Source organism: Muntiacus reevesi, chromosome 11 (assembly GCF_963930625.1).
Source record: "Muntiacus reevesi chromosome 11, mMunRee1.1, whole genome shotgun sequence".
Taxonomy (NCBI): Eukaryota; Metazoa; Chordata; class Mammalia; order Artiodactyla; family Cervidae; genus Muntiacus; species Muntiacus reevesi.
Window position 1 is genome coordinate 51,251,116 of NC_089259.1, and position 144,179 is coordinate 51,395,294.

The 144,179-nt window shown below is 39.8% G+C and overlaps 1 protein-coding gene across 2 annotated transcripts; it reads left to right on the forward strand.

Moving 5' to 3' along the window:
* The first annotated feature begins 19,555 nt into the window (after positions 1–19,555).
* Positions 19,556–90,459, forward strand: NDFIP2 (Nedd4 family interacting protein 2). Of its 2 annotated transcripts, none has more exons than XM_065902399.1 (8): positions 19,556–19,910; positions 54,501–54,666; positions 58,825–58,958; positions 67,431–67,524; positions 77,187–77,311; positions 82,274–82,340; positions 85,015–85,120; positions 87,163–90,459. In XM_065902399.1, the coding sequence occupies exons 1-7, from the start codon at positions 19,593–19,595 to the stop codon at positions 85,116–85,118; spliced, it is 1,008 nt and encodes a 335-aa protein (XP_065758471.1). In that variant the 5' UTR covers positions 19,556–19,592; the 3' UTR covers positions 85,119–85,120; positions 87,163–90,459. The 2 variants fall into 2 exon arrangements, with proteins under 2 accessions (XP_065758471.1, XP_065758470.1); XM_065902398.1 differs by having other exon boundaries at positions 19,560–19,913.
* The last annotated feature ends 53,720 nt before the right edge of the window (positions 90,460–144,179 follow it).

The window sequence follows — 144,179 nt, forward strand, 5'->3', positions numbered from 1 at the left end:
GGTAAAATACAAGTAACATAAAATTTACCATCTTAATTGTTGTTTTAAAAAAATATATATTATTTATTTGGCTGCGCTGGGTCTTAGTGGCAGTATGTGGGATCTAGTTCCTCGACCAGGGATTGAACCCAGGCCTCCTGCATGGAGACATGGAGTCTCAGTCACTGGACTATCAGGGAAATCCCCGTCTTAATCACTTTTAAACCGGATGTGTGCTATGCTTAGTCGCTCAGTCGTGTCTGACTCTGCAACCCCTTGGACTGTAGCTCACCAGGCTCCTCTGTCCATGGGATTCTCCAGGCAAGAATACTGGAGTGGGTAGCCGTTCCCTCCTCCAGAGGATCTTCCCAAGCCAGGGGTCGAACCCAGGTCTCCTGCATTGCAGGCAGATTCTTCACCATCAAAGCCAATAGGAAAGCCCAAGAATATGGAGTGGGTAGCCAATATCCCTTGTCCAGGGGATCTTTCTGACCCAGGAATCAAACTGGGGTCTTGGGCACTGCAGGTGGATTCTTTACCAGGTGAATTACCAGGGAAGCCTGTAAACTGTATAGTTCAGTGTTATTGAGTCCATTCCTATTATTGCACAATCATCACTAACTTCCACCTCCAGGATTCTTTTCATCTTGCAAAACTGTAACTCTATCCCTTTCCCCAGGTCGTGGCAACCACCATTCTACTTTCTGTCAGTACGATTTTGACTACTTTAAGTACCCCATGTAACTGGGATCACACAGTGTGTGCCTTTTTGTGACTGGTTATTGACTTAGCACAATGTCTGTGATGTTTATCCATGTTGAAGCATATGCCAGAATTTCCTTTCTTTTGAAGGCTGAATAATATTTCGCTGTACGTGTATACACCTTTTCCTTATCCACTTCATTCATCCATGAACACTCGGGTTGCTTCCATGGTTTAGCTATTTTGAATAATGCTGTGATGAACACGGATGTACAAATATCTTTTTGAGGTTCTGCTTTTAATTCTTTTGAATATATATCTAGAGGTGGAATTGCTGGATCATAGGTTAGTTCTGTTTTTAATTTTTTGAAAGAAATGTCATGTTACTTTCCACAACAGCTGTATCATTTTGCATTCTTACTGACAGTGGAGAGGGTTCCAATTTCTCCATGTCCTTATCAACATTTGTTGAGTTTTTTTTTTTTTTTTTGGATAGTTGTTGTTGTTGAGCTGCTAAGTTGCATCCAGCTCTTTTGATATCCCATGGAATGTAGCCTGCTAGGCTCCTCTGTCCGTGGGATTCCCCAGGCAAGAATACTGGAGTGGGTTGCCATTTCCTTCTCCAGGGAATCTTCTTGATTCAGGGATCAAACTCATGTCTCCTGCATTGCAGGCGGGAGCTCTTTACCACTGAGCCACCAAGCCCCTTTTTTTCTTTTTTTTTTCGTAGTTCAGTTCAGTTCAGTTCAGTCACTCAATCATGTCCAACTCTGTGCGACACCATGGACTGCACACACCAAGCTTTCCTGTCCATCACCAACTCCTGGAGCCTGCTCAAACCCACATCCATTGAGTCAGTGATACCATCAAGCCATCTCATCCTCTGTCGTCCCCTTCTCCTCCTGCCTTCAGTCTTTCCCACCATCAGGGTCTTTTCCAACGAGTCAGTTCTTCGTATCAGGTAGCCAAAGTACTGGAGTTTCAGCTTCAGCATCAGTCCTTCCAATGAATATTCAGGACTGGTTTCCTTTAGGATTGACTGGTTTGATCTCTTTGCAGTCTGACTGGTTTGATCTCCTTTTTTTTTATAGTAGCTATCCTAATTGGTGTAAGGGTGTAACTTGTTTTTATTGTTAGGATTATTTGGCCTATTTTGAATAATTGGATAGCCTGAAGTACTTTTGTTTTTATTGGTTGTTTTTGAGTTTGTTTACAAAGCTGTTGTTCTTGCAAATAATAGATAAAACATACTGCTCTCATTTCCTGAATATTGATCCATAGTCTCTCTGACACCAAACGATCAGTGACCTTGAACTGATGACAACGTCACATGGGCTTCCTAACCTTGAAATTTGCTTTTAAAGTCAGAAAAAGTGACTGGTCCTTTTTTGTTTGTTTTTGTTTAATGACTATATTTAATTATGTTAAAAATTACTACTAGGCTTCTTTGTTGTTAGTTGTGGAAATGGATATTGTGATTATGTTTAAAAAAGAGTTCTTACTTTTGTGGTAATCATTTCACATATATGTAAGCCAAGTCTTTAAGCTGTATACCTTAAACTCATACAGTGCTTGAGGTCAATTATATCAATAAAACTGAAAAAATTAAAGACAAAACGAAATATTACAAATAAACAGAAAGAGCTCTTACCTTTTGTTTGTTGCTTTAGTTACCCAGTCAAGTCCGACATTCTGTGACTTCATGGATTGTTGCCCTGCCAGCCTCTTCTGTCCATTGGATTTCTCAGGCAAGAATACTGGTGTGGGTTGCCATTTCCTCCTCCAGCATCTTACCTTTTTCTGTTGTTCAGTTGCTCAGTCATGTCCGACTCTTTGCAACCCATGAACTGCAGCATGCCAGGCTTCCCTGTCCTTCACCATCTCCTAGAGCTTGGGCAAACTCGTGTCTACCAAGTTGGTGACGCCAACCAACCATCTCATCCTCTATCATCCCCTTCTCCTCCTGCCTTCAGTCTCTCCTAGCATCAGGGTCTTTTCCATTGAGGTGCATCAGGTGGCCAAAGTATTGGCCAAAGTTTTGGCTTCAGCATCTGTCCTTCCAATGGATATTCGGGACCATTTTCCTTTAGGATTGACTGATTTAATCTCCTTGCTGTCCATGGGATTCTCAAGAGTCTTCTCCAATCCCACAGTTCAAAAACATCAATTCTCTGGCGCTTAGCCTTCTTTATGGTCCAACTCTCACATCCATACGTGACACTGGAAAAACCACAGCTTTGACTGGACGGACCTTTGTCGGCAAAGTAATGTCTCTGATTTTTAATATGCCATCTAGGTTTGTCATAGCTTTTCTTCCAAGGAGCAAGTGTCTTTCAAGTTTGTTCCTGCAGTCACCATCTGCAGTGATTTTGGGTCCCAAGAAAATAAAGTCTGCCACTGTTTCTTATGTTTTGAAGATATATATTAAAATGTTTACAGGGGGACTTCCCTGGTGGTCCAGTGATTGAGACTCCAAGCTCCTGATGCAGGGGCCCTGGGTTTGATCACTGGTAGGGAGACTAGATCCTGCACACTGCAACTGAGCAACCCCCTGTGTCACAACTAAGGGCCAGTGCAGCCAAGAAATAAAATAAATATTTTCAAATTAAAAAAAAATGTTTACAGAGAAAAATGAAATGATGTCTGAAATGTGCTCCAAAATCTTCCAGTGGAAGGTGGAGGGTAAGAGCAGGTAGGTTACAGATGAAAAAAGATAGGTCATTGACTCATAATTGTTGAAGTTGAGTGATAGATTCAGGGAGGTTTGCTGTATTAGTGTCTTTACTTCTGAGGAAATTGTAGTCTCTCTTTATAAAACACCTTTTTAAAGCTGTGTTTAATCCTGTCAGTTAAGTATATTAAAAGAAGTATGGTGGTATGGTGAGAGCAGCTTTTCACTTAACGCAGAAAGTAAAGTGAAATAAAACATGTTTGTCACAGTCACATACTGCTTTTCTTGCATTTAATCTTAGCATAGATGACTGATGGTGTTCTCAAAAGATATTAAGCTTGTATAATATTAGAAAACATTTTGATTACTAAAATTTGCTTGATTAGTTGAATAAAATTGAGGCAAAAACACATTACTCATAAATAGACCCATAATGCAAAGTCTACTTTTGCTGGAAGATGTACCAGAGCTTTGTCCAAAAGAACTTTCCACAATGGTGGAAATGTTCTATATCAGTGATTTCCAATATAGTAGCCACTATACATATATGGCTATTGAGCTGGCTGGCAGGACCAAGTGGCTAGTGAAACTGTAGAATTAAAATTTAAATTCTATTGATTTTCACTTGTACTTTTAAGGGCTTTTCATTAGAAGATCTGACAACTCATATTTTTCAGCGAAGATGTATATACCTTTGACAAGTAAAAAATGATTACAAATTCAGTCCATAAATTTAAAATTGGTGATTAGAAGTCTAATAATACTGCTTTATAGATGATGTTAAAATTTAAGCTGAGGAAGCATTATAAATATTATCTACAAATAATGTTGCAAGATTTTAAATTTAGTCAATTACATCTATCTTGCTTTGCAATTTCAGTTTTTAGTATATGATATCAAAGATTTTTAATAGATAACAATAGATATATTTATAGAATGCTTAACATATGTGAGGCACTATTTAGGTATTTTATATGTATTCAATGTATTAAAGATTAACAAATTTAATCCTTATACCAACCTTAAAAGGTAGGTACACTAATAATATTTCCATCTTTCAGTGAAGAAACTGAGATAGAGAAGTAACCTAATCAAGCTTATGCTAACAACTTGTGGGGTTGGGGATTTGAACCCAGATATTTGGCTTAAGTTCATATTCTTAATTGCATTGCTATATTTCTTCTTTTGAAATAATTTGGCTAGAAAAGGATTAAGAAAGAATGATCAATTAGTTGTCAAAAATGTGTTCATAGTTTCTCATCACTTAGGAAAATCCTATGTTGTATTACAAGGTTAAGTGAAAAAGGATGTAAAATTGGATACAGAGAATCGCTCACTATGTTTATTCCTCCTTGCCCCTCTAAAAAACTATATTTAGGGAAAAAGACAGAAATAAATATTTTTGTCTTTTTTGTATGTTCAAATTTTCTATAATAAGAAAAATGTTTATAAAAAAACTTTAGTTACTAAAATTACAATGCATATTTAAAATTTCTTTATGGTCAGTATTAATATTTGGTATTAGAGGAAATCTAAATCAAGATTGTTATGAAACTTTATTAAAAATTCTCTTGAAAGTTTTAGCTATTTATTTTCCCAGATGATCACTCTGAGAATTAGTGTTAGTTGACTCTGAAGATACTTTTATTTCTAATAAGTTATTAAGTCCACATTCCTTAAAGATATGATTTTACTTATTTGTCTGCTAAACAAAATGAAGTTTTTTATTTTACCTAAAGAGACAAGTCTTTGGTAGTGGAGCTCTTTGAACTGACCTTCTAACCTCTCTGAGGCTGGCAAATATATAGTGGGTAGAATAAAAAGTACATGTTTCACCAATGATTTGTCTTTCATTATCGATTTGACTATTTCAGAAGCCAAAAATACCTTTTGGATATGCCATATGTACACAACTTAACATGACTTTTTCATAAAGGGGGACTACACTGCACACATGAGTTTGGACTTCTCCTGAAATTTATGAAACAGACGTTTTAATTGCTGACTAGCAACATGAATCATTGTTTCCAGATGTCATTTATTGAACATTTATTTTCTGGAAGCACTGTAGTCCAGTGAGATGAGTAATTTTATTTCCATTTTACAAATGAGAAAATTGATATGCAAAGGGGAAATTCAATGTGGCTGAGTCAGTTTCTGTGTAAGTGACAGAGCCAACTTTGATATTCAGGTCTACCATGGGTATTAATTCTGAAGATTAAAGAAAAGAGCGCAGGAGAAAACAGCCCAAACATCCATTGATGGATGAGTGGATAAGCAAAGTGTGGTGTATACACATGTGCACTGTGCTTAGTCGCTCAGTCTTTCTGACTCCATGGACTGCAACTCACCAGGCTCCTCTGTCCATGGGGATTCTCCAGGCAAGAACACTGGGGTGGGTTGCCATGCCTTCCTGTTCCCAACCCAGTGATCGAACCCAGGTATCCCACATTTCAGGCAGATTCTTTACCATCTGAGCCTCCGGGGAAGCCCAAGAACATTGGAGTGAGCAGCATATCTCTTCCCCAGGGGATCTTCCTGGCCCAGGAATCGAACCAGGGTCTCCTGCATTGCAGGCAGATTCTTTACCAGCTGAGCTACCATGGAAGCCCGGTATACACATATAATGAATCATTAATCAGTCTTAAAAAAGGAATGAAATTCTGACATATACTACAACATGGATGAGCCTGAGGAAATAATGCTAAGTGTAATAAGCCAGACACAAGAGGACAAATACTGTATAGACAACTTGTTTGAGGTACTCAAAATAGGCTCTTCTGTCCCTGGGATTCTCTAGGCAAGAATACTGGAGTGGGTTGCCATGCCCTCCTCCAGAGGATTTTCCCAACCCAGGGGTCAAACACATGTCTCTTATTATCTCCTGCATTGGCAGGTGGGTTATTTACCACTAGTGCCACTTGGAAAGCCTCAGTTAAAATAATTAAATGGTAAATTTTACATTATATATATTATACTACAATAATAAGCAACTCATGAAGACCCTTTAGTAGAGTTCTAGCCTATTATGAGCTTCCCTAGTGGCTCATAGGGTAAAGCATCTGCCTATACCAGATGGTTCGATCCCTGGGTCTGGAAGATCCCCTGGAGAAGGAAATGGCCACCCACTCCAATAATCTTGACTGGAAAATCCCATGGATGGAGGAGCCTGGTGCAGGCTACAGTCTATGAGGTCGCAAAGAGTCAGACACGACTGAGCGACTTCACTTTCACTTTAGCCCATTATAGAACCAAGACGAGACTGAGGCTCATAAGAGACTCTAATCTATAAAAATAAATGGAAGTGGGAAGGAGATCATTAATGGGATGTTGTTTAAGTGGCCAGACCTCATTCTATTTACATTTAGGATTAACCAGGGAAAATTTCTTAGAGAACTATTAGGTATTTCCTAAATCTCATTTACAAAGTATGATATTTTGCTTTCCTTTTGGAGTATTTCTTTGTTGATATTAAAAACTCTTTAAGAAATAAGACAGCATTCTAAGAATGGATGCTATGCATCTATTGAAAGAATAAAGTATTCACTGCTTAGTGGTGTCTGACTCTTTCTGACCCCATGGACTGTAGCCCACCAGGCTCCTCTGTCCATGGGATTCTCTAGGCAAGAATGGAGTGGGTTACCATTTCCTCCTCCAGGGGATCTTCCCAACCCAGGGATCAAATTCAGTCCTCCTTCAATGCAGGCAGATTTTTTACCTTCTGAGCCTAGCCCTGAAATGGAGGCTTTGATCAATTATAGGCAATAAATCAATAATCAGGGCCTACTTTATGCAAGGTCCCATGTTGGTTACTGAAAGTAGACACATCCTATCCTCTGCAGCTAGGGCCTGAAGGCAGGAGAAGTAAGTCTCATAAAAAGGTGTGAAAAAGAGAGGTGAGAAGGCCAAACGGCTAAAGCCTTTTGAAGGTAATGTTGAAAGGAATAGACACTGAGATTGACAGTCTCATACTCACATGGACAAGCATGTACTCTCTCACTCTCTGAAATTAAAGGTCAGATTTTAAAATATATTCAAATAGATGAGATGCTGATGCATAGTTTTGTACCAATGTATTCCTCCTAACCCTATTTTATTATTTATTTATTTGGCTGCGCCAGGTCTTAGTTGCAGCATGTGGGATCTTTTGGGATCTTTAGTTGAGGCGTGCAAACACTTAGCTGTGGCATGTGTGAGTTCCCTGATCAGGGACCAAACCCAGCCCCCACCCCTGGATTGGGAGCGCTGAGTCTTAGCCACTGGACCCTCAGGGAAGTCCCTCTTGACTCTATTTTGGAGTATGATTTCCCCCACCCTATCATTTGGTGTTTTAAACACAAGCATAAGAGAAGAGGGGCTTCCAGGTGGCGTGGCGGTAAAGAACTTGCCTGCCAATGCCGGAGACTTAAGAGATGCAGGTTCAATCTCTGGGTTGGGAAGATCCCTGGAGGAGGAAATGGCAACCCACTCCAGTATTCTTATCTGGAAAATTCCATGGACAGAGGAGCCAGTGAGCCACCAGAAGCTAGCGGAGAAGTGTGGGATAGATTCTTCCTCACATCCTTCCAAAGAAACAATCCTGCCAACATTTCATCTGTGACTTCTAGCCTCCAAAATTGTGAGAAAATAAATTTTTGTTGCTTTAGCCTCTCAGTTTGTGGTTCTCTGTTGTCACAGCACTAGGAAACTAACACAAATCCCAAACTAAACAAACTGAATACCTATTTACTCAGTAAACAGTTAAATAATGTATGGTATATTCAAACAATACAACAGCAAAGTGAACTAACTACAACTACCCAACAATATGAGTAAATCAGGACTTCCCTGCTGGCTTAGTGGTTAAGACTTTGTGCTTCCAATGCAGGGGGCATGGGTTTGATCTCTGATTGGGGAAATAAGATCCCACAAGCTGTGTGTCACAGGAGAGACAAAATCCCCAAACAAACAAACAAAAAAAACAGTATGAATAAATTTTACAAGCATAAAGTCAATCAAAATAATCAGACTTGAAGGGAACAAAAGATACGATTCCATGCAGATAAAATCAAAAGTTGGTGTACAAATATTAAAAGTCAGGATTATGGTTAATATTTGTGTGGGAGTAGAGACTGGGAGTGGGCCACAGGGTTTCCTGGGGTTCTGGAAATATCCTAGTTCTTAATGTGGGTGCTGGTCATAGAGGCTCAGCTTGTGAAAAAATCTTTGTGCTGTTCACTTAGGAATTCCATGCTTTTCTGTATGTATGTTTGTTCCAGTTAAAAAAATTCTTTAAAGTTAAAAAAAGAAAACTCAGCAAATCCCCTTTCCCTCACTTGATTTGTGACCTGTGGCAAATTCCTTAAGATTCCATATCCCAGTTTCCTGATATGTAAAATAATAGCAACATGTAATAACTGCATGTGTGTGCTGTGAAATATAGTGAGATATATATGAGTGAGTGAGTGAAAGTCACTCAGTCCTGTCTGACTCTTTGCGACCCCATGGACTATAGCCCGCCAGGCTCCTCTGTCCATGGAATTCTCTAGGCAAGAATACTGAAGTGGGTTGCCATTCCCTCTCCAGGGTTCTTCCCGATCCAGGGATTGAACCCAGGCCTCCTACATTGAAGGCAGATTCTTTATCACCTGAGCTACCAGGGAAGCTCTAAGTAAAAACACTTAGTAAAACTGACAGCTAATTTCAACAGTGCTATCCATTATTACCACAATTATAAAGTCTAACAATATACTATGGAATAGTTTTACTCCTGGATAAGAACAACTAACATTCTTTCTGTGGTCACACACACTGTGGTTGCTGTTCAGTCATTAAGCTGGGTCCCATTCTTTACGTCCCCACGGACTGCAGCAAGTCAGGCTTCCCTGACCATCACAATCTCCCAGTTTGCTCAAACGCTTCATGTGCATTGAGTTGGTGATGCCATCCAACCATCTCATCCTCTGTTGCCCTCTTCTCCTCCTGCCTTCTGTCTTTCCCAGCATCAGGGTCTTTTCTAATAGGTAGCCTCTTCGTCCAATACTTTGGCCACCTGATGGCCAAAGTATTGGGGCTTCCGCTTCAACATCAGTCCTTCCAATAAATATTCATGTTGATTTCCTTTAGGATTGACTGATTTGAACTCCTTGCAGTCCAAGGGACTGTCTTGACTCTTCTCTAGCACCACAGTTTGAAAGCCGGGGTTATTATTTTATAATAACTTGTGTAGAGCATAAGTCCAGTCACTTGGGCTAGAAAAATTAAGATGTGACCAAGTTTGGAGGCCTAACCAACTCTGTGTTTTTAGTCTCCATTTTCCCTACATTGTGATATTTTTAAAAATATTTATTTATGCTATTTATTTGTCTGTGCTGTGTCTTAGCTGTAGAATGTGTGATCTAGTTCCCCGGCCAGGAATGGAACCTTGCTCCCCTGCATTGGGAGTGTGGAGTCTTAGCCACTGGATCACCAAGGAAATCTCCCTATGTTGAAATATTTGTTCCACATGTTAGGTGTAAAATGTGTTAAACATCACTTTTTTTCTGGCAGTCGGTCACTAGAAAATGAAAGAAGGGAAAAAGGCCTTCACAAACAACTACCTGCTTTATTTTGGTTACATTTCCTGTGAACGTCAAGACAATCTGTGAGACAGACAGGGAAGGAATTAGTATCCTGATTTTAAAGATGAACAAACCAGCTCAGCAGGTTAAGTGACTTACTCAGCAGCCTCAAGGCTGAGATATGGCATAGTTGGGACAAAAGCCATTAGCAAATTGTGTGGCTCATTCAGGAAGTAAATGCGGGAGATTAATTTAAGGTGAATAGTGAGAGAGTTTTTGAGCAAAGGTGTCCAATGGAACCTTCAGTGAAGATGCAAATGTTTTTTATCAGTACTGCCCAATATGGTAGCCACTAAACACCTGTGGCTAGTGTCACTGAGGAACTACATTTTTAATGTCATTGATTTGAATTTAAATTGTCACATGTGTGTGCATGCTCAGTTGCTAAGTCCTGTCCGTCTCTTTGAGACCCCATGGACTATAGCCTGCCAAGTTTCTCTGTCCATAGCATTTTCCAAGAAAGAATATTGGAGCAGGTTGCCATTTCCTCCTCCAGGGGATATTCCTGATCCAGGAATCGAATCCGAGTCTCCTCCATCTCTTACATTGGCAGGAGAATTCTTTACCAGTGAGCCACCTGGGAATCCCTGGTTGCATGTAGCTAGGGGCTATTGCATGTATGTGTAGTTATATTGTTTTAGGAGTCATGGTCAAGTCCCATGGTCGGGGTTGGAACTGGGCTAACTTTATATGGTCAGGTCATCTTCAACCTTACATGAACAGATATATATATATGTGTGGGGTTGGGATCGTTTGGTGTTTAAGCTTATATACATACAACTAATGTTAGGTACCTACTCTGTTTTCAAAGACTATATTTTTGAAGGACCTATTCATTTTATTTTAAAAAGAATATGTTTTACTTGTTTCAAAGCAGCAACCCCTGAGAGGATTAGCAACTATCTCAGAATTAATCCTTTTGTGGTAAAATATTTGACTAATATTTCTTCCAAAGAAATTTTGACATGTTGAGTTCTTGATGTGTCAGAGTTCTAAATGTTTATTCTGATTTGTACTGTTTTGGAGGGTTATTTCTGGCTGGATGTGGTAGGAATAGTCAGCAGAGTATTTTGGATTATTTTATGAGTTACCACATTTGAACCAAGCTGAAAGTGGAATGGTAGCAACCTTTAAGGTTGTGTTACCTCTCTGAGCCTCAGTCACCATATTTTCAAAACCGAGGTGTCTGGGTGGGTGATCTGCAAAGTCCCTTCAAGTGCTAGAGTTTTTATAGCTCCATGAAAACAAACATTCCTCTCTTTGCCAAACAAATGGATTTTAGGAAATTTCAGGGGCCTGTCGTGAACCAAATCATCTGCCTCATTCAAACCAAGAATAAATTACATTCAATTTTCTACTCTATGTGTATCTGTGTGTGTGTTTTTGTAACATTGATGCTTTTCATTTTAAAAGTCAGTATCTGGATGGTATGGTGTGAATGTTTGTGTTCCCCCAGATTCAGATGTTGAAAATTTAGTGCCCAGGTTGATGGCATTAAGAAGTGGGTCTTCGGGAGATGATCAAGTCCAGAGATGGGGCTCTCATGAATGGGACTAAGTAGCTATAAAAGAGTCCCTAGAGAGATCCCTCATTGGCCCTTCTGCCCTGTGGGAACAATGAGAATTCCACACTCTGAAACCTAGAAAGGGACTGTGGTGAAAATCAGACCATGCTGCACTCTGATTTTGGACTTCCAACCCTCAAAACTGCGAGAAATAAATATCCATTGTTTATAGACCACTCAATCTGTGGTAATCTGTCATAGCATCCCAAACAGACTAAGACACTGGATAAAGAAGAGGATTTGATCTTGATGTCATCATGCTTATTGGGAAAATAACATCAGATTTCTCAATGATCATTCTCTATAAGCATAATTTATACATATTTCATGGAAACTTTATTATTGACAGGTAAACTGGGATACATTATAAATATTTTACTTATTCTAGGATAAAACGTCCAGATATAAAAGGAATTCCACCACCACCTCTTTTTTTTTCCCCCATTATCTGGGCTTACATTGGCTCTGTTAAGCCCTTAGGATTTTCCCCCATTTGAATCTTTTTAAAAATTTTTTATTTATTTGGCTGCATGCACCAGTTCTTAGTTGTGGCATGTGGGATCTCAGTTTCCTGACCAGGGATCAAATCTGGCCCCCTGCATAGGACACTCAGAATCGCAGCCGTTGGACCACCAAGGACATCCTTCCCCAGTTTGAATCTTAAGGCCGGGTATTGGGTATGAATTTTTCCCTAGTTCCATGTGGTAAATCACTCTAATTACTGTCATCATTTTGTCCCTTCAGTTTTTTTTTTAATCCTTTATCCTTTATCCTCAGTACTGAAATGAGACAACTTTGTTATATGGCGACCTTATTGTTAATGTCGTATTATGTTGTTAACAGCGAAGTAGCATATTGACTGCAGGCTATTTAACAAATGAAGCCTGATGTCTCCTATGAAGAAAGTGAGCACATGATCTTTAACATGTTAAGAAGACTTTGATATGTAGGAGACGCTTTTCTTTCTTGTATTTTTTACACTCCCCCTCCCCCCACATACAAATAGTGTTTATCTTCTTTTCTTACATGATGATCAAATGTAAGTCAAGAGAAACCTGAATAGGCAATATTCTCAGTGCCAGTCCTGCTCTTCTGTGATGAAAGTGACTATGAGGTTTTCAGAGAAAAAAAGAACAACACAAGAAGTCATGCTTTAGTGTGGTTAAAGAATAGTCTTCCATATTTAAGGTAAAGTGAAAGGTGCAGTCGCTCAGTCGTGTCCAAATCTTTGCGACCCCATGGGCTGTAGCCTACCAGGCTCCTCCATCCACGGGATTTTTCCAGGCAAGAATGCTGGAGTGGATTGCCATTGCCTTCTCCAGGAGATCTTCCTGACCCAGGGATTGAACCTGCACAGTAGGCAGACGCTTTACCGTCTGAGCCACCAGGAAAATTCCTCCAGGAAGTCAAGGTAAAGCAAAGACCATTTTAAAACTTATAACTTGCATGCTTAGTCACTCAGTTGTGTCCAACTCGCTGCGATTCCATTGGGATTGATAGCCCACCAATTGGGATTGGGATTGGTAGCCCACCAATTGGGATTGGGATTGGTAGCCCACCAGTCTCCTCTGTCCAAGGGATTCTCCAGGCAAGAATACTAGAGTGGGTAGCTATTCCCCTCTCCAGGGGATCTTCCTGACCAAGGGATCTAACCAGGGTCTCCTGCATTGCAGGTGGATTCTTTGCTGCCTGAGCTACCAGAGAACCCCAATAACTTACAACTTAGCCCAACTTAAAAAAATATTGTAATCCCGAAGGCAAAATGGCTGCTGATTTGCTCAGATTTGTTGCTTATGACCTAATAAAGGAAAAATAAAAATTTTAATAAAAAATATTGTTAGCTGAGATGTAGCTTATCAAAATTCAAATGTTTTCTAATTGTTGCCTGTTGGTCCCTCTATATCCAACAGTACATGTATAAAATAAAGCTGAGAGGAAATATTTAATATGAAAATTTATTTTAAATCTGTAAGCTAATTCTCTGGTACTTCCTTTCTCTCTTCTGTTCTCCCTCTTCCCTTTATCCTTGATTATACAGAGACAATTTCTTTTTGTAGTGTTTAAAAAAACTTGTGATAATTTGCTTTGTCAACTTGGTTATGCTATAGTCCCAACTATTCAATCAAACACTAATCTAAGCATGCTGTGAACCTATCTTGTAGATATGATTAAAGGTCAAAAGGGGTTTCCCTGATAGTTCAGTTGTTAAAGAACCCACCTGTACTGCAGGAGACCCCGTTTCGATTCCTGGGTTGAGCAGATCTGCTGGAGAAGGGATAGGCTACCCACTCCAGTATTCTTGCCTGGAGAATTCCATAGACTGTATAGTCCATGGGGTTGCAATGAGACATGACTGAGCGACTTTCACTTTCAAAGTTAAAAATAAGTTGATTTTAAATAAACGGGATTGTCTTCTATAATCTGGGTAGGCTTTAAGAGCAGAATTGAGGCTTCTCTGAGGAAGAAGAAATTCTGTCTGTAGATAGCAGTTTCTAGAGTTCCAGTGGCCTGTGCGATGGATTTGGACTTGTCGAGAAAGCCCCCAAAACAGTGTAAGACAATTCCTTGTAATAAATCTCTTTATGTTTATCTTCTATTGGTTCTATCTCTTTGGTTGAGCAGACTGATAAAGAACATTAGCTGTGTTTTAGATTCTTCGAACATACTGGGAAGAGAATAAAGAGGCAAAGGAAGTAGATACCTGATTGTCAAGTTGCTCATTTTACAAGATTTCCTCTCTAAAATTACAGAGCTGAACAGATGACAGGAATCTCAGAACCAGTTAAATAAGGAACACTATGTGAAGCTAAATTGAGGTTCATGCCTACAAACTGCCTAAAAGATCCACATACATGGTAACAGAAAGAAAACTGCAGTAATAAGTATGCTTGTTTTTATTTACTAAATGATAACAGTTGATTGTGTTTTCCAAAATCTACTTTAGAATTCATGTACTGAAAATAATGGCTAATGAATTTTTATTAGAGACATAGAAATCTGCAGATGTGTACTCCAGATAGAGAATGTGATTTTACCCTCTTTTTGATAATTCTCTAGATAAAGCTGTGGTCACACTAACCATCAATAGCTACTGAGGAGTAGTTCTACTGAGTTGGCCAAAAAGTTCATTTGGATTTTTCTGTAACATCATGTGGAAAAACCTGAATAAACTTTTTTCCCCAAACCAATGTGTTGTATGTTGTAGAGGAAGTGATATAAAAAAACTAAAAATCACTGAAGAAGTAAAGAGAATTTGGAGTTTTTCCTGCCTTGATTTAGACTTCTGTAGATGGTCATTTGCAAGCAATGGCATGTCTACTGCTCCTTAACTGATGGGAATCTCAACAAAAATCCTGCATACCGGGTTAGAGATAAGAGGAGGATGTGGAGGGCTTCCCTGGTGGCTCAGACTGTAAAGAATCTGCTTACAATGCAGGAGATCTGGGTTCAGTCCCTGGGTGGGGAAGATCCTTTGGAGAAGGGAGTGGCTACCCACTCCAATATTCTTGCCTGGAGAATTCCATGGGCAGAGGAGTCTGGTGGGCTACAGTCCATGGGCTATAGTCCATGGCTAAAGTCCAGTCTTGGCAGGCTACTCGCCAAGAGTCAGACATGACTGAGTGGCTAACACTTCCACTTTCTTTCAAGGAGGATAAGAACTGGGTTGACTTCTGGAGGGAATTCCTCTGCTTCTGGAAGAATAAGAGGGATTCCCAGTAGGAAGTATGTCCAGGTAAAGGGGCCCTGTGACTTGGCCTGACAGCATCACTCCAAAAAACAAAATCAAAGTCATTCTTAAGAGGAAGGCTACAGATACATTACATCCCCATGAGAAAAGGATCACAATGGAGGGTACTTAGGTTATTCTGGAGATGAAATATCAATTACGTGAAAGAACACATGCAGTCATTTAACACAATTTTGATAATAACAATGTTCAATCACTTTATTTAAAAAAATTATCTATTTTCTTCATTTATTTTTGGCTGTGCTGGGTCTTTGCTGCTATGTGCGGGCTTTCTCTAGCTGCAATGAGTGGATGTTACTCTCTAGTTGCAGTGCGTGGGCTTCTCAGGGCGACGGCGTCTCTTGTTGCACAGCACAGGCTCTGGGTGTGCGTGCTTCAGTAGTTGTGGCTCACGGACTTAGTTGCTCCGCTGCATGTGGGATCTTCCCACACCAGGGATTGAACCCATGTCACTTGCACTGGCAGGCAGACTCTTAACCACCGGGTCACCAGGGATGACCCATCACTTTCTATCTTATAAAAAAAAAATGCCGACAACATTTCAGTTCTATAAGGATCAAGCCATTAGGCACCACAGATACCCCCTTAGAGTGTGACCTGAAGGGAATTCAGGACGGAAAACATCAGAAAACATTCTTTGCTTTGGGTATACTGGCCCTTAGTTCAGAAGAACATCTGAGAAAAATTTCAAAGGACCCCAAACTTCCCATACACAGTGAGGCAGACTAAAGATAATTTTAATGTGAGATATCTGTTCTTTGTGACTAGCAGTAATCTTTTAAGGCTTGACTACATATTTTTTCCCAGCAAAAAAAAGTTTATAGGTATCCTGGCTCCTCCCTTCCCTCTTCCGAGTAGCTCCTCAGAGCTATCTGACAAGCTGTTTCAGGGCTGCAGCCTTCCAAAAGTTCCTCAGGTAAAACTTAACTCACAATCATTTTGGGTGTTTTTTCTTTCAACTGACCATCTTGGTACTTGTCTAGGTTTTGCTCTCAAGGAAGCAGATACTGATATGAAATTATGAGTGCAGGAGCTTTATTAGAGAGTTAACATCAGTGAAAGCACAAAGGATTGGGCGCAGAGAGCTGTCACAACATACTGCAGAGCTGACAAAATCTCTGCTAGCTCAGCAGGGAACTCTGGAGCAGACTGTCCCTTAAAGGGGTCCAGTGTCAGGCAAAAGCAGTTAGACCTGCGGCCCCGCCTTGTTTAGGCAACAGCAGGGTCCACCCTGAAAACGGCGGGACCTCAGAGTAAAAAGCTGAAGGAAACTCCAACAAAGCTAAAAGCTGGATGGCTCTAGGCAGAGGGCACTTTCATGACAGAGAATCCAGACATCTTATCTCCACATCTGCCCCAGGAGCACAGTGGGACACTAGTTAAATTTTTGCTGGCAGTGTATTTGGTGATGAAGAGGTCGTAGTGAGGTGTACTCTAATTCTAAAATTCCACTTGAGGGACTTCCCTGGTGGTTCAGGGGTTGAGAGTCTGCCTTGTAATGTTGGGGACTTGGGTTCAATTCCTGGTCAGGGAAGTAGGATCCCACATGAATCGGAGCAGCTGGGCCTGTATGTTGCAGATACTGAGACCAAGCACCAGAAAGAAAAATCCCAGGTGACGCAGCAAAGATCCCACATGCCACACCTAAGATCTAATGCAGCCAAATAAATAATAAAACAAATAAATATTTATAAAATTCCACTTGAGTTTATGGTGGTAGACCACCACCTTAGGTAACTAGACTTGTCACTACCAAAAGATTAAAGATTAAAACTATCAAATGTTGCTTAAGGCCTGTAAAATGATCAGGATATTATTACCCCCATACCTTCCCCCCAAAGTGGCTCCTATGGGACAACTCAGGGCCTCTTCTGCTTGTGATGCATCAAAGATCCAGTCTGACTTCCTGTGATGCCACTCCTTGATCTGTGTGAGACTGGATATTCTCGTCCTCTGGAGAGCCATTCTGAGCTCCTTCTGCCCGTTTCACAACTAAGCCAATGCAACAGTGGACAGAAAGAAAGAGGAGTTGGTTTGCTGGTTGGATGGTTCATTTTAAGTGTGTATTATAGCGTGGTGCTTAACATAGTGGAGGCTCTGGAGTCTGTCACCACTTGTGAGCGATTTGGCTTTGGAAAGTTCCTGAACCTCCCAGTGCCTTAGTTTCTTGATTTGTTAAACCTGGATGACAATTGTGCCTACATCATGGAGATGCTGTGAAGACAAAATAACGTAGCTCATGCAGTTCTTGACTTGGGAAGGGGTCAGCACATATCAACTCTTCTTCTCCTTCTCTTTCCCCTCTTTCTCTTCCTCCTCTTCACTGAAAAACCACTTTCCTGTTGAATTTTGTCACCTGCTCTCTAGATTAGCAAACCACTCACAAAACTTGGGAGGAAAGTAAAACTGAAAGATCTGTTACCCTAACAAGATTTAGGATGTTTACTTTTGGTCAGGTCATTGGTTTTCGCCATTATGTTCTCATTACTATTCTGGTTGTGCTAGGTGTAAACAATGGCCTCCCTTCTGTGCAGAAGCTTGTTTGAAAGACAAATGGAGATATAAATGATTAATGAAAGTGCAGCTGCATATAAAATTAAGTTTTAAACGAACAGTATAGACCATAAGTGATGTAGGACTCTAATTTCATTTTGCTGACACTGGTGGTTGTCTTTATTGTTGAAAGGTAATACCATTTGGGGTGAAATTGTGAGAGTGAGTCTCTGTACAGCAACACAATGAAATGTCATGCTTATTATCTTAGAATCGAAAATGTATTAAGTTATACCTGAAGAAAGCCTGGGCTTCCCTGGTGGCTCAGAAGGTAAAGAATCCGCTTGCAATGTGAGAAACTTGGGTTCAATCCCTGGGTAGGGAAGATATCCTGGAGGATGAAGTGGTTACCCATTCCAGTATTCTTACCTGGGAAATTCCATGGACAGGAGCGCAGAGGGCTAAAGTCCATGGGATCACAATAAGTGGGACTGGACTCAGAGACTGAGCAACTAAGCCCAAAGAAAGGTTAAAGATATTTAAGTATGACAATATCGTTGCCTCTTATTTTATCAGCCTATTAATACTCTCCACCATTGGATGTGTCAAGATGGCAGAAATACCAAGAACTGATCAATGCTTTGAATAAAACAACAGGGAAAGCGTACATTTTTCAGTTGCTCTCTCAATGAATGTCTCTCCTTATTGTATTTTTGCTGTTTTTAACTAGATGATGAGGCGCATCCAGAAGCTTTCTTCATTGCAGGGAATCTCCTTTGGGGATTCAGGAGGGAAATGAATAGAAAAGACAACTGAGGCAGATCATGTGGGATCACAGTTTTCAGTGTTTAGAAACTCTTTGGGTTAAAGAGTACGCCGCCCCATCACATTCTTTTACTTGCTAGAGAACATGCTTTGTGTCTGGTGGGGGATAGACACGGTAGGTCAAGTGTGGTTAACCGGTTATTGAGATTGTCTTACTGCACACAAAGCGAATCCTTACTGTTAAACCCTTTGGAATTACTGATGTGAATATGACCCTAGAAGAGTCCTATATTATTTCATTATTTTCTTGTATCCTTTTAGTAACCTAGGGCTCTAGGAGCTCCTTTCCTCCGCAAGATACATGAGCATGGCTGAAGACTCCTTGTTGGATTCTTAAATCTGTTATTATCAAGAAGGGGACAAACAAAACAACCTAAAAAGATATCCCTTAACTCACTAATAATTTTTTAATAAGTCTTTTAGGAGTGTCCTAGCATTGTTCTAGGAGAAGGCAATGGCACCGCACTCCAGTACTCTTGCCTGGAGAATCCCATGGATGGAGGAGCCTGGTGGGCTGCAGTCCATGGCATCGCTAAGAGTCGGGCACGACTGAGCGACTTCCCTTTCACTTTCATGCACTGGAGAAGGAAATGGCAGCCCACTCCAGTGTTCTTGCCTGGAGAATCCCAGGGACGAGGGAGCCTGGCGGGCTGCCGTCTATGGGGTCGCACAGAGTCGGACGCGGTTGAAGCGACTTAGCAGCAGCAGCAGCAGCAGCAGCAGCAGCATTGTTCTAGGCTGGGTGGATAAGAAGACGAAGTGTGAGGAAACACGGTCATCTGTCCTCAGGTGTTCCTGGAATGCGTCTCTTTTCTCCTCGACAATGTGACTGCCGGCACGCAACCCGTCGGACTGAAAAGGCCAATCAAGGACGGTGATTTTTTTTTTCTCCGCTCCTTTTGCCACCTCCCACTCCCGACAGGCTGACAACCTAGATCGCTTCCCCGGACTTGCCTGACTTTTCCATCTCATCCCACCCAGCGAAACCGCCCCCTGCCACTCGCGAGGCGGATGGGACGCCGGAGGACCCAGCGAGCATGCGCGACCATCCCGAGCATGCTCAGTAGCGCGCGCGGCGCCCCGGAGCTTCGCCCCCCAGCTGCGGCCGACGCGGAGGTTTCCGCGGCTTCTGCGGCAGCGACGGGAAGTGAGGCGGCCCGGCCGGGCGACCGCGGCCGCAGAAACAGAGGCGGAAGAGTCGCTGAGGCGACGACGTCGTTGAAGGGGGCGGCCGAGGGGGCTGAGTGCCGAGGGGACTCACCCGCTCGGAAGCCGGACCCCGAGCCGGGCAGGATGGATCACCACCAGGCGGGGACTGGCCGCTACCAGGTGGTGAGTTTCTGTCCTCAGCCCCGGCCTCCTGCGCCGCCCGGAACCCCGGGATTGTCCGCCCCGCCCCCCGAAACCTGCCCCCGGTGGACTCCAGAGCCCCTTTCCACCGGTTATTGCCGGAGGGGCATGTTGGCTAATTTGTTTCTGGCTCTTCTGGCAGGACCGTGCTTACTTCACATCTCTCGTATTGGAGCCTGCCCGTGGGTCCTTTGAGACCCTTCTTTCTAGACCCAGGTCGTCGTTTAGGTCCTCATCCTTCCGCTGTTAGACACCCCCCGCGCCCCTCCTTTTAGAACTTAAATCTGTTTTATTTCTCATTTTCTCGATCGTTTCGTCATGCCCTGACCCAGTTACTTCAGAGATTTTCCAGTGGATTGTATACTGGAAATGAGTTCACATACCTGCTGGGAAGGTGATCGCAGTCATAGATGGAGTGGGTGGGAAGGAGGGAGAGGTAAGCACTGTGTGGGGTGCGATTGGATTTGGTTAAAAAAAAAAGTGTGGGTTTAAAAATTGCGCAACCGTAGAGAATAGTCGTGGGGCTGATCTTATTTCTTAGTCCTAGTTAACCTTGTCATTTTGGCCTTTTCTGTTTTTATTAGAAAAGCGACTCTTTTTTTCCTGTGGTTTTTTTTTTTTTTTAATTGGTGGGAGGGGAAACAGGAAGTTTTGCTAAAAATGCTAATCGTGTTTGAAAAATTAGTTTTCTTCAAATACAAGGCTTTCCAGTTTAACCGTGTTAAACCCTTGTTAAGTTGAAATGAGTGAAAAGTGCCCCTCTGTGTTTCCCGTGTCCGTTTTTCTGATATATATTTTTCTTCTGATACTAATTCCGATGGTGTCATTGGAGAATCCTAGGTAAACCCTGTTTAAAAATGGACTCAGCTATAGTTGACTATTTCCTTGCAGCTAGGTAGCATGTTATTCTGTAAACTTGGAGGTGGTAATTTAGTTAAGCCTATTTTCTGAGGGAAAGGAGAGAAACGTTAATTATGGAGCACCGATGCTACAATTGACAGTACTGTTTGTGAGATATGTTAGTGCAGATTTCATGTTTCAAATCTATTTACACAAGTGAGACTTACTGTGAACTAAGAATTTCTTTTAATAACTGTACTTTGACAAATACGAAGGGTACTGAAAGTTGAAATCCCAATGTATGTAGTTTTGCAGTTTTTTTTTTTTTTTTTGAGATAAAAACTCATGATGCACCAGTTTCATCTGGTTTACATCCGGTAAAACCTCCAAATGATGTATGTTCATTTGGAATTCTGAATTCTGTAAAATGGGGGTGTTGGAATCAGGGGTGTGAGGGGTATACCACAATTAAAGTTATTGATCTGAATTCTGTAAAAATTTATCAGTATTTTCAGAATGGTTCGGAAAATATTGCTGCCAGTATGGGAGGACATTTTTCAAGTTGTTAGTGTATACACTTTTGATGGTTTGTTTTCTTTTTTTAAGGCATAGTCCTATTTTTGCAGATGTTAGTAAAAATAAAATATTGAATATTGTTACCATTGTGTTTATTTCTTTTCTCTAATCATTTTTCTTTCCTTTTCTTATTTGTTTACCTTAATAGTGTTAGCTGATTCAAATTCTTTGTCTTTGGGGTTTTGCTTATAAGAATCAACCATGTTCTCATACACAGATCCCTATTCAAAACATTATTAACTGACACATCTGTGCTTTAAAGTAATTTATTATAAAGTCACATTTCTTTTCACTAGTTAAGGTTAATTGTATATTTTTAAGAATTCCTAAAACCAAAATGTTGGAAATTGCTCTGTGACCCTTAAGATACTTTCTTTTTCTCTACAACTCCTTTCAAAATAGTGGACAGTATGATATTTTATTGCCCTTCTTTTTTTTTCTAGGTGGATATGTGCTCCACATACACTTTGAATGGGTGGAGGCAATCTTTGAGAGCAGAGGGCAAAAGTCTGCCCTTCTAAAGATATTTCTTGATTCAAGTAGGTAGGACATCACTTCCCTTGTAAGGTGAAGTGTTTGAGAATCTTACTACAATTTACATTTAGATTTAAATTCCAGTTCCTGTGTAATTTCATCTGTCTAGAATAGCTCTTGGTTTTGTTGATAATGGCCTGATTAGTAACTTTATCTTGGTATATTCCCCACACCCCTGACCCCACACTCCCCATTAGAGATGTGTCCCATGTAGACTTTGAATGGGTGGAGGTATTCCTTCAGAACAGAGGGCAAGAAAAAAAAAAAAAGGGGCAGCTGATTCGGTTGGCAGTAAGCTAGGGATCAGTCTACAGCTCTGGCTTGTATGATTAAGGCAACTGTTGTGCGGCTGGCTTTTTTGAAAACTCTGGAATGATTAATAACAACGGAGCAGTGAGCAGTTTGAGTTGTCGAATGTTTAGAGATGACTAAGTAGAAGACAGGAAAAGAATGCTTGGCGGCGAAATCATATATACGATGTTAATTTTCCACTTATTCATAGAGTTAAAATTTAGTTTTCAAGTTTAGTTTTTGATAAGTTGGGGCTTCCCTGGTGGCTCAGATGGTAAAGAATCTGCCTGCTATTTGGGAGACCCAGGTTCCATCCTTGGGTCAGAAAGATCCCCTAGAAAAGAGAATGGCTACCCACTTCAGTATTCTCGCTTGGAGAATTCCATGGACAGATGAGTTAATGGTGATGCCTAGGACCATCAGAATGACTTACTGTCATTAACGAATTCACAAGCTTTATGTGAAAACTACTTTTTCTATGATCTCTGCTCCATCATTAAAAGTGTCTAAATTTTGTTTAGTAAAACAGTGTTTACAATGTACAGAGCTACACATATAAAAACCTTGCCTTGTTACCCTTCTAACTTCAGAAAAAGGCATGTAGTTCCATTGTGTTATGGGAAGCTGACTTTTGTTTGGTAGGAAATGGGCAGTGTTGCCAGACTATGAAGTAGTTGACTTGGCTTGGAGCTGTTTTGCCACATTCTGACTTTGATGTTCTCTATTTTGAAGGACTTGTGTACTTGAACCACCAAGCTGACTGCTAAGTTTTCAAAGGTATTCTGGGTACAAGTTAAATTGGCACTGTTGATTGCAGCAGTAGTTTTCCAAACTGGAGCATTCAGAATGAAGATGATAGATGGTTTTAGAAGAAATAGAATACATATTAGCATGTGTGTGCTGAGTCGCTTCAGTCATGTCTGACTCTTTGTGACCCTACTGACTGTAGCCTGTGAGGCTCCTCTGTCCATGGCATTCTCCAGGCAAGGGTTTTGGAGTGGGTTGCCATTCCCTTCTCCTTGGGATCTTCCCCGACCCAGGGATCAAACTCAGGCCTCTTAAATCTCCTGCTTTGGCAGGCAGGTTCTTTACCATTAGCGCCACCTGGAAGAACATATATTTGCATATTGAAACTGTGAGAGCTTCTGCCCTAAAGACAGTGGTTTGGATTTGTTTAACCTAGCTCTTCCTAAACCACAGATTTTTAGAGACAATTTTGATTCTATTAACATTTCCAAAACGTTAGTTTTCTATAAGAGTAAAGTATTCGTCCTATGATGATAGAGATGCTTTGTTCTAACATATGCTGAATTAGAGTTGCTCTTGATAAATCAGCTGGGAAGAAGGTTGACTATTAATGATTAAACAAAACCCTCACATCTTTTAAAGTCATCAGAGCCTATATGTAGGTTGTGTTGGTTACAGTTTGTGAGACCTTGGTTTAGTTATCTAGCATCTTGAAGCCTCAGTTTCCTCGTATTAGTATGTACCTCATTAGGATTATTATGAGAATTATATAATGTAATACATGTATAAAATATAGTGTAGAGATGGATATATAATAAATATTATGAATAATAGAAGGTAAATAAACTATAAAATGTTACATAAATTGCAGTTTTTGCTGGTGTCTGTTTTTGTCTCTTATTTAGCAATATGAAAATCAACTAGCTCTTTGTCATTCATGTCAAGAACTCTGACAAATCTTAAGATTTGATTTTACCATATTTACAAGCTGACACTTAGTCTGTTAATGTTTCATGGTTGCTGGCAGACAAACAGGAGACTCCCAGGTCAGAAACAAGTGACATTATTACTCACAGCACTGCAGACTCATGAACGTCAGCCTGTTTTTGCTGTCTTTCCTTGTAACAAGGTCCCATGAGGATGATGGGTCTAGATGGATACACATAGTGGATTACAGCTAAGGAACTCAGGACCAAGGGGCCAGTGCTTTTTTTTTTTTTTTGAAAGCAAGCTGCAGGCATGATAGCAAACAACAAACAGGCTAGTTTACCTCTCCCTGAGAGGCAGTTGTCAGCTGTGGTAACCTTGACCTTCTTTGTTGCCTGTGTGACTTATTGTAAGAATCCTTGCAGTATCATGAAATGGACAAGCTTTGCAGACTGTCACACTCAGGAAAAATATGCAGGGACACTCAGACCTACGGCTGGCTGCCTTAGCCAAGAGAACAGGTTCTGGATGAGATGTGACTTTTAGGTGCAGTCATGTACTTTTGTTTCACATTTAAAAGCAATATTTCAGTCTTTCACTTTATGTTTCAGTTTTTTCTTCCTCTCTTGTCCCAGCGAGATTATTTGTCACTTGTTTGTTTCCTTTGAACTTAATAATATCCTTTATCTGATTTACATTCTTCCCACACCTCTTTTACATCATCAGAGTCCATTGCTTAATCTAGGTACTTTTCGTTCTCTTCAGGCTTAAGTTCTTTTATGTTGACATTGTGAACTTCTCCTTGAAACTCCTTCCTGAAATGAAGGAGCTCTCTGCTTGGCCTGCAGTATAGGAGGCAGAGGAGATGTAGGTTTGATCTTTGGGTCAGGAATATTCCCTGGAGGAGGAAATGGTAACCCACTCCAGTATTCTTGCCTGGAAAATCCCATGGACAGAAGAGCCTGGCGGGCCACAGTCCATGGGGTCGCAAAGAGTTGGATGTGATTGAGCAACTGAGCACTGACTGCCCTGATTTTTCTTCTCTCCATGAACTCACTTTGTACTTACTCTTCAAATGTTGATATTTTCTATGGCATGGACTGTTGTAATAGCCTGCTTAGAACTTTCTCTCTCCATCTGATCATCCTTCAGTATATGCTTGCACTGCATGAACTGTAGAATATAAATTTGATTTTCATTTTCTTGCTTAAAAATCTTCAGTGGCCTCATTGAATCTCCCCCACCCTCCAGTTTAATATTAAAGCTGTCAGTGAATTCCCTGGTGGTCCATTGGTTAGGACTCTGTGATTCCACTTCCGGGGGCATGGGTTTGATGTCTGGTCAGCGAACTAAGATCCCACAGACCACAAAATGAGGCCAAAAACAAAACAAAACCTTTCAAATATATTCAAAAGTTGAAAGAATTGTACAGTTAACTTCCACATACCATATACCAGTTGTTGGGCCTAAATTTCCCAGTTCAGTTCAGTTCAGTTGCTCAGTCGTGTCCGACTCTTTGCGACCCCGTGAACCGCAGCACGCCAGGCTTCCTTGTCCATCACCAACTCCCAGAGTCCACCTAGACCCATGTCCATTGAGTCGGTGATGGCGTCCAGCCATCTCATCCTCTGGCGTCCCCTTCTCTTCCTGCCCTCAATCTTTCCCAGCATCAGGGTCTTTTCAAATGAGTCAGCTCTTTGCATCAGGTGGCCAAAGTATTGGAGTTTCAGCTTCAGCATCAGTCCTTCCAATGAATATTCAGGACTGATTTTCTTTAGGATGTACTGGTTGGATCTCCTTGCAGTCCAAGGGACTCAAGAGTCTTCTCCAACACCATAGTTCAAAAGCATCAATTCTTTGGTGCTCAGCCTTAACTCTCACATCCATACATGACCACTGGAAAAACCATAGCCTTGACTAGATAGACTTTTGTTCACAAAGTAATGTCTCTGCTTTTTAATATGCTGTCTAGGTTGGTCATAACTCTCCTTCCAAGGAGTAAGCGCCTTTTAATTTCATGGCTGCAATCACTATCTGCAGTGATTTTGGAGCCCAGAAAAATAAAGTCAGCCACTTTTTCCACTGTTTCGCCATCTATTTGCCATGACGTGATGGGACTGTATGCTATGATCTTGGTTTTCTGAATGTTGAGCTTTAAGCCAACTTTTTCACGCTCCTCTTTCTCTTTCATCAAGAGGTTCTTTAGTTTTCTTCACTTTCTGCCGTAAGGGTGGTGTCATCTGCATATCTGAGGTTATTGCTATTTCTCCCAGCAATCTTGATTCCAGCTTGTGCTTCATCCAGCCCAGCATTTCTCATGGTGTACTCTGCGTATAATTTAAATAAGCAGGGAGATAGTATATAGCCTTGACTTATTCCTTTTCCTATTTGGAACCAGTCTCTTGTTCCATGTCTAGTTCTAACTGTTGCTTCCTGACCTGCATACAGGTTTCTCAAGAGGCAGGTCAGGTGGTCTGGTATTCTCATCTCTTGAAGAATTTTCCACACTTTATTGTGATCCACACAGTCAAAGGCTTTGGCATAGTCAATAAAGCAGAAATAGATGTTTTCTGGGATTCTCTTGCTTTTTAAATGATCCAGCGGATCATTAGTATTTGTGTTACTGTATCCATCTTACTTTTTGAGCTTTCAGAATATGTTGCAGATATTGGTGTACCTCACTGAAAACCACATGCTTATCATTAGCCTAGAGTTAGCTGTTGCTTTTTGGTTTTTGTGTAAAATTGACATATAGCAAAATGCGCAGATCTTCCATGGCCTATTAAATGAGTTTTGACAAGTACAAACATCTGTGTAACCCAAACCACTTTTAATATATAGAGCAGGGACCACCAAACTACATTCTAACTCTTATTTTGTAAATAAAGTCTTATGGTAGCGCAGCCATGTCATTCATTTACAGTGGCAGAATTGGCTTTTGAGGTAGAGCCCAGAAAGCCTGAAATATTTGCCCTTCTGCCTTTTATGGAAAAAGTTTACTGACCATTGGGACAGAACATTGCTATCATCATAGTTCACTCATGACCCTTCCCTGTTGATTCATACTCACCAGGTGATTGTTACGGTCTTTTGTTTTTCACTTCAAATTAGATTTACCTGATTCTAGAATCACACAGCATATGGTCTGCAAAGCTTCTTTCACTCTGCATGCCGTTTAGGAGATTGATCCATGTTATCATGTACATTAGTGTGTCCCTTTTTATTGAATGGTGTTTCATCGTGTGGATGTATGACAGTTTGTTTATCCATTGCTCTGTTGATAGACATTTGGGTTGTTTCCAGTTTTTGGCTATTACAGATAAAGCAGTTAGGAATATTCTAGTGCAGGTCTTTCTGTGGTTATGTTTTCATTTCTTTTCGGTGAAATTACTGGGTAATAGGGTATGCTTAATTTTATGAGAAATCACCAGACTTTTTTTCCAAGCCTGTGTACCATTTCAGTGTGTATCATTTTACACTTAGACCACCAATGTATAGAAGCTTTGGCTGCTTCACCACCTTGCCAAAATTTTGATATTTTCAGACTTTATACTTTTAGCCATTTTAGTGGGCTTACTGGATTTTGAAGTATAAATTTTTGTTCTTTTTTTAGTAAGTATTTTTGGCTATGCCGGGTCTTTGTTAATATGTGGACTTTTCTCTAGTTGCGATGCTTCGACTTCTTGTTGCAGTGGCTTCACTCCTTGGGTACAACGGACTGTAGGTGCATGAGCTTCTGTAGTTGTAGCACATGGGCTCAGTTACTTGGTGGCATGTGGGGTCTTCCAGACCAGGATTCGAATCCATATCCCCTACGTTGGCAGGCAGACCCTTTACCACGGAACCACCAGGGAAGCCCCTAAATTCAGGTTTTTAACAGGCAGGTTCCTTGAATGGACCTTTCCACACCTGTACAGTGCTGCATCTTAGCAGTCTCCCCCTCCCCCTTAACTTTTATGCAATAACCACTGAAGTTACGCAGGACGTACTTCTTACTAGCGTCAACCCTAATGTCCTCTCTCGTACTTCCCTGACTTCACATATGTTTATTTCTCATCTAAAGTTCTGTACCACAACCCTGCGCTTTCTTTTGCTATTCCTAAATGTAAAAACTCCTACGGAATTATAATTAGAAGAGGAGGCAGGGTGAGTTTCATGGATCTGTCATCTCTCCATCACGGCAGAAGGAAAGTTGAGAATCACAGTATCAGAGAACTTGTTATTCTGAATCGTGTTTTTGTGCTGCTTTGTGTATCTTCTGGAGGTGCTTCGGGGTTCTGGGAATGTCTGGTTTTTATTGCCTCTTTAATATAGATTTTAAACCTAAAAAAACTATAACTGAGGAAATGCACACCTCAGGTGTGTTTAAAACCAGGTTTCCGTAGCTCAAAGATTAATATTGTGTTAATTTGTGTCGCCAGCATAGTTTGTTTTTGAACAGACCCCACATTAAAGTTTCTTTGGCTGTTTCTGTGCATGTAGCAATAGTGGCTAAGAGTGTGTCATTAGTTTGCTTGAGTACAACTCATTTAAAAAATTATACAAACAAGTGAGCTACCTTAGAACGCCTGAACAATGCTGAATCAGATGCTAGCCATCACTTAGTCATATTTGAGCATTCCATGATCTAATAATGGTGTAGTGTTTGTGCAGTCACAAGTAAATGCATTGGGATTATGTCCTGAAAATAACATTATAGATAGCATATGTGCATGTTGTATGTTTTGAGTGCCTCTTGTCAGATTTATACTTAAAACAAGGCATGGGAGCAGTTTTTAGATATCACTATTGATTAACTATGAAACCAAGGTCCTATAACTCATTTATTCAATATTAATTTTAAAGTATCTCTATCTACCAAATTCTGTTTTAGGTGCTGGTGAACAAGACAGTTCTTGTCTCATGGCTCATACTTTGTTGGAGGGAAGGCAGGTAAATAAGTAAGCATAATTTCAGATAATAATAGGTGGTTTAAAGAAAGTGAAACAGTGGAGAAGGAAATGACAACCCACTCCAGTATTCTTGCCTAGAGAACCCCATGGACAAAAGGGCCTGGGGGTCTGTGATCCATGGGGTCACAACTTAGTGACTACACCACAACAACCATAACAACAAACACACAATCAGGCAGATTATGATTCAGCGAAATACCTTTTCATGAAAATGTGGCATAAAATGGAGAATGAAGAGACCTAGCAATGTGGAATGTAGAGTTTTGTAAGAAATTAAAATGTGAGTATAGAATAATAGTTGTTAATATTCAAACAATAAAGTCCATGGCTAAAGGAAAAAAAAAAAGAAGAAAGTGAAGCAGGATGCTGGAATAAATAATACATTTTATCAATAATGAAGTAGCAATAGGAGAACAATAATATCTTTTTGTGTTATATCAGAAATATGCTGAGAACTCCGCTGTGTACTTTTACACTTAAGAGCATGTTTATTCATTAGAACAATTCTGTGAAATAGATAATGTCATGATCGTCATTTTGCAGATGGAGAAAAATGAGACATAAAGAGGTTAAATAATAAGCATGTGTATGAATCCAGGCGTGATGGATCTGGTATTCAAATCTTGATGCTTTAGTTTTATATTGTTTCTTAACAAACAACTCAAAACATAAGCATTTTATTATGTTTCAACTTGGCTGTGATCAATAGAGCAGTTCTTCTGCTCCATGGGCTGTTAACTGGGGCTCCAACCATTTGGGGGCTGGATTGGATTGGAACATTCAAGATGACTCACTCCCTTCACTAGCCGTTGATGATGCCTATTGACTGGAAGCTCAACTTTGAACGTCAGTCATTTCAGTTCTCCTCTGTGTGTGTCCTCTTCATGTGCCCTCCCAGTGTGACTTTGGCCTTTCACATCATAGAAGGGAAAATGAAGCTGCTATTCATCTTAAGGCTTGGACTTAGAACTCCAGAATGTCATTTGTGCTGCATTCTATCGATTAAAGCAGCCATAAATCCAGCCCAGATTCCTGTGGGAGCTTCTGTTGTGGTGCACGGACTCAGGCTTCCATAGTTATGGCACACGGGCTCCCAATGCAGCTGAATAAAGAATGAAAGAAAGGAGTTATTTTGTTTGTTTTTTTTTAAAAAAGAATTTAAAGGTGACCATGGAGCATTAAGCCCCAGGCATGAGGCTCTCCGGTGGCTGGGTCCCTGTGACTGCCCTGGTCACGGTGCTCCTAAAGAGAACCCTGAAAGAAGTCTTTACTTTGAGGGTAGTAGTGGTGGTAGTGGTCTAGGCTAGAGGTCAGCATATGTTCTTGTGAAGGACCAGATAGTAAGTATTTTAGGCTTTCCAGGTTATGTGGTTTCTGTCACAATTGGGTACAGATTGGCTGTTTCAGTGCAAAAGTATCCAGCTTAATATGTAAACAGGTTAACGTGGCTGTGTTCTAAGAAAACTTTATTTACAAAAACAGATGGTAGGCTGAGTTTGGCCTGCTAGCTGTAATTTGCCCACCCTCGATGTAGATCAAAGAGGAACGTACCTCGTAAAGGCCTTAAGTTTGGGTGTGTTGCAGGATGTTTCTGACAGATTTTTATTTCACTCAGCCTTGAACTAAACCCTTAGGAACTATGGTAAAGTTGTTCTGCATCCTTACTTCTTGTAACTGGTAATCAGGCAGGCACCTGGTCTGTCACTAGAATTTGTGTGGAGACCCCAATTAGAGTGTTACATTTCCTGTGAAAGAAGCAGAGACTGAGTTTCTCATGTCTGATAGGATCTTCATTCTGTTATAGTGGTCAACATCATTGAGGCCATTTAAAACACAGTACCCTCTTCACAGTACTCCCATTTTCTGTTTCATTTTTTTTTCTTGTGGTACTTGTCACCACCTGATATTTTCAAATATTTATTTGTTTAATTTCTGCCTCCTTCCTACCCCCCCCCCCCCCCCCCCCAGCCACATGTGTAAGCTTCACAAGGACAGGTCTGTTTTGTTCACTGCCATGTCTGGCATCGCTGACTCATGGCCACGAGTTTGAGTAAGCTCTGGGAGTTAGTGAAGGACAGGGAACCCTGGCATGCTGCAGTCCATGGGGTCACAAAGAGTCGGACACGACTGAGCGACTGAACTGACTGACTGATGTCTGTCAATATCTGGCGTATGGTAGGCACTTTGGAAGTATTTGATAAAAATGACTGAGTGATTGCTATTAGCTCAAGTTCCATAGAGTCAAACCTTGTGTCTATTATTTTATTCTAATTCTCATTTTTATAAGAGTTCTTTTTTTTTTTTTCCTGCTACCGAGGCTTGGACTCTCAGGTTGTGTGTGTTTTGCATTACCTTCTAGCTTAACACATGCTGCTTCGTGTTACGTGTCTCTCTTCCTCTCCCCTTCCTCTCCTTCTCTGCACACGTGCACACCCTTGCACACACACACGATTGGCCCCATAGGGTGGTTCAGTAAGGAACTCATGGAGCCGTGTGCAGTGGCTCTGCCTAGTACCTTCGTTGACTGTGGAGTTGTGGGTACTGCTTTTATTTTCCTCATCTGTTTTATATTGACTACTTAGAGTATTTTCTTTTTATTCTTTAATGTCATACCTACATGCTAAAACACTGATTATATGTGTATTATTAATACATTATTTTAAAAGTTTATATATATTCTACATGTGAAGGCCTGAGTTAAGCTTTCTGCTGACCTTATTAAGTGTAAATTTACTCAAAAGGTCATTGTAGTTAAGGCTGGCCTATCTGTCATGTGATTATAAATCGTTGTCTATGTTTTCATGCTGTGTTGTTATAGTTTCTTCCAAAAGTTTGGTCACTTAGTTGGAATTAAGGTGTGGGTAAAATTCTTGTTAAAGACATGCCAATGCAAGTTGGGAGATGCTGCAGTAGGCTGAGATTTACTATCAGATTATTTTAGGGTTTTGACTTGCGTGCTTTTAAGATTTGAACATCAGTACTTTAATATTTTACAAGCTTAGGAATGTGCTGTGGTTTAGGTTCTCTGTGGTGTTTCTCCAGAATTACCCATTACATTATGTAAAGAAATTGTGCTGTTTGGCAGAGGCTTTGAGAATAAGGAAATAAACTGGATAGTTTTACTTCTTTACTAATTTTGAGGTTGTTCGGACTTATGGCCTGTTGTATGCTAGGCTGAAGAAATCCAGTAGTTTAAAAGAACATTTGTTCTCATTTGGGTAGACTGTTCATTTATATCAGGGTGACTTTTTGTGTGATTTCCCCAAAAGGGGAAGGATGAGCACTTGAAATAATACTTGACCCTTTAAAATTTTTGTTTGTAACGTTAGGGAACGATGAGTCCCTGCTAACTTCTCTCTGCTTTATTTGTTACTGCACTGCACATGTGTGTGTTTTGAACTGTAATATTTTTGTTTTCTTACCTTGCACCTTGCCAGCCACCACTCCACACCGTGCTGTCTCCTGCCTTCTGGCTTTGGAACATATTATTGCCCTTTTCTCCTTTCGTTCTTCCTCCAGGATGAATTTCTATTTATCCAAATCTGTTTAGATGTTCTTTTCTCCAGAAAACCTTCCCTCGTCTGCTTCCCCAACTCCATTTCCTCCCCTTTCCTACCAAGTTCACTGTATGCTTTTAACACTGTGCCCTTAGCCTATTGTAGTCTTTGCTCCATGGTATGCATTTTGTAAACTCAATGTGAATTAGGGCTTAGGTCTGTCTTATTTGTAATAGTATATAGTATAGTTCTGGGCCCATTATATAGTGCATTGTAAATGCTTATAGAAGAAATAAACATGCTCTTTCTGAATGATTTCAAGTATATCCATGAGATTACTGATATATTTATAAAGTGAATAGGTTTCCAGAGTTCTTTTATGTAAAAGTGACATCATATTGCCCAGCCCATACAGTGATATTTTGGATGGCCATAATTAGAGTATATACTTTGCTTTTAGAATAGTGCAGAGAAATCTGTTTAGATGAATTCTGGTAGTTTTACATAATTCCTCATCTGACTGGTGACTTGCATTTGCAAATAATTAACCATGGTTAGGTTATTTGGTTTACTTATGGACAGAAGGAAAATGTTTCCAGATATTGTGAACGCAGGGATCATTTTCTTCAACCATCTCATTTTACAGAAGACTGCCTGAGGGAGGATCTGTTAAGGGGTTTTTCAGCAAAGCTTGGAGGACAAACTTTATTCTGTCACGTATAAACATTATCAACTGAGTTAAAAGCTGGAAAATAGAGCTTCCATTATGGTTACCTTCCTTTTATTGGTGGTGATACCAGACATGGTGACACCGCTAGGCTTGACCGGCGTAGGGTGAACCTGGCGGTCACCGGCCAGCCGATTGTCCAGAATCCAAAAGCGTGTAATCCTTCAGTGGGCTGGGCTCAGCTTGGAAGTGAGTTTTCTTTGACCAGCATATGTTTTTTAAAATCAAAACAATACAAGTATACAGTTTCAAAAGTTAGAGTAGAAAAAAACAATGAGAAGCATCAGTCTTCCTTTCCCACGCTTGGTCCTCCAAACTTTCTCCTCAAAAGAACACAATCTTTAACTGTTTTAGCGGCTTTGGTTATTTAACTTTGTATTTTTAATGTAATGATACTAAGCTACTACTTGATTTGTTTGTTTTGCTTTGGTTTCTTTCATGACCTGCTTTTCCTTCCTAGATCATCTTTGTAGTCTCACCTCATAGGTTCACATCTTGGCTTCTCACTTAAAGCACTGTGCCCTTGGGCTGATTACTTAACTTCTCTGTGCCATTGCTTCCTCGCCTATAAAGTAAGGATATAGTATAGGTACTTCCCTTACTAGTAATAGACAGAATTATTGTGAAGAGCAAATGTGTGAAAGGTGCCTAACATTTGGTTAAGTCGATAATTAGTATTTACATTTTATGACTTTGAAAGCATTGTTCACTACTGAGTCAAAGTGGTGTGTTTTGTATAACTTTTAAAATTTTTCATAGGGTTGCCTAGTTTTTATTTCTTCATTGTTTATTTTTATTGAAGTATAGTTAATTTACAATACTGTGGTAGTTTTAAGTATGCAGCAAAGTGATTAGGTTATGTATATAACTGATTTCAGGATATTGAGTATAGTTCCTTGTGCTATGCAATAGGTCCTTGTTGTTTACCTATTTTATGTATAGTAATGTGTATGTGTTAACCCCAGACTCCTCTAATTTATCCCTTACCCCCACCCCCTTGTGTATCTGTGGTTAATTCTTTACAGATCTTCTGTCATTTTTCAGAATTTGCTTTTCAGCTCTGTTTTTGGCTTGATCACATGGATTCGATAGGTATTAGTTCCTTCATTTTGTTCTTTGAAGACATTCTTCTTAGAGCCCTCCATCCTCCTGTTTCTAACTGTTAATATTTGTTCTTTAGGTCTGGCACACAGCTGACATACTGACTTTTCCCTTCATCACTTTGCTATGTTGGATCCTCTGTATCTTGAATTCCATTTGATTTCCATTTATTCGGGATTTTCTTGTATGTCTTTTTAAAATTTTCTTTCTTTTTTTTTGTGGTAGGAGATCACATTCACTGTTGTCTGATTCCTTTTAAATTTTTGAGACTTGTTTTATGGTCCAGTATATTACCTTGGTGATATATTATGTGCACTTGAAAATAATGTATATTCTTCAGTTGTTGGATATAGTGTTGTATAAATGTCAGATCTCAGCTTGTGGGATCTCAGCCCCCTAAGCAGGATTTGAACCCAGGCCACAGCAGTGAAAGTGTGTGCTCCTAGCCGCTAGGCCACCAGGGAACTCCCTGTAGAAACATATTTTGGGAACAGAAAATTCCTGACTGAGTTTGTTTTCTTTCAGCCCTTTAAGATTTTGTTCCACTTTCTTGCGATGATCATAGTGTCTGATGACAAACCTATAGTTATTTGAATCCTTGTTTCTCTGTATGTAATATATTGTTTTTTCAGGATGCTCCGATAACTTTTACCTTTGATTTTTATTTATTTATTTTTTTCATTTTTGGCTGCACTTTGCAGTATGTGGGATATTAATTCCTTGACCAGGGATGGACCCCTTGCCCCCTGCATTGGAAGTGGAGAGTCTTAAACTGGACTGCCAGGAAAGTCCCTGTCTTTGATTTTTAGAAGTTCTATTATGATCTGTCTAGGTGTCATTTTCTTTGGATTTTTTCTGCATTAGCCTCACTGAAGTTGAATTTGTTAATCTACTCCTTTCATTACTTTGATGAGTTATGGACATTATTTCTTCAGTTTCTTTTTCTTGTTTTTCTATGAGTTTCAAATTGCTTGTTTTCTACACCTTTTAAAGGTTTAGAATTCTTGTGGCTCTGTTTGTTAGCATATTTATTTTTTATATTCTTTTTCTTTTCTGTTCTTTAGAATGGATGAATTCTCTAAATCAGTTTAAATTCACTTTTTCTTTATGCTATGGATCCCATCCAGTGAATTTTTTTGTTTCAGGTATTTAATTTTTCCAGTGTAAAGTTTTTATTTGGTTCAGTTTTTTGTTTTCTGTTTACCTTCTGAGATTCCCTTCATTTCATTGGTTTCAAGGTGATGTTGCTTCATTTCCCAAAACATAGTTGTAATACCAGCTTTAAAATCTTTGTATGTGGTGCTAGTGGTAAAGAACCCACCTGCCAGCATAGGTTAGACATAAGAGATGCAGCTTTGATCCCTGGGTCAGGCTCTGTTTGTTCCTTGCTTCCTCTGGTGGAAATAGTTAGGGGTTTAGTGGCCCAGCCGAGGTGCCTCTCCACAACTGTGGTTCTGCCTCACAGCAAGGCTGCAAAATGAACAGAAAGGGAACACTCTCCTTTGTGCAGATTGCTTCTCCAAGGTTTAATTTCCCTCCAAATCCCTATTTTCCTTAAATTTCAGAATGTTCAGATAGTTATTTTTTTATACTTCAAGTTTGTAGTGGCTGTCCGTGGGAGGGCTGTACTGTAGGGGGCCTACCATACTGGAACTTGAGGCAACTATAGACTTGTGAGGTTTTTGTTTTTCTACTCCCTGCATTAACTTTCCTCCTATTATTTTTGTTTGTTTTTCTTTCATGTTGGAGGTTTTCTTTAAATTTGGGTGTTCTTTCTTTGCTTATTTATATTCTGTAAGCTGTGTTTGTGTGTTCTGGACTTGTTCTTCCAGGGTTGTGTGATTTCTTGGTGAGCCAGCCTTTTCATTGGTGGGGCCTCTCAAGTGTCAGGGTCTGCCATTTAGTTCGGAAGCTATGGCAGTGGTTTAGGTAGGCAGTACTGGCAGCTTGGATTAGGTGATTGGATAATTAATTAGTGGCATTAAAGAGAAGCAGATGGTTGGATTCAAAGATGTGTGCGGTGTGGTGGTGGTGGAGTATGTGTGTGTACTTGAACTAGAATCAGTGCTCATGAGGGTAATCCTGTGGCAGAGTAGATTACTGCCTGTGAGTGTTTATTTGAGGCATTTTGCAGTAGAGAATCTGAATTAGCGACAGTAAAACCTGAGTCTGAGTCTTGTCTTTGCCCCAGCGAGGTGTGTCAGCTCAGTTGTTTAAAGTTTGTTCCAGTATACTCATCTCAGAGGGTGGCTGCAGGAAGTAGGGTAGATGCTATAAGCAAAGTGCCTTTGTTTTGTTCTGTTGTTTTTTTTTAAAGTCACATTTATTGGACATTTACTATGCCAGGCATTATTTTGAGGGTTTACTGGTGTTAATTTTTGTAATCCTTATGAAAGCTCTGTAAGAAAAATAGATTCCCATTTTGTAGATGATAAAAATGCCCAAGTAGGTCACAGAGTTGGTAAGTGCTGGAGCCTAGGTTTGAGTCTTAAAAAGTTGATTCCAAAGCCTTTGTACTTAATTGGTATGTTTCATATCCTTAGCCCAGTGTAGGTGGTTGAGGACAGTCTCAAAACTGTTCATCCCGGTATTTTGTCCCAGTTCGCTTTTTGGTACATGATATTGTCCTATACTTTTTATTGACTTCTTAATTGAAAGCAAAATTACTGTAGTGTGTAATGAAATATTTTAGGCCTATTTTTATCAATGTTTTCCTTATGCTAACTAAGGTTTCTCTTTAAACCAAAATCTAGTCTTTCAAAAGGTAAAGTTAAAATTTTAGTTTACCAGAGGTTTTCCCCTCCAAAACTATGTGGTAAGTTTGATTTTTGTGTGTGTACTGAAATGGCTTTCCTGACAATTTGTGTGCCATAAGGAATCGCCTATCCAGTACCTCTTGGGATAGGATTTTCACTCTGGTTTTTTCAAAGGCACAATTTATAACGTATTTTGGTCTTGTGCATCTTTGCAGTAATGAATTCATGTGTGTGTGTAAATTTTTACTAGAAAATGTCAGTGTTGTGGAAAATCTTTGTTGAAAATGTTTCTTCTTTTTTTAATTGATAAATACCTTAGAATTGTAGCATTATAATAATCATTGTAATAAGAGAATAAATATCATTTACACAAATAAGGAATTATATAAGGTGAATTAGTTCCAGGGGCACATAATCACCAACTTTTTGAGAGAGAGAGAGAGTGTGTGTGTGTTTGGCTTTTGATAGAATGAAGTTATTCAGATCACGTATTCATATTTATCAGCCGACTTTTGAGGGTTTGCTTTGGCATGTAACGCTTTGATGGATGAGTCCTTTTAGCTCTCTCTGGCAGTGGCATCTTGGTGTTTGCTCTGTTTCCTGGATGACTCAGCAGCAGCAGCATATCTAGGTAATTGATATTACTGTATTTAGTTTTGCCTGAGAGTTCTGCTCTTAGCTTCTCTGTTTCAGCTGAGGAAAGAATGAAACTTGCTCTTAAGAAGGTTGGTATTTCAGGCATGGTCCTTGCTGATCTTGACTCTCTAATTTACCTGTGGTAGAATATGCAGACTTTTTATCAAAACCACAATGAGGTGCCATTACACGCCAGTCAGGATGGCTGCTATCCAAAAGTCTACAAGCAATAAATGGTGGAGAGGGTGTGGAGAAAAGGGAACCCTCTTACACTGTTGGTGGGAATGCAGACTAGTACAGCCACTATGGAAAACAGTGTGGAGATTTCTTAAAAAACTGGAAATAGAACTGCCATATGACCCAGCAATCCCACTCCTGGGCATACACACCGAGGAAACCAGATCTGAAAGAGACACGTGCACCCCAATGTTCACCGCAGCACTGTTTATAATAGCCAGGACATGGAAGCAACCTAGATGCCCATCAGCAGATGAATGGATAAGGAAGCTGTGGTACATATACACCATGGAATATTACTCAGCCATTAAAAAGAATTCATTTGAATCAGTTCTAATGAGATGGACGAAACTGGAGTCCATTATACAGAGTGAAATAAGCCAGAAAGATAAAGAACATTACAGCATACTAACACATATATATGGAATTTAGAAAGATGGTAACGATAACCCTATATGCAAAACAGAAAAAGAGACACAGATGTATAGAACAGACTTTTGGACTCTGTGGGAGAAGGTAAGGGTGGGATGTTTCAAAAGAACAGCATGTATATTTTCTGTAGTGAAACAGATCACCAGCCCAGGTTGGATGCATGAGACAAGTGCTCGGGCCTGGTGGGCTGGGAGGACCTAGAGGGATCGGGTGGAGATGGAGGTGGGAGGGGGGATCGGGATGGGGAATACATGTGACTCCATGGCTGATTCATGTCAATGTATGACAGAACCCACTACAATATTGTAAAATAATTAGCCTCCAACTAATAAAAATAAATAAATAAAAAAAAAAGAAGGTTGGTATTTCAGGCATGATCCTTGCTGATCTTGACTCTCTAATTTACCTGTGGTAGAATATGCAGACTTTTTATTTTAATGCCCCCTGTGGCTGTTCTGGTCATGTCGAACTATGCCCTTGGATCAGAACTCCTAGTTGTTAGAAGTTCTAGGGACTGATGGGTTGGGATTTGCACATATTTCCTGCATCCAGTTTAGTATCTCAGACATACTGTAGTAGGCATTTAGTAACTATTGGTTGAGTGACTAATAACTGAATGAAAATGAATGAATCATAGAAAGAAGATAAGGCTGAAAAACCCAGTCAGGATTATACAGGAGGTGGTAGATTTGTATCTTAAATTTAGATTTTTTTTCATATCAGAGTATCTTCCTCAGTGTGTAATAGGCAGTATTCATGGCTCTGGATTCAATTTTTGCTAAGACTCTTTAAAGTTGGCAGAAGAAAATAAGGACCCTTGTAAAAGAAGCAGTGAATAGTCAAAGATAGGAGGAAAACCAGAGGAAATACTTCTCTGGAAGCTAAAGAAGAACCAGTTAGAACTACACTCAACCGTGTTGAATGTATATAGTACCCCCTCCGTGTTCTTTGATTCTGAAATCTGCAGATACGGAGGCTGGACTCTTATTATGCCATTTTATATAGGATTTGAGTATCTGCACCGTGGGAGTGAGGATCCTGGAATACCGGGTTATCCAGGGACAATTGTATTCAAGATTTTTGATAGGATGAGTAGGTTTTTGGACCTAACAATTAGGAAGAAGGTCATTGTTCTTAGCAAGAACTGTTTGAGCGAAAGGCAGATGGTAATGGATTCAGGAGGAAGTAAGAGTTAGAAGTGCACCGAATTTTTGTTTTTCTTATAGGATGTTTGTCACTAAAGGAAAAGAAGTATAAGATGGAAGTAGCTCAAAAAGCATGAAATAGAAATTTAAATTTTAGCTGGGAAAAGGATTTTTTTCTAAGTGTGGTGTGAATAGAATATACATGTGGGCAGAGAGAAAGAAGTTAGCGGAGAAAAGAAAGAAGAGACATAATGTTAAAAAAAAAAAAAAAAAACCAATCCTTTGGGAGGCAGGATCTTTTCTGTGTTGTTATCTGGCATTTACAAGTAAAGAATATAAACGGAAGCTATATGCTAAATTTAGAGCTGCAGGGGAGAGAAATTGAAGGAGTTTTTGCTTGAAATCCTGTTTTCATTTGTGAAGTAGGAAGCAAAGATTTTGACTGAGAGTTCCATGGTTGGAAGTGGGGGCTAGAGGAGTGGCGGAGTTGAAACACTTGCCTTGGTGATGACTAGTTCTGACGGCCTTGCTGGAATTGGAAACTAAATTTTTACAGCACCCATCTATACAGTTATGGGATTTGCTTTCCTCCTTCTACCAGGAGATAGTAGACAGACTCACCTCAAATTGAGTCTCAGTGGGATAGATGTGGCAGAGGATATGGGAGCTAGGAAACTGAGGGTGAGTGTCATTCAAGTTTTTCACTTTATAGTCCAGGCTGCTACATAGGATAGAGGGTAAAACCAGGTGACGGTGAATGGAGGGCCCAAGGAAGAGACTTAATGGAAGTAAGGGAGTAAAAAAAGTAAAGGTCAGGAGGTTGTGACCAGTAATTAAGATGTAGAAATCTAGTTATTTTCTAGTAGAAGCATTTTAGATAATCACTAGGTCAGGGAAGTGGAAAACTGATGGAGTTATTAGACCACTCAACTTTGAATATTATTACTTCCTGTTTCATAGCTCAAGAGTTAAGTTGGTTTAGCTGGTGGGTCAGACAGGAAGGAATCTGCCTGCAATGCAGGAGACCTGGATTCAACCCCTGGGTCATGAAGATCCCCTAGAGAAGGGAATGACAGCCCTCCCCAGTATTCTTGCTTGGAGAATTCCATGGACAGAGGATTTTGGTGGGCTACAGTCCATGGGGTCGCAAAGAATTGGACATGACTGAGTGACTAACTTACACATGCATACATCTTACGTTGTAGTAGGAATTAAGGTAGAGGAGACGGTATTGGAGGTGTAGGGTGCTGGCTTGTAAATTTAACTCCCTGTGGAATTATGTAAGAACAGGATTAGAAAAAGAAGTCTGGAGGACTGTGTGGAAGTGTGAACTTCAGGAAAGACGCTTGATCTTGTATTGTCTATGTCCAAGAACATTTTCTTTGTCTTCTTGTTTCCAGATAAGGGGGAGTAGGGTGAGGATTAACATTCTTGTTTGAGAGGCTTTTGAGAGTTGTACTGTAATGCCCTTCAGGGAAAATAGGGTTTTCATGAAATGTGGAGAAATCATTTTGAAAAGTGACCAGTTTATACAGTGTTCAGGTTTTTAATGATCATATAGGTTTCTAGTGATAGAGTGGAAATTAGAAGCCTGAATTGTAGAGTTTTAAATTAATCTGTTTATGCAGTGTATTTTTTCTGCTTTTTTGTCCTATTGCATTTTGATTTTTAACTTTATTTCAATATAATTTTAGACTTATAAGTATGGGAAATTAGTACAAAGGGTTCCTGTATACCATTCATACAATTTCCTCAAATGTTGATATTTTATTACATTTGCCTTGTGATATTTTGTTTGTATATATGTGTATCTATACCCACATGCTATATTTTTCTGAAACACTTGAACATGAATGGCAGATATGTTATCTGTTTACTCAAAGTATTTCAGTGTATATTTTCTAAAAAAAAAAAAAATGACATTCTTTTACAAGCCAATGTGCAGTTGTCAAAATCAGTGACATGAATGCAGTACTGTAATCTATAAATATATTTTACCAGCTTCCCTATTAATGTCTTTTATTGCGAAAAAGAACCAGCAACTTATTTTTAGATTAGGATCTTAGTCCTTGATCAGCTGTTGTTCTTAGTTATTGTGTCTTTTTGTCTCCCTTAATGTGGAACAATTCCTTAATCTTCTTTGTCATGGATTAGATTAATGTTTTGGAAAGATTCATATGAGGTATTTTGTAGTATACCCTACAAAGGACCTTTAATTATACTTTGACACATTGATTTTAGAATTCCCTGGTTATTATCTGAAAGATACACAGTGATGGTTGTCAAATGGTGATTTCTGAATTCTGTCGTTCTTCTGCATTTATTCTGTAGAATTCTGTAAGGAAGAACATCTGTAGCCTCCAGTTTATTTGTTCATCTCAGTTAGTACGAATTCATGGATTTTAACTTGGTTGATTATACTCTCACATTACCATCGTTTTGAGACTCAGATGATCTCAGAGTTGACCATCTGTTCCTATGTCCTTGTGACAAGTCCCTGTCATTTTTGCACTTTCCTACCATCCAGCAGTTAGATGATGTGAACATCTGATTTCTGCAGTTCAGTTTGGATGGGGGAAGCACCGTCTACACTTTATATGTAGGGCTGCAGTGGAAGAGCAGTGACCGACACAACCATTGTTGCCACAGCAGTTTACTGCTGGTATGCTGGGTGCTTAATGAGCATTTTCTCAGAGTCGTTGGTGGAAAGTTTGTGGAGTTTTAGTTTTTTTTTTTTTTCGAGCTAGGTCATAGAATAAAGCAGCTGGAACATGGGTGTTGTGTTGCTGACAGTGCTAGTGCCATCCTCATTGAACCTCTGAGGAGCAGATAGTATTACTGTGGTGGCTCAGATGGTAAAGAATCTGCCTGCGATGCGGGAGACCCAGCTTCGATCCCTGGGTTGGAAAGATCCCCGGGAGAAGAGAATGGCAACCCACTCCAGTATTCTTCCCTGGAGAATTCCATGGACACAGGAGCCTGGTAGACTACATGGGGTTGTATAGAGTTGGACACAGCTTAGCGACTAACATGTACACACAGATTATGTAGACAAATATTTAATGTGATTAATAACTATTTAAGGCCAGAGGGTGCCCTGAAGAATACTTATTATGGGTGGGAAAGAGACAAAAAGCTTCATGAATCATTTTGACCTCTAGAGTGGGTTTCTTTATAATATCATCACATTCAAATGGATACATGCTGATAACACTTTATGTGTAGTATGGTTAACTGGTTGATGGAAAATAACAAACATCATAATATCTGGGTTTATGTACCTGACTTTCTTTTCTTGTAAATAAATGGGGTAATAGTTATAAAAGGTTACTGAGTGGATGCAAAGTCTGTGGTGATTTTCTTTTTAGCATTATTGAGAAGTTTTACAAATGTCAAGTTTTCTGACCTGTAGAAACTTGTTCCTTTAGATGGAAACCTTTTTGACTTATCACATGCTGTCCTACATTAAGAACAAAAAAAAAAGATTGTTTCGTACTTTCTTTGATCTCTGTTCTAGAGAACTTAGAAAAAGTAGAGAAAAGTTAAAAAAGAAAAACCAAGAGAATAGTTTGCAAGCGCCCATGCTACCCGTTTGTCTGTTAACAGTCATTTTGAAACTGCTAACATTTCATCTTACTTCAAATAAGATGAAAATATATGATTTACACACACACAGTCTTGTTATTTCTTTAACACTGTATCATGAACATTTACTGTTTCATCAAGTATCCTTTGGCCTCTCAGTCCTGTCTGATTCTTTGTAGCCTCATGAGATTTTCCAGGCAAGAATAGTGGAGTGGGTTGCCATTTCCTCCTTCAGGGGGTCTTCCCGACCCAGAGATTGAACCTGGGTCTCTTGTGTCTCCTGCGTTGGCAGGCGGGTTCTTTACCACTGCACCACCTGGGAAGCCCCTTTGGAAGCACCTTCTTAAATGGCTGTATTCTTTTATGTTGATAGCAGTATTTATTCTATTTTGGATGAATAGGATGTTTCCAGTTTTCCTTTATTATAACACATTATTATAACACTAAAGTTGAATAGCTTTATGAAGAAATCTTGTTTCTGATTAGTTTCTTTGGATGTAGTCTTAAAAGTTTCCCAGTCAATCACTGGGATAAAGTATGTTTTTATAATAATTTTTTAATTTTCATAAAAAGGGATATATAACTATTTTAAAAAATAAAGGCAGTATAAGTAGAGAGAAAGAAGCAATTTAGGCACCCAAATCTCACCAGCCAAAAATATCTTAGGTTGACATTTGGTGGACATCATTGCATTTGTGCTTATAGCCAGGAATAATGTAATAAGGATGAGATCATACTATCCTGTTTTTTAAGAATATGAAATACAATTTTGTTTGACTTTAATGGCAAGGAAAGAAATACTTAAAGAACTGCTGAATTCTCGATAAAGGTTTCTTTCCACAGAGTTGTTAGGTTCTGTAGCATTTCACTAAAATTAAGAGAGCATAAAAAGTCAATAAGAGATAGTGCTGCAAGGACTCTTCAATATTGCTATAGTTTAATGTGGCTTTCCGGGTAGCTCAAGCTGTAAAGAATCTGCCTGCAGTGTGGGAGACCTGGGTTCAATCCCTGTGGTGGGAAGATCCCCTGGAGAAGGGCAGGCAGCCCACTCCAGTATTCTTGCCTGAAGGATTCCATGGACAGAGGAGCCTGGTGGGCTACAGTCCATGGGGTTGCAAAGACTCTGACACAACTGAACGACTAACATACACACACACACACACACACACACACTTTAATATCTGAGATTCAGGTCCTTATTATGAAGTATGCTTCTCAGCCAGTTTGGCTTTTTGTACTTGACCCAGTACTGCATTTGCTGGCTTACTTTGGCACATGCATATAAGTAACTTTTTGGAGAATCTGTGTAAGTGTTCTTACTTAGTTTGATTAAGTAAACAGAAGGGACCCTTTCATTGAATGCTGCCGTTTTCACTATACTGATCATTGCTTATGCTGGATAGAATATGTTGACTGAAATAAACATTCACAATGTACATGTTGTGAGTTCGGGGACCTTACTGAAGACTGTAGCCTGAGAGATAGCCCCTCAGCTTAGAGAAACTCCTCTAAGAGGAGAGGGAGGGAGGAGCCAGAATGTATTTGAGCTTTATTTGCCAGGAAAACCCTATAGTGAAGCATAAGAAGATTACTAGTACTCATCACAAAATCAGACATCTGAAGTGAGTGGTTTTAGTACTTTTCTGTGGATGGGAAGATGTAAGAATCTGAGGTCATTTGAAATGTTTCCTTAGATGTGTATCTTCAGTCTCTAAGGGCTATACATCCAAAGCACAGAAAGTTCCCCATCTTTCACCGTCCTGAATCCCCCTCAGAATGCGCAGCCCTTGGGCCACCGCAGTAGCTAGTGGCTTGATCCTTGTAGAACTGGAATGGCAGGCCACATTTATTTCTTTACAAATACTGATATGTTAGCTTGTAAAAATCGAAGCATGGAGCTATTTTGAGAACTCAGAATTTGAATAGTTTTATGAGTTTAAGCATCATCATTAAAAATTTCTTCTGCTTATAAAAAATGTGTAGCAGTACTTTCTCCATTGGGGTTTCTCAATTATGGTCCTCAAACCACTTAAGGGAATTGTAAACCCTGAAATTGCTCTGTATTATTTCCGCAGCAGTTTTCTGTATTCTCTAAGTGGATAATCTTTGCTTATTTTATTGCCCACCTTTGACCCAGGCACGCTGCCCAGGAGGAGGGCGAGGTTGGTTGGGAAACAGTTGCTGTGCCAGAAGGAGTTGCTGTACCCTGACCGATGTAGAGTGTCAGGGTATAGTCTTGGAATATGGTGGCTTCAGCCTCGCCCCAGATATTATGAATCTGTAATGAAAGGGGGCTGGACGGGATTTTAGGGGGACAGTTCCGTGTCTGCCATAGATAACCTAATTGCTTAAGACCACAGCATAGTCATTAATAACTATACCTCAAAACGCTGCTTGCATTGTAGAGAGACAAAACGCAAGTTAGTGACCAAATTTGAAAAATGAAGTGTTTTTTTTTTTTTTTAAGTAAACTTAAACATATTTTATGTTATATAACACATATTTTGGTACAAAACCATGGCAGGCAGGGCTGAAACTGAACATCTTCCTGTGCTGAAATTTATAGACATTTATGGTCTTTTCATGCTGAGTTAATGTGCGCTAGATTGAGAGATTATGGGGAGACTGGGAGGCAGCAGTGCTGTGTAGACAGACAGCTTTAGATGTAAGAAGCGTTAGATGTAAGAAAGTATAAGAAGCTGCCAGTCCGGTTGGTACACATATTTTTTCTCCTTTCTTTTTGTCTTTTCTGTCTTTTCCCCCCTTGGTCTATGATAATCTGTTGGTAATCTGTGTTAAGACCATATCCATCTGTTGCTAAAGAGGCATAATTGTAGGGCAGATTTGTAAATACGTGTTTTCTTAGGTAAGGTCTGAGAAAGCCAAATGGAATTTTGAGAAGACTATTTTTCTGCTGACATAAATATTTAAGAATAAGGTCAGGTACTTGTCATTTGAGCTTCCCTCGTGGCTCAGGTGGTGAAGAATCTGCCTGCAATGCTGGAAACTGGGGATCTCGATCCCTGGGTTGGGAAGATTCCCTGGAGAAGGGAATGACTACCCTCTCCAGTATTCTTGCCTGGAGAATTCAATGGACTGAGGAGCCTGGCAGGCTACAGACCCATTAATTAAAGGATTATGAACACGACTAATGAGTGTAGTATATAGAGCATTTTGTATTCAAAGAGAATAATCTTAGAATTTAGTGTATTTAGGTTGCAGTTTTAGCATATAAAAAGGAATTTAACGGGAGCCTGAATTCTTTTAAAAATAGAAATTTATGTAAGATCTTTATCCCATCTGTTTGGTTTCTTTTTTCCTTGGAGGTCTTTGGGATGTAAATATACTCTTAACTCTTTCTCTTTTTACTTCTTAATGCAATAACTAGCTGTTAGAGACTTCAGGATCAGTTCCTGGATCTCGGTTTCCCTGGTGGCTCAGATGGTAAAGAGTCTGCCTGCAGTGTGGGAGACCTGGTTTCAATCCCTGGGTCAGGAGGATCCCCTGGAGAAGGAAATGACAACCCACTCCAGTATTCTTGCCTGGAAAATCCTATGGAAAGAGGAGCCTGACAGGCTGCAATCTGTGGGGTTACAGAGAGTTGGACAGGACTGAGCTACTTCATTTTCTCAGAGACTTCAGAGTACTTGGATTATAGCAAGGTTATTTCTCCAGTCTTTCCATTTTATACTACTGTGCTGAGTGATTTATATTGCATTTTGTTTTCATTTTAACCAAGGCTGATTCCAAATACTTTGGAGCTTATTTTCATAGTGTTCAATAGACAGACATAACATCCAGTTTTGTAGAGCTCTTACTTTAGCTGGGAAAACAGATTGTAAATGAATGATTACACAAATACTTTCTATTGTGATAAGAGCTGAGAAGAACAGGGTGCTTTAAGATTGTGTTGCTGTTGTTCAGTTGGAAGTCATGTCCAGCTCTGCGACCTCATGGACCGCAGCATGCCAGACTTCCCTGTCCTTCGCCATCTCCCAGAGTTTGCTCAAACTCATGTCCATTGAGTTGGTGATGCCATCCAACCATCTCATCCTCTATCGTCCCCTTCTCCTCCTGCCTTCAATATTTCCCAGCATCAGGGTCTTTTCCAATGAGTCAGCTCTTCGCATGGCCAAAAGGAGGCCAAAGCTTTGGAGCTTCAGCATCAGTCCTTCCAATGAACATTCAGGACTGATTTCCTGTAAGATTGACTGGTTTGATCTTGCAGTCGGGATTCTCAAGAGTCTTCTCCAGCACCACAATTCGAAAGCATTAATTCTTTGGTGCTCACCCTTCTTTATGGTCCAACTCTCACATCCATACATGATTACTGGAAAAACCATAGCTTAGACTATACCAACCTTTGTTGGCAAAGTGATGTCTCTGTTCTTTAATATACTGTCTAGCTTTTTCATAGCTTTTCTTCCAAGAAGCAAGTGTCTTTTAATTTCATGGCTGCAGTCACCATCCACAGTGATTTTGGAGCCCAAGAAAATGAAGTCTGTCACTGTTTCCAGTTTTTCCCGATCTATTTGCCATGAAGTGATAGGACCAGATCCCATGATCTTAGTTTTTTGAATCACAAGCTGGAATCAAGATTGCCGGGAGAAATATCAGTAACTTCAGATATACAGATGACATCACCCTAATGGCAGAAAGTGAAGAGGACTAAAGAGCCTCTTGATGAAGGTGAAAGAGGAGAGTGAAAAAGCTGGCTTAAAAGATTGCGTTCGAGTCCTCATCTACTTGTGAGAGATAGGAAAGATTTTCTTGAGAACTTGATTTTAAGCTAAGATCTGAACTGTGTATAAAAGTCAACTAGGCAGTGCAGTGCGTGTTATTTAACAGAGCCTAGAGCCCCTTTTGGAGAAGAAAATGGCAACCCACTCCAGTGTTCTTGCCTGGAGAATCCCAGGGACGGCAGAGCCTGGTGGGCTGCCGTCTGTGGGGTTGTACAGAGTCTGACACGACTGAAGTGACTTAGCAGCAGCAGCAGCAGCAGTAGCAGAGCCTCTTTTTGGCCTTCCCTGATGGCTCAGCAGATCAAGAATCTCCCTGCAATTCAGGAGACACAGGCGATGCCGGTTCAATCCCTGGGTCGGGAAGATCCCCTGGAGGAGGAAAATGGCAATCTAGTCCAGTATTCTTGCCTGAAAAAAAATCTAATGGACAGAGGAGCCTGGCAGGCTATGGTCTGTAGGGTCACAGAGTTGGACACAAGTGAGTGACTAATGTAGAACCCCTTTGTAGTATGTGATTATGCTCAATTTTGTTTTAAGAAGTGGATTTAATGAGTGGATATTTAGGTCAGCAGCCCAGAACTGTCCAGTGTGGCAATATAAAATTAGTCTTGTATTCTTTAGCCACTCTGTTGCTGTTCATTATGCCTCTCTCTCTTTTTTCTTTTAAAAAAACAGATACAGTTACTCATTTGTTCTTCAAATATATATTTGCTGTGGTTACAGTTTCAGATTGTGTCATTTTCAACAGAAGATTGTACATATATAAACCCAAAGGGGAACTATAAGAATATTATGATGATATTTTATGTGGAAAAAGCTTTTTTATCCTAGGATATCGTGTTTACCTTAATGTTGCTTCGGAGACATGCCAAACCAGAAATTAGAGGATTTTTGCACTTTGGTTTTACTTATTAAAAATTTTAAAATCCAAATTAATTTATGTTTAGGGTGAAAAAGTCAAATAGTAGAGGATGATATCTCTTTCTTGCCTGCAGCTGTTTGTAGTTGTTTCTGTATCTTTCCAGAAATCTTGATTGCCTATATATGTTACACGAATAATCCTTTTCTCTTCTTTAGGGGGAGGGGAAGTTTGTAGGAAGTAGCTTTTAAAGATATTTTGTTGACATACAGTTGACTTGCGATCTTGTGTTTCTTTCTTATTATTTAAAAAATTCAATTATACTGTATATAATTTTTTACACCTTTCTTTCAGTTGACATATCATGAGCAGACAGTTTGCAAATAAAAGCTCTTTTTATTTAAAAGACAATTGTGTCTTGATAAAATATCTATTGCTCCTTGGCTTTAAATGTTTGTTTTAAAGACTCCTTCAAGTCATGGAGCCTCTGAAGCCTGTGGTGGTCTTTGTAGAGCACCATGAAATAATGGTATTCTCTCATACGAGCAAGAAAGGTTTTGACCAGCAGAAATACACCTGTTTTATATTATGAAATATAAAACTGCAACCAAACTTCTGCACTTTCAAAAGAAGAAGCTAAAAATTAGGCATATTTTTCCATTAATATTTACTTGTTGCTCATGCACTCTTTTCTAATCATTTGCATCATTTCCTGATCACTGCTTTATTGTAGGTTCTCTCTCATTAATGGAAAGGTATCCAGACACTGCAAAAGTTTAGTGGAAAAAATTTGGTGGAGAAATAAACCTAAAATTAAGAAGATTATGTTAATTTGTTTAATGATATATGTGTGCATGAGAAAGACTGCTGAAATTCACTTTTTTTGGTACAAAAATCTAGTTCCATTTGCTAAGCAGCAGTGTTTTTTTGTGATTGTCTTCTGAGCTATTTGTTTTAACACTTAGGCTGTTTGCAGAAATTTCTTAGCACCGGCTATTACCTTACTCCTAGGAGTATAGATAAGGCAGCTTTCTTTCTTTTTGGGTGACTAAACTCTGTAGCTTGACTCTACAGCTACAGATTGATTTTATTGTAACCATATCTGTTTGCGTCTCTTAGGCAGGTGTTGGATAAGGCAACATTGACTGACAAAGATTACCAGAGTTTTTTTCCCCCGGAGTCCTGTTACCTTAGGGTTAGAAGAAACCCTTGTCATCTCCTACTTTTGTATGAAGGACAAGAATCTCATTAGATGTTGGTTGACTGACCGTGCTATTTTTTTGAGAATGAAAGAGGTGAAGAAAAGTCTAAAATGAGTGGGTTTCTGGTGCAACAGGCATAAAGTGTCCTGGGGAAAACAGCTGTATGTTCATCCTAGTTATACAACAGTCTTGCCAGATAGTCATCCAAAATCTGCCTGAAAAGGATTTGTTGCACCACAGAAAAGCGAGTACTGTAAAAATTAAAAGGTACTAACTAAAAAATTTTAAAAAATTTTAAATTGAGCTAAAGTTTGTCTCCTTGCAATTACTAACTCTTCTTTCCAGCTTTTGCCCTCTGGTACTAAATGTAATCAGTATGTGGTAGTATACAAAATGTATTAGCTTTTTATAGAAATTAAAGAAAAAACACACAAAAAGAGAAACCCCAACCCCCCTGCCCTGTGATCTTATATTTCTTCCCTGTAATTCAGTTTCTGTGGCCAAATTGAAACAGACCAGAGAAAAGAAATGAGAGGAAGAAAAAGAAAAGATCATGCTACTAACTAACCCACCAGGCCCTGGGGTACTGGGTAGAGTTCACTAAACAGCATTTTATAGGACATGTATAATGGTTACCTTAGTGTGTTTAGAAGGTGTTCACTGAGATCTCTAGCTTCTCAAAAGCGGGTTTTGCAGTTATTACCTTAATGTTTTATCACCTTAAGATAGAATGAAGGAATGTGTATAGGAGACATGCCAATTCCAATTAAAGAAACAGTAGTTTATACACAGGAAGGCTAGACCTCCAGCTAGCTAATCAATTATGCTTACAGTTTTCTCATCATTAAAAATACTTAATGTACATGTATAATAACTAGCTACAGTTATATCCTTCAGACTAAAAAATTGTGTTTTCCTGTACAGCTTTTCATCACCCTGGTCACTGGATTAAAGATACTTTAATTTTCATGTGCTATTGCCCATATATATATATATATATATATATATATATATATATATATATATATATATATATCCCCCCCCCCCCCGCCCCTAGGAGGCTCATAAATAGGACAAGCTAGGAGGATAACTTTTGAGGTGATGTATGGATGTGACACAGAACCTGGTTCATTACTGTATATATGTGGGTCCCATCCCACTCTTCTCCTCTTTTTCTGCTGTTTAGGAAGTTGATACAGAATGTAAAATAGAACCATTTAACAGCCTAACAGCATGATTAGGGAAAATTTTCTACAAATGGCATTGTCTAATTTGATAAACATATTACTTAATTTTAACCCTTGTGTGAATTTAGAGGAAAGGCAGGCAGGTGTTGAAAAAATTAAACAGTAGTCCAGCTGAGAAAGAAGTGGAGATTCTTCTTTGAGCCAGTCTGAGAACTGTAACTCAGGAGACAGTCTTTCAGAAAGTTCTGATTGATGTTAAAAGTAAAAGCACAAATACATAAGTTTTTGAGACAAAAAGTTATATATCAAAGTAACTGGGTTGGGAAGATCCCCTGGAGGAGGAGGAAATGGCAACCCACTCTGGAATTCTTGTCTGGAAGATCACATGGACAGAGGAGCCTGGCAGGCTACAGTCCATGGGGTCTTCAGAGAGTCGACATGACTGAGTGACCAAACAACGTTTTGACACTTTGCATAGTCCAGCAAGGTAAGTAGTGGGGTCAGTGTGCTCCTTACAGGCCCGAGAAGGCAGTATTATCTCCTGAGGAGTTACCGTGCTGGCACCAGATGGAGATGGCTTTTTTGGGGGTGAGCAGGCATTCCTGTGTCTTCTAAGGAGATCTAGTCTAGTCAATAGTGAGTGCACAGTGCACCCTAAAAGGGAAGGGATGGTGACTCAAAGCAGCAGAAAAACGTTTATGCTAAAATTTTTCTTGTCCTGCCTTAAAAATAAGTTTGTTTTATCACATTGTAGGTTAATCTGTGGAGACACCAAAGATACATAAAAAAATTACAGTGTTACAGTTAAAGTGAGTTGGAAGTTCTGTGCCACAGTGGAGAGAGACTGTTGACTGAATTACTGGGTTTTACTGTTGACACAGAGCAACTGTTCAGTGTATACTATAATTTTGTGAGAATGAAACTGAAGGTGTTAGTAGGGTGGTTGAAATTAATTGGTGTCTTGTATAAGTTCCAAAACTTTATTTCTGAGATCATATGTAAAAGTGTCTGTAGTAACTCTTTTTATTGTAGTTATGTGAATATGTTTTGATAGGTTGAAGAAGGGAGTTGATCATTCTGGGGAGCATATTTGCATATTCGATATGTTAGGGCTATTTCCTGAGAGGAATTAGGGCAGAGCTGTTTGTCATGTAGGGTTTTCTTTTTAGTACGGTTCATCTCCATTTGCAGTATTAATAGTAGATATGGAATAATGGTTTTCCCTTTTTTTTTTTGGGGAACTTCACTATTATTTGTTTAGTAATACTAATTTCTACATGTACTAAATATACTCATAGAGGCTAAATTACTAAATATAGGCTATTTCTAAGTATATATCTGTACTTTGTTTGACTTGACTTGTTCATCTGACAGTTTTGCTCTTAGAATGTGGTCGAAGGTGACCGGAAGCATTGGGAGCCCTGCTGAGTGCCTTGTAATGGGAAACATAGAATATGCTTTATGACCCTAGAGCAAGTGTTGCTAGTCAAGAGGTTGCTCATTCATTGCCTACTTAGACGAGCCCTGCGAGTAAATAAAGGTAAAAGCTCATACAGAGTTGACTTTGTGCTTATTTGAACTCACTTTCTGTGAGTGAATTTTGTTACTTAAATTTTGAGGCTGTTGACTGAAGAAAAACATATAACCTAAAAATTCCAAGTTACGTTTTATTTGGGGACCTTACTGAGGACTGTACCCCAGGAGACCACCTCTCAGGTAGGTCTGAGGAACTGTTCCTAAGAGGTGGGGGAGAAGCCAGGACTCGTAGGAGTGTTTGGCTGGGGGAGGGCCAGGGGAGTAGTAGAACATGAGAAGAATACTGTTAATCACACAAACAGATGTCTGCGGTTAATGATTGTAGTCCTTTTCTATGTGTGCGCATGTGGTTGGTTGCTCATTTGCGGCTGACTCTTGTGATTGCACGGACTGTAACCTGCCAGGCTCTTCTGTCCATGGGATTTTCGAGGCAGGAATGCTGGAGTTGGTTGCTATTTCTTCCTCCAGGGGATCTTCCTGACCCAGGGATCGAACCAGTCCCTCCTGTGTCTCCTGCATTGGCAGGTGGATTCTTTACCACTGTGCCACCTGGGAAGCCCTTTGTGCAGAAGATGTTATTAAAGTCTGGGCTTATTGAAATTATTCTTCACATGTGCTTTTTAGCTACCTAGGGCCTGTATCCTCTCTTTCACCATCCTGAGTTCCTCTCAGGGTACAGTGAATGTGGTTGGCGGTGTGGGTTGGTAGCTTGATGGTGGGCAGCCTTCACTGTTTGCTGGAATGACAAGCAACGTTTTTCCATAATGTTAAGAAAAAAGTTGTCTTCTTCAGATGATTTTAGGTTGATTTGTTTTGTTAAAAATTATAATACATTTATGAACTTACAAAACTGTTTTGCTAGTGTAATCTCTTACCCCCAAGACACATCCAAACATCAGTGAAGTAAGTTGACCTCCTGTTTTACGTCACATATTTAAAAAAATTCTCTAGTGACTACGTATTAGACTGAAGCACTGCATAATTTCTGTTTTTGAGTTTATAAAATAAAGTATATTAAATAAAAGAGAAGAAGGGTAGAACTAGTATTTGTTAAATGCCTTTTGTGTGTTTGGCATTATGCTAGATGATTTTCAATTATTATTTTACAGTTCTGTGAGGATTTTGGTTTCATTTAGAATTTACATGTGGAGTCACTAAGGTACAGAGAAAGTAAGTTTAGTGAAGCTTATGGAAAGTGGAGTAATAATTTTCATGTTCTAAAATTAAAAATGCATTATATTACAGCATGCAGATTTGTTCTCTTGACAAGCTTTTTTTTTTTTTTTAACTAAAAAGTAGGAGGTGTGCAGCCACATTGCTTGGATTTGATTTATGGCTTGACCTTCCTACTTATTGTAATGTTTGGCAAATTATTCTAAGTCTCTACATGTCCAGGGTTGTTTTGGTTTGGTTTTTTTTTTTCCTTTTTTCTTTTAGCCTGTGAAATGGGGATAATAGTCTAACAGTCTCTTGTTTGTTGTGAGGATTAAATGAGTTAAACCATAAAGATCTCAGTATATTATCTAGTGTTTATTGAACTTTCAATAAATTGGTTGTAATGAAGAACATTTTTCAGAGTTTTATATGCACAGTGACTTATTTTGCTTTATAATTCTTTTGGTACTTAGGAAAACCTCAGAGTATTCCACATTATTAGAATGTTTATAAATTGTTACTCTATTTCATTAATTCATTTTACATAAGATACTAATATAATAGATATGGTGTTGTGGTTGTATTAGTTTTACTTTTCTTTGCTGTACACAGTGATTAATATGTGGTAGACAATATGTATTGCAGGATTGAGTGAACTTGAATCTGTTATCATTACCTTTTTTCTCTCTAAATTCCTAAAAATTTGAACTTTATTCTTATTATAAATTATAAAAATTCTAAACTTAATGACTATGTCCCTCAAAAATTTTATTCATCTTTTTAAATGCTATTTTAGCTTGTTTTTAGCTAAAAAAAAAGAAAATGATTCTTTGCCTGAAATAATCTTTAAAAATAAAAAAAAATGTGATTCACATTAATGTTTTCATTTTCCTTTGTTCTCTCAGCTTCACAATGAAGAGGATAATTCAGAATCATCTGCTGTAGAGCAGCCGTCTACTTCAAACCCAACACCACACACCGTGCAGGCTGCTTCTTCAGCATCTGGACATGAGACTGACTCTTCTCCTCCCCCTTACAGTAGTATTACCGTGGAAGTACCTACAACTTCAGGTATTGTTGCTCTTAGTATAGAATTACTAGTAATGTTTTTAAGAACTCAATTTTTTTTTTTTACCAGTATGGTTTTGTATAATTATCAAGTCTGTTAATGGGCTTCTCTAGTTTTATGATTTTTTAAAACAAATTTTTCTAAAGATAGTTTATAAAATAATTTGCTCTGTGCCTTATGTATCTCACTGTTTTAAAAATCAGTTTAAAAATGCAGCTTGTCAAGCTTTCTTTTTATGCTTGCTAGAATCCATTTCCAGTGAACTAACCTATATAACTTTTGGAAGAAATATACTTACCTATAGATTCACGCACACATATAATGCCTGCAGATGTGCATGTATAAACATACCCATACATGTGTGTGTTTACTTGTATAGTCATAAAACCAGGTATTATTCATGATGAATGTGAGTGGGAATGTGGTGAGCATATGTGAATGGACGTGAAGGGTGTACATAGTGTTACCCCCTGCACATGGTGATATTTCTTGAGTACAAGGCAGTGATTCCTGCTTGCTACTGTTCATCTCATCCTTTCAGGTCATTCTCAAGAATACCCTCATCTGTTTCTCTGGCCACAATTTATATTTTTCCAGTAATGTTAAATTAATCATTCTGTGATGGAAGATGCTAAGAGTGAAAGTCCCTTTGCTAAATGTCCCTTTGTGGTGGCTACTATTTGTTTAACAGACTACCTCAAACCTGATGGAGTAAGATAACAATCATTATTATCAATTCTCAGAATTTGGAGGGTGAACTTGGCTCCATGATGAAGTTCTCCATAATGATAACAATCATTATTATCAATTCTTAGAATTTGGAGGGTGAACCTGGCTCCATGATGAGGATCTCTTGTGATTGTTGTCCGATGGAGGCAATTGCAGGCTTCCGTATTCACACGTTTACTGGTTGAGGCAGGCTTCAGCTGGGGCCTCAGCTGAGGCTGTTGGCCAGAACAGCTATTGGTGGCCTCCTCTTGTGGCCTGGGCTCCTCTCTGAATGCAGGCTGGCTTCTAAGAACAAGCGTTCTGAGAGAAAGCCGGATGGAACTGGTTACATTGCCTCAAAAGTCACAGTGCAGGTTGTTATAAGTGAGTCAGTTTAGTCTCTCTTAGGATTATTGAAGAATTAGTCTCCACCTCTTCACGGGAAGTGTTTCAGAGAGTAGACTGTGGTTTAAAACCGCCACAGCTGTATATAGCCTCTTCCTCTGCCACCAGGCTTGCTGCTTTGACAGTCTTCCCAATTTCAGTAAATGGCTCCAGCAGGCCAGAAACCAGGGAGTCAGCTTTTTGGTCTTATTATAAAATCATGTGGTTTTTCTCCTTCAATTTTTGTTGTCATGAAATATTTTATTAGCATATTTCTTCTTGAAGTTAATCCAACCCTATATTCTTGGACTTTTTGTCATCATGTTCCAGTCTTTCCTGCATTTGAATCCATTAATATTTTAGTGTTTTTTGCAGCTTTTTTCAGGTGATCTGTAACTTTATGTACTGTCTTTTGGTTTGGAAAAAGCAAACTTTCGGAAAGCAAGGTTGAAAGCAAAATTCTATGAAAACAACATAAAATGAATTGAGAAGCTTCTCAGTTTTCTATGATGTATAGTAGTTTTGATAATGTAACATGATATTTTTAAAGGTTAGGTGAATTTCAACTGTGAAACAAGTGAAGCCTAGTCTAGATTTTCAGTTATTTTCACCATCTCCTTTGTGATTCCTGGTCTTTTAAATTTTTTCACCTGTACTTAAAGGCCATGCCTGACTAATTGAGAGTAAGAACTGAGTAATCCTAGAATTTTGGGTCTCTGCTTAATGAAAGCTATTACACTATTTTTCTTTAGCTTTTTGGTCAATGTCATATTTTAGGTGTGGACAGTGCCTGTTTTCTGTGGAGGGTATGTTCTTCAGTAGGTCACTTTATGACTGTTTTTATAGATCTGAGTAACATCAGTTATAACAGGTGACATTTGTATATAATGCTTCACTTTTTACAGAGTCCTCTTGAATACTGTTCTATTTTATCCCATAATAGCAAGTAATAGTGTTGCTGGGTCAGCTTCATAGATAAGAAAGGAGAACTTCATAGGACTTAAGTGATGTGCTTCAGGTTACACAACTTCCAAGAAGGAGGGCTAGGATTGGAACTCCGCAAACTTCACATTCTGTGGTTGAGAACCAACCTCTGCCTTAAAGGGGAGAAGAAAAGGAAGTAAAGTTGACAAGTGAAAATTAAAGATGCTTCTTCCCAACTTTTACCTGTTACTGGCATAGGTATTTTTTCTATCTTGGGTGTTAAAACTTTTTAAAAACTTCCATATATTTTTTTTAAATTGGAGAATAATTGCTTTACAGTGTTACATATCTAGTTTTAAGGTAAAGGATCTCTTTACCTTAGATAATATATGCCAGTGTTCCAGGTTTTTAAATAAATATTTATTTACCTTATTTTTGACTTTGCCGAATCTTCGTTGCTACGTGGGGGTTTTGTCTAGTTGCAGTGAGCAGGGGCCACTGTTCCGTGCTGGGTGTGGGCTCCTCGTCGTTGTGTCCCCTCTCGTTGCAGAGATCAGGCCCTAGGGTGCTGGGACTTCAGGAGTTGTGGTACCCAGGCTTAGTTGGCCCGAGGCATGTCGGGTCTTTCTGGACCAGGGATTGAGCTTGTGTCCTCTGCAGAGCAAAGTGGATTCTTTTTTTTTTTTTTTTTAGCAAAGTGGGTTCCTAACCACTAGGCCACCAGGGAAGCCACCATTGTTTCAGTTTTAAAAGTTCATAATATTAATGTTATTGCCTTAAACTTCATAATCATTGTTTTTACTGAAATTCTGCTTCTACTTTCATCTTCAGAACTAAAGAAATCTCTTTACTTGACTGTGTGCAGTGTTTTTACATCCTAATAATAAGTCTTTTCTAAGAATTTGTGACTCTTGTGCCTTTTGTTGGATAACATTCAGTATTACGCTGCTGCTCACCACTTCCTGTTATTAAGTTAAAAATTGCCTAATTCCAGACCCTTAGCTCTTAGTGATATCATTATAAATACTTATTTTTGAAACCTATAGACATTAAAATGCAATAGGAAAATTTTTGCTGGAGTGTAGTGTGTTTTCATGTTGAAAATGCAAGAAAGTCTGATAAAGATAGGTAAGTTATAAACAATATAGAAAGTGTGAAAATGCTGTCATTATAATAGAAGAAATCACAGAAGTAGTGTAAAACACTGTGGTATGTACTACTTTTAGAATCTACGTGTTATTTACGCCAGTAATTCTAGCACATCTTAGTCGACTGATTGACCTATGTGTATGATTTTACTTATACGAAGTTGGCAATAAATGTTGCAGCTTTAAAAAAAATATTTTATTGTAATGTACTTCTGGAGATCATATTTCAAAAATAGCTTAAAAATTAGGGAGGGAGAACTCTTCCAAAAAAAGAAAACCTAAAGAGCTAGGTAGATGCAGGGAAAATGCGAGAAGGGATAAGAGTGAAAAAGAGTTAAAAAGCATCAATCTTTTAGCCAAGAGAAATACTGAGTTTGCTTAGGAGTTGCTAAAATTGACCCATGTCAAAAAATTAACGTCATATATTTGCAGAACAAAGTCTTTGGGGTCCAGAAATTCCTGGGTTCTGCCACTTCTTGATTATGTGACCCTGGCAAATCACCTAAGTTTTCTGAACCTCAGAGTTGCTGAGGTTAATGTATTTAGAAGTGGTATAGGAGGTGGCTAGTGCTATTTCAATGGTTTTTTTTTTTTTCTTTTTTTAACTATTATTCCTGCTGTTTTTCCTTTTTTTGACTGTGAGATTATGGGCAGATAAATTCTCTGAGCACAGCAAGTGGGCACAGAGAGCATGTTCACATATGGTGAGTTTCTTACCTCATTTGTGTTGCACACATTTTCAAAGTCTCCTTCTTGATGCTCTTGTTTTGTGTATCAGTCTCTGGATGATATTTATCAGTCTTTTCTCAATAAATACAGGACTCCAAGAATATGATGTAGTAATAATTTATATGTTATCAGCTTATAACGTAGGACTACAGATAGCAGTGATCATCCTCAGTGGCATTCTGTAACTTGTTAAATTGTATTATGGCTATAAAAATGTCATTAGTTTGTTTTAATAGTTACCTTTTTTTTTTAAACCCTTTCCTTCAGATACAGAAGTTTACAGTGAGTTTTATCCTGTGCCGCCTCCTTACAGTGTTGCTACCTCTCTTCCCACGTATGATGAAGCTGAGAAGGCCAAAGCTGCTGCGATGGCAGCTGCAGCAGCAGAAACATCTCAAAGAGTAAGACAGTGTTATCGTTTCCTTTGAGAATAATATCTAAGATAGTTCTCTTTACATGCATTTTTTATTTTTATTTTTCGTATTTTCTGTACTGCTGCTCATTTGTGTCATTGTGTTTTGGCACTCTCTGAGTGAAATACACGTTCTGCATTCCTTGACCTCCCTCATTTCTGTTTCTCTTGGTCTTTTCCTGCACCCTGTCTCAGATTGTGGTCATCTGGTGTTCTCGTTACCAATAATGTATCATTTTCTAAACTTGATTTCAGGCATCTCATGCACTAAGACTCATCCCTCCCACCCTTCCCTCTGCCATCCCTCTGACTTCCTCATTCAAGTTACCCCCACCCGGTTGACCTCTTCACTGTTAACGAAGTGTCTTTAGTGTCTTTACTTCCTTTCTTATGTAGTTTAGATTCTGTGGTCCATAACTATAATTATAAATCATTATTTTCTGTTCATTCAGCCAGTCCAGTGGCTCTATGAGTGAACTCAGAGTAGGTTAAAGCACTCACAGGCAAGTCTGGATCTGTCTCTTGTGGACTTGCTGTTCCTTTCTCCTGGGTCCTGGTGTGCACAAGATTCTGTTTGTGCCCTCTAAGAGTCTGTTTCCCCAGTCCTGTGTAAGTTCTGGCAGCTGTATGGTGGGTTAATGGCAGCCTCCTCCAAGAGGACTTAGCCATGCCCAGGTCTGCTGCACCCAGAGCCCCTGTCCCTGCGGCAGGCCACTGCTGACCCGAACCTCTGCAGGAGACGCTCAGACCCTCAAAGGCAGGTCTGCCTCAGGCTCTGTGGGGTTGTCTGCTGAGCACAAGGTTTTGTTTGAGCCCTCCGAGCGTTTCTGGCAGGTATGGGGTTTGATTCTAAATGTGATTTTGCCCCTTCTACCATCTTGCTGGGGTTTCTCCTTACCCTTTGACATGGGGTATCTCTTTTTGGTGTCTCAGGAGGCCTTACAAATGGTTGCCTAAGGAGGCCTTACAAATAGCTCAGAAAAGAAGAGAAGCTAAAGACAAAGGAGAAAAGGAAATATATACCCATTTGAATGCAGCGTTCCAAAGAATAGCAAGGAGAAATAAGAAAGCCTTCCTTGGCAATCAATGCAAAGAAATAGAGGAAAACAACAGAAAGGGAAAGACCAGAGATCTCTTCAAGAAAATTAGAGATACGAAGGGGATATTTCAGGCAAAGATGGGCACAATGAAGGACAGAAATTTGATGGACCTAACCAAAGCAGAAATATTAAGAAGAGGTGGCAAGAATACACAGAAGAACTATACAAAAAAGGTCTTCATGATCCAGATAACCACAATGGTGTGATAACTCACCTAGAGCCAGACAAGTCAAAGTGGGCCTCAGGAAGCATCACTATGAACAAAGCTAATGGAGGTGATGGAATTCCAGTTGAGCTATTTCAAATCCTAAAAGATGATGCTGTGAAAGTGCTGCGCTCGATATGCCAGCAAATTTGGAGAACTCAGCAGTGTCCACAGGACTGGAAAAGGTCAGTTTTCATTCCAATCCCAAAGAAAGGCAATGCCAAAGAATGTTCAAACTACTGCACAATTGCACTCATCTCACACGCTAGCAAAGTAATGCTCAAAATTCTCAAAGCCAGACTTCAAGAGTACATGAACTGTGAACTTGCAGATGTTCATACTGGATTTAGAAAAGGCAGAGGAACGAGAGATCAAATTGCCAACATCCGTTGGATCATAGAAAAAACAAGAGAGTTCCAGAAAAACATCTACTTCTGCTTTATTGACAATGCCAATGTCTTTGACTGTGTGGATCACAACAGACTGTGGAAAATTCTTCAAGAGATGAGAATACCAGATCACTTGACCTGCCTCCTGAGAAATGTGTATGCAGGTCAAGAAGCAACAGTGAGAACTGGACATGGAACAACAAACTGGTTCCAAATCAGGAAAGGAGTATGTCAAGTCTGTATGTTGTCACCCTGCTTATTTAACTTATATGCAGACTACATCATGAGAAATGTCTGGCTTGATGAAGCACAAGCTGGAATTAAGATTTCTGGGAGAAATATCAATAACCTCAGATATGCAGATGACACCACCCTTATGGCAGAAGATCAATAAGAAGTAAAGAGCCTCTTGATGAAAGAGAAAGAGGAGAGTGAAGAAGTTGGCTTAAAACTCAACATTCAGAAAATTAAGATCATGGCATCCGGTCCCATTACTTCATGGCAAATAGATGGGGAAACAATGGAAACAGAGGCTTTATTTTTTTGGGCTCCAAAATCACTGCAGATGGTGACTGCAGCCATGAAATTAAAAGACTACTTGCTCCCTGGAAGAAAAGCTATGATAAACCTAGACAGCATATTAAAGAACAGAGATATCACTTTGCTGACAAAAGTCTGTTTAGTCAAAGCTATGGTTTTTCCGGTAGTCATTTATGGATGTGAGAGTTGGACCATAAAGAAAGCTGAGGGCCGAAGAATTGATGCTTTCAAACTGTGGTGCTAGAGAAGATGCTTGAGAGTCCCTTGGACAGCAAGGAGATCCAACCAGTCAATCCTAAAGGAGATCAGTCCTGAATATTTATTGGAAGGACTGATGCTAAAGCTGAAACTACAGTACTTTGGCTACCTGATGTGAAGAACTGACTCATTTGAAAAGACCTTGATGCTGGGAAAGATTGAAGACAGGAGGAGGAGGGGACGATAGAGGATGAGATGGTTGGATGGCATTACCGACTCAGTGGACATGAGTTTGAGTACGCTCCGGGAGTTGGTGATGGACCAGGGAAGCTTGGTGTGCTGCAGTCCATGGGGTCGAAAAGAGTTAGACACAACTTAGCAATTGAACTGAATTGAACTGAACTGAGGTTAAAACACAAAGAAAGAATTTACCAGGCCTACAAACTTAGGTTTATCAATTCACTTCTTTTTTTTTTTCTGTCCTTTGAATACATGCCACCCCAGAATTTGGGAATGATGGTCAAAGGTTCCACCACCCCTTCTCCCCCGTCTTCCCTGTCTTAGTAATCGAGTCAGTGATAGCTATTTTCCTGTTCTGGTAAAGGAGTGGCTATCTCGGTAATAGGGAGTGAGATGTATGTATGCTGTTATTCTTCAGTCATGTGAAAAGCGGGGAATTACTTACATTTTACCATGCCTGCAAGCAGGACTAGAGTTTGTTACCTTTTTTTCTTGCCTTAGACTTTAGAGGTGTCATTTCAAATTTTTGATTCATCCCCATTTTGTTTAGGAAAAGAACACAAAATATCGTGTCATGGAGGAAAGCTTGAATGAGGTGAGGGGGCCAAGGTGGGGAGGAACGTGTTTGTGTATATTCTCACCCTGCCACCAGCCAGGCCAGCTCCCAATGAGTAGATTGTCTGATGGTTGAGTGGTTGGGTTTCTTTCATCAGCCAAAACCATCTCCACACCTTCTCCCACTCCCATCCTCCAGCACACACAAAGTTAACATCATCATAAGTAGTTTTGGACACATAAGTAAAGATAGTAAACCACAAATTTATTATTGATGCATTTTCCATCTGAGAGTTAAGTAAGTTTTTGTTAAGACCATGGCATAAATATAGCTCAGTCAGTAAGGATTTTTGATGTTGGGAGGAGAGAATTATAGAGCAGGAGGACAGATCTGTAAGGTGTGGAGTTTTTATCAGGCATGTGTGTTTATGTACATGTTTGTATATACATGCACACACTCTCTTGGTGACGTGGGACAGTGGCTCCTTTTCTCAGGGATTGTCTCCCTGTGGACTTTGGGAATGGTAAAGGTCTTTAGGGCTTTGCTGGTGGCTCAGATGGTAAAGAATCTGCCTGCAGTGCAGGAAACCCAGGTTCGATCTCTGGGTCGGGAAGATCCCCTAGAGAAAGGAATGGGTACCCACTCCAGTAAAGGATGTTAAGGACCTAATGTCTTCTGTTGCCCTAACTTCCAGTCTATTGGATCAAAACTAAAGAGAAAGGAGGAATCATTAAGTCTTCTTCTCTGTGTCTTGAGATAGAAGTGATTTTACCTTTTGGAGAGAAAACTGAAGTGTTACTGTTAGAACCCCTCACTGTCATCATTTCCAGTGTCTTGTTTTAGAAAGTAATGTGATTCTCTGCCTGAATTGGAATATGCCCATAAAGAAAAGTTTTCTGTTTTTACTTGTTTCTGAGACCATTTTAACTCTAGCTTATGAAGATTGTGGAAAATTTTATGGAAAGTAGAAACAGAGTTGTGCAAGGAAACTAACTGACCCTTATAAAAAATCTTTCAAATTTGTCTGTTTCTATCCCCCTGCTCCAGCACCCTCTTTCTGCAGATTATCATCGAGTATGAGTTTCTATACTTGATTCAGATAAAAAACTGGTCTGATTAGCACTTGAGTACTTTCAGTTGTAAATAAATCTCAACTGGATTAACTGAAAATTTATTTCTTAAACCCAGTTTCATTGGGGGAATATAGGTAGTCAGGACACTTGGAAACAATACTTTTTCCTACTGTTTCTTATTTTTATTGTGTAGGGTTGCAGGTATGATTATGTGATGACTCAGTAGATTTACTGAAATGCATTACCCATTTTTAATATTTCTATGAAAAATAGAAAGACCTTAAAGAGCCTCTTGATGAAAGTGAAAGAGGAGAGTGAAACAGTTGGCTTAAAGCTCAACATTCAGAAAACTAGATCATGGCATCCAATTCATCACTTCATGGCAAATAGATGGGGAAACAGTGGAAAAAGTGGCTGACTTTATTTTTCTGGGCTCCAAAATCACTGCAGATGGTGATTGCAGCCATGAAATTAAAAGATGCTTACTCCTTGGAAGGAGAGTTATGACCAACCTAGACAGCATATTAAAAAGCAGAGACATTACTTTGTCAACAAAGGTCCGTCTAGTCAAGGCTATAGTTTTTCCAGTAGTCATGTACGGATATGAGAGCTGGACTATAAAGAAAGTTGAGCACTGAAGAATTGATGCTTTTGAACTGTGGTGTTGGAGAAGATTCTTGAGAGTCTCTTGGACTGCAAGGAGATCCAACCAGTCCATCCTAAAGGAGATCAGTCCTGGGTGTTGATTAGAAGGACTGATGTTGAAGCTGAAACTCCAATACTTTGGCCACCTGATGCGAAGAGTTGACTCATTTGAAAAGACCCTGATGCTGGGAAAGATAGAGGGCAGGAGGAGAAGGGGGAGACAGAGGATGAGATGGTTAGATGGCATCACCGACTCAATGGACATGGGTTTGGGTGGATTCCGGGAGTTTGTGATGGACTGGGAGACCTGGTGTGCTGCGGTTCATGGGGTTCCAAAGAGTTGGACATGACTGAACGACTGAACTGAACTGAACTGAACTGATGAAAAATATTTGAATTTCACATAATTCACTTAATAAAACTTTTAAACATGGCTTGCCACTTTGTCTCATCTTATAAGCATCTAGTGGATAGGATTCATTTTTTTGTACATTGTTTAAAATTGTATGTGAGTACAATTTTGACACAAAAGCTAGCACTTGATAAATTATGCACAACCCCAAGATGATTTCTAATACCTAGCTATTACCTAGCACATCCTTGGTGTTTAATAAATAACAGTTAATTAAGTTAATGAATGCTTTTTTAAAAATAGCCAGTGTGGGACATTAGAAAGAAAAATTACTATTGTTGTCCTAAGACAGCTGTTTGTTTTAAATTTTTTCTTAATTTTAGGGCTTCTAAGAAGGTCAATGTTTAATGTAATTGAAATTATTGTGTAGCTACCATGTTTTATTTTTTTAACCATTTTATGTATTTTCTGTTACATTAGTGGTTGAGTGAGATTCCATGGAATCAATATACTCTTAATATAGGGGCCATTCCTCTCTAGTGAACAGTTAGAATCTTTTCAACAGTGTGTTTTCCAGTGTTAATGTTGCAAAGGACATCTTTGTGTATATGTCACCTATCTTTGTAAAAATGATGTCCCTCTGATAAAATCTCTTGGACTGCTGTTTCTGAAGAATATGAAATATTTATATGCTTGCCATTATATTGACAGTGTTTTTTTGAGCTCCTACTATGCTTTAGCGTTTATTTCTTAAATTAGCTTAAAATGATACAAAAATTTATTAATATGTATTTAATCATTGCTAGTGATTACACTGACCATCAGAAGGTTGCCTTGGATGTATGATTGCAGAGTTTAAGGGATCTTTTTGCCTAAATAATGCGTAGTATGGTTTTGAAAATCTTTTTCCTTCAGGAAAACAACATAATGTAGTGAGACAGCCATGCTTGTGTGGAAAGAACATTGGTATCCTGGGTTCACGTCCTGCCTTGCCCTAGCTAATTATGTGATCTTGGGCAGGGCACTTAGCTTCTCTGAGCTCTGTCTGTACCAACACAAAGTTGAAACAAAACACCCAGGAGAGAGTACATGCATGTAACATGGAGATAATATATTTGTAGATCAGGTCATGTCATTTATTTGTTAAAAATTCTGTAAGACCTCCTAGTTCACTCAGTAAAACTCAGGGTCCTTTTGTGGACTCTCGGACATTTCTTCCTGTTTGCTTTCAGTGGTTTCAACCATGTCAGCTTCCTTGCTATTTCTGTAACATGCCAGGTCTGATTCTATCTTAGGACCTTGGCACTGGCTTGTCCCTCTGCCTGAAACACTCTTCTATGAGATATCTGTATAGCCACCATACCTACCTCTCCTTTAAGTCTTTGCTCAGTGTTGCCTTAATGAGGGGCCTGTGCAACCTCCATCTTTAAAACAGTAACCCTTACTTAACATTCTAAACATCCTTTCCCTTTTTTTTGGTAGGACATTTACACCGTTTAATAATTTTATAAGTAACTTATTTATTATATCTTTATTTGTTGTCTGGTTCCCGTCACTGGGATTTAGGCTTCAGAAAGACAGACATCTTGATTTTACGTACGTTCATGTATCCCAAGTACCAGGAAGTGAAGTCTTATGTAGAAAGGGTGTTCTGTCAACAAAAATATTCAATGTTTGTTGAATATTAGAGGCAATTAGTGATAACAGACTTTATGTACTTTCAGAGAACTTTCTCAGCATTTATAAGCAACTACATTAATATGTTTGTATAATTTTTGTACACAAAAGCATTGTACTGTACAAATGACTTTCACTTAATATATTTTGGAAATTGTCATTTATTTTTAAATATTTGCTGTTTGAATTTAATTGCTTTTGATATACAATAATTTATTTCATTGGTCTCAGAATTATCAGTGGTCTGAGATTTTACCCTACTTGCAAACTGCCTGATTGGTTTGTCACAGTTTTGTGGATTCTCACAGAAGACATCAGACAAAAACTTTATTATTCACAGCAACAGTAATAGTGGTCAGAGTATTTTCATTTGCTCATGCCAGTTTCAAGCCCCACAGGGCAGCTCAAACAAGGCCAAGCGATGCCTCTACTTGCAATGCGAAACCCTGAGTTTAGGTGAACCCAATTTTTTCTAATGGTCAATAAGCACACCTACATCCCTGCTCTGGTGAAAGTCAGTCAGTCATGTCTGACTCTTTGTGACCCCATGGACTGTATAGTCCAGGAATTCTCCAGGACAGAATACTGGAGTGGGTAGCGTTTCCCTTCTCCAGGGGATCTTCCCTACCCAGGGATCGAACCCATGTCTCCTGCATTGCAGGTGAATTCTTTACCCATAGAGCCACCAGGGAAGCCAAGAATACAGGAGTGGGTAGCCCATCCCTTCTCCAGGGGATCTTTCAGACTCTGGAATCGAACCGGGGTCTCCTGCATTGCATACAGATTCTTTACCAACCGAGCTATCAGGGAGCCCTCCTCTGGAGGGAGATGCTGCTTGTCTCTCTCAAAGCTGTATACTGTATAAACATCCTTGAAAAGATAATAGACAGGCAGTGCCTCTACCTGGAAGATGTAGAAACACCAAAGACTCACAGATAGTTGTCTCCTGATGGTAGCCCACTACTGATGGGCATTTATTTTGTATCTAATTTTTTATCCTTATTAACATTGCTGCAGTGAATTGTCTTTACAACATCTTTTCTTACAAGTGATTTTCAAGAGCTGGAGTTACTGTGTCAAAGGATGTATACATTTTAATTTTTGATAAACATTGCCAGATTGCCAACCATGAAGTTTGTATCAGAGTTCACTGTTGATTATGAAAAATTCTTTCTCACTTTGACACTAAGGTAGCATTGTCACATCTTTCTTTTGTGATATCATTTTCATTAATACAGTGTTACTCAATGTTTATCTTTTTTGTGTTCTCTTTCAAAGTTACTCTTTTCAAGGGTGCCCATGAAAACTAATAATTACTGACATTTTTTGAGTACTTATTATGTGCCAGATGTTGTACTCATTATCTCATTTTGCTTATACACTACATTGAGGACATTAGACTTTATAATAAATTTTTATCTTTTCACTCAAGGTAATAAAGTTGTAATTAGGTTAGTGAAGTATTCTAATGGTGAATTTTTTACAGATTCAAGAGGAAGAGTGTCCACCAAGAGATGACTTCAGTGACGCAGACCAGCTCAGAGTGGGTAATGATGGGATCTTCATGCTGGCATTTTTCAGTAAGTAGTATTTCATTTCCAGACCTTTTTCTTTCAGGTGTTAGTTGTGTGTGTATTTAAAGCAGTGTAGACAGTGAAGAAAGACAAGTATTGTCAGTGTGTCTTACATTGTTTAAAATGTAAATTGCTCTTGATCTTGAACTAACTGTGATCTTATGTTATGATGCAAGACCTTGAATTTGTTCAACACCTACCAGGTAACTTTATATATCAGTTATTATGCTAGATGCTTACTGTATAGAGATACATATACGCATATTGACAGCTAGATATGTTTTTGTATGTGAAATCGTACATGTCCACTTGGAGCCATAGGAACATGTATAATGAAATGGTAAATTCTGTTTTTGGAGCAGAGAACATCCACTTGAGTGTCATTCAACAGGAGGTAGTCTGGGCAAATGGGACAGTGTGATTTGAGAAACAGAAATGTGAGTTTGTCCTATTTGTGGAGAATGGTGAATCACTAGAAGACCATAAACCTGAATAATAGTTATTTTAACATTTTGCAACATTCTTAATTTAGCATTGGACTTTATAGATTATGCTTTAAGAAGACTTTGTTATAGTCTTCATTATTTCAATTCCTATCTCAGGGATTGGCACATAGTACACTCAGTAAATAATAATATGACACTCAAGCTGTTTAAATTGCTAAAATAATTCTTAGAAACCCAGTATTCAAGTAAGTAAATTTATCAGTTTATGATAGGGTTAATTTCTGCCCTCAACTAGTTAAGTGATCAAGCTTCCATATTTTCTTTGATAGCATGCTGACTTAATGTATTTCAACTGTCTAGTTAATTTTGATAATAAAGCTGAGGAACGTTTTACTTAAAATACCACATTCAACTTTAATAATAGACAGTATAGAAAATACATACTTTCCGAGTTGAGTTACTTCTGAGTCTAAAAATTCAGTTATCTTTTCCTCCATTTTGAAATGGTTTCTTGCTTCTTTTCTTTCTTTCATTTCGTCTGCTGGAGAATAGAAGTATCAGAAGTGTGTGGGTGGATGTGCAGGCAGTTATATTTTCCTCTTCAGATTTTCTAAATTATATTCAGGTCGGCAATCAGATAATGTATATGCAATATTTATATCTCATGGTTTTAGTTACAGTTCGTCATTAGATATGTTAAGTATGGGGCTTCCCTGGTGGCTCAAAAGGTAAAGAATCTGCCTGCAGTGCAGGAGACCTGGGTTTGCTCCCTGGGTTGGGAAGTTCTCCTGGAAGGGAATGGCTACCTCACTCCAGTATTCTTGCCTGGAGAATTTCATGGACAGAGGAGCCTGGTGGACTACAGTCCATGGGGTTACAAAGAGTTGAACACAACTGAGTGATTAATGCACACATGTTTAGTATGATGAAAAGGAAATTCACACTTTGGCTACAAAATAATTCTTCTTTGTACTATTAGTCTAGTAAACCTTAATTTTTTTCTTAGTTCAACCGGTAACCCTTTATATTAATAACAGGCTTCCCACATATTTTCTTTACAAAAAGTAGTGTAAACATTAATTCCTTTCATGGTTGTCTTTTAAGAAATCTTAATTGGTAAAGGAAGAATTTAAATTTATTGTAGTTACTTGTAGTATAAATACCCATTTCTTAGAAATAAAAACATGTTATTTGATACCATCTAATTATTTGACTCGAGCTTAGTTATTATCTCTGCATTTCTGTATTTCACTTAACTGTGCTATCTTCTTCTCAATCTGTAGTTTTTAGATCTGAAAGCATTTAACTGATACACCGGTGTTGTAAATACACAGTAACCTAGGCACTTGGTTGGCCCTGTTTTTGGTCAGTGGTGGTATGTTAATTCAGACGAATATAAATGTTTACATTTAATGTGTTAATGTAAATTATCTGCCTATTATTGCATTTTTACTAAATTAAGTTTCTTCAATTTATATCTTTATGCTTCTATTAGAATAGGAATCTTTGTAGACAAATATTGCACTGATATTATAAGAGTAAGATTATATAAATTGTCACCTTCATTTCTTTGGATAAAGACTATTGGCCTGTGCTTCACATTTATTTGCTTTAGTAAGCATAGATTTATTTGTAGTCACTGCCATCTAGTGGCTGTCTCCAACTATCCAGTAGCTAGTTGAGCATGACTTAAAGACTAAACAGCAACAAGCTATTGTTTAGATTCTGTTCTGCTGTCTATTTCTAAGGTCTGGAAATAGATTTTCTTTAACATGGTTTATAATCTAAACATTTCAGATTATATAAGTTGTGCAAATAAAACTGTACTGATTTTCAGTAAGAATATTTCAATTTAAACCTTTTGTTGGTTTAATTTTACTTTCTCTGTTTTCACCATCCACAATTCAGTCTCTTACTACATGTAACCTTAAAATTTACACGTAAATTTGGTACAATAATTGCTTCCTCATGTTCAGAAAATGTAAAGAAAGAAATGTGTATATCCCCTGATGATGCTTTGCTTCTTGTAATCCTTTGAAGTGTCACCGCAAAATGTCTTATATATGCCTTATCTCCTTGTATCTGAGCCTACTTTTAACAGATTTTCTCTCAAAAGGAATGAAATAGAAGTCAGTTATATGTCCGTTAGTTAAAAGCTAGAAATTAAGGTTTGGTTCATTGGATAAGTGACATTCTGTGGAAATTACCTTGAACTCTAGTGCTTAAAAACATAATCGATTCTGCTTAGAAAACTTTTCTGAGGTTTATCCATGTGTGAGTTTTCACATCAGCATGCTATCATAATAATTAATCACTTGCATTATTTCCATTTTAGACTTGAGGGAATCATAGTTAAGGAGATGCTAGGTTATTTGTAAGTTGGGCTTCCCTGGTGGCTTAGATGGTAAACAGTCTGCCTGCAGTGCGGGAGACCCGGGTTCAACCACTGGGTCATGAAGATCCCCTGGAGAAGGAAATGGCAACCCGCTCCAGTATCCTTGCCTGGGAAATCCCATGGACGGAGGAGCCTGGCAGGCTGCAGCCCATGGGGTCGCAAAGAGTCTCACACGACTGCGCTACTTCACTTTCACTTTCAAGTAAGATTAGAAAGAATTAGAAAGATGTTTTGAAATGTGAATTCTGATTTGTAAGAATTTCTTCCAGTTCCATTCTGCATTCCCACCAACAGTGAATGAGTGTTCCTATTGCTCCGATCCTCATCAGCATTTGGTACTGAGAGTTTTAAAAATTTTGGAAATCTAATAGTTGTGTGGTGGTATCTAGTTGTGGTCTAATTTGCATTTCCCCAATGATTAGTGGTATTGAACATCTTTATTCAGTAAGTACTTTCAAGTGCCTACCATGGATGAGTCATATAAGTGACAGTTCTTAAAGAGCTTATCTGGGTAGGACACATTGATTGCCTTGTTAGGCATCAATGACTTAATTTCTTCATATAAAGCTAGGTTTTTATATAGCTTTGGGCTCACATATTGTAATTGCACCCAGAAAGGGGAGATTTCTAAGAGTTGTAACTGTACCTTAAGAAACTCATAATATTTGTGAAGTATTAAATTTTGTTGAATTTGTTCTGTTTATAAGGAAAATAATTTTTTGGTCATTTTGTTGCTTGTAGTTTAGTAGAAATGTCTGAAAATTAATACATTGTTAGCTTCATGTTTTTCTCAGTGTTGATAGTTTAAATAGAATTGCATGAGGATAAGAGAAATTTGCCTTTATGCAGTTCAGAATCAAGTATAGTGAAATTGATTATTCTTTGGGAATTTACTGTATTTGAAATGTGCATTTATATATAATGAGGATTTTTCTGTGATAAAATTAATAAGTGCTTAATGTTAGTATTATATTGGTGTTCATTCATTTGTAATATTCACTTGTTTGTTTTCAGAGCAAGTATCAAATTGTTTAAAATTTAAACATTAAAAAATAAATAAATAAAATTTAAACATTTTAAACTTTTCATTTTGAAATAATTTTAAATTTAGGAAGAAAAATGCAGAAACAGTACAGTTGGAATATAGCTTTCATCCAACTTTTCCAAGTGTTAACATACGTAACTTTAGTAATCAACATTGGGAAGTTAAATTAGCATCATGAAATAACACTGACTAGCTTGTAGACCTTTTTCAGATTTTCCCAGCTATGCCACGGATGTCTTTTTCTTGGTCTAGCATCTGTTTTGGGATTACACTTTGTATTAGCCTCTGTGTTTCCACCATCTGCCTCAATCCAGAACAGTTTTTTCAGTCTGTCTTTGTTTCGTAACAACTTTGATTCTTCTGTAGAGTCCTGGTCGGTTATTTTGTAGAATGTCTTTCAATTTGGATTTAGCTAATGTTTGCCTGTGATTAGATTCAGGTGGTACAGTCTGCCCTGTCCCCCCAAGAATATCACAGAAATGCTGTCTTTTCAGTGCATCATATCAGAAGGCAATGATCTGGATGTCTTTTTACTAGGTATCTTATTGCTGGGTATCTTATTCCTAGGTATCTTATTACTAGTGATGGTAACGCTCATCAAGTTAAGGTGGTGTCCGCCAGCTTTCTTCACTGTGGAGTTACTCTTTCCCCCTTTATTATTGATACCTATCTTGTGGCTGTTGAAAATTTAAAAGTGTAGCCATACTAGTTAATGGATAAACTATAGTATATAATATTGCTTTCTGATTACCCGACAAATTCTTTGGGTAGGTGGGAGGTATATGTATAAAATGATCAGTGTAAACAGGTGTAAAAGACTTGGTTGCAAAAAAAAAAGACGGGTGCTCCAGTCCTACCTACAAGTAAGTAAGGTAGTCTTACTTACCTTGTGACTTCGTGTGTGGAGCCTAACTGTTCTGACTCTTAATTTGTCCTTCTGTGAAAGGGAATTAATTCTGATCTTGTTCTTCTTAAAAGGCTAATGTAAGGATCAAATGAGTTAATACACATGAAATGCCATGAATTATGAGTGCTGTTAGTGAAGGTGGTGTTCGCCTTCCTCATCCTTAACTGAGACTTCACCTGTCAGTTCTAGTAAGTCATTTGATTGGCAGCCTTCTTTCAGATGCCATTCACCTGTCTAAACCTGCCTTATTTGCTCTTAGAAAAGGAAAAAAAGGACTGCAAGCGGAGAATTGTAATTGAAGCAACACTAAGTGTACTTTACCAAGCTTCCTGTGCTAATTTTCCTACTTCCCTGTTATTTACTCCCCCAAATCTTACTTTTCCACAGGAGTATAGCTTATATGAACCTGTTGCTTCTCTGGGTTCCATCTTGGGCCTTGCTGTGTTGGGAATAGGTGACCTCCACCTTTAAAAAAAAAAAATATTGATTTATTTTCCTGTGCTGGGTCTTAGTTGCAACATGCAGGATCTTCAGTTTTCACTGCTGTCTGTGGGATCTTTTCAGTTGTGGCATGTGGATTTTTAATTGTGGTATGTGGGATCTAGTTCCCTGATCAACCATCTGCAAGCCAGGAAGAGAACCCTCACCAGAAATGGAATTTTCTGACTCATTGATCTCAGACTTCTGACTGGGAGTGTGGAGTCTAAGCCACTTGACCCGCAGGAAAGTCCCTTCTCTACACCTTTTAAGCTTCCTTATTTTGTTCTAGCTCTCTAGTGGAACATGCGTGAATGAAGGTGGAGCTGAAAGAAAAGTATTCATGTCTTCCCTCTTAGGCATGTATTGATATCTGTTCACCTGTCTCTACTACACATTCTTTCTTTTATGGATTTGACACACCTAAGGTTTAGTGTATGTTTATTAAATCCTTTTCCTGACAATTCAGACATGCCTTAGCAGTACTCACGTTTTGGCACCAGGGACCAGTTTCATGGAAGACAATTTTTCCACAGACCAGGGAGGAGGGGGGATGGTTTTGGGTTGATTCATGTATGTGCATTGCATTTATTGTGTACTTTATTTCAACTGTTACATCAGCTCTACCTCAGATCATCAGGCATTAGATCCCAGAGGCTGGGGACCCGGTGAGGATCCAGAATGGAATGTCCTGCCCGTTCTGTACGTTAAAGACTTACCAGCTTTACTTTCTCTCTTATAGGCCAGAGGGCATAAAAAGTGAATCTGTCTGTGCTTCAGTCGTCACAGCTTCTCTGTTTAACTAGTGCATGTGTATGTGAAAGCAGTTAAAGGTGATTAAGTTACCTGTTTGTCTGTTCAGGCTGGCGTAACAAAAAGCACAGACTGGGTGGCTTAAACAATGAAAATTTATTTTCTCACGGTTCTGGAAGCTAGAAGTCTGAGATTAGAGAGCCAGAAAATGTGGTTTCTGGTGAGGGTTCTCCTCCTGGCTTGCAGATGGCTGTCTTCTTGCCGTGTCCTCACATGGCCCCTTCTCTGCATGTGCACAGAGAACTCCGGCCGCCTCTGCCTCTTCCTCTAGGGACACCAGTCCTGTTGTATTCCGGCCTTACCCTTATAACCTCAGGTACTCGTAACTCCCTCCCTGAAGGCCCTGTCTCTACGTAAGTCACACTGGGGGGTTAGTACTTTCATCTACAAGTTTCGAGGAGGGTGCAGTTCAGTCAATAACAAATTGTATCACATGAGCACAGTTTATAGGAATTCATACCACTGGTGGAGACCATAAAGAAAACCTCATTAAGTACTTTCACGTCCGTTTGAATCTTGTTCCTCTTTGGGGCACAATGATATGTCTAGTAGATAGTGGTAGGTCTGATTTTGAAGAAACTGGATAGTGTTTAAATGCTTTTTTCCCCCAAAGCTAAACATATACATGCTCAATGGTAACAAAAAAAAATAACACTTTTGAAATATTTTGCTGTTTTGGATTTCTCTGTCAGTGCTTCCTGTTTTGACGTAAGAAGATACCTGTGATAGGAGATACTTACAAAATGATAGAATGTTCATAGCACACTGGGATGGGATGCTCAGGACTGGAGGTATCTATCCTCTGCCCCAGACCTCTTCTGCCTGCCCTAAGGGTTGAGGAGAGAAATACCTCAGCTTGTCATTAGCACGTATGTAGCAACCAGTTGGGAATCTCTGCTGCTGCTTGGTAATGTCAGTTCTTTAAATAGATGTAAAACTGGTTTTGTTATCTGCTTTCCCCACAGTTAACACAAATATTAGCCAGTTAGGTAGAGAGCTGCTATATGCAATAGATTATTCTAGAACAATGGAAGTGTTCTATCTCTGTTGTCCAGTATGGTAGCTAAAATTAGAGAATAAACAAGTTTTATATAGTGTAGCTTCCCTGGTGGCTCAGATGTTAAGAGTCTGCCTGCAGCGCAGGAGGCCCAGGTTTGATCCCTGGGTCGGGAGGATCCTCTGGAGGAGGGCATGGCAACCCACTCTAGTATTCTTACCTGGAGAATCCCTTGGACAGAGAAGCCTGGCGGACTACAGTCCATGGCATTGCAGAGTTGGACACCACTGAGCGACTTCCACACTTTCACGCACTTTATTTATAGTAGTGTCTCCTGAAGTATTTTTGGCAGGAAAGATGGAACCTACTCTGTAATGTGAAGAGATCATTTTGTATGTATAGGGATGGTGGCAGACATTGTTTAGCAACCACCATGTGCCAGGTGCTGTGCTAAGCTTTTTACATTCTTACTTAATCCTCTTATCAATCTTATGAAGTCGTTGCTTAAAGATCAAAGAACTGTGGCTCAACAGAAGTCAGCAGTGAGTCCAAGGTTGTACATCCAGTGAGTGAGTTGTGACTCAAACACAAGTCTCTTATTTCAAAATTCATTTTTCTGGCTATTGCATCACCATGTATTATAGCTTCTCATAAATGATTAAAAAGGCTGCATCTACAAAGCTTTAGGAAGGAAGAAATGATAGTAGTAGGGGCATTGCTTCAAAGAAATAGCCATTTCATTTGAACTTATCTTAAAGCATTTCCTCTATGTCTTTAGAATTTTGAAAAACCAGAAATTCTCTAGGTAATTTACTTTATTCTCCCTGGGGCTTAGTTGGAGATATTTAGGGTGAGAGGATGAGCTGTGAACAAGACTTACATTCAAGTTGGTCTTTAGTTTTATTATTATTATTGCTACTATTATGTGATATTGTTGATATCTTGAACATAAATATGGCACTCTGATTATATCTCAGGGACCTGGGTCCCAGGTCAGAATGGTTTATGCTACAGATAATAGAAAACCCTCACTCAGCTGTTGTAAATAGTTAGGAGACTGTCTCATAAAAGCAGAAGTCTCTGGATAAGCAGACCTCAGGCACAGACTGTGTCAGTGCTGTGGCTCTGCTTTGCTTTCTTCTTCACAAAAACAGCACACACACACACACACACACACACACACACACACACACACACACACACACACACACACACACACACACACGCATGTGCACACAAACCCACCAACCCACCCACCCACCATCTACCCATCCACCCCCCTGCCCCAATCCACCCCAGCAGACTTGGAATGATGGTTTAGTTCTCAGGCTGATAGCAGGATCATGGCAGCAGTTTCAGGTATGATTATTAAATGTGACATCCAGTGGAAGAAGAAGGGCCTTTTCTTTTTCTTCTTCTTCCTTTTTTTAAAGCTTTTATTATAGAAATTCTCAAACTGGATGAGAGTATATTAAACATCTCTGTAGGATTTCCTTGGTGGTCTAGTGGTTAAGACTCAGTCTTCCAGTGCAAGGGAGTGCAGGGTTTGATCCCTGGTTGGAGAACTAAGATCCCACATGCCTTAGGATGTGGCCAGAAATTTAAAATAAGCACACACAACATTGTAAATCAAGTCTGTTTCAATTTAAAAAATTAAACAAAGCATCTACATACCCATCGCCCAGCTTCAACAATGATCAGTTTAGATCTACTGTCATTGAGCCTAAATTCCATCTTTGCTCTCCTTGCTGTGTTTTTAAGAATGTTTTTCAGAAGTCCTATTTACAACATAAAATCACTGGCAGGGGATTTGGGCCTCCTATGTTTTTCCCAGACTACTCAGGACTCACCTTTGGGGGCTAAGTATGGGGTCCAGCCACCCCTTAAATACAGGATCTAAAGGTAGGTAGGTTCCGGGGAAGGGGAACCACAGGTTTTGTTAGGTAGGAGGAAGCTGTGAACAATATTTGCTCCTGGAACATTAGTATAATTTATTTATTATTAAAATACATAATTTATTCAGCTTATCTTTAATACTGCTTTTTTAAAAAGCCAATTTGGTTGGCTGGTGTCTTAGACTAGACTTTTTGGGTAGGATTGCTTGGCAGCCACATTGTGACTTAATTTTTAACTGGATTAAAATTACAATTTCACCTTTTGGGTTATAAGCTCTAAGGTATTGATTCTTGTTGACCAAACTGACAAGAAAGCAAGCTTCCCCATTTGTTAATGGATAGTAAACAACTCAGTACGTTTGAAAAAGGTAGACTGTGGTCTGTAAGGAAGACTTAGTACAGAGTTAAAGAGAACTGCTGTTTCCATTGAGCAGTGAAGTAGTATTTATATTCCATGAAGTAGTAGTGGTGTTAGTCACTCAGTCATGTCCTACTCTTTGAGACATGATGAACTGTAGCCTGCGAGCTTCTCTGTCGGTGGAATTCTAGGCAAGGATACTGGAGTGCTTTGCCATGCCTTTCTCCAAGGGATCTTCCCAACCCAGGGGTCAAACTCAGGTTTTCTGAATTAGGTCTCTGTTACTTTGTTTCCAGTGTGTGGTCTTTTAAAAGAACTATTTCTCTTGCTTCCAGTGGCATTTATCTTCAACTGGCTTGGATTTTGCTTATCCTTCTGCATCACCAACACCATTGCTGGGAGGTACGGTGCCATCTGTGGCTTCGGCCTGTCCTTGATCAAATGGATCCTCATTGTCAGGGTGAGTGTCCTGATAGCCTCTACCACTTTTATCGCTAAAATCAAAGCACGTGAAATTCCCTGTGTGATTTGTAAATATTCATTTTGTGTATTTTGTGTATATGAGTTCAGTTATTTTGAGACTTATTCTTAACTTCTATCCTTAATTATTATAGTGATCTCTGTGGTGAGAACATTTTCTGACTGCATTGTATGAGAGTTTGTTAGTATGTGGAAAGAACTTTGAGATCAGATAAATTTGAGTTTGAATTTCATCATCTTTATATCATTGTTCTGACTTTTAAGTTTTTAAATTGTTCAGAGTGTTAGTTTCTTCATGATAGATAATAGGCGCCTTTCAGTATTTCCGTGAACTGTGAACAGGACATATTCTGAGTACCTTGCCCAGTTACTGCACAAGTACATGGTCTCAGTGAATCCTGGCTGCCACTATTGTAATATATCGTAGGTCTGCCTGGACTTAGTTAAAATGTAAACATTTCCATTGGCTAGTGAAATTATCACGGATTTAAATATTTTCTTTTTCTTTTTGGTGACATTAAGAGGTAAAAAAGTGTTAGTTGCTCAGTTGTATCTGACTCTTTGAGACCCATGGACTGTAGCCCATGGGCTACCTCTGTCCATGGGATTCTCCAGGCAAGAATACTGGAGTGGGTTGTTATGCCCTTCTCTAGGGGATCTTCCCGACCTAGGGATCTTCCCAGGGATCAAACCTGGGTCTCCTGCATTGCAGGCGATTCTTTACCAACTGAGCCACTCGGGAGGCCCCCAAAAGTAAAAGTACACGCCTTTAAGGTAGTTATTAGAACTCATATTTTTTTCCTTTATGGGCTTCCCTTATAGTTCAGTTGGTAAAGAATCTGCCTACAATGCAGGAGACCCCGGTTCGATTCCTGGGTCGGGAAGAATCCGCTGGAGAAGGGATAGGCTACCCACTCCAGTCTTCTTGGACTTTCCTTGTGGCTCAGCTGGTAAAGAATGCGCCTTCAATGTGGGACACCTGGGTTCGACCCCTGTGTTCCATCTAAGCCTTTCTTCTCATTTTCCAGTTGTTTCTGGAAATCACCCTCTGTCTCCCTCATGTCATTTACAAAATGGTGTGTAGGGAGATAACAGTAACTTCTTTTTCTCCCATCTCAGCAAAAAAGAAAAAAATTTGTAACCATTGCACAGGCAGCACTACTGGTAGCATGATCTTCCTTTGCCTCTTGAAGGCCCCTTTGGCTCCTTTTTACAGGATTTTCCCCTGGTTTCCAGCTAGGAAAGTGGCTTTGTTAATTAGTTACTCATATTAAAAGTAACCCACACATTTAAATGCTATATACAATTAATAAAATATATACTTTCCACAAATCATGTATATTTAAACAATGACTTCTAATTGAATGAGTCAAGTCCTCCTGAAATTTTCAGTAGAACCACATACTAATATGTCAGCTTCAGTGCTTCAGACACTTCATTTACGCACCTGCATTATCAAATATCTTAAGAAAATCACCCATTACAAAAATAATAAAACTGAATTTTATGTGTTTTTTCATTATTTTTAAACTTATTTTATTACTTCCCAGGGTTTCAGTAATCTTGTCAGACCATGTCTCTGTTCAGACCAGATTATAGGCTGTGGTTATTAAACAGTCCCAGATTCTTGGTGGGACCTGCAGACTGGCTTCTTTTAAGGTGATTAAAACCTGACCATTGTAAGAACTGCCCCCAGGCTGTTCCTTGGTTTAATTTCATTTGAAAAATGTAAAGTCAGTTCTCACCACAAGCATAAATCTGTTAGGTGTTATGAGGCATGCAGAGATAAAGAGACAGTCCTTGCCCCTGCAGAAGTTACTAGTAGGAAAAACTCAAGAGTTGGAACTAGATAATCTAGTCCAACCCTGGTTATGTTAGTAATAGAATTAATGATTATTATTCAAATGGGATTTCTTGTCTGAGTCACAGAACGTGGAAAATGATTTGACTTTCTCAGTTTTCCTAAGGTTATTGAATTGCTAGTATCATTCTGGAACATAAAAAAGAAATCAATGCATTATATGCAGTGTTTGACTTTAGTATATGAAGCCCTAATTCTCTCATGCTGCTGCTGCTGCGTCGCTTCAATCGTGTCTGACTCTGTGCGACCCCATAGACGGCAGCCCACCAGACTCCGCCGTCCCTGGGATTCTCCAGGCAAGAACACTGGAGTAGGTTGCCACCTCCCTCTCCAATGCATGAAAGTGAAAAGTGAAAGGGAAGTCGTGTTCGACTCTTCGTGACCCCATGGACTGCAGCCCACCAGGCTCTTCCATCCATGGGATTTTCCAGGCAAGAGGACTGGAGTGGGGTGCCACAATTCTCTCATGGAACCCCAGATTGCGAAGGAGTTAAGATTGTCTCCTCATCAACTCCAGTCAGTGTGATGAGATGGGACCTTAAATTCAAAAACTTTGGAGTTTGTCAAAGTTTTGTAAGGAATTTAATAGCATGAAGTTTAATCCCTGGGACTGTTTAGTTTCCCTTTAAAACACCTTTACTGAGTTAAGGTTAATGTTATACCTGTAGTGTATATTGAGAATTGATGTAACAAAAGGATTTTGAGGAATCTTCTGTTTTAAAATAGTAGTTGCCATTCAGTGAGCGCTTACTGTGTTCCAGGTATGATTCATTGTAAACACCGAATAATCCTGTGTCATCAGTGATGCTGGAGACAGGCTAGCCATTTTATTGATGATGAAACAGAATAAAAAGTCTAATAGCTTGTTGAGTGTCCCACAGTTTGTGGATTAGAATCTAGCTTGACTTCCGTTCGTTCGGTGCCTGCTTTCCTAATTTTGTACTGCCTCTGTAACTTTGACTGAACTTTGACTTTTGTTACAATGCTCCAAGCAGTAAATTCTCCTTGAAGTTCAGTGCTGAGGGAAAGGTTTGTTCCTAAAAGCCTGGCATTTCCTTTTATTAGATAATAAGTAATTTATAAATCACATTGCTGCTTTTCTTTTTGTTTTTGAATTGCTGTGAGCCTCACATTTACTGTAAATATGTTTAGCCCAAGATTCTTTCCAGAGCTTTTAATGTTTTTATTATTTGTTTAAAATTGCATATATATTTTGTTAAAAGCTGACAATTCCTTTTAAAAGTAGACAGGAAGTAAGCAATAAAATACTGGTGTCATATTAACAAAATAAAATCATAATTATTTAAAAAATTTAAATCAGATAAATTCTTACTGTTGGTTAATTTATTTTCCAAAATTTGATTTCTTGCAGCCTGTGGTTGACTACTAAATATGAGTTATTAAAAACCCCAAACACAACTTGACTGAGCCCTCTGATTTTTTTAGTATTTTGAAACACATTTGAAAACTTACTGATGAGCCCCAAAGCTTATTAGTTTATTCTTTTTATATAGTGAGTTTTTCCCTTTGACTTCAAAATGAAGATAATTATATTCTTTACTTGGGAACAGATAAAGAACAGCTGCAGGTCGGTACTTCTGGTGAAGAATTACATTGTTCTTTTCTGGTTGCCTCTTTTTGGAGATATTATATATTAAATATATTTTAAGGTATCTAAGATTTAGAAAGGTAAAAATGTATGGTTTTAGTTCTTTATTCCTTTTCTTCTTATAATCTCTAAAACCTATATGAAAGCCTTTTGTTTCTTATTAATCATTTGATTAAAAAGTAATGCAGCTGTCCTACTTTATAAGCTGTATTTTCACAGTTTTCCTATTCTTCTTTCATTGTACATATTTTAAAGGTGTAGGAATACATGGGCTTTGTATCTATAATGGTACTTTGAAATCTCTATTCTTTGAAATTTCTCAGACTCAAAGCTGAGAACTTAGATCATGGTTCATGTATTATAAATACTTCCTGGGAAAATATTTTAAAAGCTTTAAGAAACATTTAGATACCCTTTAGTAGATGTGCTTTCCCACACAGTAACATTATTTTACAGTTTGTGTTTTTGTTGTTACCAAACCTGTAAGATTTTTTTTTTTAATCTTTTGTGGAAATTACCAATGAAAAGTTGGAAATAATTACTTACAAATTTGGAAATAGATACATCTGAGGACAAACGTGCATACATCTGAGGACAAACATGCTTTTAACAAACTCATTTTTGGTTAAATTCAGGTTGGAGACTGGTAGAAACAGAGTAGATAAACAGAAAAATGAGACAGATTTACAAAGAAAACTTGTAAAAAATAATGAATCATCATGTCCACAATCAAATCAAGGCAAAGATACCTGTGTTCAGTGTCATCAAACCCTGCCTTCCATCTGTCTGTTCACATTCTCATTTCACAGAGAATTTAAACACTGTCTACCACGGCCACTAGTAGGAACTGTTGAAATGCCACTTTAGGGTTCATTTAGCTGTTCTCAGCTCACTGTTGGGAAATGAATGCTGGAGCATCTAGTTTGAAAATAAAAAAGACTCTAATGAGTTGGGGGTCTTTATGTGCCTAGTATTCTTGGCAGTGATTAACAGTAGGGGGTGTGCAGAAGGTCAAAAGCTCTTCTTTTTAGAGGTCAGCAGAACATCCCCATCTGATAAGATTAAACTAATGTGGCTTTTGGTGTTAATATCTAAAGCAGCGGGTTGCTGTAGTGTGTTTGAGATGGTAGTTGAGGCTTTGAGAGATTATGAGAAAAGAACTGACATGTGAACTCTTTAATGAGAAAAATGTTGGATTTGGTTACATAGCACTTATCTTTCTTCCTTACAGGCAGTTTGAAACTGATTTTTATTTCTTAAATAATTTGCGTAAGTTTGTTTGCTGATAAAAAACTTCTCAAAGTTTTTTTTTCTCAGATAATTTTGTGTAATTTCTTTCTTTTCTCTTTCTTTTTGTGCTGTTTTATGTGCTGACGATTATTTGTATTAAATCATTCTGAAACTGAGGTTAATCTATGATTTTCAAATTTAGGTCCATAAATACAGTAAATATATTTATGTTTATTCCATAGTTTTCTGATTATTTTACTGGATATTTCAATGGACAATACTGGCTTTGGTGGATATTTCTTGTACTTGGTAAGTTTATTTTTAATGCATTTCAGTATGACTCATTTGCATTTAGTTTAACTTTGGTATTTCCTAAAATTGTAAGATGTAAGTATACTGTGTTATTTACATGAAAGAAAAATTTTCTGTTGAAAAATTCTCATATCCAAACACATGTCATCTTGGCTATCCAGATAGTTTTACATAACACTCTGGTTTCTGATTTAAAATTCAGAGCCTGTCAATTTAAAGAATCAGTGGTTGAATGGTAACTGAATACTGCTAAACTTGAAAATAGTAAGATGATTAACAAATAATTGCCTTCAGCATTTATTTTGGAAAATAGGCATGCGTGATTTTCTTTTAATTACTGTAGGAAATGTTGAGAGGAGGCTAGTTGGATATTCTACCTATTCTTTTATTTTTGGATCATTGAAACATTCTTTACACTTTTGAAGTGCACTCTGCATTAATCATTAATCAGTCAGGCGTAAGGGAAGGGTTCATGCTTAATGATCACAGTGCTTCTGTTGAGTTTTCTTCTTACCAGGCGTATCGTTTATTAATATTGATGAATTTTATGGATTTCCAATCTGTGTTTCCTTGTGTTTTCCTCTTTAGATGTATGATAATTAAGTTAATCTTAAAATCACATTATACTTGTAATCCACATTTCAAATTTATTTACCAAAATGAAAAATACGTGTTGTTTCTCTTTAGGTTTAAGAGTCCACATTTCCGTAGTAAATTACTTGTACTGGAAAACAGCACTTCAGTAGGTGGCAGTGTTCTCCTGGCGTTTTTATTTAGTCCTGCTGTTTTATCTGTAGGATTTTTCAGGAAACAAAATCTTAGTGGTCAGCAAAGGTCACTAAAGAGCCTAGATTCTTTCTCTGATAATTATAGTGAAATTATTTCAATTATTTATATATCTCTTGTGATTTTGTTGGGGAGTCTGATTGGACAAAAGTTTAACCAGTTTTTTTTGTCTTGTTAATTGTTTTCTGACTGATTCTGTGCTTGACGGAGTTTCTTACTCAAAAGTGAAAAAATTTATAATGTCTTTTAGGTGTTTAAGCACATTGAGTGAGATAGTTGCTTATAAATATTATTAGGGGATTGAAGAGTCTTATGAAGGCAACCGTGGAACACAGTAGAATGCAGGCACAGCCCCCGTTCCTCATCAGAGCCATAATCTAGCATTTAGGGGAATGTGAAAGCTTAATCCGTGATGGGAATGTTGCTGTCACATACCCAGAAGAATGTTGCGCACACCCCAGAACGCTGAGAAACCATTGCTGCTGCTTGATTGGTTTCTGGGTGGGAATTGGCTAATTTTGGAAAGTGCCTGAGCAGAGCAAAATAGGTCTTAGCAACAGCAGCTTCATAGACTACAGAAGGGATTTCACAAATAATTTTGGTTTACATTTTCCAGTAATACTTTTATGTTTGGATCACAATGTCATTATCTTTGAACAGCATCTGGAAGGGCATAAGGGAGGAATTCAGAGTGGGGGTCACACAGGGAAAAGAGGATATGGGAAGCAGATGGGATCAGATTTAGGTGAAATTTATACCACTTGTTTTAAGTCATTATTTGTGTCGCTCTTCTGTCTTCTGTCTCTAATTTATTGTAACCATGCTTCTTATTTTAGGGCTTCGATTATTGTCTTAGAATTGGGTTACAAATTTCATTTGAGACTTTGAATTTAAACTGACAGGCTTGTCCTCCTGGTGAGGAAAGTTCCCTAAATACGTATCATCTGCTTCTTGCCCCAACTCCACCTCACCCCCTCATTACCTGGTTAAAAATTTACTAGAGTTAATAAATATTTCCCTTAGAATTGTATGCTTAAGTACATCAAAGACTTCGCTAATAATGGTGATGCTTTTGACACTTAGCTGATATTTTTCATCTGAAACTTTGAGACATTTCACAGGCTTTGTTTTATCAACTACTAAAGGTATTTCTGATGTAAATGGTTATTATTTAAAAATACTGTTTTATAGAGGAGAACACTGAAATAGAAGCTGTATCTCAAATCATTCAAGAACTCACTAGAGTGCCTACTTCCAAAGTCTCCTGTCTTGATTTTTCTCAAATTTTTTTATTATAAATTAAACTACTGTTATTACTTGGAAATAACTAATAATTGAATTATTTATGTGATGCACGTATCTCTAAATATAGATTTTGCAGATGACAGGCACCTGATCTGGCCAGACAGGCTTATCCTACAATTGTTAGCAATTACATATACTGCATATGTTCTCTGTTGAATACTTTATATCAGTAAATATGTCCTAGTTTGCTTAATCGTTATAGTGATTTAAAACTTTCATGTAAAATGGGGTTTCTATGAGTTGAATCAGTTTAAACACATTAGGTAGCTTTCCTTGTTAAAAAAAATACTTTTATAAGTGTGTATTTTTGTGTAAGTTAGGACTTTGATGGCTAGATTTGCTTTACTTTAGATACATCTAGGCTTAGCAAATTGAAAGAATTTGGAGGTAGCAGTAAAATTTTATTATATTTCCTTACAATAGAGCTACCATTATAGTGTAAAATGTGGATTGAATGGAATCCTACACATTAAATTCCTTCGACCAAGAGGACCTTGTTTGTAATTGTCTATTTCATATTTATCATGTCCCCTTTCTAGTTGTAAGAGCATAATATATCCATATATTTCAACCTCCTCAGGCCTGCTTCTTTTCTTCAGAGGATTTGTTAATTATCTAAAAGTCAGAAACATGTCTGAAAGTATGGCAGCTGCTCATAGGACAAGGTATTTCTTCTTATTATAGAGGTAAGAAATATTAATATATTAACTGTTTATTCCCTTTGTATTCAGATGCACACCACGCATTTGTTGTTTAGTCGCTAAGTTGTGTCTGACTCTTTTGAGACCCCATGGACTATAGATCTCCAGGCTCCTCTGTCCATGGGATTTTCCAAATAAAAATACTGGAGTGAGTTGTCATTTCCTCCTCCAGGAGATCTTCCCAACCCAGGGATCAAACCCTTGTCTCCTGTATTGGCAGATGGATTACTTTACTACTGAGCCACCAAGGAAGCCCTTCACCCCATGCATATTAAAGCTTAATGTGTACTCATGTTGTTTACTCAAATTTAGCATTTTTAATAGATTTTGAATACTGTTAACAGTATTGAAATTTTAAAAATTGCAAACTTTTAAGATAACTTCCATTTAAAAAATTGAATTTCATTACATTTTAGTTTTTAAAAAACCACATTATGAGTAAACTAAAACTTTAAATCAGACCTTTAAATTTCTGTTTAGAGCTTGGCTACAGGTTGTACATGAAGTAACCACCAGCTCAGCATCTAAAGGCTTGAAAAACAGAATATGACAAAACACTTAACAGAAAGAATGCACGTTTTGCATCAGTGTGAATTTCACACAGATATCTGCAGGCTAAAACAGACAAAGAAAAAACCAAATCTGTGACTGAAAAGCAATTTGCCATGCACTCATCTTTTTTTTTTTTTAAACTTTATGATTTGTTGAGGTTTAGCTGATTAACAATGTTGTGATAACTTCAGGTGGACAGCTAACATATACATGTGTCCATTATCCCGCAAACTCCCCTCCCATCCAGCCTGCGACCCAACAATGAGCAGAGTTCCCTGTGTTAGACAGTAGGTCCTTGTTGATCATCCATTTTAAATATAGCAGTGTGTACCTGTCCATCCCAAACTCCTTAACTGTCCCTTCCCCCTGGCACCCATAGAAGAGATGTCATATGCTATTTCTCCTCTGACTTACTCCACTCATATGACAATCTCTGCATCCATCCATGTTGCTGCAAATGGCATTATTTCATTCTTTTTAATGGCTGAGTAATAGTCCATTGTGTATACGTACCACATCTTCTTCATCCATTCCTCTTTCAGTGGACATTTAGGTTGCTTCCATGTTTTGGCTGTTGTAAGCAGTGCCATGCACTGATCTTAACAAACTGGATCAAGGAGTAAAGATTGTGTGAAGAAAATAGCTCTGTTACTGTTTTCTTAACATGTACCAGTTTATATCAACAATGAAGGCTACAACTTGAATAAATGGAAAAATAAAGAAATGAGCAGAGATTGTCTTACTAGTTATCAAGTAAGTTTCTGGAGGCTGTGTGTATAGTACAGGCATGCATTTACTGTGCGGCTAGTAGATCTTCAATGAAGAGACCTCATACCTCGCTGTAGTACTTTAAAAGCAAGTACACTTCATTGTTTTGAACTTTTCAAGTATTTGAACTGTATAAGCCAAAGGTCTAGTAGAACACTTAACTTCCTGATGTGTCTCCAAGTACAAGATGTTTCAAGGTTGCTATGATTAAGTATACATAAATTATATGGTTTGTGATTTGGTTGCTTAAATCTTATGCTTATATGACTGTTACATAAGCTAACATAATTTACTTAATTCTGCTGAAGATGATTGCAGTTGCATTTCTGGATTGTATTTAAGTATTATTTTAAATTTTCCATTAAGGTTTCTTCCTTCCCCTTGAAGATGTCACATTTTCTCTTTAACTTGTCTATAGTGACCTTAAGAGTTTGTAATTTTACTAATTTAAATGATATTCTGTGAATATTCAGTGTGATTATCTTGTTTGCCTTTTCAGGAGTTTAAAATATGATGTAAATATTTTTTAGATGCTCTCCTTTAGAAGGTTACTTTAGAATACATTTTGATCTGGGCTACTTCATGTCATTCTTACCAAAAGGCTATTATATTCTTGATGTCATACTATAAAATGGGTTTTCATTGTACTATCATTTGGATAATTGCAACTTAATACCTTTTAAGACTAATTCTCTCTCTGTCCCTAGACTGCATCGACCAGACATTCCTTTCTTACATCAATGTGAAATTTCCAGATCATCTGTAAACCTGCAACTTTAATAGGATAGAAGACTACTAAACACAGAAGACAAATTAGTGAAGAAAAGATAGAGCTTCAAAATTGAATGGCAGAGTGGTTTATGCTTAAAAGCCATTTCTGTTCATTCTTTTAAATATTTATGTTTCATTGGTTTTGCACAGTTGCATATGTGCCCATTCAAAAGATTTGCATATACTTGAAAGAAACCATACAGTTGTAGCAGTCAAGTCCAGTCACATTTGATTAATCAGTGTTTGATATAATTGAAAGAGTTGAGTGATAAACAGTCTTCCAGCATGTAAATGCCATTGACTTCTGACCTGACATTCAGTATAATAAACCTGAAATTATTAACCATGTCAGATGCTTTAGTTTCTGGCTCTCAGATTTATCTAATAACTTTTCACAGGAAACATTCTTTGTTATATATAAAGTTTTTTTGAAACCTGCAGTGCTGATTATTAGAAGGGATTTGTCAGACTTTCGAACATGATAGTTATATCATTATTTAGCGAAACTTTCTGTAAATAACCATGCAAACCATGCATAAATTACTTTCTACATTGTTTTCTTAGAAATTGTATCTAGGTATCTTTTCCTTAATTTTAATTTAAGTGGACTTAATATATTTAGAAAATTTCGATGTTAAAGATAGTTTTAGGACAAATTTTAGAAAACGTGGGTATGCCACATTTCCTTTATAAGAAAATCTTTTTTTTTAAAGGGACATGCTAACTTTGGGGATTCTCAAATGAGAAGCTTGGTTTTTAGCATTGTCCATCTTATAGATTCTTAGAGGAAGAGATTGTATTAGATATTATATTTATTTCATTTAAGACATTTTTTAAAATTAATTTTCTGAATGAGATATTCTCGTTTGCATTTTGCCTTTTAAAATACCAATAAAAATATCTTTCAGTATCATTGTAATATTTTCCTTTAGATGTTTAGCTTAGCAAATAAAAACTTGTGCTTTTAATATCTTCTTGCTTTCTGATTGTAAGGTTAACTTGTAAAAATCATTTCCTGAATTGAGATACATGAAATATTTGTTTTCAAATTATGGAAATGTGTCTGTGGAGTATAGGGGTGTGAGTGTTGTGAGAGTGTATATGAATATGTATTATTACAACAACTGGAATCGATTTTGCATTCATAAGCTACTACATTCTGCAAATCATTTTATGGTTCATTTGTCTTCTTTTCAGTTATATCTTTGCTTTTGAATGCCAACATTAAAAATTACCTTTTAAACTTAAAAATCAGTTAATACAACTATATAGAACATTTAAAATAGATTGCTTGTTTATTATTAGACACCAGCTACTAAAAGATACATTTAAAACTATTCAGGGTCATTTTCCACTTCTGAAAAAATAAAATTTATTATGCTTTATAACTTCTTTGTATTTCTCTGTGTTTTCTCATTTACTTCATTGTCTTTGGTAAATTAAACATGCCATTTTGTTTTTCTGAGCTTCTTATTTTTTGTTTCCATCATTTATTCTCCTCCCCTGCATAACCTTTTTATTATTGATTAAAGTATCTTGAACCCTTGATTATTGATTAAGGTACCCTTTAACAATAGACTGGGATAAAGAAAACAAAATATTTGATTTAGTTGCCTGAATTGGAAATTAATTAAAATTAGAATTTATTTATAAGAAATGTGAGCTCATGTTAGAAGTTTTTATTGCGTATTAATTTCCTATAAACCTATACTTCGTAATAGTTTTTAAGTGACAGTAAGCTATGATACAGAGTAAGTTAAAATTGCTAGATCATCTATCAATATGTCAATTTATTAAATTTTTGTTTTTGTGATCTTAATACTTGGTTTATGCATGTAGATGTTGACCTAACATCAAAACTTCACTTTTTGTTTTGATTTTTTCCTCCACAAACCTGTAAGATTCAAGTGTGTTGTTACTTAATCCTCTTTAATTGGTAGAGTTCATTGATAGTCTTAAATCTCATCATCCAATCAGGAGACTCAGAATATTCTTTTCGAAAACAGCATTCTCTCCTGGATTTATCAGATCCTACACACTTCCCTTCATTTCCTGTGAGCTTGGACAGCATAGCTGCTGCTACGTTTTGGAGACATTTAACCGCCTTTGCACTCTGCCTTAAATAAATTGAAAATCAGAATCCTTGTTAGGGTACCTGTGAACAATTTTTGAATGAATGTGAACTGGAGCTTGGAAGCTAATACAAAAAAAAATGTAGTACCTTATTTCTGTTATATTTGAAAAAGCTCATTATGACCAGAAAAATCCATCTTTATGTTTTCATGAGAAAAAAAAAAAAAGCCTAAATTTAAGTAAAAATACATTTTCTATACAGTGTGTCCAGGATATATTTTAGGAATTTAAAACGCAAATTCTATTATACTTGGTTAAAATGAAAATCTCCTTTTAATAGAAAAGAAATAATTTCTTTTTGAGTCTATATTTTATTTTGAGTGTGTAAGCTATATCCCATGCCTTTGAAGATCATACATGTTAACCTGTTAAGACAATAATCACTAATATTTCAAGCAAAACCGCTAATGACAGGAAAAGTGGAGTTCCAAAGGTCTAGTTGGAGAAGAATTCAGGGTTTCTTAATTTACCACAATTTTTTTCCAACTGGTCTATCCACATAAAGCACAAAGGTAATGATAGTGCATCTGGTAACTGTATTTAACTAGAGTGACATATATCCTGAGTTTGCTCATAACAAACCTGGTTATTACTATTTCCTGAGCTTAAATTGTGCCTCCTCTCTCATAAGTGTCCTAATTTGGAGGAGAATTTGTATGATCACCCTGTATATAACTCTCCACTGTATTGAGAAGTGACTGCCTAAACCTACTGCCTTGAGAGAGAGAACTGCAGTATTAGGGCAGGAGTCAATTACTGTTGTCACAGCCTTGCCTAGACACCTGTTAGGCCTGTAGAAGATATAGTACATATATTTTTTTTTTTCCTGTTTTTGTTTTTTAATAGAAGTTGTATTGAAATGATTCCATTTATGGTAAATAGTAAATAGTGAGCTTTTATATGTTTAAACTGCTGTTAAGTTGGTTTTTTGTTAATTCTTCAAATAGTCATGAAATATGTGTATTATTTTTTAAAACTTCATTCTTGATAAAGTTCAACTGTTAGATGATAATGTGCCATTTATTATTGAATGTCCTTTCCCATATATAGAACATGTTAATATGTGTTTTACTTGTTAATAAAGTTCAGTAAATGTGGAACTGTGAACCTGTCATGCATCCTTTTGAAAATCAGTTTGATTGACAATATATTAGCAACACCTTGGCCTCCCAAAATGTTCATATGCTTGAACTTATGTTACATGGAAAACAACTGACATGGAATGAGGTTGGAGAGTGAGTAATTTGTATATTGGGAGATAGGTTTCAGTTTAATTTTAATAAATGCAAATAACTTATGTTTATTTCTACTTTGCAAAAGACTAGTGGTCACCATAGATCAGACCTGCTTATGGGTATATTCTCATTAGGGAAGGAAAGGAAAGGAAAGTGAAGTCGCTCAGTCGTGTCTGACTCTTTGCGACCCCATAGACAGCAGCCCACCAGGTTCCTCCATCCGTGGGATTTTCCAGGCAAGAGTACTGGAGTGGGTTACCATTTCCTTCTCCAGGAAATCTTCACGACCCAGGGATCGAACCAAGGTCTCCCACATTGCAGGTAGGCACTTAACCCTCTTAAGCCACCAGGGGCATACGACCTAAAATGCAACCTACCCTGTAGTTAGTTAGAAAAAAAGAAAAAACTCATTCCCTACTTCATCAAAGTTAAAAAGAAAAATGTTTGTTTAGAGCTCAGTATGTTTTCTTGTTTTCACTTTTCTTGATGTTTTTAACTTAGCTTTCAATTTTTGTTTGATTTTGAGAGGTTGAGCTATATGATTTTAAAAACCCCACTTGGTTTTCATGGAAACCAGTGAAAAATCCAGCAGCTAAATAAGGAAGTTGTTATCATAGTTGCTTAGTCACATCCAATTCTTGCGACCCCATGGACTGTAACTCTCAGGCTTCTCTATCTGTGGGGTTTTCCAGGCAAGAATACTAGAGCGGGCTGCCATTCCCTTCTCGACGGGATCTTCCCGACCCAGGGATCCAACACGCGTCTCCTGTACTGGGAGGTGGATTCTTTACCACTGAGCCACCTTATCAGGGAAGCCCCAGATAAGGAAGAGAGAGAGTGATCACCCCTTTAACCGCTGAGATTATAGCACACCCGAATCCCATACTGGTTCACAAAACCTTTTATAGATATAATTTTCTTTGTTTGTTTTTGGCTGTGCTGGGTCTTTGTTCCTGCGTGGGCTGCTCTCTGGTTGCGGTACGTGGGCTCCTCGCTTCCGTGGCTGCTCTTGTGGAGTTAGGGGCTCTGGGGCACGCGGGCTTCAGTAGTTGCAGGTCCCGAGTGCTAGGGCACAGGCTCAATGGTCATGGAGCACGGGTTTAGCTGCTCTGCGACATGTGAGATCTTCCCAGATGAGGGATTGAACCTGTGTCCCCTGCCTTGGTAGGTGGATTTTTTTTTTTTTTAACCACTGAGCCACCAGGGAAGCCCCTGGTTCACAGAACCTTGGAGGCAGTTTTCCTCTCTCAAGCTTCCAAAACAAAGCCATTTGTATTACATTCCTCCTTCTTTCATCTTTAAAGTCAGTGTTTGACCTTTAGTGACACTGGTTATCCTTCCTTAAAGCTGTGTCATCTTGTAGCTTTACCAGAGCATCATGAGATCCACAAGTAAGACCAAAGTTTGTCCAAAGCTCAAGAAGAACCTGGAGGGCAGCCTCTGCTCTCAGAATGTGAAAAGCAACAAATTACCCTGTTGGAAAGTATGAAGTCTTCTGTGGAGGTATAAGAACAGTACTTGTGCAGGAATCCCTAGTGTAGAAATGCATTGTTTCTTTGCCATCAAACTTAGCTTCTCAGCCATCTAAATTCCTGCATAGTGATTTGGTTTTACTAACTGTGGCATTTGGGCTCTAAAATTTTAATTGCCATTTTATTCATTCAGAGAGAAGACCTGCAGATCATCAATTGCTAGCAAGCATTGATGACCACTCATCCTAATATAATAGATGATGAGAGAGGAAGTGAAGTATCACTTCTTAAATCCAGGCTTTTAAAATGATCATTACTATGGAGAGCATCAGTTCACCTAATTAATGAACTCCCCTCCCCCCAAACTGGATAAAATCAAACAAAAGTTTAATAATATGTAAACATTGGAGAGACCCAGAAAAACTGTGTAACTCGCCACAATGGCAGAAACCCTCACCTTAAATCTTCAGGTGAAAGTTACATACTTTTAAGAGACAACCAAGCCATAAATTTCCCTGACTCTATGGGATGTCCAGGGGTGAATTCCTGATGGAATGATTCTTGGAACCTTTCTTTAGAGCTATGATTGTTATTCAGTATGTGTGTTAGTCACTCAGTTGTGTCCGACTCTTTGTGACCCCATGGACTGCTAGGCTCCTCTGTCCATGGGATTCTCCAGGCAAGAATACTGGAGTGGGTTGCTATGCCCTTCTCCAAGGGAATCTTCCCAACCCAGGGATCGAACCTGGGTCTTCTGCATTTCAGGTAGACTCTTTATCATCTGAGCCACCAGGGAAGTCCGTTATTCAGTACAGTGCATTATAATCAACAGAGAATTTGGGGGAAGTTAACACCCCAGCCTCAATTTCCAGAGGTTCCAATGAAATACATCTGCTCAATGACTGCACATCTCCTTCCCATAGTTTGAAGAGGTGGGAGTTCGGTCTAGCAGTACTGCTGATTCCTCTCTTATCATGTGTTCCTCTCTATATCTAGCTCCTTGTATACTAATGATAGAAAGTTACAAATGTCAGGATCAACGCATCAGTCAGACTTCTCCAGGGCAAGGAAAAGGTACATAAAGTAGATCTTAAAGCACTAAGGAGCACTTCTGAAGTTGTTGTTTTTTGACCTGTCTCACTGAGAGCCTTCTGGTTTTCCTGCCTTTAAACACACTACATGGCTCTCTCTGCAGGGCTGTGTCTCCAGGGTCGTGTGGGAGCCTTGGGACAGAATAGAACTGTTCGTGCTGAGAAGGCAGTTTCTTTCTCCATCTCCTGGAACACGAGCAGAATTGGACTCATCATCCAGTTGATTTTTTTTTTGCTTAAAAAAAAAAGTAATTTTTCTCACTAGCATCTCCCCTTCTCTCTCCTTGAAGAGCCTGTGGCTGATTAAGGGAGGTGGCTTTGTGTAACATAAAGACAGGGTTTTGGAGCCAGGCTAAACCTGGTCTCAAATATCAGCCCTTATGCCAGCTCAGACATTTCCTTTAACCAACGCCTCAGTTTTCTCACCTGTTTGTTGGGAAGCACAGTGTGTATGTACCTGAGGATTACGTGAGGTTTATGCAAAAGAGGTAGACATTATATTGTGTGTTTGCTGACCAGGCTGCCAATTAGAGTTAGCTGATGTCTCCCGGACTTGAAGCAGGCCCTGCCTGGTGTGGGCATTTGATCTGCCAGATCCTCTGACAAGAGTGATTACAGCAGGATCACCCGGGACTGGCTCCTTGTAACTTCTCTGAAGCAAGTGGGAATTAAGCAAACATTGCTTAGATGACCATTGATTTTAAGGGGCATCATCACACAAAGAGGGGAAGGGAGGTACCTGTGTGCCAAGCAGTGAAGCGATCCAGCTGGTAGAGGCAGAAAAAGCACGCACACATCGCCCTGGGGTGAAGCTTGGAAGCCCGTAGGCCAGTCCCTCAGAATTTCACCGTGAGATGCTGTTACTTTATCGTTGGTGACGTGTGGCTTTTGCTCAGGGAGCCAGTGCACTGCAGTCCTGGTTGGGAAGGGATCAGAAAGTAAGTTGGTAGGCAGCTTGGTTCTCATTCTGGGATAGATTATTTCACCAGCTTCCTCTTAAAAACGTTGGGTTCTTCGTCTTGGATTTATTTATTTTTTAATGTCTATGGCTGGGACTTCTCTAGTGGTCCAGCGGTTAAGACTCCACACTCCCAGGGCAGGGGTTCGAGATTCAATCTCTGGTCAGGGAACCAGATCCCACATATCACAACTAAGACCTGGGGCAGCCAAATTAATCTAAATAAATAAAATCGAAAAGCAGAAGACGTCTAGTGGGAGTTAGGACTTTCACCAACAGTGGTAACAGGTCACCCTTCCTCAGGGTGAGTGGACACCATGTGAGGAGCTGGAATACCCTTCCCTTCTCAGCAGGAGTGAGGAGGTCCCCTTCTTGAGCATCAGAGCAGTCCAAGTAGGGGATCTGGGTTTCTACTCTGCCTACAATACCAAGGCCGCAACTCCTTTTCCTGGCTAGAGAAAGCCAACGAAAACAGAAGGTATTCATCAAGATCCAGAGTCTGTAGTTTAGCATGAAAGGTGCAGGTTTCATTCAAAAATCTCTTGTCATATAACAAGGATTTCAGCTGTGCAGTTACTAAAATCTAAACCAGGAAAGAAAATGTCAATAAATTTTCATGTGACTGTTGAAGTAAGTACTTAATCCTATAAGTCATTTAGATAGGAGAAAAATCCTACCGGTTATAGTTATTGGTTATTTACTTCAGTGTGTTGCAAGAAAGCAGGTAAAGCTTTATGATTATTAAGCCTTGAACTTGATGCTGTGTGAAACATAGACAGAGCCCTGGTGATGGGAGCTTGGGAAGAGAATGAAAGGAAAATGTTACCCAGAGAAACTGAAAGTAGTAACTTTGAATCGTGAGACTAAAGAGTCCAGGTGTACGGTGGGGCTTGTAAATGCTGACATTTTCCCAGAAATACCTGGAAAATAAAGCTAGCAAGATTCTTGGAGGTAGGAATAGTTTTTAGCTTTTATTGGAGAAGGAAGCAGATTATACAGTAATAGTTGCTCATGTCCATAAAAAATTAAAAATGCTTTAAAAAATCTTAAACATTTCTAAAAAAAAAATCTTAAACATTTCTATCTCTAGTATTATATTGTTGCTGATGAGCCACAGATTTGGGGGTGACATTTGAAAATCTTTAAAGATGGAAACAATGACATTCTTCAGTGAAGAAGATAAAAAGTACCATTAACTCCTTAAATAATTCACAGTACATCACTCCTCTCCCCCAGGTCCAGCACCCTTCAGCATTCATGTATCAGTAAAAAGCTACATGATTAATGGATAACGTGTTTAGTTGTATAACTGAGTTTGTCTCCCTTTGATTTCCTGAGAAGGAAAACAGCAATTAGATGTGTTTACTTAAGGGGAAGGAGTAACTGAATGCTCATTGAAGGGCTGGAAGAGTATTTGAAAGAGCAATGGGTTGGCATGGATTCACTACTGTATACAAAATAGGGCTTCCCTAGTGGCTCAGACAGTAAAGAATCCACCTGCAGTGCAGGAGACGCAGGTTCGATCCCTGGGTCGGGAAGATCCCCTGGAGAAGGGCGCAACCTGCTTCAGTATTCTTGCCTGGAGAATCCCATGGGCAGAGGAGCCTGGCGGGCTACGGTACAAAATGTTGCAGAGTCAGACACAATTGAAGCAACTTAGCACGTATTAATGTATGAAATAGCTAACTAATGAGCACCTACTGTATCTCACAGGAAACTACTCAGTGCTCTGTGGTGACCTAAAAGGAAATCCAAAGAAGAGTGGATCTATGTACACATATAGCAGATTCACTTTGCTGGACATCAGAAACGGACACAACATTCTAAAGCAACTAGACTCCAATAAAAATTAAAATAGTAAAAGCTGAGACCTGAATTTAAAAGAGGAGCAACACTTTATGTAAGCTTTCAGTTCTGCAGACGCTTCTGCCCACCCAGAATGCTCTATAAAACCTTCACTCTTGTTCTCCTAGTGATGAGCCTTCCTGAATTCACCACATAAACTTCTTTTTTTAACCACATAAACTTTTAATGAGTGACCTATTTGCAAAACTGTCTTCCGGATTAGCAAATACAAGCTGATAGAAACTTTTACCTGTATTTTAACTCTTACCTGTATTTCTCCCATCTGAACTTTACCAAGGTAGGAATCTTTCTCTGTCTCACAAACACACCCCCCACACAATGACGTTAAACTCTTAAGCAAAAACCCAAGCCAAACCCAAGCCAAACACACAACCCCTCCCTCCAAAAACAACTCCCCAGCATTCACAGCGGCCATCTACAGCATTTTTGTACTGTGATTTTTCCGAGTGAAATTAATTAGGCACATTGGCATTGAAATATAGTATCTGCTTTAACCTAAATAAGCATTTTAGATAAAGCAAAAACTTTCTATTCAATACTAGAGCTTACCTAATTGTTGAAGGAAGGACAAATTAATACATGATGATACTTAGAAGCAAAAGGAATAAAGACATAAATATTGATTTAAAGTAAGCAACTAGAACTGTTAATGCTATTATCCATTTTTAAAGACAATTTTACAAATGGAGGAAATGTTTATTACTTGTCCATACAAAGCAAGGCCACGTAACTCTCCATGTTATTTCCTTCTCATTGTTTGTCTTTCCTCTGGAATTTACATACAAGATGTAAACTAAATTCAAATCTGGATGAATGAAGACCAAAATATGAAAAGAAATGATTATTCAATTATGTTGAATTAATAGAGCAGGCATTATTACAGTCCTTAAATGTGCATATTTATGAGAAAGGGCAGTACAATAAAAGCAAAGTACTTGGCAATTCTTTTTGTTGTTCTTTAAATACTTTTCAAATATTGAAACCCCAGCAAACAATACAAGTATACTTGACTATGTCATTAAACAGCTATAATGTTCTGAGAAAAGCAACTATTTCCCCATATACTCTTTAGAGAATAAGAATAAATACCTTTTCAAGAAGAAACTAATGTGCCCCTATGTTAGAAAATGTCAATGCTCTTTTTAAAAATTCCAGCAAAATTTAAAATTACATATTTTTTGAAAAAAAATCAGAATCTCATTGTCTTGATATGCTTTCCATTTTGACACTTTCCTCCCAGGTCTCGACCTCATGCAGAGTGCATACAGGTTTTCAGGCAAGTTGTGTTTTCTTTTTTTTCTTAATGATAGTTTACCTAAATTTGAATTCTATACAGTTGTCATAATTATTATTTGTGATAGTTTTAATAATTTCATTTATGGGAATTTATCACATGGATAACATTCAACTGAAGAAAAAAATTCTTTATAAAGATGTTCATGGTAACCTTATAGGTGATAATAAAATGATGACTGTGATCACTGTCCAGCAGTGATAACGCATGGCCTATAAACTGCACAGAACATGACCTCAGAGCTTTTTTCAGCAGTAGCCAAAAGGATCAAGGTTCTGATTGTGGCTCTTCGGTCAGCTCCGGGGACCCTAATGGTCAAGCTGATTGTCATAGCAGCTTGAATAGTCCTACAGCAGGGCCTTCTGTCTTACGTCTTGAACAAAAAATTCACTTGACTGACAGAATGGGAGGAGAAGACTCATGAATAAGGGAGCCCCAGGGATGGCCCAGCCATTCATTGGCATTGAGAGAAAAACAGAAGTGAAACACTCCCCCAAATTTGGCAGTGCCACAGGCAGAGATGAGTTGACAAGTTGTAGACATTGTTCTTTCCCATCAAGCTCTCCCTTAAGGAAACACCATTGTGTGGAGCTGACCTCAGTCACCCGGCTCTGGAATCCAAATTAGGAGAAAGTAACCTGATAGGAAAAGAGTGCAGAGGCACTGGGCTAAACTGCATTGAAACCCGGGATACAGGCAGCCTGGGTGAGGCTGATCCCTTAGAGGCCACATATCCAGCTCCCAGTGCAAATTGTAAATGTTCTTTGATAGAAAGAGCCAGACATGTGACTGACACTTATGGAACCCTTGCAGTTCTGACCTACATCCATTGGATTGGCTGGACAAACTGGGACTTTGGGTCTTTGTTGGGTATGGTTGTTCTATTGGAAATAAACTTAAGAAATGTTCACACCCCTGTCTTTAACAAAGAACCCTCACATTATGTCAAAATTAAACTGAAAATGAAAATAAATCAGGGTTTTCATGAATAGATTTGCTGCTTATCAGTACACATTAATAAATGTTCCATTTCACTTACTTAGGATAAGTTAAAAGAAAATCTCATACATTTTACCATATGTATTTTACCATACTTATTTTGAAATGAAATAGCAAAAATAATTGCAGGGATTCCCCCAGGTGGTCCAGTGGTGAAGATTCTGCGATTCCAATACAAGGAGCACTAGTTTGATCCCTGTTTGAGGAAATAAGATCCCACAATAAAAACAAAAAAACCCCAAAACAATAAAAACAAAAACCTTATCAATTAAAAAAAATCTTTAAAAAAAGCAACTGCAGAATTTTCTTTGGTGTAATGAGGCAAAATGTTAAATGTTAACCTATACTAAAATATTAACCTATACTTCTTTCCTTGGCTGCCTCATGGTCATACTACATGTTCTCCAGTCAGGCAACAGGGAAGGTAATACTAAGGGTCTCGCTGGCAGGTTTTTTTAACCATCTGAACCACAGGGAAGCCCCCAAAAGTGAAAGTGAAAGTCTTTCAGTCATGTCCCACTCTGGACTGTTGTCCATGGAATTCTCCAGGCCAGAATACTGGAGTGGCTAGCCTTTCCCTTCTCCAGGAGATCTTCCCAACCCAGGGATCGAACCCAGGTCTCCTTCATTGCAGGTGGATTCTTTACCAGCTGAGCTGCAAAGGAAACCCACTAAGGGTCTCAGTGTCTGGTTATTAGAACAGCAAGCCAGGACTATCAATTCAGGGCCTTGACTTAATGAAAAAACAAACAAGCCGGCAATTTTTAGTTTCATGTTCTCAAATGCACATATGACATTCATGGCAGGGGCAGTGGTTGAAGATAGAGTTTTCATTGGAAGAAAATTAGTGCCAAAAATCAGAATTCTGAAGAACCCAACTATAATTACAATATGAGCTTCCCAGGTGGCACAGTGGTAAAGAATCCACCTGCCAATAAGGAGATGGAAGAGACACAAATTCGATCACTGGGTTGGGAAGGTCCCCTGTTGGAGGAAATGGAATCCACTCCAGTATTCTTGCCTGGAGAATCCCATGGACAGAGGAACCTGGCGGGCTACTGTTCGTGGGGTTGCAGAGTTGGACACGACTGAGCACACGCACACACACATGCCACTAGTAAGAGGCACAGAAGAATATTGGACAGATCCAGGTAACTCCTCACCCTCAGAACTAGATAAAGTCGCCACAGTTGGGGGGATAAAGAGTAGATAAGACAGCTACGGTGAAGGGATGCACATAGTTGTCATTTATTCCTTGGTGTTTTTTGCATCAGCTTCTCTTCTGCTGAGACGTGCTGTTGCTTTGTAGTTTTGGTTACAGCCTTAAGGATCTATGTCAGCTCGTGATTGTACATTTTTTACATGGTGCACATATATTTATTTTACATTTATATATATTTTCTATTATTTGTAAGTATTTAGTCCTTTTGCTTCCTCCCTCCCATCTACTCCCTTTAGTGCCTGGATCTTGGACCCACCATCTCTCATGGGGTCATTTCTTCCTCTGTGGCTACAATATTCAGGGGCAGAAAAAGGGGGAGTTTCCCCTGGCATGCTTCATTTATTTATAAAATTTTATAATTGGAGTATAATTGCTTTATGTTGTTGTGTTAGTTTCTGCTTTACGACCGAGTGAACCAGCTATAAATATACATATATCTCCTCTCTCTTGAGCCTCCCCACCCCCATCCCACCCATCTAGGTTGTCACAGAGCACAGAGCCGAGATCCCTGGGTGATATAGCAGCTTCCCACTAACTGTTTTACACATGGTCATGTATATATGTCAATGCCGCTCTGTCAATTCGTCCCACCCTCTCCTTCCTCCACCGTGTCCACATGCCTATTCTCTTTATCTGTATCTCTATTCCTGCCTCGCAAATAGGTTCATCTGTACTGTGTTTCTCGATTCCCTGGTGGCTTTAAACCACTCTGGCGGTCCCTCACCGATGTCTCCTCACATTTCTTTGTTATTCCCAAACCAGTCCCTGGAAGGGCAAGCTCATCATCACAGCTGAGCTAACAAGACGGCAGAATTATCCACCTTCCCCGGCAGCACGTGCTTCCCAAAATGCAGGTTAAGGTAAGTGTCTCCCAGAAGGAAGTGGAATAAGGAAAGAAGGCACTTGCCACACAAGCAGGATTATGGTTGAGATGATGTGAGATACATGAAAGAACAAAAAAAATGTAAGATATTATAGGTTGAGCACTTTGAAGTGTAAAATATGGGACATTTTCTAACTACTAGCGTATCAAGTTTCAAGGATAACTGTGAACAACATTGAAAATGATTAATCTTTTTGTAGAGTTGGACACGACTGAAGTGACTTAGCATGCATACATACATTAGAGTAGAAAATGGCAACCCACTCCAGGATTCTTGCCTGGAGAATCCAAGGTACAGAGGAGCCTGGTGGGCTGCCGTCTATGGGGTCGCACAGAGTCGGACGTGACTGAAGCGACTTAGCAGCAGCAGCAGAGACGTTCTATGAAAAGCTGACATTTGAAATATCCCTCATCTAATAACTGCTGTCCAGAATCCAGTGGAATGTGGGGTTTATGGGGGGCTGTAGCAAGAAAGAAAGCTCTTGCAATTTCTGCTGCTTTACTGTTGTAAGAGGAAGTTTCATGTCCTCTATTAGACATGGAAACTGAGATGGCAAACTAAAATTTCTGTTCTTCTCTATGACCTTGGAAAAATTAAACTTAGGAAGAAATTTCATAAGACCCTTAAGAGACTTATGTGTCTGAAAGGGAGAATTTTCCCTTTAAATACTGTCAAATTATTTTTAAAATCTGAGTTTAGATTTTAGCTTTTCTTTTTCCTGCAAATATTAACATGAACAAAAATACTGATGACAAAATTCATCCATTTGATATGTTCTAGAAAAGATTACCTTGGTCAAATAATTTGAGCAAATCATAAGCATTATACTATATATAGTAATTCTATAATTATTAATTGGTAATAGAAAGATGCTCATATTAAGTGTAATAGACTTTCTAAATATTTATATTATCTGATATCTAGATAAAATTAGAGAGCACTTTTAATAGGGTATATTAATAGGGTATAAAGATTTAATTTTAACATAGAAAAATATGTTTCTATTGAGAGCAACTTTATATTGTGACAAAAGACATTTTGGACACATTTCTTTTACTTTGTACTCAGAGCTGAACTTTTGGACTTGATAGTGTTTTTGTCAGTATTATGCATCCACAAAGTCTTTTGATGCCAGAGTATAGAATGGAAAAAACATTAAAATTTTTATGATAGAGTTTTATAAAAGCATGGTGGCTGGGAATCAGGGATGGTGATAAAACTGAGCAACGTGAATAACTTGTCCATATGCTGTGTCCATTTAGAATTAGAGAACATAAAAAGAAAGAAATCAGATTTCTTATCGTCTTTCAGTTCAGAGATTCATTTTTTTTTTTTTTTTTTCTGGCTGCACTGTGTAGCATGTGGGATCTTGGTTCCTTAGTTCCTCCACCAGGGATGGAACCCATGCCTCCTGCAGTGGAAGTGTAGGGTCTTAACAACTGGACCATCAGGGAAGTCCATCTGTTCATAGATTCTTAGTTTTTCTTTTTCACCTGAAGAGGAGAGGTAGAGAAAGGAATTACAGACAGAGAAAAGTAAGGGCACTGGTAAGATGGTGAGAAAAAACAATACATGTTAAAAACTCCAACAGTTCAATGTTTCTGAGCAAAATGCCAGAGGGTGTGATGGAAGAAGATCATGGAGACTTAAGTGGTGACAGTTGAGATGGGAGCCAGATGAGCTGCAAGAGGTCAAAATATGGGAGGAGAGAGGAGATTTCTGATGGATCAAATCTCCTAATAAGACAACAGGTGGTAAGTGTTAAGATTCCAGGTGGTGGGGTCTCCTGGGTGTGGATGTAAGAGAGTTTGTGGAGGTTGAACAGGTACACGCTCAATACCATTCTTCTCATTCACTGAAGACTTCCAAATTATAGTATACTCATTGATGGCAATAATTCTAAACGGTGTGTGGATGAACATTTTGAATAGTTGTGTTACAGAAAAAATATCTTGTATAGCACAGATGGGACCGTTCTGGGTGTTATTACCAATAAGTAAACAATTGAAAATTAAATGATGTAAAGAGATATATTAAGTGATAGACTGAGGGTAAATGATTAGAGCAAAAATCATGAAGGTGCAATGTGAATTAAGGAGGTTGGGGAACCTTGATTTAAGAGGTGAAGTGGTTGTGGTGAAGGTTTGTGGAATAGCCACTGCATGCGTGGGGTATGGAGTTCTAGAACAATGGAAATATTATGGGTGGTGTGGGCCCAGCTGAGCCTGGAGGCATGTGACTTTTGTACTCTAAGCCTATCTACATGGCTGTACGACAGCCTCCCAGCCACCCGCAGCAAGGACAGTGAAGGCGGCATGGATCCCAGGCTGAGGTTTCGCTTGGGAGGCTTTGGGCATGGATTGGAAATGCAGGAGAATTGAGACAGACTCTGATAAAGGCATCTCTGTATTTGTCCATGTGGTGCAATTCCATTTCTGGGTATACACCCTCTTGATGAAGGTGAAAAAGGAGAGTAAAAAAGCTGGCTTAAAACTCAACATTCAAAAAATGAAAATCATGGCATCTGATCCCATCACTTCATGGCAATTAGATGGGGAAACAGTGACAGACTTTATTTTCTTGGGCTCCAAAATCACTGCAGACGGTGATGAAAGCTGTGAAATTAAGAGACATTTGCTCCTTGGAAGAAAAGCTATAACAAACCTAGACAGCATATTAAAAAGCAGAGACATTCACTTTGTTAACAAAGATCTGTATAGTCAAAGCTATGGTTTGTCCACTAGTCATGTATGGATATGAGAGTTGGACCATAAAGAAGGCTGAGCTGCTTTTGAACTGTGGTGCTGGAGTAGCCTCTTGAGAGTCCCTTGGACAGCAAAGAGATCAAACCAGTCAATCCTAAAGGAAATCAACCCTGAATGTTCATTGGAAGGACTGATGCTAAAGCTCCAATACTTTGGCCACCTGATGCGAAGAGCCGACTCATTGGAAAAGATCCTCGTGCTGGGAAAGATTGAAGGCAGGAGGAGAAGGGGATGAAAGAGGATGAGATGCTTGGATGGCATCACTGACTCAATGGACATGAGCTTGAACAAACTCCGGGAAATAACGAAGGACAGGAAAGATTGGCGTGCCGCAGTCCATGTCACAAAGAGTCAGACTCGACTTAGCGACTGAACAACAGCCAGGGAGTAGTGGCATTTTTATGACCCACCAGGAGGCAGAGAAGATGAGGAACATCACCCCATACCCTATGCTCCCGCAGTGCCCTAGGGGTGGTGTTCACCCTTTGTTCTCACTCCCTTACAGGTTGGATTAGTCTAGCCTGTGGGGAGGCTTGGCCCGAAGAGGGGAGGTCTCGCTGGGCATGCCTGACCCTGGAAATCTTATAGAGGAGGTGCCACTGCTTCTTGGGGAGCTGGTGGTGAGATAGACCAACCAGCCCCTGTCTTGGAAGGCCCCAACTGGACCACATTCTCTGCAGGAACGGAGACTGAAATACAGCCAGCCCTGGCATAGGACGCTGATACCCATGTTGAACCCGGTGGTGGGCCAGAAATTTATGATATGGCGGTGACCCACTGCTGATCTGGGGGAAATGGACGTATCCTAGGAATGGGTAGGGGATTTGGAAAAACCAAAGACAGAAAGGGAGCTTTAAAAGCTATCCCAAACAGCTGTTGAGGATCTGGTAAAAGTACTAATAACCTGAAAGCAAATGTTGTTTGACCTCACGGCTGCCAGGACCCACCTGAAATGCAGTGTTGGTCTCCTGTGAAAACCTGACCAGTGCAGACATACCCACCTGCCCTGACCATCTCCGATGTCCCACCTGCTCCAGCAGAGGCCTCAGGGATAAGCCCTCGTCAGGGTGGGTAACCCCCACACCCGGGGTTTAGGATGCAGGCCGAGATCACCTCCAGCTGAGGGCCACTGGAGCCACAGAAGACCTCATGTTGAGGTCATTATTGCCTGATCCCCTAGAAATAAACTAAGGGTGACAGCTCTGGTTGACACTGCAGCTATCAAGGTGTGGGTCAAAATATGTTCTGTTGACCACCAGTCCAGGTTGGATGCGTGAGACAAGTGCTCGGGGCTGGTGCGCTGGGAAGACCCAGAGGGATGGGATGGAGAGGGAGGTGGGAGAGGGGATCGGGATGGGGAATACATGTAAATCCATGGCTGATTCATGTCAATGCATGGCAAAAACCACTACAATATTGTAAAGTAATTAGCCTCCAACTAATAAAAATAAATGGAAAAAAAAAATATGTTCTGTTGCCCCTTCTCTCTCAGCTCAAGCTCCCACACTGACCGAATGACATGCCCCTTTGTAGCATGCTTCCCTAGTGCCTTGGATGGTAAAGAATCTGCCTGCGATGTGGGAGACCCAGGTTCGATCCCTGGGTTGGGAAGATCCCCTGCAGGAGGGCATGGCAACCCACTCCAACATTGTTGCCTGGAGAATCCCATGGACAGAGGAGCCTGGCAGGCTATAGTCTATGGGGTTGCAGAGTCGGACACGACTGAGCTACTAACACTTTGCAGTACAAGAGTGCCCGGTCGGCCAGCCCACTGTCTCTAGAAATGGGGGTGCTCCTAGGCCCTGTGTTGGATGGGGATTCTCCAGATGCCCACTCCCCATTCCGCTGCAACCCATGGGGGCGGGGGAAGCTCCTGCCGATGCCTGGTGTGGGATGATCTAGCCGGGCAATTGGTCTTCCATGGACTGCAGACTCTATTAGCCCAACAGTGACACCATCTGGATGGAAACAGGAATGAACCACAGCAACCCATGGGCTGAGCTGAGTGGTCTGGATGGTGCTCACTAGGGAGTCCTGGCCCTAACCCTTGGCACTGATAACTGGGCTGTTTTAAAGGCATTAACCCTATGGCTAGGCCAGTGGGAAGCCAAGGGACAGATGATTGTGAATAAGCCCTTGTGGGGTCAGAATGTGTGGAAAGACACCCTCACGCTCTTCCTTGCCCTGGCTCATAAGATGCTGTGCTCTGTTTTTAGTCACTCAGCTGTGTCTGACTCTGCAACCCCGTGGACTGTAACCCAGCAGTCTCTGTCCATGGGATTCTCCAGGCAACAATACTGGAGTGGTTGCCATGCCCTTCTCCAGGGGTTCTTCCAAACCCAGGGATTGGAACTTCTGAGGCTCCTTCATGGGCAGTCAGATGCTTTACCACTGAGCCGCCTGGGAAGCCCACCATGTATGAATCCCCTTATCAAACTGATGATGACCAAGGATCACATTTCAAAAGTCATGATAGGAAAGACTGGGTAAAAGAACATGATGTTGAAGGGGTTCCACCTCCTTCAAAGAAAAGAAAAAACACTCTTCTGATTCTTACCATGGATCACTGTCTATATGCTGAGAACATCATGTCCCATCGTGCTGGGAAAGGCGTTAATCCACTAGAACGTTCGATGGGATGTCCCATTGGGATGAATGGGTTACTTTGCACTCTCAAGTGAGAGGGAAGCACTCAGTCTTTACTGGGATTCTGTTGTCTTGCTGCAAATGGGACCTGCTGAGATGCTGTCTACCTGGAATGGCACGTTGCACCACTGAGAGAGGGTGGGAGTCCTCCTCTGGCCTCCCCACCCCAGTGCACCCCTCACAGTGCTGCCTTCCCAGCCAACGTGGAGGGTCTGTACAACCGGGTAGATGTCTAAACCTGCAGTTCCATTAACATCTAAGGATCAGGCTGCAAGTGTAATATGTGTATATAATAGATAATTAATTTTATTTTTGGCTGTGCTGTCTCCATTGCTGCACAGCCTTCTCTCTAGTTGGGGTGAGTGGGAGCTACTCTTTGTTGCAGTGTACAGATTTCTCACTGCAGTGGCTTCTCTCTTGTTTCAGAGAACAGGCTCTAGGGCACATGGACTTCAGTATTTGCAGCAAAAGGTCTCAGTAGTTGCAGTTCCTGGGCTCTAGAGCACAGGCTCAGTAGTTGTGGCCCATGGGACTAGTGGCCCATGGGAGTCCACATGCTCCACGGCTTGTGAGATCCTCCCGGACCAGGGATTGAACCTGTGACTTCTGCATTGGCAGGCAGATTTTTTTTTACCCCTGAGCCACCAGGGAAGCCCACACAAGTGTAATTCTTATAGAAGCGGAAGACCTTCCCGTACAAGTTCCTACTAAAGATCTGTCTTTTCAGCATTAGACTTCTGCTCCTCTTACAGTATTTGGTCATGGAATGGGTCAAGGATGGAAATACCTTTCTACGGGAGGCCCAGTTGTGTGCCTGGCAAAGGAATTGATCCATCTGTTGGGTATGTGGGCAGCTGCCCCCTCTCGCTGGTCAGGATGGTGGCTATCACCCCCCCCCCGCCCCAGGAAGGGGATTGGAAGGCACTAAAGCAGAGCATGAGGGAAGAACGAGCTGGGACAAGCATGCTTAATTCATCTGGTGTTACCCATGCTGATCTGGACACCTGGCCTGTGACACATGCTCTCACTGTGTCTGGGTGTTCATTTTCTGTCAAACTACACCGGCAGCCCATCAAACGCCTGACCAACAGAGTCCTAAAAATACCACCACCAGCGCCGTGGGTAGCTACACAGATTTGGGATACGTTCATGTCACTCATCCAGCTAATAGGCATTTGAGCCCCGGGCACCCCTATGTTGGGGATAGAACAATCATGCTATAAAAATAGCCAACCTAATTGCATGAGGAATAGGGGATGAATATCCCTGGAACCTTGCAATCATTCTGTCACATCAGAGGACAGTGGTGGGTGTGGCAGTGATTGGCTGTGCTGCCCACGCCTGGGTATATATTGGGTCACTCCCAGAGGGATTCTGGTTACATGGCACAAATCTTTGGCTGTGGCTTCCACCTGGTAGGTTGGCCTGATGCTCCCTGGGTTTTTCCTGGGCACAGGAGAGAACCCACCCCATAGTAACACACACTGCCAGCCTCCCTCTCCTCGAGGCCACATGAGCATGTTTTGTTTACCACGAGTATGATCATTTGGCCACAGTCTTTGTCCCTTCTGCTGGCCTGGAGCAAGACTTAAATGAGAGCTGGCAAAGCCTGTCATTACCGAATACTGAAATCTCTAATGAGAAAAGCTGTCCTCCCAAACAGGATGGACTTGGACGTTATACAGCCCTGGAGGAGGGATTTGTGTCATGATCTAAACAGACTGTTGTGTGTTCACACCCGATGAGTCTGCTAATGTGTCAATTTTATTAAGTCACACGAGTGCACAAGTGAATGCTCCAAATGAGCTGAAACCTGGCCTAAGGGACTTAAAAAAACAGTAGTTTGGATGATGAGGCTTTTTTTTCTTCTTTAAAGTCTTCATTGAATTTGTTACAATATTGCTTCTGTTATATGTGGTTTTTTTTTTTTTTTTTTTTTTTGACCTTGAGGCGTGTGAGATCTTAGGTCTCTGACCAGGGATCGAACCCACCCCTGCATTGAAAGGCAAAGTCGAATTACTGGACTGCCAGAGAAGTCCTGATGAGACTTTTAATAGGAAAACATGTGACTTATTTTGGGAATCATTATCTTAACCTGTGTCTTCTCCTGCATCTGCCTGTATTGTTGCTGCCTCCAGTGCAGCCAGAGAATCATCAAATTAGTGAAACCCCTTGATGACCGCTCAGGTGAAAATTGTGGGGGGGATAAAAGGGGGCGTGTAAAATTGTAAGAGCTGGTCGTGGGGGTGGTGTGACCGCTGGTTCACCCCTGAGATGGATCCAGACAGGGGGAGGCTCTTCCCCTCCTTCCACCCATGTCCCGTGAATGTACATTTCACCTGCCGTTCCCACACTGGGAGCCATTTTCAAGGACACAGGCTTGAGAGAGAGCAGTGTGTTGTTGAGACTGTCTGGATGCGCACATAATTGAGCCCCCTTGAGAGCTGGACTGTGAAGAAAGCTGAGCGCCAAAAAATTGATGCTTTTGAACTGTGGTGTTGGAGAAGACTCCTGAGAGTCCCTTGGACTGCAAGGAGATCCAACCAGTCCATCCTAAAGGAGATCAGTCCTGGGTGTTCATTGGAAGGACTGATGTTGAAGCTGAAACTGCAATACTTTGGTCACCTCATGCGAAGAGTTGACTCATTTGAAAAGACCCTGATGCTGGGAAGGATTGAGGGCAGGAGGAGAAGGGGACGACAGAGGATGAGATGGCTGGATGGCATCACCGACTCGATGGGCATGAGTTTGAGTAAACTCCGGGAGTTGGTGATGGACAGGGAGGCCTGGCGTGCTGCGATTCACGGGGTCACAAAGAGTCGGACACGACTGAGCGACTGAACTGAACTAAGGCTTCTGTATAAACTGTTAAGATGCTTGGGTGGTGCGGACAGATACCCATCTTGTGGCTGCTGAAGACAAACCTCGTAAGTTCCCTTGCTTGAGAAAACTGCTATCTACCCACCTGGGGTGGGCTGCCTGCTTCTTGGGTCTCTCCCTGTGTCTTCATGTTCAGCGCCCACTTTGGATATCGCTGGGATGACGAGTTTGTGAACCAACACCTAGAATAGTCAAGTTTGCAGAGACAGAAAGTAGAACAGAAGTTACCAGGGCCAGGGGGCACAGATGGGGAGTTATTTGGGATGGAGTTGCAGTCTGGGATGATGAAAAAGTTCTGGAGGTAAATGGTGGTGATGTTTACATGATGTCGCAGACAGATGTAATGCTGTTGAACTGCACACTTAAAAATGGTTAAAAATGGCAAATTTTATGTTACATACATTTTATCATAATAAATACTCGAGGCCATGAATGTATTCGTTCAATGAGAAATAATGGATACGGTAACACAAGGCTTGATGTTTTTAACATCTGGCCCCCCTGAAACACCCCTGACCCCTCTGAGGGTTTCACAAGCTCCTTCAGGAACTTAACTCCATTTTTCAGTTGACTCCTCTCTCAGAGGGACTCAAAATCAAGCCCGGGGTGTGTTACCAATGCCAACCTTCATTCTGTATCACTTTCTTTGCTCAGGAGCATCCGTCCACTGAAAATATAACCTCTGCCTCCTCTTTAGGTACTTTTCTGTCCCACCATTGCAAGAAAAGCCAGGAGACCATATGTCAATGAGTTTTTTTTTTTTTTTTTCCATTTATTTTTATTAGTTGGAGGCTAATTACTTTACATTATTGTAGTGGTTTTTGTCATACATTGACATGAATCAGCCATGGAGTTACATGTATTCCCCATCCTGATCCCCCCTCCCACCTCCCTCTCCACCCGATCCCTCTGGGTCTTCCCAGTGCACCAGGCCCGACCACTTGTCTCATACATCCAGGGCTGGTGATCTGTTTCACCCTAGATAATATACATGTTTCGATGCTGTTCTCTAGATGTACAGAACAGAATTTTGGACTCTGTGGGAGAAGGTGAGGGTGGGATGTTTTGAGAGAACAGCGTCAATGAGTTTTAAAAGGTGCTCACAGCGGTCACCAGCTCCTCATTTCAGGATCCAAGCCTGAGCCAGGAATTGTTGCTGAAATTTGACCTCTGTGTGCCCATGTGGGTTCAAATCTTGGAGACAGAGCTTTGGGTGAAATAAAAATAGTGTTATTAAGAAACCTTTTTTTGGCCACGCCAAGTGGCATGTGGGATCTTCTCCAACCAGAGATTGAACCAGTGCACCCTGCATTGGGAGCACAGAGTCTTAACCACTAGACTGCCAGAGAAGTTCCCAAAATAGATTTATTGCCAAGCAGGGAGTCCAGAGTAGCTAGTGCTTAAAAGACTTGAACTCTCCCAAAGGCTTTCAGGGAAAGGTTTTTTAAAGATAGGGTGAGGAAGAGGGGTTTGGGGCTGTGTTATTAGCTCATGGACATTCTTCTGACTGGTAGGTGGTGAAGTAATTGGGAGTCACCATCATCAACTTACTGTTTCCAGCTGTTCTGGGGTCTATGTGCTTGTGGACAGCATACAGTTAATTTCTTCCACCTGGTGGGGGCTTCAAGTGTCTGCAAAACAGCTCAAAGGACATGGCTCAGAATATTATCTAGAGCCCTTGAAAGTGAAAGTTACACAGTTGTGTCCGACTTTTTGTGATCCCATGGACTGTAGCCCACCAGACTCTGCCCATGGGTTTTCCCCAGGCAAGAATACTAGAGAGAATTGCCATTCCCTTCTCCAGGGGATCTTCCCGACTCAGGGGTCAGACCCAGGTCTCCTGCATTGCAGGCAGATTCTTTACCATCTGAGCCACTAGGGAAGCCCTTGAGGAGGAACTAAAGGTCCTTGAGTTTGTTTAATGGTTACATTATTATTGTTTTGTCTTGCTTGACTATTTCCCTTTCATTCTGCATTTTCTAACTTCTCTGATTAAGTTTGTTCTATGAGTAAAGTTTTTCTACAGACAAAAGGCAGGCAGAGATCATGGGTGTGAGGGTCAATTCCGGGAAGGTCTCATAGGGTCCTGCTGAGTTATAGAAGGACTCACCAGTGTAATAAAAAAGATAGATCGTATTATTCTGAAATTAACTGTTTACCTTGCGTTTATTCCTCTTAAAGGAAGCTAGTAGAAGGGAGGGCACTAATTCAAGTGTGTATATTCCTGGCCTCTGGGCTTCTCTGGTGGCTCAGATCGTAAAGAATCTGCCTGAAATGTGGGAGACCTGGCTTCGATCCCTGGGAGGGGACGATCCCCTGGAGGAGGGCATGGCAACCCACTCCAGTATTCTTGCCTGGAGAAGCCCATGGACAGAGGAGCCTGGTGGGGTCCATATGGTCGCAAAGAGTTGAACACGGCTGAGCAACTAACACACACACATTCCCAGCCCCTGACACTGTGCCAGACACATAGGAGTAGGTGTTCAGTGAATTTTTTCAGCTGGAGATATTCAAGACAATTAAACCAATTTAACATTTAGTTACACCTCTATTAGTTATCTATTGCTGTGTAGGAAATTACCTGAAACTCAATGGTTTAAAGTAAAATTAATCATATATTATCTTTTACAATTTTGCTGAGTCCAAATTTTAGGCATAGCCCAGGAGAAATGGCTCTATGATGGCTGGGGGCCCCAAGGCAAGGCTCAGAGGCTGGGGGCTGGAATTGTGTGAAGGTTCATTTGTTCACATGTCTAGTGCTTGACAGTGGGTCACCACACGTGGCCTTTCCATGTGGCCTGGGCTTCTTCCCAACATGTTGGCTGGGTTTTGAGGGTAAGTATTCTAAGAGACAGAGAGAGAGAGAGAGAGAAAGCCTTGTTTAACTTACCTTCAGAAATCACACTACATCATTTTTGTAACATTTAGGATAGTTACACGGTGTGTCTGGGTTCAAGGAAAGGGAAGGTAGACTCTAACAGAGGCGTGTCAATGTCACTTTGTAAGAAGAGCGTGGGAGATGGGTTTGTGAATTACACATGCCACAGTGGCTCAGAATCTGCCCACAATATGAGAGACCTGGGTTCGATCCTTGGGGTGGGAAGATCCTACGGAGGAGGGCATGGCAACTCTCTCCAGTATTCCTGCCTAGAGAATCGCCATGGATAGAGGAGCCTGGCAGGCTCCATGTGGCAGCAGAGTGGGACATGATCGAGGGACTAAGCCCACCACAATGTCTATAATGGGTCAGGTACCGTGTTAATGCTTTTTCCCTTTAGAATATCTACTTCAGCTTTTTTAGTAAAGAAATCAATGATGGCAACATTCTTTTGCTCTGTTCTTCTACTTCAAGTTCCTGTAAATGTAAAAAAGCAGAATATAATTGGCTGTCTTTTTCATGATTCAAGGTTGATTTACTTATTAATATGCTTGTTCAGCAAATATTGATTTGAGCACCAACAGCTAGATGCTAAGTTAGGTGCTAAGGAGAGAGGTGAATGAAACAGAATTGATTTCTACCTAGGTGGCCTGGTTGGTGGTGGAAGAAAGCCTTGTGACCATTAATTTATTTATGTGTAGATTCTACACTGAGTCATCAAATAATAGTCATAGATTGATATGACTTTCATGAAGGCCACCCTTCTTTCTTGGTAGGGCCATGGCAACCAAGTGGCTGACCATTCTAATTTTAAAACTATCCAGGGAATAAGAGACAAAGTTCCTGATGATAAAGGTTTATGACAATTTAAGCTCATTTTTCTTTTGCCTAGTTTTCTGTGAAGCCACAAAAGTAGTCAGGTCTCTCTTTACAAATACTCATTACACATTAAGTAGTTGTTATTGATCACTTGTTAGCTGTTTACTTTTCTGGCTAATTTTTCTCAACTTTTAACTTTTCCTTAAGGGGTAATTATCTATTTTGTAAACATTTAAATATCTTGTCTTCTTCCTATAGGGAAATTCAAACTGTACACAGAATTTTGGATAAAGTCAAGAAGCCAAGACAGTGCGAGGTTAACTTGCGGGCCCACAAATGCTGTATTTCTGTGAGTACACACTGATAATGCTGGCTTTTAATGTGATACCGTGTTGTTTGTACTTACATTGAAGTTTCTTGACTCTGATTCCTCTTCTTTGTAATGTAGCTCCCAACTCATGTTTGTAACCTTGCTCTAGTTTGTGCTCTGTTCTTTTAAAAAAGTTTTTTGTTTTTATTGAAATAGAGTTGGTTCACAATATTGTATTAGTTTCATGAATATAGCAAAGTGATTCGGTTATATATATATATATTTTTTTCAGGTTATTTTCCATTATAGGTTATTACAAGGTATCGAATATAGTTCCTTATGCTATACAGTATATTCTTGTTGTGTATTTACTTTGTGTACAGTGGTTTGTGTTTTTTAATCACATACTCCTGGTTTATCCCCTCCCCCTGCCCATCCTTTTTCCTTTGGTAATCACAGGTTTGCTTTCTATTTCTGTGAGTCTGTTTCTGTTTTATGTATAATTTCACTTGTATTATTTAGATTCCATATGTAAGCAATATCATATACGTCTTTCTGGTTTACTTAGTGTGATATTCTTTAGGTCCACCCATGTTGCTGCAAATGGCAATATTTCATTCATTTTTATGACTGAGTAATATTCCATTGTGTAAGTATCTCTACCGCATCCTAAACCAATCACCTGTCAATGGGCACTTGAGTTGCTTTCACGTGTTGGCTACGGTGAAGAATGCTGCTATAAACATTGGGGTATGTGTGTCTTTTCGAGTGAGAGTTTTCACCTTTTCAGTATGTATGCCCAGGAGTCACATTGCTGGATCATATAGTTTGTGCTTTGTTCTAAAATGTCCATGTTAATCTCTTATCATCAGAATTAGCATCTTAAATGAAATTACTAGGATCCTATTTTCTTGTTTTGATATTTTAAATATTTTAGCATTCTTCCTGACCTGGGCTTGAATGTTTGAATTTAATGTGTTTAGAGAAAGCTGTTCTAAATACTCTTGGAACTAGTATCATTCATTTAGCATTATTGAACTCCTATTATGTGCTAGGCACTGTGCCAAGTTGCAGAGATCTGATGCCCAGTAAACAGGCATGATCCCTGCCTTCTCAGAATCTAGTGTCTGGTCAGAGGGTTAGACTTAATCAACTGAGTTACATACCAAGAAAATGCTTGCTTAATAAGACACAGAATTGTGTGTTATTATAGAAAGATGTTATGCAGAGATGTTGGGCATTTTAGTCAAATGAAATTTTGATTTTTGAACAGTTTTAGGTTTACAGAAAAATTGAGAAGATACTACCAAGCATTCATTCTTGTCTACTTGGCAGGCAGTTTCTCCTGTTACTGACATCTTATATTCGTATGGTATATTTGCTACAGTTCATACACCACTATTGAAACATTATCAGTTAAAGTCCATCATTCCTGTTTATATGTTTATTTTAATGTATTTATTTTTAATTGAAGGATAATTGCTTTACAATATTGTTTGGGTTTCTGCCATACATCAACATGAATCCGTCATAGGTACACATATGTCCCCTCCCTTTTGACCCTTTCTCCCACCTCCCATTCCTTCCCACCCCTCTAAGTTGTTACAGAGCCCCAGTTTGAGTTCCCTGAGTCATATGGCAAATTCCCATTGGCTATTTATTTTACATATGGTAGTATATATGCTTCCATGCTCCTCTCCATTTGCTCCACCCTCTCCTTCTTCCACCTGCCATGTCCATAAGTCTGTTCTCTATATTTGCATCTCCATTGCTGCCCTGCAAATAGGTTCATCAGTACCATCTTTCTAGATTCCATATATATGTGTTAATATGTTTTGTCCTCTTTCTGACTTACTTGACTCTATGATAGGCTCTAGGTTCATCTACCTCCTTAGAACTGACCCAAATGTATTCTTTTTTATTCAATTGTACATTGTACATGTGTATGTTGTACACGTGTACTCCACCGTACATGTGTATGTTACATACATGTACATGTGTGTTGCACATGTGTGCATGTGTATTCCATTGTACACATGTACATGTGTATGTTGTACATGTGTACATGTGTTGTCATACGTGTGTGCGTGTGTATTCCATTGTACACGTGTACCACAACTTCAAAGTCCATAATTTCTTCAGCTTTCCGTAGCTTTCACCTTATGACCTTTTCCATCTAGATTCCACCTAGAACACCACAGTAACTTTAATCATCGTGTCTCCTTAGTCTCCTCTAGGCTGAGATGGTTTCTTAGACTTTCCCTGTCTTTGCTGACCTCGACAGTTTTGCAGAGTGCTCGTCAGGTGTGTGTAGAATGTCCCTCAGTTGGAATTTGTCTGTTTTTCTCGTGATTAGCCTGAGGTGATGGGTTTTGGGGAGGCAGACCACAGAGGTAAAGTGCCACTCTCATCACGTCCAATCAAGGGTACATACTGCCCAACCACCCAGAACTGGCTGGCCCCATCCAGCTCTTTAGCCCCAAGGGTGGCTGCTCTTTCTGGTCCCTTTGAAGCTGCTCCCCTGCCGCCAGGGGTGCTGCCCTGTGTGGTATATTGTCGTTCAGCCGCTCAGTCATGTCTGACTCTTTGTGACCCCATGAACGGCAGCACACCACACTTCCCTGTCCTTCACCATCTCCTGGAGCTTGCTCAAACTCATATCCATTGAGTCAGTGATGCCATCCAATCATCTCATCCTCTGTCATCCCCTTCTCCTCCTGCCTTCAATCTTTCCCAGCATCAAGGTCTTATTCTAATGAGCTGGCTTTTAGCATCAGGTGGCCAAAGTACTGGAGCTTTAGCATCAGTCCTTCCCATGAACATTCAGGGTTGATTTCCTTTAGGATTGACTGGTGTGATATCATTTCAGTCCAAGGGAGTCTCAAGAGTCTTCTTCAACACCACAATTCAAAAACATCAATTCTTCAGTGCTCAGCCTTCTTTATGATCCATTTCTCACATCCATACATGACTACTGCCCTGTGTGCATAGAGGTGAATTTGGTGGGAAACTACCACTCTGAAATACACAGATGTCTTTGGAGCAGATCCCCTCTTCCTGTCAGTCACTCTGGCCCAGCCTCTGAGCTGCTCCCTAGAGTCGATGGGACGAGAAAGTGGAGATACTGCAAATGTGAAAGTGACATCTGAGAATCTCCTCCGGGTGTTCTACCTCTTGCCTCTTTCTAGGTTCTGCTTAGGGGCCAAGCCCCACTCTCTCTCCCCCATCACAGAGAACAAGAGTTTGTTCTCTTCTGGAGGACAGAGAGCTTCCCCACTTCATCCTGGTGGAGAGCGGGACACTGGTCTCCCCTGATCTCCCACAGTGGGGAGGGAGCATCCTGGATGCTGAGCTCTGCTCCAAGTGGGGGCCCTGGAGGGACCGGCCTGGCAGTTCTTGGCGCTCTGTGTTCCCAGAGGCAGCGGGAGGCTGGTGTGAGGAACCTGAGGTAGGAGAAGCCTTGCCGGGTGGAGTCAGGGAGGCCTGGCCTCTGCTCCGGAGGCCTAGGACTTCACCTCCACCTCCACTGTATCTGCTAGACCCTTATGAAGGAGCCTGCTTCTCTCCTCCCCTCCCCCCTCCAGAAAGAGGTACATCCTCTCTACATGACATATCTCAGTTGACATTGACCTTGACCAGCTAGTGGCCAAGGCTCTGTCAGTTTCTCCATAGTACAGTTACCCCCATGCTCCCATGCCATCCTCCTGGAAGGTCGTCACCATGTACTGCCCACATGTGTGGAGTGTGCAGTTCTCTTCCTCCTCCCTTGAGCATCTCCATAAATTATTTGGAATTTTTCTGCATGATGGATTTGTCTTTTCTCCCCTAAAAAGTTTATATTCATAACCAGTGTGGTCATTTGCAAGCCATGTGACCTCTGGTGAGCTGCTTAACCTTGATGGATTTGTCTCCTTATCTTTTTTTAAAATTTATTTATTTATTTTAATTGGAGGCTAATTACTTTACAGTATTGTAGTAGTTTTTACCATACATTGACATGAATCAGCCATGGGTGTACATGTGTTCCCCATCCTGAAACCCCCTCCCACCTCCCTCCCCATCTCCTTATCTTTAAAATCTGTCTTCCACAAAAATTTTTGAGACATGGAAGTCCAGAACGCTTTGTGCTTTATGAACTGTGACTCCACGGGGATCTTAGTCATTGTTTCCCTTAGTTCAGATTTCTTGTCCCCCGAGGCAGTCTTTCCTGGAGGTTATCTGCATGGTGCTCCCCGCCACCTCCGGCTCTGGGAAGGGTGAGGGGACGCTGGACCAGCCGGCGGTGGAGGAGGGTCTGCGGTTTCAGGGTGTGGCTGCTGGTTGGGGACCCAGACCCTCGGGCCCTGGTCGGAAGTTCTGCATGGCTTGAAATTCTTCGCCTTCCTGCCAGGAAAGCCCCTCACCTGGGTGATGGCTGTGGTTAAGATTTCCCAACAGTAAGCTGTTTCAGGACTGTGAACTGGGTCAGAGGTATGAGGAAGAGAAGGGCTTTTTCTAATCAGGGAACAGACAGGGTGCATCCGGGTCCCAGAATTTCAGTCAAGGCTGCCTCCCCTCCTCTTTTGAGCATCCTCCTTTTCTCTGCTCCTCCATGAGACTCTCTTATGAGGATTTTTGCTTTCACTTTTATGCAAGTTCCTCACGCGGTTGCCCATTGTGATTGGAACGGCTGTCTTTATAAAGACACTTAAAAGTCAGGTTGAAACAAGGCACGGTCTCCGCAGAGGATGTTAAGCTTGTTGACTGGAAGCCTGCCTGCCAGGACAAGATCCCTCTGCGAACACCACACACAATCTGCTATTGTCTCCGGGGATGAGACGGTGCCAACAAAAAATGCGAAGTTCCAGCCAAGAGGAGGAATCCTGCCTTAACTGCTTCGCCACTAAGAGTCATTTACGGGAAGGGATTGTGAGTGTGTGCGTGCGCTCGGTCATGTCCGACTCTTTGCGACCTCATGGACTGTAGCCCACCAGGTTCCTCTGTTCATGGAATTTTCCAGGCAAGAATACTGGAGTGGGTTGCCATTTCTTGCTCCAGGGGAACTTCCTCACCCAGGCATCAAACCCTTGTCTCTTGCATCTCCTGCATGGGTGGTGGGTTCTTTACCAGCCGAGCCAGTAGGGAAAGAGAAGGCAAAACCCCTGTGCTTGGTTTAAAGCCTGCAGACACCAGAGCGCAGATGGGACCGCAGCAGAGCCTGTTAAGGGTCCTGGTACCACGGAGCTGGTGGTTCCCTCGCAGATGGGCGCTGGTCAGCATCAGAGCCTCGCCTCTGTTCTGAGCTTGCCTGATGCTGCCAGTGGGGAAAGTCAGTGCCCCCTCACCTACTTTTCCACTTTCTTATTGTGGTCCCAGAAGTGTTCTCAGGGCTAACCCTGTGCCAGGACTGTGGGGTGAGTTTGGGGTAGCCGCATAGCTTTTTGGGCACTTTAAGGAGAAAGGATAAAATGCAATATGCAAGGAAGAAACTTGGGAAGAAGAAACAAGACAGAAAAGAACAAAGAAATTATACTGAGTTAGGTAATGGAGGCTTCTTAGGTGGTACTAGTGGTAAAGAACCTGCCTGCCAACGCAGGAGACGTAAGAGACACAGGTTTGATCCCTGAGTCAGGAAGATAACTGGGAGGAGGGCATGGCAACCCACTCCAGTATTCTTGCCTGGAGAATCCCATGGACAGAGGAGCCTGGCAGGCTATAGTTCACAGGGTCCCAAAGAGTCGAATATGACTTAGCACACACAAAGGCAGTGTCCTAATTTTTATTTGTCCTAATTTTATTAATTCTTTCATTTGCAACTTCATGAGTGTGGGGGACATGAGACATGAGACAAAAAGGGGAACTAAAATTCTCAAAGCCCCTTCTCCCACTTTCTCCCAGCTTCTGATGAATAAAAATAAAGGGATAATAATTAATTCTACATAGGAACTCATCTTCATTTTTGTTTGTTTATTATTTATTTAGTGTTTGGCCATACGGCATGGAATGTGGAATCTTGGTTTCCTGACCAGGAATTGAACCTGTGCCCCCTGCATTGGAAGCTCAGACTCTTAACCACTGGGCTGCCAGGGAAGTCCAGGCGAGCTTCGTTTTCCTTATTCTCACAGCCTGTGTCAAGGTTTGAGCCTCACTGCCACTCACAGGAAACTCCTCACTGCTATTCTGAGCTTCTGTTCTTCACTTGCCCATGAACGCAGTCCATCCTCTCCTATCCTCTCATCCAGTTCGGGCTTTACTATTTAAAAATTCTAGTGCTGTGTCCTAATTCAGGACTCCAGGCATTTTGGGAAATACTGGCTTCATGTGAGTAACCCCTCAGGGGTAAAGGACTGAGCCTCTGGGGCAATGGTCAGCATTCTCCCCTTCCTTCAAGGCCACTCCATACAGAACTACTGTCTTCAGAGGAGAAGCCCGTTTCTGAGTCACCAAGATGCTTGGCCAGGTCCCATTCTAGTTTCACTCACTAAAAGTTTGTCTGTGATCCTTTATGAACTGTCTGTGGTGAAGGAAGGTGGACATCTGCTCAGGTTTTAAAGTTTGAGTCTGATCACTTTGATATCTGAATTGCAACTAGGGCTGGTTCCATGATGGATTTTTTACCTCCTAGTCCTCTCTATCAAGTGTATCTGACCATCTTCCAGGGAAGCCTGGAGCTCATGTATAAAAAACTGCAGAAGGTCTCCAAGATATTTCTTTCTCCAGAGAGAGTTTCTTTAACTTCTGGAAGGCAGTTAGAGGAGCAGATCCCCTTAGTCCAATTAGGGGGCAAGCTGATTTGAGCCCAAGTTCCAATCTTTATGGCTTCTTTACTTGAGGTTTCTTTTACTTCAAAAGTATAGGACATCTCACATGAAACCCTGAAATGACTGCCTGGGCATTCTACATTGGCAGCTGCTATACTTTTCTTTTTTTTAAATCTCCCAGCACAGTGAGACTGCCAATAGCCCTCCTTAGTGTTTCAGCTGCTTAGCAGAGAAAACACTTTTTGGATTTGCTTCCTCATCTTTTGGCCTGAACCACAGACAAATGGATGAATAACTCGAGAGCAAGAGTGGCTTATTTTCCTGCGTTTCCCTTCCCTCTAGGATCTTGTGTGCTAAGTCGATTCAGTGGTGTCCGACTCTGTGCAACCGCAATCCTATGAACTGTAGCCCACAAGGCTCCTCTGTCCATGGGATTTTTCAGGCAAGAATACTAGAGTGGGTTGCCATGCCCTCCTCCAGGGCATCTTCCCAACCCAGGGATCGAACTCAGGTCTCCTGCATTGCATGCAGATTCTTTACCGCTGAGACACCAGGGAAGCCATCTAGGCTCTTAGCTTCTTGCATCTTGGGTCTCCTGATGGTCTTGACTCGCCTGATGCAAGAGACTGCTCGCTGGTCTTACTGTATGTATGTAAAAGTCGCGCAGTCATGTCTGACTCTCTGCGACTCCATGGACTATAGTGTCAATGGAATTCTCCAGGCCAGAATACTTGAGTGAGTAGCCGTTTCCTCCTCCAGGGGATCTTCTCAACCCAGGGATCGAACCCAGGACTCCCACACTGCAGGCAGATTCTTTACCAGTTGAACCACAAGGGAAGCCCAAGTATACTGGAGTGGGTACCCTATCCCTTCACCAGTGGATCTTCTTGACCCAGGAATCGCACCAGGGTCTCCTGCCTTGCAGGCAGATTCTTCACCAACTGAGCTAACAGGGAAGCTGCTGGTCTCACTGGTTGAGCTCAATTTCTCTGCATCTCAGCAGCCACTTTCTCTCCAGCCCCTCAATTAACTTTCCTTCTGCCAAGGATCTTGACCTTTTCAAGCTTTTGACTGACTTTATAGTCCTTCAGCATCATTAATAGTGTGTGTGTGTTGTCCTTCTTTTCTGGTTTTATAGAATTAGTCAGCTATCAGCCAGGCAGCAACATCCTGCCCTTGTTTAAAATGCCACAGATGGAAATAGTCTACAGTTTCCCTTTCTTCTGCCTTGTTCTGAGCCATTGGTTTTAACCTGAGAAAACAAAAATATACTTGTTTGATTTTACTTACAACTTCAACGTAACAGATCTCATATTTGGGATTTTGGATGTATTTTAAAAGACAGGGGTTCATATTTCCAGCTTCTCCCATTGTGACCTGGGCTTCCCTGGTGGCTCAGTGGTAAAGAATCTGCCTACAATATGGGAGACCCGAGTTTGATCCCTGGCTTGGAAAGATCCCCTGGAGGAGGGCTTGCAACCCACTCCAGTATTCTTGCCTAGAGAAATCTCCGTGGGCTACAGTCCATGGGGTTGCAAGAATTGGACATGACTGAGCGACTAAGCACAGAGCACCTACAGGGTTGGTACTCCAGAGTGAATGCATTTTATAGTTACCATCTTACTGGTGAGAACTTCTTACTCTCTGAGAATCCAGATGAATCATCTGGGGTTTCAGCCAGACAGAGATTTCCTGCCCGAGTGAGAACAGACCATCTGTATCTCACTTGAGACAAAGGAGAAAGGAAGCCAAGGATAGATTCCTTCAGTTTCTTCAGCTGTGAAATGGATAGGATGACACTGTGTGTGTGTTAGTCGTTCAGTCATGTCCGACTCTTTGCGACCCCATGGATGGAAGCCCACCAGGCTCCTCTGTCCATGAAATTTTCCAGACGAGACTACTGGAGTGGGTAGCCTTTCACTTCTCCAGGGGATCTTCCCAACCCAGGGGTCGAACCCGGGTCTCCCGCATTGCGGGGAGATTCTTTACCAGCTGAGCCACAAGGGAAGCTCCAGGATGACACTGCTGCTGCTGCTGCTAAGTCGCTTCAGTCGTGTCCAACTCTGTGGGGCCCCATAGACGGCAGCCCATTAGGCTTCCCCGTCTCTGGGATTCTCCAGGCAAGAACACTGGAGTGGGTTGCCATTTCCTTCTCCAATGCATGAAATTGAAAAGTGAAAGTGAAGTCGCTCAGTCATGTCTGACTCTTCACAACCCCATGGACCGCAGCCTACTAGGCTCCTCTGTCCATGGGATTTTCCAGACAAGAGTACTGGAGTGGGTCGTCATTACCTTCTCTACATGATCTCAAAAACCCCTTCTAATGGTGAGCCCACCTTCATTCTTTAGACCCTTTATCGAGGATTTTGTGAAAAACAGCACATTTTTGTTTCCCCCAGTTGCTCAGTGGTACTGTAGGCTAGGTTTTGACATTTGCATGAATTTCGTGCATCACTAAGTTTCTTAGGGTTACCATCACAAAGGACCACAAATTGGGTGGCTTAAAACACCAATGTTTTAAGAAATTCATTCTCTCACCAATCTGGAGGCCAGGAAATCTGAAATCAAGCTGTCAGCAGGGCTAGTTTCCCCCAGAGGCTGAGGGAGAAGTCCTGTGCTGCTCTCTTAGGTTCTTGGGGCTGCTGGCAACCATTGACTTTCTCTGCCTTGTAGACACATGTGTGTGTGTGAGTGCTAAGCCACTTCAGTCATGTCCAACTCTTTGTGACCCTATGAACTGTAGCCTGCCAGGCTCCTCTGTCTTTGGGGATTCTGCAGGCAAGAATACTGGAGTGGGTTGCCATGCTCTGCGCCAGGGGATCTTCCTGACCTAGGGATCGAACCCATGTCTCCCGTATTGCAGGCAGATTCTTTACCACTAGTGCCAGCTGGGAAGCCCGTGATGACTTATATGGGGAGGGAATCTAGAAAAGAGTGAATGTAGGTGTATATATGGCTGATTCACTTTCCTGTACAACTGACACTAACACAATATTGTAAATCAACCTACTCCAATAAAGAGCAAAAATAAGAAAAAATGGGTCTGGAATGTAAATCAATACATAAACATATTTAAAATAAATATATATTTCAATAAGACTTAGATAAAAGGAGTCTCAAACATTTATATAGATTCAACTTTGAAAAAAGAATGATACTTACCGAGTTTATAATGTTTCCCTGAAGAAAGAAGTGGCCCATTTTGTATTTTAAATTAGTCATCAGAGGAAAAGAATTCCATGTTTTCCGGCATCCAGTCTTTTAAGGCATTACTGTCTGCATCTCTTCTATTAAACTAGGACACAAAGAGGGAGGCGACATTATACATAATAAGCTGCTCACCATCTGACTACAAAATCCTTTCTCGTGTATTTCCGAGGGGTAAGATTGTATGGCTGCCTGCAAACATCTCAACTTGCCGCACTGTTTGAACATTGCTATTACCTTTCTGAACTTCAGATCTAGCTCTTGGATTTGTTCTCGCCAGCTCCTTAAGGCTTCTTCTGCGCCAGTTTTGTTGGTATTTAGGAATCTGGATGAATACGCTCACTATCTAATACAAAGTGACATAAAACACTCCTGCCACGAACTCCGCCACATAACCATACCCCGCTGTACTCCTGTGATTCATTCGGTACTAGATTAATAGCATTTATGTTATTCACAGATCTCAGTTGACCTTGATCTGCTAGAAACTCCCTCCTTTTTATCTCTGTTCTATACTGCGGAGGTTTTGTCCTACACAAACAATGGTTCTTTTGTACATCAAAGCACACGCACCCTGATACAACATCTCAAGTTTTAATTTTCCTTGCATGCATAGTATGTATCCCTCCTCTGTTCAAACTCTGTTACTTCTTACCTATGTTTAATTGATGGGTGATAGAATTTTCTGTTTACTTTGCCAAAGAAAAGTACTTAAAAATTAACCTTTCAGTGTCTGAATAATAAAAAAAGACTGAAGCTTTGTGAATGAAAATGTTTGCAAAAAATGATTTCTCCTTCTCTTTTTCAAATTTAAGAAATGCAGAGAAAAACAGAGATCAGGTCTCACATATCTCTACTTGTCCAGCATCTCTCAAGTAACAGTCTTTATTTGTTTTGGAAAACAAAAGAGTTTTACACTCACTGAAATCTATATTTAAGATGAGTATTAAATATATATGTATATATATACATACACACACACACACACACATATACAGTCATTGTGAATGATACAGACATTGAATGAAGGTTTTTTTGTTTGTTTTTTTCAGTGTGAATGAAGGTTTATGGGCAATAACTAAGAGTTTAATTCCGTGAGTCAATTCTGCCATTCCTTTTCAAACTTCTTTGAAAAGTCCTTATCGAAACCAAACAGATATCACAAAGCAGAAAGCAAAATCTAAAAACAAAATTCTCATAACCTAGGAGTTTACTCTGTAACATGGATCTTCCCTACTGTCAGTAAGATACCTTAATTATAAAGCACTCCCTTTAATTAGCTTACTTTTTAGTAATCAGTGAACAGTTACCTGGTATTTAGTAGTTCTGTGTAAAATATTTCTTTTCCAGCAATTACTCTATTGGCAAGAGTAGGTGGGTAAAATCTTTTAAAATCTTCTTTCAAGGAGTCCAGTTCAGAGTGTTCAGCCTCTTGTTTTCACTTGTGAATTCAGATTTTTATTGAATTCAAAAATTTATTGAATGTATCTATTGTTCTAGTATGTTACTTCTCCATGAGAAGGCATAACATAGCTATTTCTGACAGCAAGATGTGTAGTGAGAATTGTCTACCTTACTTAAGAAAAAGGATCAAATTCTCCAATTTTAGTGTGACAGATATCACCTGGGCAACCTTTTCCAAATGTAGATTCCTGGGTCCCATCTTGAGAAATGCTGACTTAGTAGTTGTAGAGAAAAGGACCCAAGTCCGTATTTTAAGCAAGCAGCTCTGTTGATTCCAGTTTGCTGGCCTCAGATCATACTTTGAGAAACATTATTTTAAAACCTTAGGGAGCAAAGAGCTTAGTTCTTCTTTTTTATTGCTTTCATTTTATTGATATATAATTGCCTTACAATGTTGTATTAGTTTCTCTCGTACATGAAGTGAATCAGCCACATGTTTACATATACCCTCTCTCTTTTGGACTTCCAACATGCTCCCTCATCCACCCATCTAGCTAAACTCCCTGTATTTTATAGCAGGTTCCCATAGAGTAAAATAATTCAGAAAGAGAAAAACAAATATCACAAAAGAGATATGATAAAAGAGAAAATCATATATTAATGCATATGTGTGCAATCTAGAAAGATGGTACAGGTGAACCTATTTCCAGGGCAGAAATACAGACGCAGGTATAGAGAACGAACATGTGGACATAGGGGAGGGGAAGAGAAGGATGGGATGAATTGGGGAGATTGGATTGATATGTATACACTACTGTATATAATACAGCTTAGTTGTATTGCTGGGAAACTTTGGAGTCTGAAGGTTTGAAGGGTGAAATGGAAATGTTTTCTGGAATGCTAATATTGTACCTAGAGATGCAACAAAAATGCATAAAATATATAAATTAGGTAGAGGAAATATTTCACAGGTCTGGCTTAATACTTTGTCTAAAGTAGGAAGGGAGAACCCTTACAGGGATAGGTGTCAAGGATAATACAGATTGCCAAGTATTGGTTGAGCTGACGGTGGCAGGGTATTTTTCTTTTTCTCTCTGTTGGACTTATTTAAAATGAGCTGGGCCCCATGATTACTCATGCGAAAGACTGGGACAGGCTAAAACTCCTCCATGGGAATAAAATTATTCACTCAACCATCTATACTTGTTTTTGTTTTTAAGTCTTCCCATAATTGTGCCATGCAAATACTTTGGAAATGAAACAATTGAAATCACTAGACAGTTCTTATCTCCTCCAGGGATAAATTGCTCATTTCCCCAGACGAATAGATGTGGGCTACTCATAGCCTGGATTAACACAGTTAGTGTAGTGCCTACTTTAAAATTAAATCATATAATTAATTGTTTTTTATCTATATTTGGCTTTAGTTAATTACATGAGATAATATGTGTGAAAGTGCCTGGCACAGAATCTGGCATATGCTTATACTTAGATCCAATTGCCTATTTAGCATCTCCTCTTAGATAACTTGCAACTACCTCAAACTCGTGTAAGTCAGATTGAACCATCTTCTCTGTCTCCTCTCCAAAGTTTCTCTAAACCAACCAGTGACTCAAGCCAGAAACATTTGTTTCATCCTTAGGATTCTTCTCCCCTCCAAGTTTGATCAACTACAAGTCTTATTGATACATACAAATCATTCATGTCATTCATTTATTCCTCAGTGAAACAGTTATGACTTTTATGAAGTTTCTGGGCAGGTTATTTGACCTCAATGTCCAATGAGTTTAGAGAAGTAGATGGGTAAACTTTTTCAAATATTTCAAACGGTACAAGGAACAGAGAGGGTCAGTGTGTGAGGGGCAGGAAGGGGCATCCAGAGCATGAAGGGTCCTTTAATAAGCCATGTTAAGAGTTTTTGAAATTTTATCTTGAGAACAATGGGAAATGTTTGAAGAGTTTCAAGTGCAAGAGTGACATGAGATTGGAGTTTTACAAAGAATGCTCCCTTCCTTCCTCTGATTCCATCTGTCACAACACAAGACTAGATCCCAAGCATTTCTCCCAAGGAGTATCACATCTAGTCTCCTCCTTTCTCCTCTCAAAAGCTAGCTACACACGGTAACCAAACAAACAGAGAAAAACTGACAAGCACAAGCCCTAGAAATCTGATGCTATCACTCTCGTTTCAAATCTTTTAATGATTTCCCAATGCCCCCAGGATATAATCCAAACCCTTTGACAGGTGTTCTAAGGTTTAGGGTTCCTGTTTGCCTTTCCAGCCTCTCTCTCACCACCTTCCCTCTCACACGCTCCAGATACACTGAACTTCTTTCAGTTATTCTAACGAAACGTGCTCTCTCACCCAGACCTTCCTGCTCTCCATGCCCAGGCACCGATCCTGCCCAGCCCAACATGGGCAGCCAATTCAAGCTTCATTTCTATAAATTTTGACTGTGAGATCTCCTGCTACTGATCGCCATCTTTCTCAGTTGTAACATTTATCATGTTTCGCTGCTGGTCCTGGTCGGTACTCCAACCACAGCCCCTCATGTGGCCCTTGTCACCCAGCAGGCTCTCAAGAAGCTGGCAGATTCTTAGTACATACCTGGAGAACGAATGAATGCGCTAATACCTATTAGCTTCCTTCCTTTTGCTTTTTACATCATATCTTCCTTCAAGAGTTCACTGGGGAAAGGAATGTCTCCACAATGGCATACCAGCTTTGTGTTTAGATGACAGATGTTACCATGTTTGGAATAACAGTTTGTTGTTCAGTTGCTCAGTTGTGTCTGACTGTTTGTGACCCCATGGACTGTAGCATCCCAGTCTTCCCTGTCCTTCACTATATCCCAGAGTTTGCTCAAACTCAGGTCCATTGACTCAGTGATGTCATCCAACCATCTCATTCTCTATTGCTCTCTTCTCCTTCCATCAATCTTTCCCAGTCTCAGGATCTTTTCCAATGAGTTGGCTCTCCACATCTGGTGGCCAAATATTAGAGCTTCAGCATCAGTCCTTCCAATGAATATTCAGGGTTGATTTCCTTTAGGATTGACTGTTTTTAACTTCTTGCAGTCCAAGGGACTCTCAAGAGTCTTCTCAGCACCACAATTTGAATACATCAGTTTTTCAGCACTCAGCTTCCTTTATGGCCCAACTCTCACATCCATACCTGACTACTGGAAAAACCATAGCTTTGACTATAGAGAATAATGGTAACCAAGTTAAGTTTTAGACAGAGATGTGAGATCTGATCAATTCTGGCAAACAAAGAAAGGCTTAAGGGAAATTATTTCTAATCTAAAAGAGGGATGCTAAATTATTGTTATATAAAATCAATTTAATCATTTGCTTAAGGTTTTTACTTATTCCTTTCACAATCATAATAATTAATATTTCAAACATGCTTTATATTTTATAAAGTGCTTTTCAGACCCCTAATCCCATTATCCTAACAACCCTATATCATTATTACTCAGCTCCTGCATTAGGAAATTGAGACCTCACAAAGAGAGAGATGGTTTCAATCCCTGGGTCGGGAAGATTTCCTGGAGAAGGACATGGCAACCCACTCCAGTTTTCTTGCCTGGAGAACCCCATGCACAGAGGATCCTGGCAGGCTAGAGTCCATAGCATTGCAGAGTCAGACAGGATTGAAAGGACTTAGCAGGCAATGAAGCAAAGTGACTGTCCAGCATAGGTGGTAGACCACGGCTTAAACCCACATCCTGACTTCAGATCCAGAGTTCTGCTATCTGTTCTTCTTCCTTAAACATCTGAAATGAAAGTCAAAGTAGTTGGTTACTTCTGAGAATGGTTTCACATGCATCATTATTGTATTTTTTAAATAATTTTATTTATGTATTTACTTTTGACTGTGCTGGGTCTTCATTGCTGGGAGGTCTTTTCTCTAGTTGCAATGAGCAGGGCTATTCTCTAGTTGTGGTGCATGGGCTTTTCCTTGCAGGGACTTCTCTCGTGGAGCGCAGGCTCTAGGGCAAGCGGGCTTCAGTAGTTGTGGCACGTGGGCTCCGCAGCTGCAGTTTCTGGACTCTAGAGCACCGGTCTGTAAGCTGGGCTTAGCGAGCAACAGTGCATGGGCTTGGCTTCTCCATGGGATGTGGGATCTTCCTGGACCAGGAATCAAACCTGTGTCCCCTGCATTGGCAGGGTGATTCTTTACCACTGAGCCATCAGGGAAGCCCACATCATTATTTAATTCAGTAAAAGTTGAAACAAATGGGAGGAAAGGAAAAACAAGAGGTAATATAGTACTTTGGCTGTGAATGGAACCCATTTGCAACATTTGCCATGGCAATGTGACTGTGTGCTCCCCCTCATGGACCTGGTTCTCACCAGGCAGGTTATCACCTGAGGAAGAAATGCTAAAAGGGGGAGGCTGCCAGCTGCTGTCAGAGTTGTCAATCTTTAATAGCCAATCAGTCAACAGAAGATAGAGATTCAACTGGGCCCTTAATGAGATGAATGGAAAGCTAGAAGGCAGAGGTTAAAAAAAACAATTAGGAAATAAAGAGAGAATTCTGGTCCTGATGAAGCTGCTAATCTTTGAAGGAAATATATAAGCTTTCAAAACCTCTACTGACATGATGAGAATAGGTCTAAGTTAATTAAGAACAAATGACTTATGAAGAATCTATGCCATCAGTTCTCAACCTTGGCTGCACATTAGAACTTAAAAAATTCTTTAAAAATTCAGTTGTCCAGACTGCAGCCCAAACCAATTAAATCAGAGTCTCTAAAGGTGGAACTCAGGCATCAAGAGTTTAAAAAACTCCTGGTTACTCCAAGTAATTCCAGTGTTTAGGCAAAGCTGAAGTGTGAGAAACAGTGCCCAGAATCCTCTTCTCTGCTAATTTAAAAGGAGTCCAACTGAGACTCAGGTTCAAGGCATGGGTCAGGAAGATCCCCTGAAGAAGGGAATGGCCATCCACTCCAGTATTCTTGCCTGGAGAATCCCATGGACAGAGAAGCCTGGTAGCCTACAGTCCATGGGGTTGCAGAGAGTCGGACACAACTGAAGCTACTTAGCACGCACACAAGCACGCATTCCATTCTCATTTTTATGATCCCTTATGTAGTATTTTTGCTCCCCTGATGGTTGAGGACATGACTGAACGACTAACATACACACATGCAGTATTTCAGATAATTTTAAGAAGTGCTGAGAAATTTCCAAACTGTTGAACCAAAAGTTCATTTAAATCTACTTTAAGTGACCATGTTACAACCTATATTCACTTGGATGTGTTAGTCGCTCAGTCGTGTCTGTCTGTTTTTGACCCCATGGGCTATAGCCCACCAGGATCCTCTGTCCATGGGATTCTCTAGGCAAAAATATTTGAGTGGGTTGCCATTTCCTTCTCCAGAGGATCTTCCCAATTTAGGGATCAAACCCGGGTCTCCTGGACTGCAGGCAAATTCTTTACTGTCTGAGCCACCAAGGAAGCCATCACCTATTAGAGGACTCATTAAAGCCCAGCACAAGACTAGTGGCTTTATCTAATATATCTCATTTAAGCTGCTGTCCTCCCTTGTTATCGGGGGTATTGGTTCCAGGACCTGAGGTGGATATCAAAAGCCATCGATACTCCATACTCAAGTTCCAAGGTGGACCCTCTGCATCCAGGATTCTGCATCCACAGATTCATCCAAGGGAGGGGAGAGTGGTGCTGTCGTATTTATTGAAAAACATCCGAATACAAATGGACCCCTGCAGTTCAAACCTGTGTTGTTCAAGGGTCAACTGAAATTGAATTCTCACAACCCTGAGGTTTCATTATTATTTTGTTTGATAATGAATAAGCTGAGTTTCGAAAATACACTACCTGCTTAAATTCATATAGCTCTCAAGAAGACAGAATTTGAACTTTCTGCCTGACTTTATGGTTATTAGTTTTTAAACCATGATGCATATTCATCAGGGGAGAGAAGAGATGATATTAAAGCAAATAACAGCAAACCTTGTATCCAGATAGGCTGGGCCTTGCTGGGACTCACTTTACAGCTAGAGAACATAGATTTAAGTTTCATTTCTGCTACTACTTTCAAAACCTTTAAAATTTTAATTTTTAGACTTCAGTTTCTTAATAAAAAATGGAGAATGATGCTATTTACAAATTTTATGTATTTTTTTTCTATACATGCTTGTTCTAATTGAAAAATTTAGAGTTCAAAGATACTTTTAGAGAAAAGTAAATCTCTTTTCAGTCCCTATCCCCCAGCCACTGGTTTCCTCCAGAAATAGTGGTCTGGAGATTTTATTATATTCCAACAGGGAGAATGAAATGACCGTGATTGAGTTACACTCTTCAAGACTAATATATCCTAGTGCTGGGGAGAGAATTAGAGAAATATGGACTGTTAGCACAGTAAGTGGTGCCAGTGATTAAGGATCCACCTGCCAATGTTGGAGACGCAAGAGACACGGGTTCCACCCCTGGGTCGGGAAGATCCCCTGGACTAGGAAATGGCAGCCCACTCCAGTATTCTCGCTTGGAAAATCCCATGGATAGAGGAAGCCTGGTGGGCTACAGTACATGGGGTCTCGAAAGAGTCGGACATGACTGAGCATGCGCACACACCCATAGCAGAATAGATGTTGGGCCATAATCACTGGATAGATAAACAAGAATGCTGCCATGGTTGAGATGACTTGTCACTTATTTAAGCAATGTCTTAACTGATTGCAATTTCCAAACTTTTGCTAATTTGGTGCTGTTGCCCTGATGATCTTTATGTAGATATCTTTTTGCACACACATAGTTCTTTTCATTGGATGAATTCCTGGAGGTGGAGTTTCCATAAATGTGCATGTAAATTTTGATAGATATTGCCGTTGCTTTCCATGAAATTTGGATTCATTTGCACACCACCAGGTATAATCGAATTCCTGATTGACTGTACACTTGAATCACTATACATCATAAAACTTTTTAAACTTTGCTAATCTGGTGGGTAAAAAATGAAATTTCAGTATAGCTTAACTAGCATCTTAAAATTATTCTTTATTGAAGATTTTTTCATATTTTTAGGAGAATTTGTATTTACTCTTCAGTGCTTACTGTTCCCTAACTTTGCTTACATTTTGTTGGTCTTACTGATATTTGGAAACTCCTGGTATTAGAGAAATTATACTTTTTTTTTTTTTTACATGAATTGCAAATTTTATTCTCAGTTTGTTTTGGACATCTTACTTACTTTCTTATTTTTCTCCTTAAATATTGTCTCTCTGATTACTAGACAGATTGCAGCTTAAAAGCTTTAACTCTACTATGGACAAATACATATAAGGAAATATTTTCTGCAAGTTTTTTTTATGTCAACTAAATATTCAGTGGCCCACATATATGTTTAACCATCCACATCCATAAAATCTCTAGTTATCTTTCTGTAAGATGAAGTTTCAAACTCAGTTTAAAATTTTTTTGATTTAAAGTTATTTATTTATTATAACTCTAACTTGGATTATAGTCTTTTTTTAAAGATGGGTTTCCCTGGTAGCTCAGATAGTAAAGAATCCACCTGCATTGTGGGAGACCTGGGTTCAGTCCCTGGATTGAGAAGATCCCCTGGAGGAGGGCATGGCAACTCATTCCAGTATTCTTGCCTGGAGAATCCCGAAGGACAGAGGAGCCTGGTGGGCTATAGTCCACGGGATCACAAAGAGTCGGACACTACTGAGCGACTAAGCACACGGCACAAGCCCAGATCCAAAATTAGTTCCTTATAACCATAGGTATGATGACTCAAAAACATTTCCACAAATCATTTTGCATCACATCACATAATAAATAAATTTACCTAATGTTTTCATCTCTCTACTTGTGAGTATGCAGCTTATCCCAAGAATGCTGCATTTTCTGTTTTCTTTTACTTAATGACCCCTTCCTTCACCCATTTCTCCCATTCCTCATCCCGTTTCTGCTCTGGCCACCATCAATCTATTCTTTGCATCTATGTGTTTGTTTTTTTCTGTGTTTTTTATTTGTTTTGTTTTTTAGATTATACTTATAAGACAGCTGGTATTTCTATTTTCTGATGGACTAATTTCACTTAGTATAATGCCCTTCAGGTTTATCTATGTCGTTGTAAATGGCAAGATTTCCTTATTTTTTATGACAATAATATTCTACTGTGTGTGTGTGATGTATATCTATAGCTCAGATTTTATTTATACAGTTATCCATGGATAGACACTTCGGCTCTTTATCTTGGCTATTGTAAATAATGCTGTAATAAACATAAGGATGCATATATCTTTTTAATATGTTTTAGTGTTTTCACTTTCTTCAGATAAATACCCAGAAGTAGAATTGCTGGATCATACAGTAGATCTGAAAAATGGCTCAGAGGATAAAGTGTCTGCCTGCAAGGTGGAAGACCTGGGTTTGATCCCTGAGACCTGGATTCAATCCCTGAGTCAGAAAGATCCCCTGGAGAAGGAAATGGCAACCCACTCCAGTACTCTTGTCTGGAAAATCCCATGAATGGGTAAGCCTGATGCAGGCTACAGTCCATGGGGTCGCAAAGAGTCAGACACGACTGAGCAACTTCACTTTCACTTTTCACAGTAGATCTATTTTTAATTTTTTAAGGAAACTTCATTCTCTTTTCCACAGTGATTGCATCAACTTACTTTCACATCAGTAGCGTAGAAGTGTTCCTTTTTCTCCACATCTTCACCAACACCTTATTTATTGTCTTTTTTGATAATGTCCGTTCTAACAGGCATGAAGTGAAAAAAACAAGTTTTGCTCTCGCAAAATCTTGTGAATACTTGGTCCTGAAAGTCTGGACAGGTAGAAGAGTTTTCGCAATGCCAAGTTTGTTTTCTGTCTTAAGACACTTGGCTGGGAAACATGAGCTCTGAATTCTAACTAAACAGTCCTTGCGATTTCACAGCGGTATTTTGCAAGTTCTGCTAGTGAGTCCTGTGGCTGTAATTCCCAAAGTTTAATGTATCTTGTTTTGGCCTTGAGACTTCAATAGCAATGCCAGGCCATCCAGTTCAGCTAACACTATTGTGCTGTGCTGTGCCAAGTCACTTCAGTCATGTTCCACTCTTTGCGGCCCTATGGACTGTAGCCTGCCAGGTTTATCTGTCCATGGGATTCTCCAGGCAAGAATATTGGAGTGGGTTGCCATTCTCTTCTCCAGCGGGTCTTCCTGACCCAGGAATTGAACCTGTGTCTCTTAGGTCTCTTGCACGGGCAGGTGGGTTCTTTACTGCTAGTACTACCTGGGAACACCATTGCAGTTGGCATATTAACATTTTGTAACCAACCTCACTCCGTGCCAACATTCCAAAAGGACAACCTAAATAAATACTTATTTGCCTGAATAAGTCTTGTGTTAACTTCTGCAAATGAAGCCTGAATGTTTTCGAAGTCAAGTTGGTGAGTAATAAAAATATTCTTATCAACGTGGAGCATATGCTGTAATCACAGTGTCATTGTTTTGGAAAGTACTTAGATTATGGCTAAATAGTCCTTTCCGTTTGAAGGAGCCACTGTGCAATCTTGTGAGAGTTCTGTCATCTTTGCATGCTCTGACTTGCCATGAAGTAAAGAACTTCCCCCATAGCTAACCGAACTTTCTTGATTTCTCACTGCTCTAAGCTTTAGAGTGCTGTTTCTTAGAGATGTATTTGTTTCAGTTGAAATTATTCCTTTTTGCATCACATATGCCAACACCTCTATTCTAGGGATCAGCATGTTTTCTCTTTTTAAAAAAATATGTTTAATTGATTGTACTTTGGGGACAAATGGAAAGTTTGAGGTTAGTAGTAACTTAACCTCATTAGTTTGTGCAGATATTTAATTTGGGGAAAGTATCCTGAAATGTATTTGCCACATTTTAATATTTTGCTGTATTGCTGCAACAGGTCCAGTCAGAACCTATCAGAAGTAAACATGAATTTCATGACCAGACAGGAGGAGAGCACCGTCTGCTCTTCATTTATTTGATGCTTCATAACTTTGAGGAGCTCATTCTGCTATCTGCCCATTAACCTGCCCAAGCGTTTTTTGCTGTTTGTTTATTTTGACTTGATTGATTTTATATTTTGGTCCTTTTAGGAATAATCAGAAAGGAGTGATTTGATGATTTTGGTGACTTGGTCCAAGTCCAAAATAAAATAGGTTAATGGGATGGAGACGGACTAGAGGATGAGGATAGCTAGTGTGTTCAGGGGACTGTAGGCTATCTGAGGCGAGACATGGATTTCTTTCTTTCTTTTTTTTTTTTTCCTCTATGCTTTTTCTTTATTGTTGGCCTCTTCCCATGAGAATATCAGTTCCATGAGAGCCACACAGTTGCTTTCTTTATTGCTATATCTCCAGGGTCTCCAGATGAATGCTTTGTTTTTTGTTTTTGTTTTTAATTTTTTTTATTAGTTGGAGGCTAATTACTTCACAATATTTCAGTGGGTTTTTTCATACATTGACATGAATCAGCCATAGAGAGACATGGATTTCTGAGGGAGCTGGCCATGTAAAGACTCGAGGAAAAGCCTTCCTAGGCAGAGGAATAGCTCGGGCAAGGTGCTAAGGTAAAGTTGAGTTTGGTGCATTCAGATGGAAGGTGGCGGTCTGAGGACAGACAGCAGCTCTCCGCAGCAGCATCAGTGTCCCTACGAACCCACTGGTGATGGCCACTGCTGTGAGCTGGGGGTGCGGAGCTGCCAGTTTGGCTCCGCAGTGACGGGAGCTGTCACTACAGAACAGGAGAGAAAGAAAATGGTGGATGCCAAGCTGTAGCCACTTTTGGGGACTTTTCTTTTGCTGAGGAATTTAAAATGGGTTGCGTTGAGACTTCCCTGGTGGTCCAGTGGTTGAGAATCCACCTTTCAATTCAGGGGACACAGAATCAAATGCTGATTGGGGGAACTAAGCTTCCACATGCCGGGAATCAACCAGGTCTGTGCGTCCTGACTAGAGAAGCCCATGAGCTGCAAAGAAGACCCAGCTCAGCCCCCCAAAGTAAAAAACCAAAATGGGTTACACTTTCTCAAGTGGCGTAGAATCGGAGAATTCTCATGAATTCTATTTTTATCTCCAGGCTGTGTTGTCTGGAAAGCAAAGATTATATAAGCAAGAGTCATTAAAGAGGACTTCTGTATTTGTTGAAAAACTGTTGTCAAGAGTTTTATATACAAATATGTATATAACAATCCTAGATGATATTATTAATGTGTATTATTTTAGTCAAGCCACTGATATGCTCCCACTTTTGTGTCAAAGGATTGAGGTAGGTGATGGTGTTTCCTGTTTTAGTCCTATCTCTCAGGATGCTCACAGATGACTTTCCCTCTCAGTTATACTTTTTGGAATATTTGCATCTTCCTCAATAATTAGTTTTTATTTCATGATTTCACTTGTTAATCATTGTGAAGATGTCCTTTTCTGTTGTTCTTTCAAGCTTTTTTTTTTAAAAAAATTGAGAGACATGAAGGACTTAAAACATTTTAAGGTAACACAATATGGTATTGCAAATGTCCTAAGTATTTTCTATATTATGCAATATGACACAGATTTTTCTACATGTCACTAACCTTATACTTTGAAATATATCTCAGTCTTAGATAGGAAAAAAGAGAAATTCAAATAAAGATTAAGTTTTTCTTTGCCTCTTGCCCTTTTTTCTCAACTAGGGCATTTTGATAAGTGAGTACTTTTAGAAAAATTATACAGCCTTAGGAAGGTTAAAGGTGTTTGAAGTATGAGAAAGTTGTTAACTGAGTAAAAAGAGTTGATAGGAAGTTCTGAACTAGAAATTAGCACATTTGCTCCAAATATTTCCTCTAATATATTTAAAATAAAAATTTCTTTAATGTGACATTGAATTTTATTTTTTCCAAACCATTCTTTTCTTTTAAAAACTCCTGGTATAGCATGTGATATTGTTTTTCCTAAATGTAGTTTTTATTACCTCTCATATTATTCATGAATTAATAACCAGTAAACTTGATGGCATAGGAAAATATTACTATCTCTTAAAATTTCAGATGCGTTAGATGAAATTATTAAATAAGCACTAGGAGGTATGCACATTGCATTATGTCACATTTAAAGACACCTTCATAGATGGGATGACCTTACTTGTTGACTTTGCACTTAAACTTATTGTTTTTAAACTCAAGTGGGAGTTTATTTTCCTTATTTAGAGTATCTCAGGGCACAATCTTGCTATAGTTTCTAAATAATAGTTTGAATAATTTTTGCAATATGAATAACTAGCTGAGAATATACATTTCTCTTTCTCCAAGTTTTCAGACTGAGCTAGTACATTTCTTTCTCCAGTTCAGTAAATCTCAAAAAGACAGTGTTATACGATATAACCTGTTAATTTATCGATGGAAAACTCCAGATCTAAGTTACTACTTTATATTTGTAATGAATGTGCTTAATTTGGGATTATTGCCTAAAGGAATTAATGAGCAAAAGAAATAATCTCAAAATCTTAAAAACTCTGACACTTTCAGGCCTGGTTCTTCTTTTTTTTAAAAAAATGTAGATATCATCTTTTATTTTTTTTTTTGGACTGTGCTGTGTGATATGTGGGCTCTTATTTCCCTGACCAGGATCGGATCCATGCCTCCTGCAATGCAAGCAGGGAGCCTCAACCACTGGACTTCTAGGGAAGTCTCCAGCCTTGGTGTTACATTTTTGTTCATTACAAATTATAATTTCACCTGATTATAATATTCTCCAGAATATTTCCCTGACAGTCTGAAGCATAGTTGACCAACGACTTAAGCTACCTGAAAGTGACTTTCAGGTTTTATAATCAAACTACAACCCTACAGACTTGTGATAGATCTGATGTGGGCATTCTGTCTCTGATCAGCTTCATATGTATGCTAAAAATGTCTGAAGTGATCTGAGATAGGTTTTATACTGAGTCTTGCCTTGTACAAATTTAGTCTAAACTTGACAGATCTCCTTAGAGCGTTACTATGTAAAATGGAGACATACTGTAAGTCACCTAAAGCCACAAGTGTCTTCAGTTAGGCATGAAACATTTAAGGGTAACTTTTAAGAACTTTGCAGTGTATTTATTCTCAATGTTATAAAAATTGGCACTGTATATGAACATGAACCAATTTGTGCATGTCTATGAAGCATGTTATAGCAGTTTCCCTTGAGGTAGAATTCTCTTGAAAACCAGCAAGTAGTATTCTTTTTGAATTATATGTTTGTTACAATTGGAAAGTTACAAGTTCTGCTCAGATGCACTAAACAAACTCAAGAAACCTTGAGTATTTCCTGAAAGTAAATCTGAGCCACAAACCTAGGTTATGATCCACCCTCTTTTAGAATGTGCTCCATCTTAGAACACGGCACCATAATCTGTCAACATTTTTTTCCGTTTGAGTTCTGGAATCTTCCTTGTTTTTCACATTAGGGGCTTTATGAATGATCAGGTCAACTGACAATTTTAACAGGTGGAAGAAGTCATAGTTGCCAACTGAGAGGTTTTTATAGATGGAATCCGCTCCCAATATACTGACACAAGGATACAACGAACCCCAGGGATTGGTTTCAGTATTTTGGAAGAGTTTTTGTGGTTTGGGAGATTGCTATTTGTGCTGGCCAAAGCAGGATTTGAAAATTTTACATTAAAACATACATTTCAGAGTTCATTTTCCATCCGAATGAAATCATTAGCTCTGATTTCTCTTCTACAAAGTGAAGGAGTGAAACTGAATGCATTCGCAAGTCTGTGTGAGTTCTAAACTTAAAGATTTTAAATATAATGTGGCTCCCATTGCAGTCTTAAAATTTTTAAGATATGGTGCTCTTTTAAAAATTTTTGGTGTATGATTGCTTTACAATGGCGTGTTAGGTTCTCCTGTACAACATGTGAACCAGTGATGTAGTAGACTTTCTTATTTTTTAACTGGAGGGTCACTGCTTTACAATATCATGCTGGTTTCTGCCGTACATCAACATGAATCAGTCACAGGTATACACATGTTCCCAGGAGGATTTTGTTCTAAGATCTTCATGAATTCCCCAATTCTTGGATATGGAAATACATCATGTTTCCTAAGTGTAGCTTTATGATATAAGTTACCATCTCATCAATATTAGCTGAGATTTTATATCTCATTTAATAAATATAACAAAAAGTTGACTCATCATCAGAGAAATGCAAATCAAAACCACAATGAGGTACCATTACACGCCAGTCAGGATGGCTGCTATCCAAAAGTCTACAAGCAATAAATGCTGGAGAGGGTGTGGAGAAAAGGGAACCCTCTTACACTGTTGGTGGGAATGCAAACTAGTACAGCCACTATGGAAAACAGTGTGGAGATTTCTTAAAAAACTGGAAATAGAACTGCCATATGACCCAGCAATACCACTTCTAGGCATACACACTGAGGAATCCAGATCTGAAAGAGACACGTGCACCCCAATGTTCATCGCAGCACTGTTTATAATAGCCAGGACATGGAAGCAACCCAGATGCCCAACAGCAGATGAATGGATAAGGAAGCTGTGGTACATATACACCATGGAATATTACTCAGCCGTTAAAAAGAATTCATTTGAATAAGTTCTAATGAGATGGATGAAACTGGAGCCCATTATACAGAGTGAAGTAAGCCAGAAAGATAAAGAACATTACAGTATACTAACACATATATACGGAATTTAGATAGATGGTGGCGATAACCCTATATGCAAAACAGAAAAAGAGACACAGAAGTACAGAACAGACTTTTGAACTCTGGGGGAGAACGTGAGGGTGGGATGTTTTGAAAGAACAGCATGTATATTATCTATGGTGAAACGGACCACCAGCCCAGGTGGGATACATGAGTCAGGTGCTCGGGCCTGGTGCTCTGGGAGGACCCTGAGGAGTCGGGTGCGGAGGGAGGTGGGAGGGGGGATCGGGATGGGGAATACGTGTAACTATATGGCTGATTCATGTCAATGTATGACAAAACCCACTGAAATGTTGTAAAGTGATTGGCCTCCAACTAATAAAATAATATTTAAAAAAAAAAAAAAAAAGTTGAGTGTCTGTGATGACTGGTAGAGAAAAAGAAAGATTTATTCAAATAGGAGTGCTGGACTGTTTTCTAGATCTCAAATCTGGCTTTGCATGGCTTTGATCTTGGGAACTGAGAAAAAGAAGATATTGAGTCTCAAGCTGTATCTTAGATCCGTTGATTCAGAATCTGACAGGTAGGTAAGTACCCAGAGAGCTGTAGTTTTAAAAAGCTACGGTTCTGGGACTTCCCTGGTTTTTCAGTGGTTAAAAGTCTGCCTGCCGATGTGGGGAACATGGTTCAACAGTAAAGAATCTGCCTGGCAATTCAGGAAGTGCAGGAGACTAGGATTCAACCCCTGGGTTGGAAAGATCCCCTGGAGGAGGGAATGGCTACCCACTCCAGTATACTTGTCTGGAGAATCTCCTGAACATATGAGCCTGGTGGGCTACAGTCCATGGGATCGCGAAGAGTCAGACATGACTGAGCACACATATATAGTATACATCTTTATTCCTGACCTCATTTGATATATTATCTTTAGCTGACTTTTGCATGAACTGATCCAATATCTATACTATATTGAAGGGGTATTATCTGTTTTCAGATGACAGTATAAATTATCCCAATAACTGTGAATATAAATACAATAAAAAAGGTTGGGCTTATCACTCTAAAATACAAATATTCAATAAAATTCTAAGGGCTTGTCTATTTATTTATATTTTGGAGATAAGTGCTAATTTCAAATAGCCGTATAATGGTGGCTCAGAAGGTGAAGAATTTGCCTGCAATATGGGAGACCTGCGTTCAATTCCTGGGTTGGGAAGATTCCCCTGGAGAAGGGAAAGGCTACCCACTCCAGTATTCTGGCCTCGCGAATTCCTTGGACTGTATAGTCCGTGGAGACACAAAGAGTTGGACACAACCGAGCGACTTTCACTTTCAAGGTGTTTGCTTGTGACAACCTAACATTTAAAAGAATGTCCAGCCCATAGGAGAGGCTGAATAATGGAATGACTTTATGGAATGACTTAATATGTTTGAGTGGAGTTTTGACAATGAATACTGTCTTGAAAGGATTTTTAAAAATTCCATTTGTGTTCATTCAACAATTTTGGGGGGATGATTTACCTGAATGACTGAACAACAGCAACCACTTGAATGACTAGGGGTGTGCCTGGCCTCAGGGACTTCAGAGACTAAAATAAATAATGTTGCATCTGCTCTTGTCACTCTGCTTGCCTCTGTTCGTTGGCCACATTCTCCCTCTTACAGATGTGCTTCCTTTGTTTGGTGAGAGCGGGAGGTCATGGCCAACAGGCTGCTTTAGGTTAGTGACCCCCATGGGAAGAGGGAGCATCTCCCTATGCCAGTGGCCATATATAATATCCCAGAGAAGAACTCTTTATTAGCCTGGGTTGGGTCACATGTCCATTCTTGGGCAAAGCATGATGTCCAAGGAGACTTGTTACTGGCCAGAGCTGAGTTACATGCTATTTCTGTGACTAAAGGTGTGTGTGATATATGTGACTAATGAACTGTGATTAGCAGCTGGAGCCACACAGAGTGGGGAGCAGGGAGATAATTTATTTATGTATTTATAGATTTATTATTATTATTTTACTATAAATACCTGGTAGGTATTTGCCATATCAAAGAATATTTGTTACATAAATGAATGGACCTATTAAGCTTACAAGACTCAGTCCTCCCACTACCTTCCCTTCTAAATACCTCTCCTTTGAAAGGACAGACACAATGTCTTCCTCACCGTTCCCCAAGTATGACAGCCATTTACAGCCTGTGCAGTCGTTCCCTGAAGAAGCAGGAGTGTTGCTGCAAGAATGTTGAAGATGAGACTAGGCAAACAAAACAAATGGTATCTGCAACACAGCTTCCTGTTTGCTGGGGTCTGATCTACAGGGTGGTCTTCCTGCTCTGACTGCACTCAGTGAACTGGAAAGACACGTCAACCAACAAATAGCAGTTCAAAAGGGAGGTTCCTAGAGGGAAATGTTCAAGGTGCCATGCTCAAAGGGCCCCACTTATCTTGCAGAAGATTGGAACCCCTTCTCAGAGAAGATGCCATAAAGAGTGAATTGGAGTTGGCAGGGAGGATTGTGTGTAGCACTCAATAAATATTTGTTGAATGAATGGATGAAAGAAAGTTGAGATAGCATTTGAGGCAGAGTGATCAGTTTATTCAAAGGCACAGACTATGAATGGCTGTCGTATTTGGGGAATGGCGAGAAAGTCATTGTGTCTGTCCTTTCAAATGAGAGGTATTTAGAAGGGAAGGTAGTGGAACGAACTGAGTCTTGTGAACCTACTATGTCCATTCATTTATGTAACAAATATTTTTTGATATGGCAAATACCTACCAGGCACATGTAATAAAAAAGCATTTAAAACAATGAGATTGAATTTTATTTGGTATGTGAGAAGGAGTCATGTGATCAGATTTGAGTTTTAGAAAGAAAATTCTGGCATCCATATGTAAATGTATGTTTCCAAGGAAAGGAAAGATACTTGCTTATTCATTCACTTTTAACATTTATTTATTCCACTCTAGCTTGCTCATGTCTCTGAGTCTTTTGACTCTTCTTTACTATTAACCATGATAGCTGTGATGTTTCTGTTCATTCAGTGATGGCTGTCACTTTCTTCTAGCCATGGATTAGTATTGTCTCCGCAGGTCTTGGCAGGGGTGAAGTGCTCTGTCACAGAAGGTTCCTGCCATCATAGAAACTCTTTCTAGTCCTGTTGTATGTCCTGTTCCTACTGATGTGGCATCCAGAATTCCACTGTACACCTCCAGTTTCTGCTGGTACATCATGGGGTCTTGCGGCAACATTAAGGTTTTATCTCTTTGCTTGTTAGAAGATCCTATACTTCATTAGGATTTTATTTTGACTTAGTCCTAGTTAGTCCTTAGTCCTTGTCTGGTGGGCAGGAGGTTGGAGTAGATCAAGAATGCTGTGTGTGTGTGTGCGTGCGTGTGTGTGTGTGTGTGTGTGTGTGTGTGTGTGTGCATGCATGTGTGATCTTGTAAGGCAGAAGTTCCTTTATAACTTTTAAGAAAGGGAGGTCTGTCACTACTGATGACATATTTAAAATCATTTAAAAATCAAATGGACAAACTGTGGCTCAGGCATCCAAAATAGAGCCATGGATAGATATGGCCATTATTGGATATGTTTTCAGACTTGTTTCTTCATCAATGAGAACTTGACTTTTCTGAACTGTTTCAAATTCAAGGACACTAGCAGCCATTCTCAAAACAATTATCTGCTACCAGCTGCAACCTTATGGTCTGTCTAGAGGTCTCCCCTCATTACTATGTGACCAATGCTTGTTTAACAAGCATCCTTACTTCTAGCCAGCTCTTGACAAACAATTTATGAAATTTTGTAGTTTTTTCCTGTGTAAGTCTCCTCCATTTTGTAGTCCAGTGGAACACAATTTAAGTGTTTCTTGAATCTCCTGGGCTAGAGTCCTTGGCTCAAATAAAACTTTATTCTATTCCTTATCATAGATTGTTCAGTGACTATTTGTATTGACACTAGCCTTTAGCAGGGAGGAGTGAACCAATTATTCAGGCCCAGATGTCTCAGGAAAATCTTAGAATTTAAGGTTTTTAATGTTTTCACTTAGATATCACCACCCCCTATCTTAGGTTCCCACTCCATCAGAATCAGAGAATCAGAGCCCTGACTTTGGAGTAGTGAATGGCTCCACGTTGAGAATACAGCCTCTCCCGGGGCTTTGCTACTCTTAAATTAAGTTCTGGATTGGATCCTAAATTTTTCTTGCCTTTTGGTTGTGAAAGATGAGAGTCTGTTTGTATATAGCTGAAGGAGCCCCCTGACTTGCACAATTACACTTTCATTGGTGATCAGTCACAATCACTCTCAGGAGTTTATTGTCTTTCCCCAGAGTATCTATGGGTCCCGTCATGCATCCAGATGTCTGATATGCTGCGTCAGCCCTGCTCCCCTTGCATGGTACACAGGCCCAGACCTGCACAGGTGAGTTCTGACAGCTGCTCCACTACCTGTGCCGGGTTCTGTGCTGCCCCAGTGATGGCCAGCAGGTCAGCTCTTCACCTCTACGCAATCCTTTCCAAGAGAGTTTGGGATGGACATGTACACACTGCTGTATTTAAAGTGGACTGTTAGGTAGTTAGAATAGGGAAAAGGAGTCCAGAATGGCGGTGGCTAAAAGACAAGGAAGGGAAAAGCCCGTGAAAATAGAACAAAGGAAGGTCCGAGGACCGGAGTGAGAACCTCAGGTAAAACAAACAACACTCCTGGCTGGTCCAATTTACATAAGACAGGCCCAGGGACAGAGAAACATATAAAAAGAGGAGCCAAAGCCCTCTTCTCTCTCTCTCTCCCGCGCCATGGGGCGATCTTCTCTTCGTGTCTTTGGATCGACATGCCCTCATGCCTCGAAGATGGATTTTCCTGCTATTATCTAAATAAATAGAGCTGTAACACTGATTTATTTAAGAGCTATAACACGGTCTGTCCTCTGAGAGCTGTGACCCGCCAAGGGGCTTTAATGTTCATCACTCCAAATTTTTGTTGTGACGAGACAAAGAACCGAGGAGCATACACTCGCCTGACAGGACTTACCATAGAACAAAGGTAATTCTGCTCAATGTTATGTGGCAGCCTGGATGGTGGGGTCAGGGGGAGTAGGGGGGAGAATAGATACGTGTATATGTATGGCTGAGTCAAACACCTGGGTTCGATCCCTGGGTTGGGAAGATCTCTTGGAGGAGGGCATGGCAACCCACTCCAGTACTCTTGACTGGGAAATTAAGTTTAAAAAAAAAAAAGACCCCTTCCCAGGTAGGATTATATTTATAGTCCTTAAATATTTTATTTAAGCAACAGACCCTTCACGATTTCAAAGACTTCTAGCAGAGAAATCATTAAGTCTGAATTACCGATAGCACTTCTTCCACATGAGTCATTTTGTGACTTTATTATTTCTAACAAAGCCTGAGTTACTATTAAAAAAAACGAAGACTTTATATCATTCCTTAGCTGTTACAAATAATCTTGTATACTCTTCCTTATTTTTACATATATTTCCTTATTTTTTTGTCATTGTT

What these genes read in the sequence shown, in the direction of transcription:
- NDFIP2 (XM_065902398.1), top strand. Translation starts at nt 19,593, where the DNA reads ATGGGACGCCGGAGGACCCAGCGAGCATGCGCGACCATCCCGAGCATG. An exon ending in GGACTGGCCGCTACCAGGTG is followed by an intron (nt 19,914 to 54,500) that starts GTGAGTTTCTGT and finishes TTGTTCTCTCAG; the next exon opens with CTTCACAATGAAGAGGATAA. An exon ending in GGAAGTACCTACAACTTCAG is followed by an intron (nt 54,667 to 58,824) that starts GTATTGTTGCTC and finishes CCTTTCCTTCAG; the next exon opens with ATACAGAAGTTTACAGTGAG.